This window comes from Salvia splendens, chromosome 2, assembly GCF_004379255.2.
Source record: "Salvia splendens isolate huo1 chromosome 2, SspV2, whole genome shotgun sequence".
In the NCBI taxonomy this organism is placed as follows: Eukaryota; Viridiplantae; Streptophyta; class Magnoliopsida; order Lamiales; family Lamiaceae; genus Salvia; species Salvia splendens.
Window position 1 is genome coordinate 12292193 of NC_056033.1, and position 142017 is coordinate 12434209.

The 142017-nt window shown below is 38.9% G+C and overlaps 16 protein-coding genes and 1 long non-coding RNA gene across 21 annotated transcripts; 11 read left to right on the forward strand and 6 right to left on the reverse strand.

Moving 5' to 3' along the window:
- Window positions 1-19254: 19254 nt before the first annotated feature.
- On the forward strand, window positions 19255-22513 carry LOC121764878 (zinc finger BED domain-containing protein RICESLEEPER 2-like). Its single transcript, XM_042160909.1, has 3 exons — window positions 19255-19400; window positions 20136-22133; window positions 22218-22513. The coding sequence occupies exon 2, from the start codon at window positions 20894-20896 to the stop codon at window positions 21671-21673; it is 780 nt and encodes a 259-aa protein (XP_042016843.1). The 5' UTR covers window positions 19255-19400; window positions 20136-20893; the 3' UTR covers window positions 21674-22133; window positions 22218-22513.
- Window positions 22514-25096: 2583 nt separating this feature from the next.
- On the forward strand, window positions 25097-25992 carry LOC121770495 (probable aquaporin TIP-type). Its single transcript, XM_042167218.1, has 2 exons — window positions 25097-25477; window positions 25630-25992. Exons 1-2 carry the CDS (start codon window positions 25097-25099, stop codon window positions 25990-25992), a joined length of 744 nt encoding a protein of 247 aa, XP_042023152.1.
- A 4519-nt stretch (window positions 25993-30511) lies between these two features.
- On the reverse strand, window positions 30512-33320 carry LOC121788497 (protein SOSEKI 3-like). 4 transcript variants are annotated; one of them, XM_042187156.1, is made up of 6 exons: window positions 32716-33320; window positions 32569-32638; window positions 32375-32490; window positions 31205-32021; window positions 30875-31116; window positions 30512-30777 (listed from the first exon to the last, which is right to left on the reverse strand). In XM_042187156.1, exons 1-6 carry the CDS (start codon window positions 32933-32935, stop codon window positions 30686-30688), a joined length of 1557 nt encoding a protein of 518 aa, XP_042043090.1. In that variant the 5' UTR covers window positions 32936-33320; the 3' UTR covers window positions 30512-30685. The 4 variants fall into 4 exon arrangements, with proteins under 4 accessions (XP_042043090.1, XP_042043091.1, XP_042043093.1 ...); XM_042187157.1 differs by having other exon boundaries at window positions 30874-31122; window positions 32716-33315; XM_042187159.1 differs by having other exon boundaries at window positions 30875-31122; window positions 31205-31986; window positions 32716-32789.
- Window positions 33321-36865: 3545 nt separating this feature from the next.
- On the forward strand, window positions 36866-37599 carry LOC121773851. Its single transcript, XM_042170769.1, has 2 exons — window positions 36866-37428; window positions 37533-37599. Exons 1-2 carry the CDS (start codon window positions 36866-36868, stop codon window positions 37597-37599), a joined length of 630 nt encoding a protein of 209 aa, XP_042026703.1.
- On the forward strand, window positions 37596-40911 carry LOC121773860. Its single transcript, XM_042170781.1, has 7 exons — window positions 37596-37831; window positions 37949-38120; window positions 38238-38360; window positions 38479-38680; window positions 38724-39082; window positions 39325-40131; window positions 40390-40911. The coding sequence occupies exons 1-7, from the start codon at window positions 37596-37598 to the stop codon at window positions 40909-40911; spliced, it is 2421 nt and encodes an 806-aa protein (XP_042026715.1).
- Window positions 40912-44214: 3303 nt separating this feature from the next.
- Window positions 44215-45268, reverse strand: LOC121769298. Its single transcript, XM_042166062.1, has 2 exons — window positions 45061-45268; window positions 44215-44975 (listed from the first exon to the last, which is right to left on the reverse strand). The coding sequence occupies exons 1-2, from the start codon at window positions 45124-45126 to the stop codon at window positions 44484-44486; spliced, it is 558 nt and encodes a 185-aa protein (XP_042021996.1). The 5' UTR covers window positions 45127-45268; the 3' UTR covers window positions 44215-44483.
- Window positions 45269-53563: 8295 nt separating this feature from the next.
- Window positions 53564-54949, forward strand: LOC121761176 (protein TRANSPARENT TESTA GLABRA 1-like). Its single transcript, XM_042156783.1, has one exon. The coding sequence runs from the start codon at window positions 53643-53645 to the stop codon at window positions 54642-54644; it is 1002 nt and encodes a 333-aa protein (XP_042012717.1). The 5' UTR covers window positions 53564-53642; the 3' UTR covers window positions 54645-54949.
- Window positions 54950-67324: 12375 nt separating this feature from the next.
- LOC121772043 (60S acidic ribosomal protein P1-like) lies at window positions 67325-68076 on the forward strand. Its single transcript, XM_042168979.1, has 3 exons — window positions 67325-67418; window positions 67516-67710; window positions 67921-68076. Exons 1-3 carry the CDS (start codon window positions 67359-67361, stop codon window positions 67972-67974), a joined length of 309 nt encoding a protein of 102 aa, XP_042024913.1. The 5' UTR covers window positions 67325-67358; the 3' UTR covers window positions 67975-68076.
- Window positions 68077-73837: 5761 nt separating this feature from the next.
- LOC121773869 (RING-H2 finger protein ATL43-like) lies at window positions 73838-74251 on the forward strand. The gene has a single exon (XM_042170791.1). It carries the CDS (start codon window positions 73838-73840, stop codon window positions 74249-74251), a length of 414 nt encoding a protein of 137 aa, XP_042026725.1.
- Window positions 74252-80838: 6587 nt separating this feature from the next.
- LOC121768387 (NDR1/HIN1-like protein 26) lies at window positions 80839-81942 on the reverse strand. Its single transcript, XM_042164888.1, has one exon. It carries the CDS (start codon window positions 81760-81762, stop codon window positions 81142-81144), a length of 621 nt encoding a protein of 206 aa, XP_042020822.1. The 5' UTR covers window positions 81763-81942; the 3' UTR covers window positions 80839-81141.
- Window positions 81943-85289: 3347 nt separating this feature from the next.
- LOC121761190 (two-component response regulator-like APRR5) lies at window positions 85290-89009 on the reverse strand. The gene is made up of 8 exons (XM_042156801.1): window positions 88616-89009; window positions 87692-87853; window positions 87476-87606; window positions 87223-87381; window positions 86943-87105; window positions 86573-86864; window positions 85790-86450; window positions 85290-85680 (listed from the first exon to the last, which is right to left on the reverse strand). The coding sequence occupies exons 1-8, from the start codon at window positions 88842-88844 to the stop codon at window positions 85573-85575; spliced, it is 1905 nt and encodes a 634-aa protein (XP_042012735.1). The 5' UTR covers window positions 88845-89009; the 3' UTR covers window positions 85290-85572.
- Window positions 89010-106089: 17080 nt separating this feature from the next.
- LOC121768860 (protein IQ-DOMAIN 17-like) lies at window positions 106090-108158 on the forward strand. Of its 2 annotated transcripts, none has more exons than XM_042165459.1 (4): window positions 106090-106296; window positions 106369-106623; window positions 107066-107341; window positions 107418-108158. In XM_042165459.1, exons 1-4 carry the CDS (start codon window positions 106174-106176, stop codon window positions 107862-107864), a joined length of 1101 nt encoding a protein of 366 aa, XP_042021393.1. In that variant the 5' UTR covers window positions 106090-106173; the 3' UTR covers window positions 107865-108158. The 2 variants fall into 2 exon arrangements, with proteins under 2 accessions (XP_042021393.1, XP_042021385.1); XM_042165451.1 differs by having other exon boundaries at window positions 106093-106296; window positions 107021-107341.
- A 1724-nt stretch (window positions 108159-109882) lies between these two features.
- Window positions 109883-112250, reverse strand: LOC121762422 (growth-regulating factor 2-like). The gene is made up of 4 exons (XM_042158302.1): window positions 111634-112250; window positions 111312-111479; window positions 110867-111212; window positions 109883-110785 (listed from the first exon to the last, which is right to left on the reverse strand). The coding sequence occupies exons 2-4, from the start codon at window positions 111475-111477 to the stop codon at window positions 110158-110160; spliced, it is 1140 nt and encodes a 379-aa protein (XP_042014236.1). The 5' UTR covers window positions 111478-111479; window positions 111634-112250; the 3' UTR covers window positions 109883-110157.
- Window positions 112251-126216: 13966 nt separating this feature from the next.
- LOC121788507 (receptor-like protein kinase) lies at window positions 126217-130153 on the forward strand. Its single transcript, XM_042187167.1, has 2 exons — window positions 126217-129579; window positions 129690-130153. Exons 1-2 carry the CDS (start codon window positions 126543-126545, stop codon window positions 130028-130030), a joined length of 3378 nt encoding a protein of 1125 aa, XP_042043101.1. The 5' UTR covers window positions 126217-126542; the 3' UTR covers window positions 130031-130153.
- Window positions 130154-132552: 2399 nt separating this feature from the next.
- Window positions 132553-133152, forward strand: LOC121773877 (leucine-rich repeat receptor protein kinase EMS1-like). The gene has a single exon (XM_042170801.1). The coding sequence runs from the start codon at window positions 132553-132555 to the stop codon at window positions 133150-133152; it is 600 nt and encodes a 199-aa protein (XP_042026735.1).
- A 2572-nt stretch (window positions 133153-135724) lies between these two features.
- LOC121773886 (LRR receptor-like serine/threonine-protein kinase GSO1) lies at window positions 135725-138016 on the forward strand. The gene is made up of 2 exons (XM_042170814.1): window positions 135725-137056; window positions 137130-138016. Exons 1-2 carry the CDS (start codon window positions 135725-135727, stop codon window positions 137952-137954), a joined length of 2157 nt encoding a protein of 718 aa, XP_042026748.1. The 3' UTR covers window positions 137955-138016.
- Window positions 138017-139727: 1711 nt separating this feature from the next.
- LOC121793075 lies at window positions 139728-140227 on the reverse strand. Its single transcript, XR_006048986.1, has 3 exons — window positions 140136-140227; window positions 139925-139990; window positions 139728-139783 (listed from the first exon to the last, which is right to left on the reverse strand). It is a non-coding gene; the product is annotated as an uncharacterized LOC121793075 (long non-coding RNA).
- Window positions 140228-142017: the final 1790 nt, after the last annotated feature.

Consider the following 142017-nt stretch of genomic DNA (forward strand, 5'->3'; position numbering starts at 1 on the left):
TCGGGGACGGTGAGAGAGAATTGTAGAGAGAGAAAAGTGGGTTAGATTTGGGAAGGGAGGAAGAACTGCATATTCCGAAAATACCCCTTTACCAATTTAATTAAATAAAAATATCAGATAATGTATAATTATTAATAGCCATTAGATGTGATTAATGAGTGGATGAGATTTGGTCTCTAGTTCGGTCTTTAAAATTGGTTCGACATTGATCACAACTCTCTCTCTCTCTATATATATATATATAGGGTCATGTTAGGTTGATATTATTTAGCTAAATTGAGAAATGAGATGCAATATCAGCCACTAATCCACAAGATTAACTAAATGTCAACAGCTATCACATTATGTCAACACGGGGGTATAAGTGTCATTTCGTGTTTTAATGTGTCGGATTGTTGACATGGCTTTTATGTCTAGTTGGCATGACTTATAATTGTTGTTGACATGGTTTCTATGTGCAGTTGACATGGTTGTACGTGTAGTTGACATGGCTTGTAACACAGTTGACATGGCTTGTATGTGTAGTTGACACGATATGTACCGTAGTTGACATGACATGTATGTGCCGTTGACACGATATGCACCATAGTTGTCATAGTGTCACCAGCTTATATATCAAATGTCAACAACTGACAAACACTGTAACAAAAGTAAAATTGATCAATTGCATAATCCTCTCGCATTTAGATCTGCTCGATTCTGGCCGCAGCTCCACCAACATGCAAATCGCGCCGGCCTTGATCACCTTCAGCCTCGACTTCTTCGACGCCTCCAGCATCTGCATCAGCAGCTTCAGCGCGCACGAGCTCGCCTTGTTGCAGATCTCGTCGGAGACGATCTCCAGCAACGATTTGAAGCGTGTCAATGGAAAATTACTACTAGCCAATCCTCAATCACAACGAATCGAGATTGAACACTACCTCAATACACAGGTAAATCAAAACAACCATTTGTTGCTGTCAAATTGAAGAGAAAACAGAGTAATTAATAATTGCAATTTCGTCAACCGAAACAGAACGACAGATTGAGAATCGCACTATATGAGCGGCGGCGGCGGCAGACGGCGCTCCTGGTGAGGAGTTACGATTCGAAGATCCAGTCTCTACCGAAGCAGAGAGACGACGAGATCTCGAGAGCGGGTGGAGGAAAATGGACCTGGAGGAATGGGTGAGGAGGATGGAGAAGGAGGAAGCTGATGTGGCAGAGATTGGCTCAGGAGAGCGAGGTTATGGCGGCGTCGCTGATGGCGCGGATGAAGGAGGCGGCGACGGAGGACACGACCAAAATTGCCTTCTTATTCGTGGTGATGTCGGCGATTGAGATGGTCTGGAGCTCGTCGGAGGCGTCGAGGTAGGATAGGGTGGCGTCAGGAAGCTTGTCGGCGACGGAGATTGTGGCAGAGATTTTGGGGGCGGCGGAGAAGCGGAGGGGCTGAGATCGAAATCTGCGGCGGGGATTTGGGAAGGAGATGGAGAACACAAGCAGAAGAAACCCAATTTAAACATAAAATTACCATTACGCCCTTTCATAATTAATTAAACTAAAAATATTTTCCATGTGGCAAATTCTGGACCACTCATTTAATAAAAATGAGTGGCTGATAATGCATCTCATTTCTCAATTAGGCTAAAAAATCTCAATTGATCACAACCCTATATATATATATATATATAGGGTTTTGATCTATGCAAAACTAGATTTAAATACAGAAACGCAGAACAATATCATAATTAGGTCACTTTTAGGTCATAATTAGGTAATTTTTAGGTCATGCTAACAAAGCATGACCTAAAACGATCTTAGCATGACATTAAACCCAAATATTATAATATGACCTAAAATTGCTTAATTATGACCTTCCGTGTTTTTGGTTAATTATTGACCATTAGATCATCTAATCCTAGGGCCAAGATTTGGTCTGCATTTCTGGATTTAAACACATACTTATTTTGATCATCTCCCTATATATATATATATATATATATATATATATATATATATATATATATATATATATATATATATATATATATATATATATATATATATATATATATATATTGTCCGGTGATCATGAGAATGAATATTCAGAATATTATATTAATAATACTAATTAATTGCAGTATATGGCAATTTTATATGTGCCTTATAATAATTGGGTGCCGAAAAAAAATGACGGAGTATATATTTACCGAAAGTATAATGCCACCCGGCCAGTACTTAAATGTATATATTTATAATTTATAAACAATGAGGGATGATCAAAGTATAACTAATATTAAGTGCATAACTAGAGAACAAATCTCAGCTATTAGATCAAAACGATCTAGTTCACTATATGAGCGTTTTAGTTTACAATATGAATTTGAAAACAAGGAGTGAACCAAAACATCATTATAATGACGTATTTATTCCGTGAAGGATTTAGTTCACGGTGATGGCATTTTAGTTCACTCCTTCGTGTAGTGACTAAATCACTCTTATAGTGAACTAAATCGTTGTTATAAATAACTAAATTCGTGTTCTCTAGTTATGCATTTAAATAGTAATTTTTCTAGATCACTACTCGTACTCCAAAAAAAATCAAAGTCATCTCCTAGATCTATACCATACATCCTAAATTTCACAAGGAATTCAATTTGTATAAATAGTGGCTAATCTTAACCAAAAGTATATACATATAAAGGCCGCTTATTTTTCAAAAAGATTAAATAGCTTCTAGTAAACTGATTCGTACCAATAAAGAAAAATAGTACTCTCTTCGTCTCAACTAAATTGAGTCGCATTCTCTTTTGAAAAGTCCCAACTAAGTTAAGTCATTTCCCCTTCTGACAAAAAAAAAACATCTAGTCACTCTTACTTTATTCTATCATCTACTTTACTCTCTCTTTATTTTTCTTACTTTATTCCTCTCTTCTATTTTTCAATACAATTTCTTAATTTTCATGTCTAAAAGTTATGTCTCAACTTAGTTGGAATGGAGGGAGTACTACTACTATTATCTCACAAGCTAGGTTGATAGCTTATTATAAATATTATGTCTAAGAGCATCCACAGTGGGCCGCCCTATGCACCGCCACGTCAGCATTTTATCCTCCCCCTCTTCCACCTGCAGTGGGGCGCCCTAAGGCTCGCCCTAAGCATTTTACTATTATTTTGTTAATTAATTTAAATATTTTCAAATATATAAATACAAACTTAGAAAAAACACAACGATTAACTAAGAACGGCAAAAAATTCACTGATTATAAAAAAAAGTTACACGAGTTAGAAATAAAGAAAAATTGACTATACTACAAAAGCCCCAACTTCCAGCTCAACTCATCGATCAACCTCTGGAGGAATTCGGCTCAGGCCGGATCCGTACACTTCATAAGGGCGTTGTGCGTATCCAACAACGTCCGTGCCATCGAGGTCGTTGCCAAATCCGCGTAGGCAAGTGTCGCCGGGGTCGGGGTAGGTATCGAGATCGGCGATGGGGGGACGGCGGCCGAGGAGGATGTTGCCTTCGCCTTGTTCTTCGCAGCCTTGACGCCTATGGGACGCCGCCGGGAGGACATCGGTGTGCCGGAAGTCTCTTCCTCCGTGCATGTCTGGTTGAGGTCCACCGGACGAGTTCCGCTTTCGCTGGTCGTGTAACCAGCATTGTCGGTGGTCTTCGTCCTCTTCGCCGCACCGGTGTGCAGAATCTCGCCTTGGAACTTCTTCTTGTCCCTCAAGAGTTCCCAGATGTTGAAATGCTTGAAGTCGCCGAACATGGACTGGTACGACAACAGCGCTCTATCGCGCACGTCGCTCAAGTTCTCGCCGCTTCCTTGATCCCTCGAGCAATTCTCGTACTCCGCCGCGAACAGCTTGACTTTCTTCTTCACCTGATCCCAGTGCTTGCGGAGCTGCTCCCGTTGGCGCTTGTACGCGCTCGGCGGCTTCGCCTCATTGTAGCGCTCGGCGATGCGCTCCCAGTACGCGAGCTGCCTTTGGTTGTTCGCGAATATCGGGTCCTCCGATATATCCAACCAACACCTCGCCAAGACGAGGGTTTCATCCGGCTGGTAGTTCGTACGGCCGGGGGCGTACTCTTCACAAGTTGTCGGGGGTGGCAACTTGTGCGCCCGGTGCTTGGTCCGCTTCTTTCTGGCGGGGGCAGGGGCGGCGGCGCGATGGGAAGCGGCGGCAGGGCGAGTTGGAGACGGCTCCATATCGGAGAGACCGTACGAATCCGTACTGAACTCCAGATCTTACTGCGTGTTGGCGTCGAACGACCGATATTCGCCAGGTTGTGTACCCGGCCACCGTGCGCCATCTCCAAACATCGGGCTACTAGGACTTGAGTATCCATCGGAATCCATTTTATAGCGTAATTTGAGAGTTTAAAAGTTAATCGAAAAGTTACAAATGGATGGTGAAGCTGGGGTATATATATAAACAAATTTTTCGAATTTTAACAATAAAAAAAACTAAAACGCGTTGATCGTCCGCGGCGCCTACAGTGGGCGGACGATGGCGCGGACGATGGCGCGGACGATGCCCTACCATCCGCGCTTCGTCCGCGGACTAAGCGTAGGGCACGGACGATGCATCGTCCGTCGTCCGCGGAGCCACAGTAGTAGACGATAGCACGCCCGATGCATTGGGCGCGCTATCGTCCGCCCCACTATGGATGCTCTAATGCATATTGCAGCAGCTCAGTAAATTGTCTCCGTCACAATATTAGGTCACTCTAAAGTAAACTAGCATTATTAATGTTAGGATACATCTAGAGTTAAATTTTTATTAGTTTAATTAATTGTATTAGTTGAAATTTCTGAAGTGCCGTTCATTGAATAATGACACAGATTTTTGAATACTTAGGGCGTGTTCAGTGTATTAGATATGAGAAGATTTGGAAATTTTTCCACGCATCTATGAATGTTCAGTGTGAAAGTATCAATTCTTGTAGGTCCTCTGATCAATGCTCGGCCGCACTGTAACAGTGAGAGGTCATTTATGCCGCTGTTGGTGGTTTATGAAAATGCTTCGGGTTCCGCACCAAGAAACGAATGGTGCGCCAACTTTCATTGTCTCCCCACTTTCTCTGATTCTAAAGAAATTAAGTGATAATATGACGGGTATTTTGGTCAGCTCATAAATGGAATATAAAAAATGAATTTGAAAAGCAATGTAAACACAACTCAATTCTGTCACCGAACATCAGATTTGAGATTCAATTACGTTGGCCCATTACTCCAATAATTATTATACTCAACCCACCTCTAACAAATTGAACATGTCCTTGCAAGGGTAAGTCATTATTTAACGGGTGCACAAAATTAATGTTGATAAAAGAAATATATATATATAGGGTAATGTTAAACTCCTTTTCATCCCTTAAATTTAAGTTTCTTCGCAATCTCGGTCGTTGGATCAGGAGGATGGACGTTCCAGATTAATAGCAAATTTATCATCCCGCGCTTCATTATTTGACTAATTTGGTGCATCATGGGGGTGATTTAGTCAATTTGTGTAATCAAAACGGCTGAAAACGAATTGGGCGAAAATTTAGCTGGATCTTTCACCACTTTCCTCACACGCATTGACTCATATCTATCATCACACGCATTTAATCACAATCCCGCTCCAGATTCTCTCTCAACAAGAGTCTTCTCAGTTTCCAAATCTGGTAAAAACCCAAGCCGCCGCCCACTCAAAATCGCGATGATTTCTCGGAGATTCACCGCTGGTTCCCTTGAATCTCAGTGCATTACAACAGCAGGTAGGGTTTGGTCGGTTTTTTTTATCGATTTTCAACAATCGTTTGTTTTAATCGATTTTCAACAAGCGCCGGCTGAAAAAAATCGCCCACACCAAGATTCAACCGATTACCATCAAATCCTAGACCATTTGTTGTTGAAATCTTGTAGTTTTTTGATTGTTTGCTGTTACTCGCAGATTTAATAATGACTAAAAGAGGTAGACCTACCAACTCACAACAAACACAGAATAAGGGTGAGTTTCTGTTCGATTAGTTGCTCTGTTTTTCTACTTCACATATTTTAATTTTGATCCTACATGAGTTAGTCGATTTTGTACATTATTTTAATGTTTGTGTGCATTAATATGCTTGATGTTTCCATTGTTTGTATGTCAGTGGACATTAGTGTCACAAAATATGTTGTAGTAGTGAATCATTACGCTTTTGGATCTGCACATCATTTGATTGTTTTATGCATAAAAATATTCTGTATTATGCATCAATTAAATGGTGTTTGTAATTGTAAAAAAGTACCGGTAATATATGTGGGAGTGCATTATTTGTTAATACATATGCATTATCTGTCTGTCTAAATTCATTATATGCATCGTTAGATGAATTCTATATCTGCTGGTGGTGGTCACTGATAATAGTGGATCCAGAAGTGTATTTGTCATTAATAAAATCAGTTTGTTTGGTAAGAAAATATCTTGTATGATTCATCGTGGTTGTGTTATAAGTGCATTATTTGATTATGTGATTGCATTATTTGGATGGTTAAGTTGTTATATATATATCTTGTATGATGCATCATGCTTGTGTTATGATTGCATTATTTCACTATGTGATTGCATTATTTGCTTATGTGATTGCATTATTTGAAAATGTGATTGCATTATGTTGGATTCTGTTTTAAATTGTCAAACATTAACTGGAATATGTGTTAGTAAATTACACTATATAGTCTGTACATTATGTGTACATGGTAAAGCATTATTTTCCTATACGCATGAATTATGTGTACATCTGTTTTGTATAGTCAAAGAGTAAAGGAAGTAATTGGAACATTCTTTTAAATAGAAGTATATTTCATTGTAGTATTCACCTAAATGAGTACATTATATCTGTTGCTGGACAATGGAAATTTTTTGGTTGTAATGGTAATGTTCATTTGCTAGATTTATTCAAGTTCGCGCAGTATTTGATTAAAATTGTACATTATTGTAGGGAATAGTGTGCAATATTCATTTGTGTATTATTTGCTGTCATTAGTAGATTATTGTGTACAAATATTTTTGTTGTTTAATTTTAAGTTGTGCATTATTTCCTGCCATATGTACATTATTGTAGCGAGTGGTGTACATTATGGTTTTTGTATATGCATCGGTTTTATACAACGTCAGTGGTTAAGATAATGTAATATTCATTGGTGCATTATTTGTTTCCTTTTGAACATTATACAGTTAATATTGTGCATTATATAATAGACATGCAATACATTACTGATTTTTGGACAGCAGTGAAGCAGCCGAGGGTGGACATTGACGAAGCGGTGTATGGAGCAAGTTTAATTTAGTCCACAAGGGTTTAGCAATCTCGTGGGCTAGGGTGTACTATGGAGTAAGTCACACAACCGTCGGCAAAGTCCACGAGTTCCAGTCATACCTCTAGGGTTTAGATATCATCAATGTTAGGGAGTAGTTTTAACTAATAGACATTATGTACAAATATTTCCGTGTAATGTATTTTATTGACCCAGTAATGGACGATATGTGTCATGTAATGGATATGTTTCAGAGACGTTTTTGTTCTGATTTTATGAGTAGTTTTATCTTATTAACATAATGTGAAAGTATTTCAGTGTAATGGATTTTATTTAATCAGTAATGGACGATTTGTGTCCTATAATGTATATGTGTATGAGACGCTTTTGTTCTGATTTGTATGAGTAGTTTTAAAAAATGAAATTTAATTCATGTTGTGGTGCTATAACCTAGCCCATGGGTTGCTAAACCCAGGGGGAATAATTCAAACTCTCTGTCCTTTGTGATGGTTCCGTTTGTGAGTGGGTACCACAACCTAGCCCCATGGATTGCTAAACCCAAAGGGCAAGAATTCAATTTCCTTTCAACATTATTCTCTCCAATCTGTACATTATTCACTGATTCGTGCACATTATTAGATACTATTGGTACATTATTTGTTGTACCAAATCTTAAACACATTAAAAAATAAAATTGAATTCTTGTGGTGGTGCTATAACCTAGCCACATGGGTTGCTAAACCCAAAGGGGAATGATTCAAACTCTCTTCCCTTTGTGATGGTTCCGTTTGTGAGTGGGTACTACAACCTAGCCCCATAGATTCTTAAACCCAAAGGGCATGAATTCAATTTCCTTTCAACATTATTCTCTTCAATCTGTACATTATTCACTGATTCGTGCACATTATTAGATACTATTGGTACATTATTTGTTGTACCAAATCTTAAACGCATTAAAAAATAAAATTGAATTCTTGTGGTTGTGCTATAACCTAGCCCCATGGGTTGCTAAACCCAAGGGGAATGATTCAAACTCTCTCCCATTTGTGATGGTTCCGTTTGTGAGTGGGTACTACAACCTAGCCACATAGATTGTTAAATCCAAAGGGCATGAATTCAATTTCCTTGCAACATTATTCTCTTCAATCTGTGCATTATTCAATGGTCCGTGCACATTATTAGATACCGTTGGTACATTATTTGCTGTAACAAATCATAATGTGAAAATATTTCAGTATAATGGATTTTATTTACTCAGTAATGGACGATTTGTGTCCTATAATGTATATGTGTATGAGACGCTTTTGTTCTGATTTGTATGAGTAGTTTTAAAAAATAAAATTGAATTCTTGTGGTGGTGCTATAACCTAGCCACATGGGTTGCTAAACCCAAAGGGGAATGATTCAAACTCTCTTCCCTTTGTGATGGTTCCGTTTGTGAGTGGGTACCACAACCTAGCCCCATGGATTGCTAAACCCAAAGGGCAAGAATTCAATTTCCTTTCAACATTATTCTCTCCAATCTGTACATTATTCACTGATTCGTGCGCATTATTAGATACTAATGGTACATTATTTGTTGTACCAAATCTTAAACGCATTAAAAAATAAAATTGAATTCTTGTGGTGGTGCTATAACCGAGCCCAATGGGTTGCTAAACCCAAGGAGAATGATTCAAACTCTCTTCCCTTTGTGATGGTTCCGTTTGTGAGTGAGTATTACAACCTAGCCCCATAGATTGCTAAACCCAAAGGGCATGATGAATTCAATTTCATTTCAACATTATTCTCTTCAATCCGTACATTATTCACTGATTCGTGCACATTATTAGATACTATTGGTACATTATTTGTTGTACCAAATCTTAAACGCATTAAAAAATAAAATTGAATTCTTGTGGTGGTGCTATAACCTAGCCCCATGGGTTGGTAAACCCAAGGGGATTGATTCAAACTATCTTCCCTTTGTGATGGTTCCGTTTGTGAGTGAGTACTACAACCTAGCCCCATATATTGCTAAACCCAAAGGGCATGAATTCAATTTCCTTTCAACATTATTCTCTTCAATCTGTGCATTATTCAATGATTCCTGCACATTATTATATACTTTTGGTTCATTATTTGCTGTAATACAATGAAGAAATTAACTAAATTACTTTCTTATTGTTAAAAAAAACCTTAAATGTCAACGTGGGTCCAATGTTCGCTTTTGAACAATCAAGTATTAATTTCTGGTGAACGTCATCCAAATGACGGTTCACAGACATGAACTGCTGGTGGTCGGACTCAACCATGTCGTGGTTATGTACCTCGTTAAAATCTTGTACCATATAACCTGAATTTCCATTATCAGAGAAGTACTTGAAGGAAATACTAGCTTTACAGCCACATCTCTTCGATAAGCGTCGGCGCTTCATTGAGAAACCGGAACGTGCATTCAACTGGTCATCGTCGATGGACTTCTTATGGCCCTCCCTATTGCATACGACGTAATACCACGTTGTAACTTCGTCCACTTCCTCGCACCTTGTTTGCGCGTGTCAAACCCAACAGCCCTAGCATACACATCATAAAACGCGAGTGCAAACTCTAATGTTTGGAACCTCTGACCAACAACAGGCTTCAATTTATCAGAGCAGGCAGGCACAACCCTAACTGCGTGTGAAAACGAAACAGTATGACAATTGGTAACGTTAAGTAAGTGATGCATTATTAGAGATATTCGATACATTACCGCACAAAAATGATTTCATTATATAGTTATCATGATACATTGCATGTATAATTTTGTACAGCGACTACGTCACCCTGTATAATTCGCGGACACAAATCATAAGTTTCAATCTAATAGTATAAAACCCTACTATTGCCTGTAGTCAATTACTACAATTGCCATCGGCTTCCCTGGGATACATAATTGAAAGCAGATGTCAACTAAATTAGCAAACCTAATGGTCTGAATGCACCATTGCCACCTCAGAATATTCGCCGCCCATCAGTAAATTTCGATAAAACAGTAACATAACCACCAACATCAAACACAACATTTCATGATTTACAGACATCTGGTAGTGCGACGGGTATACGATTACAAAAGTAAAACACCAACATCAATAAACATGGGGGGGAATTGGTGACTTACATTCTTCCATTGTTAAACGAACCAACTAGCACAATTACGATCTGTTTGCGACGAAATGTGTGAAATTATAATTTCTCGCAGAATCTTCGACGAACCAAAATAAGGCAGCAGAAATGGATACTTGATTGGGCGAAAATTAGAGAAGAATTTTTGTTGAATGGGCGAAAATCAGAGAAGAAATTTTGCCAAAGTGCAGGGAACGTAAAAGTGAGAAAATCGTGGACTTACCATAACCAACTCCATTTGCTATTTCCATTTATGCCCTCTACACGGTTAATCTTAATAAAATTTTAATGATTGAGTTTAAAATGTGATCCGCTGGATTAAGGTAAATCGACGGACTATATTAAGAAGGAAATAGGATTTACTAGGTAAAAAGGATTTGATCACAACCCTATATATATATATATATATATAGGTTAGTGATCAAGATATAACTAATCTTAAGTGTATAACTAGAGAACAAATCTCAGCCACACATCTTAATGGAACAAATATTATTTATTTTAATAATACAAAATAGGCCAAGGGTATTTTTGGAAATTACAATATGAAATTTAAATCTGCCGCGGTTTCCTTAATTTGAACTACATGGAATTGCTTCAAAACCTAAACAAAGTGAAGGCTAACAATTAAACGAAGAGAAATCGAAGGAGCAGAACCTCGGATCTGTTATTGACGTGGCTAAAATCAGCGGCTACACCAGGCGTTCCGGCGATATCATAGAGCGAGAGGTGTGAAACCATCGAATTCAGCTTCATTAAAAGAGATAACGGTTGTCTGATCCCTCCGGCGGCGCCCAAAATCGCTACCTTCCGCTGCTGCCCCGGCGGCGAAGCGAAGGCACGGATCGACATGTACGACGCTGACGCGCTCCTCCGCAGAGCCCTTCTCAATAAGGCTGCGGTCGTCATTGTTAATTTTCGAATTGACAGTCGGTTCTGTTATGATAGGGTGTAAATGTTTTGGGGCTGTGTGAGTTTGATTACATGGGCATTGCATCTCTTGAATATATTTCTTTTCATCGCATCATCTGACTTGAATGATTGTTTGAGGCTTACTTGATTTTAGCACAATGCAGCAAGTCATAATTGGACTAGACACTGCAGAAATGTTAAGTGAGATGGAAGCACTAGGTCATTCAGAAATTGATTTTGGAATAGATGAGTTGGATGATGAAGATAGTGAATTTGACGATGAAGATGATGATAAAGATGGAGATGAGGATGATGACAAAGAGAATTATGAAAAGATAAGGATAAGCTCCTCGGTTTATGCACCTTTAAGTGTTTGCATGTAACTTCCTCTAAACCTTTGTGATGTTCATTATTCAGGATTGGGTTTCCATTATTGATGAAGAGGATCAGGGCGAGGAAAGTGATGGTTCACTGGGAGACTGGGCCAAATTGGAAACAATGCGATCTTCTCATCCCGTGTTTTTTACTTCACTGTTGTTAACAAAACACATCACTCTTAGTATTATTTTACTTCACTGTTGTTTACAAAACACATCACTCTTAGTATTATTTTACTTCACTGTTGTTTACAAAACACATCACTCTTAGCATTATTTTACTTCACTCTTGTTTACAAAACGCATCACTCTTAGCATGATTTTACTTCACTCTTGTTTACAAAACACATCACTCTTAGCATGATTTTACTTGTTTACAAAACAGATTACTCTTAGCATGATTTTACTTCACTCTTGTTTACAAAACACATCACTCTTATTCTGATTTTACTTCACTCTTGTTTACAAAGCACATCACTCTTATTCTGATTTTACTTCACTCTTGTTTACAAAACACATCACTCTTATTCTGATTTTACTTCACTCTTGTTTACAAAACACATCACTCCTATTCTGATTTTACTTCACTCTTGTTTACAAAACACATCACTCCTATTCTGATATTTTACTTCACTCTTGTTTACAAAACGCATCACTCCTATTCTGATTTTACTTCACTCTTGTTTACAAAACACATCACTCTTACTCTGATTTTACTTTACTCTTGTTTACAAAACACATCACTCTTATTCTAATTTTACTTCACTCTTGTTTACAAAACACATCACTCTTTTACTTCACTCTTATTTACAAAACACATCACTCTTATTGTGATTTTACTACACTCTTGTTTACAAAACACATCACTCTTATTCTGATTTTACTTTACTCTTGTTTACAAAACACATCACTCTTAGCATGATCTTACTTCACTGTTGTTTACAAAACACATCACTCTTAGCATGATCCTATTTCGTTGGAGTAAATACTAATCAAAGATTAAATGCAGATTAAAGAAAGGCGTAGTCTGTTAGTGATGCTCACAAAACCTTTGTTGAAATTATGTACTGGGTCATGGAATTTTCTGTAGGTTCAGATCCAAATTCAACAAGGTTCCATGAAACTTATTGTATATAGTAAAAGGAAATCATATTTAATAAATCTGACGTCGTTGAAAGAAATCACGTGATCAATATTTTAATTTGTTAGTTGAGACATCCAATTAAAACAACATTATTATATTAATTCGCCTCTAACACACCATTTACCAAGACTCCATACATATTAATGTTCTAATTCATCGACTAACTCAAAACTGAAATCAAATGGCTTCATGATGCAGATTGTTATTGTATCCCATGAGCGGCGGAGGCAGCACGGCGCCGGCAATGAGCATCGTGGTTCAGCCCGCCCCTCCTCTCTACCCTACCATCGACACCAACGACCTACACAACATATTCCCCTCGCCGCTCAGCGAAGACTACTCCCCCTCCGCGCCGCCCGACTCCGCCGAGGATTCCTACTTCACCATCCCCGGCGCAATCGTCCACCTAATCGACAAGCACTACTCCGTCGAGCTCACCGCCGGAGTTCTCCAGATTATCCGCCTCCGCCAGGGCGACAACACCGTCGCCGTCCTCACCGTCTTCTCCGACGAGATCGAGTGGCCTGTCACCAAGGATCTAGCTGCCGTCAATGACCATTATACCCTCGCTTGGTTATTGTGGAGTAAATTTGTGAGAGAGGGAACTAATTTCTCCTTTAAATTCTAAAATTACATGTATTAATACTAGCCCTTGATTTTCTTGATCTTGTGGCTCTGATTTGTTCTCTAGTTATAGGTTTAAGGGGCACTTGCTATAGATCATGACCATATATATATATGTAAGTGACGATTTTGGCAGCGAAAGTCACGATTTAGCAAGTGTAAAAGCAAAGGCGGGTTTTGCATGTTAAAAGCGTGTGCTACTTTGATCACTTTTACTACCTCTATTTACTTCAACTTAAACAAAAGTAGAGACGGCCAGATTCGGTTGGTTTAAGCTAACCCATAACCGCTTTTCATCTACCATCACATATTGTATTTGGTTTAATTTCTACTAGTACTACATATCCACTCCATTATTTAAAAAAGGACAACATGGATTATGAAATCTTATGTTTTAATTGTGTTAACCAATATACTCTCAAGACATACGCACTCAATATCATGCATTCTAGAAATAAAAACTTATGATACAAATAAAATTTACTTATTTAGGGTTATTATGGTCTAATATTATTAAGTACTCCTTCTGTCCCAATAAATATGAAACATTTGCTTTTAGGCACGAAATTTTATGTAGCGTTGTTTTGTTAGTTAAAGAAGATAGAGTAAAGTAAGAGATAGAGAAAAGTAGAGATAATGGTATTTCTATTATAGGAAACGTTTCATTTTTAATGAGACAACTCAAAGAGGAAAACGTTTAATTTTTAATAAGATAGATGAAGTATTAATTTTTCCATGAACGTTCAACTTGATAAGTAATATCGTGAGTTTATATCTAAGTGTTAATTTTCTACCCATTTAATTACTGTCAATCTGTCTAATCTTAGACATCTCCAAGACTCCAATCATTTGTACCAAACTCAAAGTCGTTTTTGAATATATGTAACACTAAAAAATAATTTTACTCCAACTATTTACACCAAATTTAAATTTTACACCATTTTTTAGTATATGTCTCACAAATTCTTTAGAGAAGCTATAGTACACACCCATATTTCATATTGTAACTATTGTTCCATAGAAAAATGCAAAAATGAGTTTGGAATTGTAGTATAATCGAAGAAGTTTTATACACTAATTAACGTGAATTTATTTGAGTGTTTCGTGTATTTTTATAGTTGAAGGCACATATGTTTTGATTATTTGATGAAAAAGCGACGTGCCAAAAATGTCCAGTTTCCACAACCAATGGCCATTGTGTTCTTCACGTTTATCACTCTCCTTTCAAGTAGCATTGATGAAGTCACATTTGTTAGTCGAATTGTAGTAGTACTAGTAATACTTTCTTTATAACTTACATACATTAAAAGTAAAAAAATTGAGATATTGAACTGGAATAGGATCAAATTCATATTCATCCGTATCTAATCAATATTTTAACATAAGTCGAAAATCCATAACAAAATCATAAACAACGAAAACGACTGGTTGAGAAAAAAATATCAAATCTAATATTAAATCACATGGAAAATGTTTCTTTAAATTCATTCAATTTGGTTTCCAATTTAAGGCAAACTACCAGAGCCAAAAAAGTAATAAAGAGGATTTAACTTTTGGGTCTATTTATATACTTGGGTTACCATTTTAATGTTAATAGCATGTTTATATTGAATCACAAGTTTAGAAGTTAATTAGACGTCGTATGGTTGGTTTATTTTCTAATCAAACAATAAATAATGTGATGATTACGTAGTAGTATTAATTAATTGTTAGCAACGGCTTTTGAAAATAAAAATATAAAATAATTAGAAAAAAAGGATCTTAAAGTAATTAAGTGGGTTGCTATTATTTAGTTACATGAAACATTAACGAAAATAAGTAGCTAACGGCTAAGCTAGAGTAGTGCAGTAGTAATTTTCTATATGAAATTAATAAACTTGCTTATCCGACTTTAAGTTAGAATAATACATAAGCGCTTAATATAGAATTTACGCAAGTAAATGTTTCGTAATTATATACTTCAAAAATACTGGAAATCAATGTTTAATTTTAAATTAATTAATTACTGATTTAAAGCGTTTTAAATTTCTACATTATTAGAATATTAATTGCTAGACAAGATACTCGACCAGACATAACATTGAATGCTTCAACTCGACACCAACTCCTCTATGTCGCCTAATAGAAAAACCGTGGATCCAGGCCTCGAGGATCCATAAATAGGTCCCGCCATCCGCCACGCTAGTGGACCGACGCATCTTATGTGTACTAGCCTAGCCCGTTGTGAGTGCTCTTAAATCATCAACATTTTAAATTCTTATTAACACACCCAACTTTGATGCAGCAGTAAACGTCTCCAACGTCGAAATGGGCTAAAAACGTCCTATGTTAGAATGACTTGAAATTTGTACAGTGCTTGCGAATCGAGCTTGGAAATCGAAGTCATTGCAGCACTGTGGCGATGCATCAAACTTGATGTCCATGCGACTTCCATTCGATTTATCGAAGCATCACTTTTGACGTTGTCCTTAACAATGTCAGCCAAAGTAACAATTTGCTGCGGTGCTCAATTATTATTGGTCATCAATCCACATGCCAAATTCAAAATTGATTTTTTCAATTTGTTTGACAACGAAGGTATGATTATAAATTTTAAAAAATGTGTTTGTAAAACGACAGAGCCCAAACTATAGTATAGTATAGTAAGGGTCAACACCACAACGTTCATTAGGTATTGTGCGTACATAGTGGTAGTTGTTTTAGTTGTAGGATCATTAATGACACAAGAGGCTTTAAGCCCATATTAAGTTAAAATTTTAATGTTTTTCTCTTTTAAAATTTATCTAAATTTTAGTACAATATTTTATGTAAAAGTCTCTAGATCTAAATTATCCAAGTATATATTTTCAAAGAAAATTTAGAAAAGATAGTCTCTACTAATGTTATTTTCAGCGTTCTTCCTTATTCAAATTTGTCTTTAATAAGAAGAATGCCACGAAGCTGAATGTCATCCTTATTCAAATATGTCTTTAAATTATGTTATCGTTTTCCTTTTCGACGTTAATTGAAACCTTGATATAGTTAGTCATATGCACTCTCTTCATCCGTCATTAATTGTCACACTTTGACTTCGATGTGGATATTAAGAAATGCAGTGGAATGTGGGTTAAAGAGGTTAGTGGAATGTGGTTCCTATCTTTATGTATTACTTTTATACTATCTCGTCCCACAAGAATATACACTCTTTCATTTTTAGTCATTCCAACAATAATATGCACTTTTTAATTTTAGAATTTTTTTTTTCAATACTAAAGTGAGACTTAAATTTCATTAACAATATTTTTAATTACTCTTTCATTCTACTTCTATCCTATTTTATTAACTGAGCATTAAAACTCGTGTCCAGTAAAAAATACATAATTTTGTGGGACGGAGGTGGTAATAAAATGTGAGTAATTTGTTAGATAGAAATGATTTTCCATGCTTTCATCTTAAATCTGGCTTGCGCATATTGTAACTATCGGACAGCTAGCTGTAAACTGTCAAATGAATTTTGAATTGATTTACAATCTATGGTCCGTATTACTATATGCAATACTCTTGCTAAAAGTGATTTTTTGAGTTCTCATGTGCTAATAATGTCAATTGACAAAATGCATAAAATACAAAATATTCAGATAATTTGAAAACGAAAACTTCAGTTAGGCAACGTTGTGACTTTTGAGTTATGAACCATCAATTCATTCTTACTATAATCAACGTTTATGAGCTTTTTATTCCAAGTGAGTACGATCGAGGATGTTGTCACTCACATTCTAATTTTTTATTAAAAAAACTTTTTTTTAATATTATATTTTATTAATAAAATATTGGGATGTCATAGCACAACATCCTGATTTCTCCACAGCTGGGGATCCAAGCCCATAAAACACGTGGTCGGAACATTATATTTCTAGTACAAAAGAAACATTAAAATTCCACCCAACAAAGGACAGATATAATGAAACATTGAATTACAAAATAGTAAAAGGTGTGGTGACAATAATTAATAGGGTACAGTTAGAGATGCCCAAGGTTTTCGGTTCCCGCGGTTAACCGCGAAACCGTAACCGTGACTTTTTTATTGAACCGAGACTGCCATATTTTGAATCGCGGGTCGGTTCCACTTTTTTCTTGAACTGGAACCGCCATATTTTGAATCGCGGGCAGGTTCCGGTTCTGGTTCCAAATTTTACGAACCGAAACCGTGTCGGAACCTCCGGTTCTGTACGGTTCCAACCCAGAACTGCGAAACATCGTCGGAAAACCGTGAAATCTAGCCGGAACCGCGAAAAACCACCGGAAACCGGCGGTTCGGAACCATGAAAAACCGTTAAAAACCGACAGAAAACCGATGGTTCAGAATCGGAACCAGAACCGCCGGTTTTCGAACCGAAACCGGAACTGTGAAATAGCCTCACGGTTCGGTTCCGGTTCCACATTTCTTGAAACCGGAACCGCCGGTTCACAAACCGTGGGCATGTCTAGGTACAGTCCTCATTGCGGATATTGAAATTTACTCCAATCGAATCTCATGTCTCGGATTTGTTTATCGTGTTCTGCGAGTTAAAATTCGAATATAATTTCCATTTTTTCCACCAGTGCTTTTAACACATCTAAAAGACTAAAACATAGGAGTGAGTACTTACTCTCGTCCCATGAAAATGAACCATTTAAAAATTATTTTAATTTTAATTTATAATTGACAAAGCAAGATAAAAAAATAATTGAAATAGTATAGTAAATGATGAGGACGATAAATGATAAAGTATAATCTTCATATGTTCCCGAAGATATAGTTTTTCTCCATTGCTCTTGAGTCCTAACACAATGTATGGGTCAATTGAATTGAATCAATAGACAATGATAAATAAGAAACTAGGTGTTAAATAAAATTCTTCCCATAAATATAGAAAATTAAGTTTTAATCTATCGGTTCCTTTGTAGTTGATTCATATTTTTCTTTGGTTTGTTTGAATAATTTCTCTTTTTATTTAAAGCCACACTTCCCCCTCTTTTTAATTTATTAACCCTCTTACTACTTTAGTTTCTCTTTATATCTCTATTTTATTTTATTTTATTTTTTTTATTTTACATATTCTCTTTTTTTTATCCCACTTAACACAATATTCTTAAGTTTCTTGTCCAAAAAATAAGTATACTTGAACAGATTACTCTCTTCGGTCTTCATATAGTATCATATTTTCTTATTTAGACAGTCCTCAATAAATATCACAATTCATTTTTATTATTTTTTAGTAAGTGATTACATATTCCACTAATTCATTCTAATCACAAATATTACCAAACTAATACAGTAATTTATAAAAATATGATCCATTTTTTAATCACTTATTTTCAACAAAGTTAAACAATATTTTAAAATCTACATCAAATATTTAATAGAGATCGGATATAAATACACTACAGATTCGAAGTCATATTTATAGATGCACTATTAAGTAAATTATTTTGTTGCAACAGGCAAAACTGATAAAGACTAGTAAGTAGGGCTGAGAATTCGGCCATCGGTTAGTCGGTTAACCGATGACCAAACCGAAAATGATAAATCTCGGTGAACCGATAACTGAAAATTTTTGGTTGTCGGTTCGGTTCGGTTCGGTTCCGGGAGCATGGCGTCAATCGGTTATCGGTTAGAACCTAGAGAACCGATCAAGGAAATATTTATATAATTATTTTTATTAAAAACTATTTTTTTTTCTTTTATTCATTTTAATATAAAAGACTCAAATTAGCCCTAATTTTTTGTCCTTATTTTTTAACTCCCACCGCCGCTACAGCGTAACAGCGCTACTCCTCTTCTCTTTCTCACCGCTCCTTTCCACCGCCGGCGATTCTCAGCCCTGCCCCGACCAGCGACCCAGCCTTCTCTCCACCACACCAGCCGCTTCCACAAACCGTTCATTTACTACATTTGTTGAGGTTTGTTCCCAATTGTTTGGAGTTTTTGGTTAGAATTAATATATGTGATTATGCTGCTATTTTGTAGAGAATAATTAATAATTGTTCATTTGTTGACTATGCTGCTATTTTGTAGAGAATATAAGTTCATTTGTTCCCAATTAATATTTTGTAGAGAATAATTTGCTTAAGTTATGCTGCTATCATTATCGACTAATTAACTAGTCTCATGATTTATTCTTAATGATATCCTACTTGAATATGTTTTTTTATTAAAAATAGTTTAGAACGTGAAGCTTAGTTATTATGTTTGCGATTTCAAAATTTGTGAATAAGTTAAAACTCTAACTCCAATATCCATTTCTACTAAAATCCCATTTATAGTGCAAACTCATCTCCAACTCACACAACACCAATCAATATTAGTATCTTCATATTTTATCTATTTCTTGACAAGTCATACTTAATGATATCCGACTTAAATATGTTTTATAATGAAAAAAAGCTATAAGCATGATGCTAAGTTATTATGTTGGTAATTTTTAAATTTGTATATCAAGTTTAGTTAAATGTTAATATGAAAACATGGACTTTGGTTGAATAAGACAGTAGGGGCAGTGAGAGAAAATCTCAGCAAAGTTAAATTTGTTTTCGTTGCATTCTGAGATAATTATGATTCTTTTTGTGCCAAGCTAATTTTCGAATTTGTATACATTGCATTTTGAGATGATTTCTGATTCTGTCCAAACTATGTAGTTGAAGATGTCAAATTCAGAGTCTTTCACCCAAGACATAGGAAGCAATCAGCCACTCAATGATATACTTGAAGATATTGAAGTTGAAGAACTAGGGCTCAAGGGAGAGGAAGAGGAAGAGGGAATGGCGCCGCCGGCATCAAAAAAGCGTAAACACGCAGTAAGATCGGGTATATGGAAAATTTTTGATAAAGTGTTTGAAGATTCAATTCAAAAAGGAAAATGGAAACTGTGTGGAACGTGTATAGCTGCTGATTCGAAGCACAATGGCACATCCACTATGTGGAAGCATCATGCTTCATGTTTGAAGAAAAATGAAGCGGAAAAGAATCAAACCATTTAGATTCGTGGAACGAGATGGATTTCGTTTATTCTTCCGTGATATGTTACCAAACTTTAATATCCCGAGCAGATACACGATAAGATCGGATTGTGTGAAGATGTTTCTAGAGGAGAGGGAACTATTGAAAGTGATTTTCTCCAGACCAGGCATGAGTAGAGTATCAATTACCACCGGCTGTTGGACTATAGTCAATAACACAACCTTTATTTGTGTTACATCACATTTTATCGACCAGGAATGGAGGCTGCACAAGAAAATAATCAGCTTCTTTGACATTACTAGTCATAAGGGGGATGATATTGCTAAGGTGTTGATAAAGGCTCTTACGAACTGGGGCATTTAGAGCCTTTTTTGTTGCACCATGGACAATGCTAAAAACAATGATGTATCAATCTAGGAAATGAAGTCCAACTTTAATGCGAGAGGCATGCTTGTTGCCGATGGACAATATTTTTCATCAAAGGTGTGTTGCACTTGTTGTCGAAGACGGCATGAAACAAATGGGCATGGCTGTTGTACGAGTTAGAGAAGTCGTGAAATGGATAAAGAGTTCATCAGCTAGGTCTAACGCCTTCAAGGATATTGCCAAGGTATGTAAGGTTGATACTAAAATTTTGTGTCAAGATGTACCAACTAGATGGAACTTGACTTACTTAATGCTCGAGCTGGCATTGCCATATGAGCTGGCTATAAAGTTGTTCAGCAACGTCAATCCCCAGTTTGGTAGGGATTTGAGAAACCTGAAACACAACGACCTCACAGTTGGCGTACCTGGAGAAGAAGATTGGATTGAAGTGAGGAAGGTGTGTAGTTTTCTCCAATTCTTTTATGTTATGACTCGTCTCGTCTCTGGCACCATGTATGCTACCTCACATTCATTTCTTATGGAGATGTGTGACATATTCCTTATCATAAAACTGTTGGAGGATGGTGAAGATGCTGAGGTTAGTTACATGGCTAAGAAGATGATGGAAAAACTTGGTAAGTATTGGTTAGAGGAATATGAGCTAAATCCAAACATGAACAAAATTCTGTACATTGCTGCAATGCTTGTTCCTAGACAAAAGATGAAGCATGTAGAGTTTTGTTTGAAGAAGTTGTATGGTGATGCACGGGCAAATGAGTTGGCAGAGGAGTTGAGAAAATCAATCTTTGACTTATTTGAGTTGTACAAGAAAGAATTCACTCCAGTGTAAACACGACCACGAACAACTTCAACTAGCCAAATGTCGAATAGGCCAATTGATCGGCGTTTTCTTGGTAAAAGTTCTTGTAACATTCTCTGCGTTGCTAGTGAGGAAGATGATGATAAAGGTGAAGCTCAGAGCTCACTCGTTACTTCGCAGAGAAGCAATACAAGGCAAGTGAACATGAGCATTTTGACATTCTTATATGGTGGAAGACATGCGGTATTTCCTTTCCTATTCTGTCAGAGATGGCTAAAGATATCCTAGCTATTCATATATCAAGCGTTGTTTTTGAGTTGGCATTCAGCATGGGGGGCGTGTGCTGTCGACATTTAGAAACTCTTTGGCACCGGAAATGGTAGAAGCTTTTATATGCTCTGAGGATTGGTTGAGGTCTAGTTCTAGTTCTGCCGATCTCATGGAAGAAGATGGAGAGCCAAACCATTTTTGAGAAAGTAATACTATGAAAGTGAGTAATTCATTGCTATTTACTAATATATTTATTTATTCTTCATTTTTAACTCATTTTCTTTAATTCGTTATTTTTTTATAGCGGTGGAGGCACTCTATAAGGATGGCAAATTGACGTGGCCATTGGACGGTGCAGAATTTGGAGAATTGGAAAGAACTCATTCAAGTGATCATGATGAAAGTTAAATTTATCGTGCATTTGGTTTGGAATTTGAAAATATTGAACTTGGAGGTTTTTTTTGAATATTTGAACTTTGAATGGTTGATGAATTGACCTTGTTATTTTGGAATCTTTGAATTTGGAGTTGTTTACTTTTTTGAATATTTCAACTTTTGGATTAAGCATATTATAAGTAGGTTGTTTACTTTGATTGATTACCCTTGTTGTTTTGGAAGCTTTGAGTTTGAAGTTGTTTACTTTTTAAAATATTTTAATTTTTGGGTTGAGCAGGTTGTAAACTTTTTTGTTTCGTTGGATTAAGCATATTATAAATAGTTTATTTTTATTTTTTTAATTTCTAATACAAAAGTACCTACATAATTTTTTCTACAAATTTAATCACTAAAACCGCAATTCAGTGCAAGTGGCGGCCAAGGTTGAAATTTTTCGTGTGCAACGTCCGAGGATCAATACCTGTGAACTACATAAATTATTTTTTTTAATTCGGTTCTGGTTAACCAGTTCGGTTAACCGGAACAGAACCGACCAACCCTAGTCGGTTAGGAACCGAACTGAACCGAGATCAATTTGGTTTCGGTTCCGATGCTTCAATCTCGGTTAGGTTTGGGCTCGGTTAACCGTGTTTTCGGTTCGGTTCTAACCGAACCGACCGAATTACCTGCCCTATTAGTAAGAATATGTAATAATTTGCGGACAAAACTTAAAACATAACGAAATCACACTTTTACCTGCCCGTCAAAAACTTAATTACTTTGGTCACTAAACAAAAAATAAAATTAATATTTTGTGGCTCTCATTAGTTTTTGAAGTCATCAAGTAGTACCAGTTTTCAATTTAAAAGAGGGTACACATGTACTGGTAGGGATGTCAGTGTAGCCCGCAACCCGTGGGCTGGCCCGAATAGCCCGCCAAATTTGTAGGGTTAGGGCAGGAAATTTCTAGCCCGATAAAATCAAAACCCGATTAGCCCGCACCCGATTAACCCGCAACCCGTTAGGGCCAGACCCGAAACCCCGATGGGCTGGCCCGAAAACCCGATAAAATTTCTATTATTCAATATTTTTACTTATAATTCGACACTTCATTAATTAATTTTATAATATATATAACTAAAAAATAACTTTCAATTTTATATTAAATATAAAAATTATATATTGAAATTTTTATTAATATAAAAATTGATAAATAAATTTAAAACTTCAAATTCACTAAAAAAATATTTAAATTTCTAAAACATACATTAAAATTTCACAAAATATCTCAAATATTAGTATTTGATCATGTTTATGATTGTGTTTAATCATATATCTCAAATATCTCATAATTAAATACTTTACATTTAATAAATATAACTATTTTTCATCATTATTTATTGGATTGATCGCATGTTAATTTTATCGGTAGCAACCCGATTAACCCGTTGGGCTAGCCCGAAACCCGAGCTTTTAGGGTTAGGGTTGAACTTTTATAACCCGAAAGAAATCACAACCCGACTAGCCCGCACCCGATTGGCCCGCAACCCGAGCGGGTTGGCCCGAAACCCGATGGGCCGGCCCGATTGACATCCCTATGTACTGGTATAGTTATTAGTAGGTGAGGAGAAAAATAATTCTAAACAAACCGGAAGCAATTATTAAGCACATCCTACCCCGATTCAATTATGTGAGCACAATGATGTTGAAAGATGAAACTTTATAAAATACTCTTTCATAATTGTAGAAAAAAAATATAAAAAAAAAGAAAAAAAGAAAAAGAAAAATGAGGTAATAATATGACCGGCAACCGGCTATAGCGGTGCCATGCAGAAACTCGGCAATATAAGAGTAGAGCAGGATTGATCCGATTCCGTCGAAGGATTGTACCGCAGTTGGCAGCGCGGAGCTGTAGTGATCTTGAGATCACGAGTTCAAACCCCACCACCCGCTGGGAGACATTCGGCCTTAATCCGCAAGCCATGTCGAGCAGGATTGATCCGATTCCGCTGAAGGCGGATTCAGAATACCTGTGGTCAAACCAAAAAAAAGAGTAGAGAATTATTCTCTCACGCCTCACAACCCTTCATTTTCTCTCTATCTCAAGTAGGGATGTTAATGTAGCTCGTAACCCGTGGGCTGACCGAAATAGCCCGCCAAATTTATAGGGTTAGGGCTGGAAATTTATAGCCCGATAAAATCAAAACCCGATTAGCCCACAACCCGTTAGGGCCAGACCCAAAAACCCGATGGGCTGCCTCGAAAACCCGATAAAATTTCTATTATTCTATTTTTTTACTCCTAATTCGACACTTCATTGATTAATTTTAACTAAAAAATAACTTTTAATTTTATATTAAATATACAAATTATATATTGAATTTTTATTAATATAATAATTGATAAATAAATTAAAAACTTCAAATTCACTAAAAAAATATTTAAATTTCTAAAACATGCATTAAATTCCACGAAATATCTCAAATATTAGTATTTGATCATGTTTATGATTGAGTTTAAGCATATATCTCAAGTATATCATAATTAAATGTTTTACATTGTATGAATATTAGTAATTTTAATTATTATTTATTGGATTGATCGCATGTTAATATTATCGGTAGCAACCTGATCAACCCGCTGGGCTAGCCCGAAACCCGAGCTTTTAGGGTTAGGGTTGAACTTTTATAATCAGAAAGGAATCACAACCCGATTAGCCCCCACCCGATTGACCCGCAACCCGAGTAGGATTGGCCCGAAACCCGACGGGTCGGCCCAATTGACATCCCTAATCTCAAGTCTCCACCAATGTCGGGTCCCAGAGACCACTTCAACGTCCCGCTGAGGCGCGTCGCCATCAGCAACCGTGACGAGGCCACCGTCGCCGAATTCATAAGCCCCCTCATCTTCGTCTTCGCCGGCTCCGGCGCAGGCATTGCCAACAATAACCTCACCTACGACGGCCCCGCCTCCCCCGCCGGCCTCATCTCCGCCTCCATTGCCCACGCCTTCGCCCTCTTCGTCGCCTTCGCCATCAGCGCCAACATCTCCGGCGGCCACGTCAACCCCGCCGTCACCTTCGGCCTCTTCGTCGGCAGCCACATCACCCTCTTCTGCGGCATCCTCTACATCATCGCCCAGCTCCTCGCCTCCACCGCCGCCTCCGCCCTCCTCATCTTCACCGCCGTCGTAATTAACATCATCATTCAATCACATCTTTTTTTTTGGTAATTATCACGTGTATAAATTTTTAACTGACTCATTTCTAATATGGTATCAGACTAGTCCCAAGATGGCTGGGCCCATTTCTAATACAAGAAAACCATGTATTAACTGCGCAGGCTGTTCCGGCCTTCGGCGTGGCGGGGATCTCCGTGTGGTCAGCCTTGGTGTTCGAGATCGTGGCGACCTTCGGGCTCGTGTACATTGTGTACGCTACCGCCGTCGACCCGAAGAAGGGCGAGATCGGCATCATCGCGCCGATTGCCATCGGTCTGATCGTGGGAGCCAACATCTTTGCGGCCGGCCCATTCACTGGAGCTGCCATGAACCCTGCCGTGATTTTCGGGCCTGCACTGGTGGGCTTCAGATTGGCCAACCACTGGATCTACTGGGCCGGCCCGTTCGTTGGGGCCAGGCTGGCCAGCGTGATCTACGAGGTGTTCTTCATCAGCCACACCCACGAGACCTTGTCGGATTACTGAGAAATTCATCAAAATTTGGATCTGTGTTGCGTTTGGTTTGTTGATGAATTTAACGAGTTTAATTTTGTTGTTTCCGGTTTGAAGTTTAAAGATAGAGTTGGGTCGTGTTTTTCCACGTTAGTTATACTCTTTCATAAACACGGGTTTACTCTTGGGTTTAATTTAATAAGCTCTTGTTAATTCTACTTACTACTTGTTTTTGTGTTTTAAGGGTTATCCTACAAATATGATTATCTTAATTGGGACAGTACTACAAAATGATGAAAAAGACGAAAACTGAAAAATTGTCTCTATTTGTTTCATTCCTTGAATCTTATTTTTTTTTCACTTTCTCTTTCTTATTTTATTCTATCTCTTATTTTATTATTAATAATTTAATACACTAAACATCACTACCTAAATTCATGTGTCAAAATAAAAACGTCTCGCTTAGGCTAGGACGGATGTAGTATTTGGTAGCATAATTAAAATGTTTTAATAGGAAAAATACTTGGGACATTTGAAAGTACTCCCCCAAATATTGTCCTACTTTGATCCGGCACGAATTTTAAGAAATGTAATGAAAAATAAGTTGAAAAAATTAGTGGAATATGAGTTCTACTTTTATATATTAGTTTTATATTAAAATGTGAGTAAAAATGAGTTAGTGAAATATGAGGTCTACTATAAAAAATGTTAAAAAGTGAAATGAAACTAACTTTATAGGACAGAAGAAAATGAAAAAACGGGACAGACTTTCGGGGACGGAGGGAGTATCATAATAGTGACCCGCCGTGTACATGCGCACACAAGTTTTTTTGTATTTTAATAATAGAAATAACTGGAAAGTTCGAACTATCATATATACGTTCACTTTTATTTGTACAAAAATATTTTTCTAATTGAATAATAGTGTGCATTAGAAAGAAATTATAAAGTAGTTAATATTTAAGATTAATTATCTTAAATTCGGCTCTACTGGCTTGTATTGGAAAGAGAAAATTCAGCCCCAATCCAAAGAATCCTAAGAAAAATGAATTTGGTGGGATACATTAATTGCTTTGTACTGACCTAAAGCTGGAAATGAGTAGAAAATGACCACTGAATATAATTGCTTTTGTAATTTTTTTTAACTTAAAACTTAGAAGGAAAACATGAAGCTGGAATGTGATTGGAAATGAAGCTGGAAATTAAACGGTTGTATACTTGTATTGTTGGTGTTCTGATTGATATAAAAACTACTTCCTCCATATTCAAAAAATAGAAACATTTGAAACGACACAAGGTTTAATGCACAATTGGTAAAGTAAGTGAGAAAAATTGGTAAAGTAAGAGAGAGAAAAAGAAAAATGAGTAACATAAGAGAGAGGAAGAGAAAAAGTAGTGAAAGTAAAGTTAGTGGATTGTGAGGTCTATGTACTAAAATAGAAAGATTCTAAAATTTCTATTTTTAATGAACGACCAAAAATGAAAATAGTTGCTATTTTTAAAAAACGAAGGGAGTATTACAAAAGTTGAATGTGTCACTTTCCATATAATTCAAAAAGTGCCACAGACTGGGAATAGGAACCTGACCTTGTGTTACACATGGTTCATGGTATAAATGAGGAAATAATGGGAGGAAATCGGGTTTATAGGCTACTTTGCCTTTAAAATAACGTAAATGTACCCATTTTGTTATCTATTCCATAAATGGGAAAAACGCCAACTTCGTTGGCGTGTTTTAAGTGAAAACGCCACCCGTATTGGCGTTTTACAACGTATGTGTCGTCGTATTGCATGTACGTTGAAAAACGCCGACGTGGTTGGCGTTTATGACAAAAAACGCCAATCCCACTGGCGTGTTTTAAAAAACGCCAATTCGGGTGGCGTTTTTCATGTTGCCTTTCGTGAAAAAAAGGCCAAAAATTCTCCTAAGTTATACACGCCAGTGGGATTGGCGTTTTTCGTCAAAAACGCCAATTTTGATGGCGTTTTTCGTTCAGGCATTTCATCAAACACTTGGAGGGCAAACTTAAAATCAAACTAGATTTACGATTGATTGGATAAACAATATTTTCGTGTTATAGGAGAATTAGTATCTTTCTCCCAAGTTCAACATTGTCTCTCATGAATTTGTGTTATAGGAGAATTAGTATCTTTCTGTAGTATTTCAAATTAAGTAGTTTTTGAAATTTTAGTTTTTATTTTTGTAAAAATTTATTAATTTATTTTAATTTTAAAACATGAATTTTTTTTGATAAATATATGAAATTGAAGATTAATAAAAAATGACGAATTAAAAAAAAGTAAATGATGAACCATGAATAATAAATGTCTGATTCAAATTTGTGGTAAAAATTGTTGGTGTTTGAGCTAAGATATGTAGTGCACGGTATTAGAATTATACTACACATATCAAAACAAAAACAAAATCAAAAACAAAAAAATGGATATGCTACTGCATATCATTTGTAAACATGAGTATCATCATTCATCCTCATATGAGTACATATTTAGTGTTATTTATTTTGTTTTATATATATAGTTTTATTTTAATACATGAAAATTTTTAAATTTAACTTTATAAATTTCATAAAAATCAAAACTCAGAGTTATAGAAAAAATGTACAAATCACACTCTAATTTTCATGACTTTGGTAAAATGAAAAATGCCAATAACATTATTTCATGGACGGATAAAGTATATAAAACCAAAAATTGCGAGCGTTTCAGAATTTATTGCGAGAGTTTCAGAATTCACTCTTACATTCCCACAAACTCGACAGAAATCTGCATGTGATAAATCAAAACCAAATTTATCATACTAACACAATGAAACGTGGAAATGCCCTCCAAGTGTTTGATGAAATGCCTGAACGAAAAACGCCATAAAGATTGGCGTTTTTGACGAAAAACGCCAATCCCCCTGGCGTGTATAACTTGGGAGAATTTTTGGCCTTTTTTTCACGGAAGGCAACATGAAAAACGCCAGTGGGATTGGCGTTTTTCATCAAAAACGCCAATCACATCGGCGTTTTTCAACGTACATACAATTACGTTGTAAAACGCCAATACGGGTGGCGTTTTCACTTAAAACACGCCAACGAGGTCGGCGTTTTTCCCATTTATGGAATAGATAACAAAATGGGTACATTTACGTTATTTTAAAGGCAAAGTAGCCTATAAACCCGATTTTCCCAAATAATGGTCCATCATCTTTCGTGCATATAAGGATTACAGTCCTTCAAATATGCTTTTATTTTTTCTTTTTAAAACAATTAATAAGATTTCTCTATTTATTCTTGATTTAAATTCTTTGATCGATTTTTTTTGGATGAATAAATGAATTTAAATTTTAAACATTCAGATACCCCTATTTTCACATGCCTATTTTAGTAGTATATCCCTATGTGGATATATAAAGAGGCGGCAACAAATAAAGCCCAGTTATACTGGGCCGCATTCAATTCTTTACAGGAAGTTCTATTGAGAGTCAAGTCCATATTCTGTGTGTTGTAGTACTTCCATTTTCTTTTTATTCGCATAATAATTGATACGAATGTGTAATTGTCATAGTGGCGTAGCCACGAATTTCCTTTAGGAGGGGCAAAAATATATAGAAAAATTTGAAGTATTAGAGAGGGGCATTTAGTATAGCTGTATGTATTAACTATTGAAATTTATATGTAAATAGTATACCATTGTGAATAGGAGGGGCAAATCCGCCCTTTTTATTTGCTCCGGATGTGAATATTCGGTCGGTCGTGGGAGTAATTCTAATATCAACCTTCAAGCCAGAGGAATTTTAGTGATCCAATATACTCCCTCTACGTTACACCCTAAATGACACTTCTTAAAATAGAAACATTATTATCTCTATTATTTCTCACACTTACTTTATCTTTTTGTCCGCTTAACTCACAAAACATTACTAATTTTTATAAAACATCAAATCTGTAAAGTCAGTCTCATAGATTCCGCTAGTAGGTCATTTTCGTTAGTTAAAAAGTTTGGTAGTCTACGTAGGTTCCACCTATAGTTTTCGTTGAGTAAAAATTTGGTAATTTACATATACTGTCATGCGGTATATATTTCCAATCACCCTTACATAGACTAATAGATATTTGTGAAAAGAAGATAGAGAGATTTACGTAATTACAATTAGGTAGACATATCATGTGGCAGTGTGTGTGGACCCGTCAAATATTTACCATTTTCGTCTCCCTCTTTATTAACATGAATTTTAGGATTTTAGAATATGCAGGTGAACTTCTTTATTAAATACTAAACAAACTGTTTTCAACACTTCCTCATCCATCAATTCGAAGGCTCTTAGAAATAGGTTTTATAGTATGCATGTAGATATTGTTTATTGAATTGGAGCTCGGTTTCTCCTGCCCCAATCATCAATCACTTAACATATGTTACTTTTTTTATATAATGTTGACGACATTTTTGCACCTTTCAATGCAAAATTTCCATATTTATAACAAAGGATATGTGGTAAAAAGTAGGGGCAGTGGACAATGCAGAATATATTCTCTAGCAAAGGAGAAGATTTATCTAATGCTTTTCATATCCCTTTTCATTTGTGTAAATGCTTTTACAACTGTCAAAGGAGAAGTGGAAATTTGAAACCTGAAACCAAAATTCAGATCTGGACCACATTTGGAGATTGACTTGTTTCGCTTCAAACCTCAACATCAATTTCTTGATTTTGTACTAGGATGTTTCAAGATTGATATAAATAAAATAAAATAATTACTAACTCCTTAATCCCACGATGCTTTGGATTGTATAATAACTCTAGCTCCTGATGCAAGCCTGTTAGGAGATGAAGAGAAAATGATTTAACGTAGAGTTTAAATTAGAACGAAGCTCTAAATCAGTACTTGCTTATTCAAAGGAGATAGAACTCAACTTTCTTCGATTCTGACCGAGTGTGTATCTGTCGTCCTCTTGCTCTCACTCGGCATGCCAGGGTCAGTGATTCGTGAGCTTTCCCCTCTCTCGGATGAGATCCTACGTTTCTCGTAGAGAGGGGATCTCAGTAATTCACATCTTAGCTGCTTACTGAGAGAAGAAGCCTCGATTGATAATGAGACGCATTTTGAATTTGTGGAACTTTCTTCTTCCTTATCATTTATTGAATCAATATGCTGACTGCTTCTGCAAATGCCGCATTAGTTTTGTTAGTTCACTCATATTATCTCATTAGCATCAAAATTTCAAGAAAAACAACAGTTCATACCTATCAGAATTGTAAGAAGAAGATCGTTTGAGAGTGGGTGCAACTTCTTCAACCACACTCTTCTCAGCCAAACTCCCGCTAAAGCACTTTTTATTGGCAACCCTCTTCCCCATTGGCTGAGGATTCTCAGGCAGGTGATCGATCTCTCCCAACGTTACCGAAGTCGACAGATACTTGGAGCTAGAATACCTAGGCCCGTAGGTTGGAACAAGGCCAAAGCTGTGATCTTTCTCTTGTACATAACCGCAGGAGATTAGTTGCGTTATCATATTAATAATCTTGAGCTTTGTTCTTGATGGGAACCGGTATCCTTCTTCTTCGAGTATCCTGAAGCTGTTAAGCTTCCTCACGTCATCTCTGATGAGAGATTCCAACGTCTTCTCCCCAATACCATTTGATGCAGCACCTGCAGCCGAGGGAGGTGGCGAAACAGAGTTCCTAGATCTCTCTGCATTATCTTGAATCTCGGAAAGTTGAGACTGGTGAGGTTCTAATGAACCATCATCAGTCGAAACACCTTTCTCCATGACTGCGCATTCTTGTAACTCTGTCTGAGTGGAAGCATTAGCAATGCCCTCATTTTTGTAGTCTGTTAGGCTTAGAGGGCGATTCCAAGACGAAACCTTCTCCACACCTGATTCTGGGGATGCACAAGGGGGCTGTAGCTGAGGTGGAAACTCATTATCCTGCAAACTCTTTGTAGTTCCATCATTAATGCTAGAAGAAGAAGATGACTCCTCCTGGTTCTGGGGGCAAGGCGGTTCAGATAATGCTCTCTGGCCCTGTATTATAAAAGTCGGAGCAGGACTAAAGCGGCCTAAAGAAACAAGATTTGTCAATTTTGCAGAAACTAAGCAAACACATCTACCAATTCAGTCCCCTCAAGAACTGTATATCATCTCAACAACATGGAAATGACAATGAGTTTACTCGGGTGCAGAACTAAAGAGGCCTAATAAACAGATTCATCGACTCGCTTAAACAAGCAAATTTACCAATCCGATACAAATGAACGCTGCATATTCATCAAACTAGATAACCTAAAGCGATCTATGAAACAAGATTCATCAATTACAGAGAGTAAGCAAATTCACCTATCCAATTCAATCAAAGCAAAACTGCATAATTATCAAATTTTGGAGCCAAACAACTGATATAAAAATGGATTACCTGGATCCGAATCTTCAAAGATCTCTGAACCCTTGAGAATGTACTCATTGCCATGAGCAGGGTGAATAACATCATCCTCGCAAAGATCATGCCATACGTACCCATTCCTGTAGCTCCTGCACCACCAAAATTGATTTTGAAATCCAAAACTCAGAAATCAAATCAAAGTTCAGTTAGAATATTACTGGCCCCACCTCTTGCAGGACCAAGAATACATTGAACCGATACCTCTGCCTCTCAAAACATTAAGCCTTTCAATCACATCTTCAAAAAAAAAAACTACTCAAAATCAAGCTGCGGCAACATTTGTAACATATTTATCACCGACATCACATCACTACCTCTCAAGTAAAGATCATCACTAGATAGCGGGACTTCCATGAAGTGCGGGTGCTCCAGCTGGCGATTCCGGCATAAATAGTAAACAACCGGAACTTTGCCAGCATGACGCGGCGGCGGAGAGCTATAGTGATGATTGTATCGATATTTGGGAGATTTCTCAGTCCAAACTTTTGCTCTATCCGGACTCAACTGCCTGTATTTCTTCATTCTCTTATCCATTTTCGAAAACCTCAAAATCCAAATCAAATCCGAATATGATCAGCCATGAAGAACTAACTAATTCAGCATTTTCTCCTGAATTGAATAAAATCTCGATATCGTTTGATCGGCAGACCTCAATAATCACGCAATAGATCTACGACGACGACGCAAGCAAACATGAAATTAGCTAAACCTTTTTGAATAGCACATGTTTGATGAAATGACAGCGCGAGTGATGAGAGGGACGGGATGGAGCAAGTGCCTGAATTTGAGGGGAAGAAAAAAAAAAGCATCAATCGGTCTTGTGATTCCACTTGTAGCTTTTTCTTTTCTTACTTTTGCGGATTCGATTTTTGGCTTTTTTAAAAGGGGTTTGGGAGTGCTGTGATTCAAAGTGGTTTGTTTGGTAGTGGGGATGGAATTGGAATGGGTTACATTTGTTGATTCCGTTTGTGGACCCAACATTTTGTACATTTTTTGCTGAATCTCTAAAATAAAAAGAAGAACGTTTTGTGCTGATCATTTTTTTTACCCATAAACTAGTACTACTACTTAGAATATGTGAGTACATAAATAGAATCTGAACATAGATATATAAATTCATTCGGAAGTGTGGAAAACTATACTGATTCTGACAAAAATATGTCAATTTATTTGCTCCAACGGATTATTCTTGTAAACAAAACTTTCACCTCTTCGCTCATAAATGTGAGTTTATCCAAAACATTAACGGAAATTTCACTTTTTGTATCTATAAATATGGTGTGGTTCGAATAATAACTAATTTATAGTAATTACTAATACTCCTCCGTTCCAAATAGACACATTTCTTTTCGCCATGAAGTTTAAGAATAGTGTGTTAAATGAATTGTGACAAAAGTAAGAGAGAATAAAGTAGGATAGATAAGAAAAAGTTTTATAAATTTAAACAATTAATGGGACAGAAAAACGGGGGGCGTAGGTTTTCTGTTTCTGTCATGCAGAAATCGCCGATTTCTTGAGTTTTACCGGTCGGAATCCGTTCCCGTTTGTTTCATTGGATTCCTCGTGTCTTGCTCTTGATTTCTACCGTCTTTATTTTCTGATTTGGTTAGGTTTTAGGGTTCTTGCGTCGGTTTTTCGTCTCTGGTCAGTTCCGCCGTTTTCGCGTCGTGTCTGGTTGCCGGACGTCTTTTCCGGCAATGTTGCATCGTGGTCACGTCGGGGATGGCCTGTTGGGTCGGGTGGTGGCCGGTGTTTGGGCGGTGGTGCTCTGTGGCAGCGGCAGTAGGTGTCGGCGCACATTAGGGTTTTTTCTAGGTTTTCTTTTTCTCCTTCTCGTCGGTCGCCGGAACTGGTTTTTCCGACCAGTTCTGGTCTCCCTTGGTCGCGTCGGTCCTGGTGCTGCTGGGGGTGATCAGATTTTGAGGGGTAGAAGGTGTGTGGGATTGGCAGCTATTGATCCTTGGCGGCTAACCTGCTAGGGTTTCGCCATGGCTGAACCGCTTAGATGAGGAGATGGGCAAGATGGAGGTCGAGTGGAGGAGAAAGAAGCAGGAGATAGAAGCCAGCCGACGGTGGAAGTAGGGGCGTCTCTCGTCGCCAAGGCCATCCCACCGTCGGGCTTGCGAATTGGATCGGTGATGTGCTTGCCGAACACCATGGAGGAAGAAGATGGGGAAGACGACTTGGCTACTGATCAAAAGTCGGCTGGATCGCCAGACTTCATGGAGAATGAAAATATAAGAGCCGGCTCTGATCGTCATGACAACTCAGAGTATTTGGAGGTATCAAGAAAAGCAACTTTACATAACAATATGTTTGGCCATGATATACATGCAACCTTTGATTTGAATGCGTCACGTGTACTACAAGTTGAGGAAGTGAAAGTTGCGAACCACGAGATTAATCGCACCATATCAACCGTGGCGGGATCGGGCTCAATTGAGAAACATTTTGGCACGTGGGAAAAAATTGAGATATTTCTGTCATCCATCCCGGGGGCTAAAAACGCACCCACATCTAGGCCGTCTCCTAAACTTAAGGTGCATGATTTTCGCAAAATCCATACCCAAGAAGGCCTCAATACTAACCCATCTTCCAACCTAGCCTCATCCAAACAGTGGAAAACCATAATCAACCCTAAAACTACCCATCTTTTATTACCATCTTCCGAACCGTCACCTACGATAAAACCCACGTCCAAAACTAACTCATCCCGACCCTCTCGGCCATCCAAAAATACCCGCACTCCCAAACCCTCAAGCTAAAGCCGAAAACCCAAACAGAAATACACCCTCCCCACCCCCTCCCCGGAATGGATGGTGATGATGGACCGCAACGTCATACAGGAACCTAGCAGAGAAGGCCCATCTCATACCTCCCAGGGGTCCGAGAAAGATACGACAAATCCTTGGGAGAAGAAAAAGAAGACCATGGCGGATATGCTTAAGGATGGTCAGCCAAAGCCTTCGAATGTACCATTCATCTTGGACCCCAATAAACTGAAGCAAAGGGGCACGGCAACCCAGGAGGACGGTATCCCTTGCCTTCATTTACCTGATACTGATAACTCTGAGCTTGCAGATCGCATGGGACTCGCCCTAATTGGGAAGTTCTGACACTCCATCCCAGCCCCCCACTTGATTCGCAGGGCTCTCTCAAATTTCAAACTGAAAAGTACGCTAAGTTGGAATTTTATTAATGCAAAGCATATCCTCATTACCCTTTCTGAGATTGATGATTACGTGAAAGTTTTATGTGGAGCTAGTAACAATAATACTTGGTTTATTGAACACCATCCAATGAGGATGTTTAAATGGACTGTTGATTTCGACCTATATTTTGAGACTCCCATCGCTGCTGTTTGGTATAATCTGCATGCTTTACCTATACATCTTTTTGAAGAATCTATGCTATTTTCCATTGGTAAATTGTTTAGTGAACCCATACAGATTGATCATAACACTATCACACGCGCACGATTGTCATATGCACGCATTTGCATTGAAATAGACATCTTCAAGCCTGTGCCGGAAAAATACATACTCCGACTTAGGGGAAAGGATGTGACATTGCAAGTGAGGTGGGATAAGATCCCGCACTACTGTTCAGCCTGCAAGCATGTGGGGCATTTAGAGGATCATTGCTACGCTTTTGGAAATAATCCGGCCCCACCCAAGAAAGACTTCTCCAGACCGGCACAACAGTATCAGAATGAGATGAGAGGAGGACAAGGGGGACAGAACCGGAGAAAGCAAATTACAGAGAAGATAGAGGCAGAATCAGGCTGGAACCGTGTAGGTAAGAATGGCAATGTTATGAGGGTCTCAGCGGCGCAGGGACAGAATAAGGGAGGTCAGGCAGCCAGGTATAAATACAGAGTGGTGGCGAACCGAAACGACAACCATAGTAGCAGTCTTCAGACTCGAGAGCCCCCTGTTGTCCCGAACTCGGGCATGCTTGTCCTACAACCTTCTGGACAGGGAAAGAAACAGAAGACGAAGAGAAGTCCGGAAAGCAGAGCCAGATATAGAGAGAAAAGAAGGCTGAGGCGGCTAGAGGAGGTCGAGGGTCGAGCCATGTCAGATACCGAGGGCTCGGAGTTTGAGACGGACGACGGTGGGGAATCGCAGAACAGACCAAGATCACTGTCACCCATCTTTAGAGGGAGCCGTTTGCCGGGTAGTGAGAATCACATGGGACTAGGGGTCCATAGTAATAGGTTTGTTATTTTGGAGGATGAGGAGCTTGAGACAGAGGCGTCCATGGCCTTGGTTATGCATGACGGGATCGCAGATGCTCAGATTATTCACGAGGCTAGAAGGGCAAAAGGAATACGGAATGGGGCTGCTAGAAATGGGAGCTCACCGATGGAGATCGCTAGTGATGGGGATCACCGACCTGTGATTGAAGCAGCGATGAAGAAAGCAAGGGTTTCTACCTCGCTCAAAACCTGATTTGTTCCCCATGACGAGCCAGTTCGTAGTGTGGAATGCTCAGGGTGTGGCGAATGCCCGTACTAAGAGACATCTGAGATATCTGATTCGAGAACACAAGATTTTGTTTGCGGCAGTGATTGAACCACAGAGGACACCACCAGCTTTAGGGAGGAACTTTCAGGGCCTTCGATTTGCCGGATCCAATGAAAGTGGTCATATTTGGATTCTTGCCCATGAGGATTGGACAGTGGAAGTGGTTGATGACTCGAGACAGGCCTTACACGTTAAGATCTCTTCCGAAGTCTTCCCTTTCCCGATCTACATCACCATAGTATATGGGCGACACACGAGAGAGACGAGACATGCACTTTGGGAGAAGTTGGGAGACATCTCGCTGGCTATGGATGGAAGGTCGTGGCTTGTGGAAGGGGATTTCAACATGTTCCTGACCAATGAAGAGAGACAGGGGAGTGACACGGACAGGCACAGAAACATGATGGACTTTGCCGATGCTATTGCCGAGTGCCAGCTGATTGACCCAGGTTTCGATGGACCGATCTTCACGTGGCACATGGGGGGGCTTTGGGAGAGGTTGGACCGCATCTTGATTGGAGAGCATTGGACATCGGTGTTTACTACGACGAGAGTGACACATTTACCGAGATTTAGCTCTGATCATGCGCCACTTTTGGTAGGATGTCAATTCTCTGTCCAGACAACGAGATCGGCGTTCAGATTTCAGAATATGTGGGTGAGACATGAGACTTTTAGGGGGCGAGATTGCCAGAGTACGGGAGGCAGAGACAGGATATAATGGCAGGATGAACCTCCAACTCAAGCTCATCAGGACCAAGAAGCTCCTAAAGGTTTGGAACATAGAAGTTTTTGGCAACATTATCCAAAACCTAAAGGATGCAGAGCAGGCAGTGCTTGAGGCACAGATTTTATATGATAGTGACCCGACACCAGCACATAGAGCTGTATTCAGTCGAGTGTCTGCAGAGCTCATCATCACGGCGAAGATGGAGGAAGAATTCTAGAGGCAAAAGGCGGCGATTAGATGGGCTGTTGATGGAGAAAGGAACTCCAAATTCTTTCATGGCTGGGTCAGACAGAAGAGAGATAAGTCGCAGATACACACGGTCGAGTTTGGGGGGCAGGCACTGACAGATGAGACAGAGATCAGGGAGTCAGTGGCATCCTTCTTTCAGCAGCTTCTGACATCGGACGTTGGGGACCTTGCAGAGCGTGACTTATCTCTCATCCATACACTTCCAGATTCAGTTGACCAGGAGGCCCTGTGTGCGCCACCGTAGGAGAAGGAGGTTAGGGATGCAGTTTTTGGGATCAGTGGTGATAGTGTGTCCGGGCCGGATGGGTTCACTTCTTTGTTTTTTCAGCACTGCTGGGACACTGTGGAGAGGGATGTGATTACAGCTGTGGTAGACTTTTTCAGTGGGGCGTTTATGCCCCGAAGCTTCACGGCTACCATGATCGTCCTCATTCGGAAGAAGCCTAACCCAGTCACGTGGGGGGGACTATAGACCGATCAGCCTCTGCAATGTTACGAACAAGATCATCACAAAGATCATTGCTTCAAAACTTGCACCTTTACTCCCCCTTGTCATTGCACCGAATCAGAGTGGGTTCATCAAGGGCCGCCTGCTTACTGACAATGTTCTTCTGGCCCAAGAGTTGATACATGACCTGGGGAAGGAGCTTTCGAGTAGAGGGAGATCGCCCAATCTGGCACTCAAGCTGGATATGGCAGAGGCGTATGATAGAGTCCAGTGGCCGTTTTTTGCTCAAGGTCTTAGAAACGATGGGATTCTCAACAACCTGGGTGAGTATGATTAGTAGATGCATCTCGTCATACTGGTTCTCAGTCCTGGTGAACGGGGGTCCGGCGGGTTTCTTTCAGTCCTCAAGGGGGCTAAGACAAGGGGATCCCTTATCGCCCTCCCTCTTTGTGTTAGCGACAGATTACCTTTCAAGATGTCTGGATAGGCTGATCAAGGGGGATAGAGAGATGATATACAGATGCCGAAAAAAGGCCCCCATTATCACTCATCTCTCCTACGCAGATGATATAATCATAGTCTCGAGGGCACATAGAAAGGCAGTTAAAAGGTTGGTTGGATGCCTGGATCACTACATTGCTGTGTCTGGGCAGAAGGTGAATAATGGGAAGACACATTTCTTTTTGGCGACTGAGCACATGGAGTTAGCTAGCATTGTTGAGGAGGTTGGAGGCTTTCAGAGGGGGTGATTCCTTTCACATACCTTGGGGTCCCGATCTTCAGAGGAGCAAGGAAGACAGATCATCTTTTGCCCCTCAGTCAGAAGCTCATGGACAGAATCCACAGTTGGTCCCATCGACATCTTGCTTTTGGGGGTCGGCTTGCTTTGATTAAGAGCACCCTCGCCGCCATCCCGCTTCACATCTTACAGGTCATGAATCCTCTGCTTGGCTTTCTGGACGAGTAGGAGCAAATTCTGGCTAGATATTTTTGGGGTACAGTTGGAGAAAAGAGGAAGCTACACTGGATTTCTTGGAGACAGATTTGCTTGCCTTTTGATGAGGGTGGCTTGGGTATTCGCCGCTTCAGGGAAGTGTCAGTGGCTTTTGGGTTCAAGCTGTGGTGGAGACTGCTAGCTCAGGATTCTCTTTGGGCCAAGTTCATGACCCAGAAGTACAGTATCCTTCCTTGTCATTTGCATACATCTCCTTGTGGGTCGCATGACAGTCCTACTTGGCGTTCTTTGCATCATATTTGGTCATACATGCATGAGTATATCCGTTGGTCCTTGGGTGAGGGGAAGATCAGCTTCTGGGATGATGTCTGGCTTGGGGCTAGCCCCATCCGGAGTCTGTGCATCTCAGGAAATGATCCTCCTCAATCTCAGGCCGTTGCATCATATTGGCATGATTATGCATGGGATGTGGATATGCTGCATAGTTTATCTTTCAGGTTTGGCGTACCTCCAGATGTGATAGACCAGATCAGAGCCACGCCGATCGAGTTGGGGGCGAAGGATGTGAGGCGGTGGAGTCTGACTAGCCATGGCGAGTTCTCTGTGACCTCAGCTTGGGAAAGCATCCGGACTAGATTGCCGAAGAGGGAGATTTTTGGGCTTATCTGGAACCAAGGGTTGACCCCTACCATCTCTGTGTTCATTTGGAGGTTGCTATTTAGTAGGTTGCCGGTGGATGAGAAGTTGCAGATGAGGGGGATTGAGTTAACGTCTAGATGTCAGTGTTGTCGGTCTCCTTCAGTCGAGTCTCTTAGTCATGTCTTTTTCTTGAGTCAGTCGGCTTTTTCTGCATGGGAGTATTTCGATGCCTGGTTTCCTTCCTTGCACACACCGATTCACACGAGCACTGATATTGCACTTAGACTAGGTCACTGGCGGAGGTCCTCTTTCCAGAGGGCTCCTGCCTTACATATTAGTTTTCTTGTTCCCTGTTTGATTGCTTGGTTTCTTTGGACGGAGAGGAATGACTGCAAGCATGGTGGTCATCCTTTTCGTCACTCTCATGTTATTTGGCAGGTCACTCACCACCTGCACGTGCTTGTCTTGGCCGGCAAGATCACCCCGACCCACTGGAGGGGATGCTCGCCGTCGGTTGGTTTCATGTCTTTCTCCCCCAGACAGCGTGTTCTGCGGTCACTCATGGTCCTATGGCATCCCCTTGATGCCCCTTGGGTGAAGCTAAACACTGACGGTGCCTTCTCTACATCAACAATAGAGGCGATGGAGGGAGGATTGGTTCGAGGCTCTGATGGAGGACTTTTGCGTGCCTTCTGTGCTCCAATAGCCGCATCATCGAGCTTTGAGGCGGAGCTGTTGGCTCTGATTCGGGGGTTCGAGATGGATATGGAGCTTTCGACACACATCTGGATTGAGCTTGACTCAGCGGCTCTGGTTACGTTGTTGTCATCTAGACAGCTTAGCGCTGCGGATTGCAGACATCACATGGCTTTGATCCGGAGTATGGCTTCTCAACGACATGTTCAGTTCTCACACATCTACAGAGAAGGGAACCGAGCTGCTGACTTTCTTGCAAGTTGAGGGGTTCAGACCCCTGCCCTTACTTACTGTGATCCAATTTCTGCGCCTCGGTATCTGAAGGCGCTGGTTAGGATGGACCAGCTGGGATATCCTAACTTCCGTTTCCGACGTAGAGATGTGGGTTGATCCAGCTTCTTTGGTGGCTGGTTTTGATAATTTTTCGTTTCTCCCTCGTATATATATAGTCAGTTTTTTTCCACTTGATAGTACGGAGGATCTCGACTTGTGGGACCTCTACTTGGCTTCTTCATGTTCTTGTTTAGATTCTAGTCACTTTTGGGCTAAGATCATGTTGTTAGAACATTTTATCTTGATATTATTTACGGGTTGAATGTCTGCCTAAACCTCCCGCCCACAAAGGGCGTTTTTGATTAAAAAAAAGTAGGATAGATAAGAGAGAACAAAGTAAAAGATGAAATTACTTTTTGCCAAAAATAGAAATGACTCAATTAACTTAGAACTTCCCAAAATAGAAAAATGACTCTATTAACATGGAACGGAGGGAGTAACTAATTTCAATTTTGTATATTAAAAATATCAACACAAAAGACATAAATTTATCAATCTTCTTGGGTTGATAAACTTATTTCTTTGTGTTGATATTTGAATTTACATGTTGTATTGATATAATTATGTCTTTATGTTGATAATTTTAATACATAGAATTGAAAGTTATTAGTTATTACTATAAATTAGTATTAACCTAGCGGGTAGTGATAAAATGTAAACTCATATATTGTACAAACTCCAAACTTTTCAACATAGTGTCAACACAGTGTAAAATTTCAAGATTTGATGTCAACACAGTATCAACACGGTGTCTACCGTCGACACTCTGTTGAGATTTTGCTGTTGCTATTATTTTGTAATCTGTTAACGTTTTTTAACGGTTCAGATCATAATTTAGAGTTTATACAATATTTAGAATTTACATTTAATTATATTCCTGATAGAATAAACTTTTAAATAAAAAATGTGACAATCTAGTTTGAGACAGATAAATAAATGATTAGTACTATGTTCATTAGTAGACCTCTATATTTTCCTTTCTATTCAATTAACAGGTTATTTCCAATATTATGTAGTGCTTGAATAGAAAAATTGATCCAAGGCTTGAAACGAGTCCGACATGAAGCATGTTTGGGAAACATAATACCTCAATATTCAAATAAAGCATGTTTTTCCACGTTTGGTTATGCATAACACTATTAAAAAATAAAACTCATATACTCGAACTCAGTGTGCCAAATTAATTTCTTCCTCGGCACAATTCAACAAATAATATGATAAAAATGAAATTATTGAGATGTAACGAACCACATACATTGTATTCAGTCATTCGAACTTGTTTTTGTAGAAGCTACACGGTGTAATAATTTATAAAACCTTATGATCACAACTTAACAGTTGCATCATTTGTGATTGCATTCAAAAGAACATTCATTAATGGTACAACATTCCAGTCAAGTTGTGTTTAATGGTCTTAGCTGGAAGATTGCTTGTGGAAAGGGGAAGAAAGTAGTACACTTGATTGACTGCAACTCCTGAGTGTGTGTGTGTGTGTGTGTGTGTGTGTATAGACTATAGATATTGCTTTGAATGACTTTGATGAGATTCATATATATGGGCCATCCCAAAATTGAGTTTTGATGAGTGGCCCAAACACTACGTGTTGAACTTGTACATATGTTTTTTTTTTATTACAGATTTACAGTTAACAAGCTCCAAAATTCTTTTCTACTAATATTTGAGACATCATTCACGTGCTGAAACTCACCAACTAATTATGAGTTCAAATGGTTGTTAGTTTCTCTTATGTCTTCAAAGTTATAACCAATTTCTCATGCTACACTTTAATAATTAAAGAAAATGTTAATTGAATAATGATTTACTCAAACTCCATATAGATAATCAATTATTTGGACCTTTAAACCCCTCTTTATATTGGAACAAAAACTGGTGAGTCGACACGGTCCCGTTTGAACTGTGTTTTACGACTAGAAATTCTATTTATCTTTTAGAATTAAATACTCCATATATGTATATAATACTATTAAATAAGACAATACATCGCAAGTAGATAAGATTATTACAACATCACATAAGATGGAAAATATTATAGTACTACATAGAGTGAATTCAAAACATTTCAATTATAGAATTTTGTAATGTCTTTGAGTCATGGTTAACTATAAGAATTAAAATTCAATTTTCAAGAAAGAAAAAAAGGAAGGAATTTTGGACAACATTTGATTATTACTATGTAAAAGGTTGTTGGGACACAATAATTGAAAGTAGCAAAGATTGGAGGCAGGTTAAACTAAATCACAAAAGATAAGTTACAAAAAAATGATTAAAGAGGGAAACAATTTCAACTTAAAAACAGTTAAGACATAGGTTTAGATCGTAAATGAGATCTGTGGGCACCCACTCTGGCCGACATGCTGGCCCTTCTCCACCTCATGGTTGTTGCCCATACACATCAAATTTATTAATTTCCCATGTTTCATACATATAGTCAAATTTAGAAACAAATATTTAGCGCTGAACATGGGCTAATAGTAAAATATAACCTAAAATCTAATTTAAAAAGCGGGTGCCCCCAGAAAATACAAACGATAAAACAGTTTAGTGTTATGAAATCTTGTAAGTTACGTTGTACTTTATAATTCGAATTCTCGAACAAAGTTTAGTGCGCACGAACTATCTTGAAATGTAGAAGAGAGATGGAATTTTCCCCCCAAAAATTGTAAAAATGAGGATGGTCATGTTAATCGACCCAATAATAAACTTAACGCTCCTAATAATAAAAATAAGATAAATCAAAGTTTTAAAAAAAATCTAAGAAGTCCATTAAAATCATGTCAACGGTCGAAGAAGCTAGTATTTTTTTGTAAATCGAATTAGATTTGTGAGAGTTTCATAAGCTGATCAAATAATAATAATAATAATTAATTTTTGTTTGATATTGAATGCTTGAGTTCTATGCAAATTCTCTCTATTTGCATGCTAGAATAATTCCTTCCCTATAGATTTTAAAGGACCATGGCCCCAGCAGTTTAAACTTTTTATTTGTATTATGGGATATTTAGTTAGGGGGCATTGGGTGATAGATGCAGATCATTGGACATTGGGTGGTAGTCATTACACACTTAGAAAAGAGAAGGCAGCGAAAATGTCAAAAAACCACTTTGAATGGATAAATTAGAGCAAGTGCTAAAGATGTAGTAGTAAATTAATCTCAAAAGATCAAAGTTGGGGGATTGTGAGTTTTGCATACTATATCATTAAAGGCTAAGGCTGTACAAGAATGAAGAAAAGTAAAAAATGTTAACCTCAACTCGTGTACTACATTCTAATTAAGGAGAGAAAACATGAACATTCCCTAAATTAGGCGTAGAATATTATGATGAGAAACGAACAATATACATATATCTAAAAATAACAAGGATTTAAGGTCTAATAATTATGAAAGAGACCAAAACTGCTTGCTGGTCTTTCACTTTTCCCCTTCCAAAATCCACATCCAATCTTCCTAATCTTGACTACCAATTTCAACGACTCTGCAAAATTCACCACTTATAGACCTCGGACAGACCCCGTTTTCTGCCCGCCCAATGCGGCGGCGGAATCTGATAGGGGTCGACCACCGGCGGAGGGTGGCGCCACTGCGGCAGAGGGCCGGCGAGGAGGAGCGTCTGGAGCAGCGGCCCTGCCTTCACCACCGCCTGCAGCAGCTTCCCCTTTTCCGGCAACGGGCCTTTGATTAGCTCCGCGGGCACTCTGTGGGGCGACGAGGCGATGCTCTCCTCGCAGTCGGAGGAGGACAATCCGTCGATGCTGGAGATTCCGGAATTGGGGGCTGATTGGTGGAGGAGGATCTTATCCAGCAGTATCTTCTTGCAGTTTGTTCGAGCTTCGTCGCGTTCTTTAATGGCGGCAGTGAGGAGCTCCTTGAGGTGGAGGATTTGGGCGTCGCGAGATTTGAGGTCGTGGTCTGCTCGGACCCTGGTTTCTTGGAGCTCCATGCTTAGCTTAAACAATTGCTTCATTTCATCCATGCTCTGCTTCAACATAAAAATTAATTGGGAAATTGAGAAATGGAATTAGGTGGAATTGAAATGGAAAATGTGATTTAATTGAATTTACCTTTTGTTGGTGAAAATAGGGGGAGTTGAGAAGCAGAGGAGCGTCTGCGTCATGATCAAAATCCATCCAACTTTGTTGTGACTTTGGAGGAGAATTCTTCAACTCATCCGTGCCACTCCCATCTTTTATACGTGTAATAACGACTGCTTAACTGTTCTGTTCCCCTCAATCTTCTTTTTCTTTTTCTTTTTTTTTCGATAATTCTATTTCTGTCTTTGCGCCGTGGCAAATACTATTTGTTTCTATTCGAGTGTGAAGTTAAAAAAGCCTTTTTTAATTACATTAAAATTTAAAACAAAGAACTTATTTTCTTAATACTCTGGACATATTATTTTATTACATGGCGTTTGTCTAAATAATTTTAGTTACATCAAGAGAAAAGAAAAGAAAAAAAGTAATTTCTATCATTACACTCAATTTGATAAATATATCACAATATCTTGGAACTACTAAATTTTTATTCGTATTATGAGTTATGGGATATGGATTTAACATTCAAATCTGTAATATAAGTGGACATTAATTGAAGTATGTTAAAAACGAAAATAAAATGTTAAATTTTCATTTTATGGAGGGTGGTTTTAGTGTTTTACATTTCTCTCTTAATCATGATGAGCTTTTCCTGAGTTGTAACAAGTCTACATTAAATGAAATAATTACTTGTACACAAATGAAATAAATTCAATGTTTGGATATTATCACATGTGCTCATATGAACTAACACTCGACGCCATCAAATTCAGATTTGTTCTTTATTACCTACTAGTACTAGTATAGCACACCGTTTTAATATTTTTATTTAATCTTATTACTATAAGTATCTTTATTTGGATGACATGACATTTCTTTTGAAAAATATAATTTGTGGGACACAATATTTTGCCTAGGGTTAGGAAGGAGTGGATTACGACAGATTAGGGGAGAAGGCTATACTGCCAAACCTAAACAAGATTAAGATAAAGACGATGTATCTCTAAGTTAAATGTGACTGTAATTTGATCAATGGGTTGGTTTTCACTGTGTATATATTGATAGAGCATAGGGCAACGGCCATAAAGAAACACAAATCAGCGACAAATGCGGCAGTAAAGACAACTCAGATTCTTTAATAATGTTTTTTACTATCTGAATTCCAAAATAAATATATTTTGCTTTTTATTTATTTTAAGGTGACTACTGAATCTCATTCTTTTAGCATGTTAAGGCCATCCATAATAGGAATAGCCTAGCAATAGCCCAACCATAGCCTAGTCACAAACTCCTTCTGCCACATCATCAACACTAAAAATCCTTCTGCCACATCATCAAAACAAGCAAATAGCTCAGTCATAGTCCAGCCATAGCCTAGCCACATATATCACTAATAACAATTATATAAAAATGAAATAATTAACAATCACACAATATACGGAATTTAATTTACGAGACATATACGGGAAACATTAATAATACTATTAAAATTTTAAAAAGTACAATAATTTAAAAAAAGTACAATAATTTTTAAAAATTACAATAATTAAAAAAAGTACAATAATTCACTCCTCGTCTCCGTCGTCGTCTCCTCCGGCGCTGGCGCCACCCTCGCCTCCGCCTCCGTCGCCACCATCGCCGCCGCCTCTACTCCCGCCGGTCTCCCTCCGTGCCGCCTCCAACTCGTCCTGCATGCTCATGAGCAATGTTTGAAGCAAACTCTTCTCCACGGGGTCCACCGCCGCCCGCCATTCGGCCATCGTCTTGACCATTTGAGCCCGCGTTTGTTGACGCGCGAAGAATTTGAGATCCGCTGTGGATTGGCCAAGGGGGATGCCGACTGGACCTCCTGGGAACCCCCGACGACCCTCCTCGCCTCCCGTTGAGCCCGCTTGTGCCTAACCGGGCGAGTTCAGCGAGCGAACGAACGAGGGGTCGGGACCTCCTGGGCCGTCTAGGGGAGGTCGTGGGAACCACCGCTGCTGCCGCTGTAATCACCGGTATAGTTCAGTCGTTGCTTCTTCGTCCAGCCAGCGTCGACACCTACTCGGAACTTCTCGGAGTCGTTCAGCACAAGATAGCAGTTCCAGTAGGTTAACTTCTTATACAACCCGGGCTAGGGGAAGGCTTTCTCCGCTATCCTCCTGCAGTCTTCCTCCGTTTGGCCACAGCTCTGCATGCGGAGGGCGTTGGCGTACAAACCCGAAATTCGGGAGACGGCAGCCCTGATTCGGTCCCACCCATTCCGGCAATCCTCCCCGTTGTGTGGCCTCCCCTCCGGGCAAAATGTCTGGTAGGCTGCTGCTATCTTGCCCCACAAGTTGACGATCCTCTGGTTGTTCGAAGCGAGAGGATCATCCCAAAAACTGACCCACGCCTTGCACAGCGCGACGTTCTCAGCGTCCGTCCACCTCCTCCGGACCTGGCTATCCTCACCCGGCTGCGACGACTCGCCTTTCTTCTTCCCCTTGCCCTTCTTCTTTGGGGCGCCCCGCACTACTCCCCCCACTGGAACGGGAGTTTCCGGAACACCGAGCATATCAAACCCCAACTCCTCCAAGGAGAAAGTCTCAAATTGCGTGAATTGCGTCTCCGTTAGGGTCAAAGTGTGCGAGGAAGCAGTCGAAAAATCAAAACTGGGGCGATATGCGTTTTCATCCCCCGACGTCCCCTGTGTCCCCGGTACCCCCCCTGTCAGGGGTTGCACCGCCGGTACCCACCATGTCGTCCCCTGCGTCGGGGGCTTCATCGTCGTCCCCCCAGGCATCATCTGCATCCCGGGTGCCCACCCCGACATCATATGCACACCGGGCTGCATCCCTGGTACCCCCTGCCAAACCGGCATACTTCCCCCAGCTGCCATCCCGGGTATCATCCCCTGCCAAGGGTACATGTTGTAGTACCCTGACATCGGACCCCATCCACCTCCCACGGGTACCGGGGGAGTATGAGACCCGGTCGTCACTGGAGAACCTTCGTTGGTGTTCTCCATTTCTCGGTGTTGATCTTGTACAGAAATTAAGATAGAGAGAGTACTCGTTAAAACAAGTGGTGCAAATGACAATGATGTGCAAACCGCGTATATATAGTGTTTTGAAAAGAAAAAAAAATCGTCTAGCCGATGCGCTAGGCGATCCGGACGCTGCAATAGCGCCGAGCGGATCGCCCAGCGCATCGCCTAGCGCCACGAAATCGCCGAGCGCTAGGCGGTTTTTAATTCCGAAAATGGCTGGGCGGTTGCAATGGACCGCTTAGCGCACCGCCTAGCGCCTGCGCTCGGCTAGGCGGTGCGCTAGGCGCCATTGCGGATGGCCTAACAAAAATGCCATGATCTTTACATAGAGATACTCAACGTCCTAAAGATAAATATTCAGATTAAAAAGATAAAATGTAGAAAATTAATTATAGGCCAATATATGTTGCTAAAATCGAATATTTATTTATTCTTCAAATAAGCCTAAAAAATAATCTGGGTGCCAAACTCAAATTTTCATCCAGTATTGGCTTGAAGCTTGAATCGTGTTGCAAATCACTTCACGTTTCAAGACAGAATTCTTTTTTTTTCTGAAATAATATAAAACGATTGCAAAAAAAATATGTAATTTGAATCTATTAATTATGAAATTGTTTATTTAATTTAGTTAATCAACGAAATATCGAGAGAGTTAATGCTCTTACAGTTCAAACCAACCAAATATGACGAGCTGATTTTTGCCATTAGACTATGTTTATCAGCAACCCTCCAACCCAACCCAACCATCCACTTTTTCAATATTTAATTCATTTCTATCTCCTCCACATCATCTTCCACATCATTAATATTCATCCAACCCAACCACACACATTTTCATGGTTTATCAATGACAACCCAACCACACTATTATATATTTATTTTTATATTATTTTTTAATACTATTATTATTACATGAAATACTTATTATCGGAAATTTGGAGAATCGGAGAATATATTATTCTCATCATCCTCCATAGCTAGCAACAAGAGAAACTAAAAAATATGAAATTCTATTAAACAATAAGGATTATAGGAGGAGAAAAGATGATATTTTTTTTGTGTAAAACTATAGCAAATGTGGTCTCTATTTATAGAGGAAGAAAAATTATGAATTTTGGTATAATTTTTATAATTTTTTAATATAATATATTAAAGATATATAAATTATTAAAAATAATAATATCAGCCAATGAAATTGTGCCATTTGGCACAATCTCATTGGCCAAGTGGTGAAAGGGGTGGAGAGACCGTTCGGTCTGTTTGAGGAGTGAAGGCCACCTAAGTCAAGGAGAGAGAGAGACCCATGCATTCATTTTTATTTTTTTTTTAAATTAGTGTAATGATGTGGCGGTCGACCTCGTCGACCGATAAACATGGTCTTAACAACTAAAGATTGAGATCGAGAAATTAAGCTGCAGTGAGATGTCACTTTAAAATTTTCTAGAGCCTAAGAGCACCCACAACCGTGCTCTTGCCAGCGAGCACGGTTGTAGGCTCGGCCCAACTTTTTTTGCCTGCTCTCTGGCAAGAGCACAACACCCACAGATGTGCTCTTCCGCAAGGACGAACACATTTCAATTTAAAATTCAATTAAAAAAACATTTCCATAATATTAAAATTCATTAAAAAAACCTAAATAATATTACAAATGACAAATAAAATAAAAACGATATAATTAAAATCCTAAAAATTAAAAAGTACATAATTAAAATCTAAAAATCCACCTGTATTGCCCTTCAGGGGCATCTTGGTCGTCGATTGGGTATGGCCGGTAGCCACCCGGAAAGCCCGAACTTTGGGTTTGAGGAGGGGCTGAATATTCCGTTTCCGGACTAGGAAACGGTTGTGAAGAGAACCATTCGGGGTTCCAACCGTGGGAGCCCGGGGGGTTATTGCCGTGGCCGGACATTGTTATGTTGTAGGAGTGGAAGAAAGATTGAGAATGGATATGGAAGAATGAAGATGAGAATGGATATGTGAGAATGAAGATGAGAATTGTGTAGTGTGGTATGAATTTTTGGGTGTGAAAGTGGGGGTATTTATAGATGAAAATGTGTATTTTTGGGGGAAAAAAATAAAAAAATTTAAAAAGTGGTAAAAAACGGATATATTTTTTTTGGGAAGTGGACGAATATTTTTTTTTCTTATTTTTAATCAGTTTTTTATTTAAAAACTGATTTTTAATTAAAAAAAAATCAAAGGCAACGGCTATGTCGTTGCCCAATCGCTGCGCGCCACGTCAGCTGCTCGCTGGCACGGACGTGCTCGATGCATTGAGCAGTGCCGTGCCAACAGCGCGAGCGCAACGGGCGGAACTAGTCCTTGCTAGCGGCACGGACGGACGGACGCCGTCCGTCCACCGTTGCAAATGCTCTAACTACTTACTAGTTTTTCCCCGATTAGTATTAATAATTAGCATTAATTTGTTTAATAGTAGTTCAATTAATTTTCTTAACTACAAATCATTGCAATATTTGCTCTTTAAAACAGGAATATTAAACCACCTCATCTCTTAAGCATGAGTTTAATGGTTTGATTCTGCTTATGTGAATGGAAAAAACTATTTGATCAGTCTTCTACCACTTAGTGCTAATCATTGGGATGAGGGATTCGTCCCCTGGCTGTTGACAAGAGGAATTAATAACTTAGGAAATAAAAATATAGTATTAATATTTTGTTACATACTTTTACATATATTGTGTGGTTGGTTTATTGTATTCTTTCTCTAGTCTGTGATGCTATTACAATAAAAAGTTGTAAAAACCACAATTGTGTTGATTTAAATTAAGAACGAATTAAGTTTTCAAAACAGTATAATAATTTTAAAAATAGAGTAGAGTATTGTAGGCAGTTGAGAATTATAAATAAAGATGATGAAAGAGTTGAAGCAATGTTTTAAAAACCGGACCGGACCGGCCGGTTCGATCGGTTCAACCGCGAACCGGTAGGTGGTCCGGTCCGGTTAGCACTATAAAACCAGTTACATGTTCAACCGCCATGAACCGCCGAAATCGGCCGGTCGGACCGGTCTGGCCGGGAACCGGAAACCGGTTCAAATGCTTTTCAAAATTTTATTCTAGAATTTTGGCCTTGATAGGGGTCGAACTCAAGACCTTCCGGTGAACTTACCAACAATTCTACCACTACACCACAAAGACTTCTTGGTAGTAATATGAACATAAATTATTTTCATATGTTAAACACGAAATATTTATCAATATAAACTAATAATTCGTGTTTAATATGTATATATGTATATTAAGAATATGTGATTAATTATATTAAAAGTTTACTACTATTTGATTATATACTAGGAGTATTTACTAAATATATGTTTTTAATTTATGTTTATTCATATATCTTTGTGTATAATATTATTTTGCCGCATTACTTTTTGAAAATAATACTATGAACTTATTTATTTTTATACATAAATATTAAATTTTTTATTTACAATAACTTACTACTAGTATAATTTATATATTTAATTATATTTGTTGATAAAAAATTAATAAAATTCTATCATTCACTAAAAATATGTTCTTTTTAATTTTATATTCTTTTAAGATAATTCATTTTAATTTTATATATTCTTTTAAGAAATTGTTAATTTTAATATATTTCTTATATTTTAATTATACTTTTACAATCACTAATGTTTTATAATATAGGAGTTTATAATTATACATAGAGTTTAATACTAGTTTTTAATATTGTGTATTATAATTTATTATTGTATTTAAACTTAACGTCATTAAATATTCTAATATAGTAGTACAAGACTTGTTTTCTATAATAATACTATTAAATGTATAATACTATAATATCTATTGATAAAACATTTGATTAAATTTTATTATTTACTACTAAATAAATAAATATATATATAAACAATATTCCGGTTCAACCAATGGTTCGACCAGTGAACCGGTTGAACCAGTGAACCAGTAATGACGCCGGTTCTCTTGCCGGTCCGGTTTTTAAAACATTGAGTTGAAGGATGGAGAAAGATAGCAATAAATGGAGCATCTACCAGCTTAGGTTTTGAGGTGAGAGGTGCTTTAACTTTATGATCTATCACTCTTTTAATTTAATAACCAATTGGCACCTGACTTGATCATTTATACATTCCCTCTTTTTGACCAGTCTTGTGCCCCTTCAACTGTGTGTATCTATCTTATCATCTCCTCTAAAGTCTCCATACTAGATACTAACTTTAAATTTTATGAACGATATAAGATGCATTAAAATTAGATTGCATTGTATGAATATTATTTAATTGCATACAGAACATCTAATTTCGGGATGGTGTTATACGTACTCCTATTAAGATTAGTTTTTACACATGAATCATCATGATTCCTTTTATTCCCATTATCAATTCTAGTTTAAAAATGACCCTTTTGAGTAAATACTCCTAGTCTCCTACTTCTAAAATATACTTTTATCATAATTTGTGATAGAAACCCATAACCCAGTTTTCCAACAGTTACTATATTGGAATATAAACTCGAATGAAGTTGCATGTATTTAGCGGTGGACATCAAATATTGAATTTTATAATAATTTTTTACAGAATATCTATGCAACTTTTTGTTCACATATTATCCAAAATTTCAACTGTAATTATTGTTTTGTAGCTATAAAGTCTGACCAACATAATTACTCTGTTATTTTCTGTTTCCACCGAATAAAATACTAATATTACAACTATGATATAGTGACAATAGTACTATTCTTTTGCCGTGCGCTAACATCTATATTATATATTCCCAACTTATAATTAAACAAATGTGAAATAATTTATTTCACCCACACATTTGCGTTTTAGTAAATTGGAATATAGTATGAAAGTTTTCCATTTTACCTGATTCTCTATCATCAGTTACTCCTACACGAGTTCATTCCGTAAAAGAATAACAAACATTATCATATGAAAGAATTACAGTAGTTAAATAAATCAAGAGATACAATTCTAAATTCACACTAGTCAAAAGTTATCATTAGCATATAGAAAAATTGTTAATAATATGTTCAAGAAAAATAGAAATATAACCGCAGACGGCTGCTAAGAAACATCAAAATCAGTCTACCCACTTGGGTTAGGGATGAAATGAGTTAAAAAATTGTTTACTACACAAATTTTAATTGACACGTATATAAGGAAAATGAAACACGACAAAAAGTTAAGAAAGCGTTGTAACTTGATAATTTTATCTTCATATTTCTACACAAATTCTAGATGTTTGTTGGGCTCGGTTTTGGATTTAAGCCGAATGTGAAAGTTAGTGCAATGGGCCTATAAATTTGTCTCATGGGCCTAAAAAAATAATTGGTCTAGGTTTAAAACCGGGCTTTGTTCATCTTCTAATCAACAGGAATATTGGAAAAATCGTTAGCAAAGACAAGTCTCAAGTGACAAGTCAAGTGAAAAGGATAGTTGTGGGCCCCGCCACCACGAAGCCGCCGGTCAAAGAAAAAGTCACCCCTCTTTAACCAATCAGACGCCGTTGCCACCCACACACACTCGAAGATTCAAATAAAGCATCAAAAATTCGAAACCCTAGATTTCTAATTCCTCTCGATTTCCACGAATTCAATGGAAAATTCGACCCAGGAATCCCACCCCCGACCTGAAAATGTCGTCACCTACGAATCCCCCTACCCAATCTACGCCATGGCCATCTCCGCCGTGAACCGCCGCCGCGTCGCCGTTGGCAGCTTCATCGAGGAGCTGAAGAACCGCGTCGACATCCTCTCATTCTCGGAAGATTCATCCTCTCTGAAGCCCGTCCCTTCTCTCTCCTTCGACCACCCTTACCCCCCGACGAAATTGCTCTTCCACCCCTCCGTCTCCGCCCCTTCCAATCTCCTCGCCTCCTCCGGCGACTTCCTCCGCCTCTGGGAGGTCAAGGACTCCTCAATCGCGGCCGTCTCCATGCTCAACAACAGCAAAACCAGCGAGTACTCGGCTCCGCTGACCTCATTCGACTGGAACGAGGTGGAGCCGCGGAGGATCGGAACGTCGAGCATCGACACGACCTGCACGATTTGGGATGTCGAGAAGGGCGTGGTGGAGACGCAGCTGATCGCGCACGACAAGGAGGTTTACGACATAGCTTGGGGCGAGGCTGGGGTTTTCGCGTCGGTTTCAGCGGACGGCTCCGTGAGGATCTTCGATTTGAGGGATAAGGAGCATTCCACGATCATCTACGAAAGCCCCATGCCGGATACGCCGTTGCTGAGATTGGCTTGGAATAAGCAGGATTTGAGGTATATGGCCACGATCTTGATGGATAGCAATAAAATTGTGATATTGGATATCAGGTCTCCCACAATGCCGGTAGCGGAGCTGGAGAGGCATAGTGCTAGTGTGAATGCAATTGCGTGGGCCCCGCAGAGTGCTAGGCATATTTGCTCTGCTGGGGACGATGCGCAGGCCTTGCTTTGGGAGCTGCCCACGGTGGCTGGCCCCAATGGGATTGATCCCATGTCCATGTACTCTGCCGGTGCAGAGATTAACCAGCTGCAGTGGTCGGCTGCCCAGCCGGATTGGATTGCCGTTGCGTTTGCCAACAAGATGCAAATGCTCAAAGTTTGAGGTACTGTTCTTGGCAACCCGGGCTAGTATGATTGTTGGGACGATTGTCTTATGATGAATGAAGGATCTCAGAACTTAGATGGATTAAGACTACTATGTTTCTTGATTTTGTGAAGTTAAAGTGGCCCTATTAGTTTCTTCTTATTGGGGCTCTGTTGTATGTATTAGTGAAGATGGTGGTGTAGTTGGTCCTAAGATTATGCATTTGTTCTCCATAGTCTTGATATTGCAATGTACTGTAGTATAATTTGTAGAAATCATGGAATAAAATATGTCCGATCAATGGATTTTGACCAAATAATAAATGTGACGAGACATCTAATTTTGTGAAATTAAATAATATAGCGTCGATCTACATTTTACGCAAATAAATGTAGTATATTCATTTTCTCAAATCCGATTTCCTGTGAGTGAAAAATAGTGGATTAAAGTTGGGCATGATTAGTTTTTAATTAAAGCTTGAAGTTTGACATTTTCTCAAATCCGATATCCTGTGAGTGAAAAATAGTGGATTAAAGTTGTGCATGATTAGCTTTTAATTAAAGCTTGAAGTTTGAGCTTAGGAAATAATTAACTAGTGTTAATTATCTCACATTGGAGAAGTGACACATCTTTTAATGTGCTTAAATTAAGTGATTTTATGTTAATAATTATAGTGGACCAAGATGGGTGAAAGAGCCCACACGGGCGTGCCGCCGCCGCCCGCCCGAGCACGTGCTCGCGGTCCCGAGCCGCGGGTCTCGATCTTGGACTTCGATCTTGGCAATTGGTCTTTGAGTGGTCTTTGGGCTCGGGTCTGGACCCGTAGTAATCTTTTTAGACCACTGCTGAGTCAGCAATCCAAGTTGCTTGACACATCGTCAAGCGTGGCACAGTCAAAGCCTACACGGCTGCCACGTGAGAAATCCACACGCGAAAGGCACACTCCTGCCACAAGCTTGTAACCGCCGATGGTTACGAATGAGCCATGATCAGCCTTCATGGCTTGGTTGACCCTGCATGGTAGGCTAGCCATTCCACTGCATTTGACACAACATTCACAAGCATTTGCATCATAAGCTCTCTTCCTCTCTGCATTGTCTTTCTGTCAAAGCTCTGCCCTCTCCTCCATCCAGTTCGCCGGAGCTCTTTTGATTGCGGTGCTGCTTCACCAGAGACGTTGCCGTTTTATCTTTGGGGACGACACACCAAACCGAGAGCACTACCGGGGCGTATCTCGTCTTGCGGAAAGAGACCTCCTCGACTCGGCTAAACAATTATTCACGGTTACTGTTTCGATTTCTCAATTGTAATTTAATTTCAGTTCAGTTTCCCCTTTTGTATTCCTTCTTTTGGGTTGTATTACGCCCGGTTGTATTTCTTGTAATCCCAGAAACTAACAATCGCAAGACGAGATATCTTGCCTTTGAAGGAATTTGACTATAAACTGAACTTAACACTTTCGAAACATTTAACACCTTTGCTGGAGATGTCGACTGAATCCAACACTGCTGCTGCCACCCCCGCCGCTGCCATTTACTCCACCATGGCAACCACTGGACCTGTCAACACTTCGCCAATTCCCTCGATGATGTCAACCCCCGGGTTCTATCCATCTTCATCAACAACCCCTTGGGAGTTTGTTAACCCCATGGGCCCACTGGTGGATCCACCTCGAGTGGATCGGTTGGTTCCACTTTTAGTGGTTCCTTCGGATCTTTTAATGGATCGAGTGCTGGGGTCTTCGAGTCTCACATGAATGCTGGGGCATTCGGGTCTCATGCGGGTGCTACGTAGAGGTCACCAATCCGAACCGAACCGGACGAACCGGCCCGGAACCGTCACCGGCGGTTCCGAACCGGAACCGGAACCGTCGGCGGCGGTTCGAACCGGCACCGGAACCGGTGGTTCCGCCGGGCCGGTTCCGGGTCCCATATTTCGCGAACCGTACCCGGCGGTTCCGAACCGCCGGTTTCGCCGGAACCGGCGGTTCCCGACACCTTTTCAGACCTACTTCTTAGCCTTTTCAGAAACCGCTCCCCCGGCCGCCGGTTTGGTCAGAAACCGTTGACGGAAACCGCCGGTTTCGGTTGAAAAACCGCCGGTTCCGGCGAAAATCGGGGGTTCCGGCGGCAAAACCGGCGGTTCCGGCCGCATTTTTCAAAATTTGAAATTTCAAACGGTCCTCAAAACCGCCGGTTCCACCGAAAACCGGTGGTTCCAGCGGCAAACCGGCGGTTCGCCGTGATTTTTCAAAATTTGATTTTTTTTAATCACAATTTTCCCCTATAAATACCCTCCATCCTCTTCATTTCTACTCACCCCATTCTTGTGTTAATAAGAATTTCTCTCTCAATCTCAATTTCTCTATTCTCCATCCTCATTCTTTCAAGTTGTTTACGTTATTTGCGCTCATAATTTACTCACGTTGTTCACGTTATCATATTCACACAATCACACTACTCTCTACTCTCCACTTTGAATTTCCATAAATATCATGTCTTCATCTCGTCGTGGCGGTGATCGGGGAAAGGGACTTGCCCAAGATCAAAGTGATACTCGTCGTCGCCGTGCCCCTACTAGAGAACAAGTTTCGGAGGAGGTGGGAAGGCGAGCCGCTCTTCGAGCACAAGTAAGTTCTAATGTGTTTTATTTTTATGTTAGTATTAAATTCATTTGTGTTAGTATTTTTACTTAGTCGTATCGTATAATTTTCGTAGGAGGAAGAAGATAGAAATGCGGCCTTGTTACTTGCCCTCGGCGGGCCCGACGACGACGACCAACAAGCGGGGCATTCACATTCGGCTTCGCGGTTCGAGTACGATGTGAATCTATCGTCGGACGAAGGCGATGATGGATCGCATCAATTCCCCCCTTCTAGCACCGGCCAAGTAAGCGAAAATGATGATGAGGAGGCCGATGCTCCTCCTCCTTCCGCAGGACGACAAAAGAAGAAGATGCCTCCCAAGTTGAAATCCGATATCTTCACCAAACATTACAAGAAGGTACCGGTTGTAATTTCAAATCCTAATGATCCGACCACTACCGTGGAGACAAGTGAGTTCAAAGCATATTGCAACTATTGCGATAAAGTCTATCCCTTTGGAACCGGTGGGGGATATGGTACTCTCCATAAGCATTTGAAGACAAAACACCCCGTGGAATATGGGCATACTAAGTCCCAAACCCAAATCAACTTCCCCTCCGGCTCATCGTCTCAAACAGGTACGCCACTATTTAAATATGATCCTAAAAATGTTACCGATACCATCGTAAGATGGGCGGCAATGAAACATTTGCCGTTCAATTTTTTTAATGATAGAAAATATGAAATTACTATGCAACAAGCTTTTAATGTTGCTGCAAAAAGAATTCCCCCCACTACTGCTCAAAGATCTAACAACCGTCAGTTTTTTGACAAAAAAAGGGAGATTGGAAAATTTCTATCCACCTTGAAGCACAAAGTTAATATTTGCTCCGATGTGTGGACGAATTCTTTCCAACGAAATTCCTACATGGGAATTTCATGTCATTTTATAGACAATAGTTGGTCTTTAAATAAACGTTTAATTGGTTTTAGACAATTTCCTTCCCCACACACCGCACAAGCAATTGCATCTCTAATTATTCAAGTTTTGAATGAGTATGAGTTATGCAACAAGATATTTTCGGTTGGTTTTGATAACGCAACCGCCAACACCGCAAGTATATCCGATTTAATTGCGGCTTGTTCCCCGGTGATAAGTGGTAAGTATTTTCACCAACGATGTATTTGTCATATTTTAAACTTATGTGTACAAGATGCTTTGTCTTTATGGCAAAGACATATTCAACCTATTACTACAGCTGTATCCTTGATCCACTGGAAGCCTCAAATTGGCAAGACGTGGAAGAAGTATTGCCACTCGAAGAAAATAAGGTACACAAAGTTTACTTTAGACGTGTCTACTAGATGAAACTCTACATATGACATGTTGCAATCTACATTAGAGCATACAGATTATTTAGTTGATTTTTATAGAACTTACCATGTTGATGATTTGTATCTAACATCTTCTTGTTGGGAACAAAGCATGAGCTTATTTAAATTATTCAAAGGTTTTCGAAATGCCACTATGGAGTTATCGGGTGTGTATTATTGCACATCCGTTCGTGTTTTAGAACATTGCATGATCATATCACTTGGTTTTAAAACTGCAATGAAAAATTCCACAAACAATCTTGAGCTAATGTGTGTTTTATATTACATGATTGAAAAATGGCTCAAGTATTTCAATGAGATCCCAACTGTTTTTTTGCTTGCCAAAGTTTTGGATCCAAAGTGGAAACTAGTTGGTACTTTCAAAATTTTAGAATTTTATTACAACAATTTAGCTTCTATTGATCTTGAACCACTCCGAGCTTTGCAAACTGACGAAGACGACGACAACTACATAAACCTTGCCCAAACATTCCAAATAAACCTCCCCCACCTCCCAAGCCTCCAAAGAAATTTTGAGTTCGACTTGCGGGCTCTCTTTCACGATTACGAAGCCAAGTACAACACTACCCACCAAGTTCGACCTAGACCCCCCCGTCAAACACATAACTTTGGCTTCTTCCAAGTTGATGACCCCGACGCCCAATCCCAATTGGCGGACCTATACGGCTTCAGCAGCGGAGGAAGGATGGCACATTCGACAAGTGAGTTAGATTTATATTTTGACTCACATTTTTCATTAAATGAGGAAGAAGGAGGTCTCGTTCCCCAACAAATCGACGTCCTAGAATGGTGGGGATCACACGAGAAAGATTTTCCAATCCTTGCATCAATGGCCAAGGAGATCTTTGCGGTTCCGGCTTCCACTGTCGCCGTCGAGTCCGCCTTTAGTGTTGGAGGCAACGTCTTGGACGACCGAAGAAATAGACTCACCGGGCAAAACATGCAAGCCACCATGTTACTTGATGATTGGTGCTCCGCCGAAATTAGAGACCAATAACCGAATTGGGACAATCAAGTAGTACAACCCGACCAAGACTACTTCCCCGACGAAGAAGAGTAGGCGCCAATTCCTCCAATCAAGCCAAATAGGTAAGCAAGGTAAGAGAACTACGTGGACTTTGATTCCAAAATGCAATTGAGCATTGAGAATACGTAGGCATCTCAACTTAAATTTCAACTTAAATTTTAAATTTAAGTTTAAATTTAATTTGAGCTCAAGTCCTTTTCCTTTATTTCTTTTTTCTCCCCTTTGTTTCGAATATGTAATTTTGTAAATTGTAATCAAGACTTTAAGTTTTTGTAATTTATAATTTTGAAGTTGTAATTTCTAATTTTTATGTTGTACTTTGTAATTTTAAAGTTGTAATTTGTAATTTTAAAGTTGTAATTTGTAATTTTAAAGTTGTTTGTAGTTTGCAATTTTAATGTTGTCATTTGTAATTTTAAAGTTGTAATTTGTATCAATAAAATTACATTTGAACATAGCTTTATTCTAATTGTATTTATGCAAATATATCTACATATTTTACTTGAATTACAAATTTAAAATGCAAAAAAAAAAAAAAACCGCCGAACCGGATGAACCGGCCCGGAACCGGGCAAACCTAGGTGGTTCCGGGGTTCACGTGAACCAGCGGTTCACGGTTCCGGAACCGCCGATCCTTGGCCGGGCCGGTTCCGGTTCCACTTATTTTCAAACCGGAACCGGCGGTTCAGAACCGTGAACCGCCGGTTCCCGAACCGTGGTGACGTCTGGGTGCTAGTCCCTTCGGGGCTGGTACAACCACGGCGGGCTCTATGCCCAACCACGTTGTTGGTTCCTTCGGGGGCAACGGAATTGGTCCCTTCCATGGACTAAGTACGGCACCTTTGGCACCAAGAATGATGCCATCTGCCGAGAAGCCACCAAAGTTTGAAGGATCTGATTTCAAAAGGTGGTACCAAAAGATGTTGTTCTACTTGACAACATTGGGCGTCGCCAACTTCCTCACTGAAAATGAGCCGCCCGCACCAAGCGATCAAGAGACTAGGCTCGAAGTCATGACGGACAACCTTTGTAAAAATTTCATTCTAAGTGCTTTAGATGATAGTTTGTATAATGTATACTCCGGTGTAACCACATCAAAAGAGATGTGGGAAAGTCTAGAAAGAAAGTATAGCATAGATAGTACTGAACAAGTTGTAGCATCCAAATTTATGGACTACAAGATGGTCGACTCTCGACCCATCATGGAGCAAGTTCAAGAGCTCCAAATGATCATCCACGCACTAGTAGCTGAAGGGATGACCTTGCCCAACAAATTCTTAAGGTGCACGATCATTGACAAGCTTCCTCTCAGTTGGAAGGACTTCAAGAGTTATCTCAAACATAAGCGAAAGCAGATGACCCTTGAAGACTTGATCGTGAAATTGCGCACTGAGGCTGATGTGCGCAAAAGTGACCAAAAGGCTAAGGGCTTTAGCCTACTTGAAGCCAAAGCCAATCTGTTGGAGCGGGGCGGTCCCTCCAACAAACGCCCTCGCCCAAATCAAAAGGATAAAGGGAAGGGAAAGCAGCCTGCAAAGAAATTTGAAGGCGAATGCTTCAAGTGTGGCAAAACTGACCACTTTGCCAAGGACTACCGCAGCAAGAAGAAGAAGCCGGCAGCCCACGTCGTTGAGAAGGAGTTCAAAGACTGGGATGAAAACGACCTCATTGCTGTGATCACTGAAGAAGTTAACCTTGTTGATAACAAGGGTGGCTGGTACATCGACACCGGCGCTAATGCTAATGTCTGCTCAGATAGGAGCAAGTTTGCCTCCTACACTGCTGTTGAAGGGAGGAAGATCAACATGGGGAATCAAGCATCGTCCGAAGTCCTCGGCATTCGCAACGTGATTCTCATGATGACGTCTGACGTCACTATCACTTTGAAGGATGTGCTGCATGTCCCGGACATCCGCAAGAACCTAGTGTCAGGATCAATACTAGTTAATAAGTGGTTTAAACTTGTATTTGAGTCTGATAGGTTTGCATTGTACAAGTTTGGAAAGTCAGTCGGAAAAGGTTATGTAACCGATGGACTTTTCAAGCTCAGTGTGGCAACTCGCAGTGTTGCAAAGCCGTTGGCTAATAATAATAAAGCATCTACTTTCTCTTACTTGACTGAGTGTTCAAATTTGTGGCATTGTAGATTGGGACATGTAAATTCAAAAGCTATTAAAAGATTAGTGAATTTAGATTTACTAAAGGCTAATGAAGCGGATATCCAAGATAAATGTGAAATTTGTCTTGAAGCAAAAATGACTAAGTTTTCGTTTCACTCGGTTGAACGAAGCACAAAACCCCTTGAATTAATACACACGGACGTATATGATTTAAAGATGGTGCAAACTAGATGTGGTAAAAAGTATTTTATCACTTTCATAGATGATTGTACGAGGTATTGCTACATTTATCTTAAGAAGTAAAGATGAAGCAATAGAAGGGTTCAAAAATTATAAGAACGAAGTTGATAATCAACTTGATTGTAAAATTAAAACGATTCGAAGCGATAGAGGAGACGAATATGTAGCCCCGTTTGAGGAGTTATGCAACGCAAGTGGTATAATTCATCAAACAACTGCTCCATATTCACCACAATCTAATGGTGTTGCAGAACGCAAGAATCGAACTCTAAAAGAGATGATGAATGCACTGCTTCTGACTTCAGGATTACCACATAACATGTGGGGGGAAGCTGTTTTGACAGCCAACTATATCGTGAATAAAATCTCTCTCAAATGAAAAGATGTTACTCCTTATGAGTTGTAGAAGGGAAAGAAGTCATCCTACAAATACCTCAAAGTGTGGGGGTGTTTGGCAAAGGTGATGGTTCCTCCGCCCAAAGAAGTTATAATCGGACCTAAAACGGTTGATTGCATCTTCATTGGATATGCACTTAATAGTAGTGCATATCGATTTGCTGTTTACAAGTCTGAAATATCGACTATTACTGTAGGAACAACAATTGAGTCAAGTAATGTTGTATTTCTCGAAAATACGTTTCCTTGCAAAGACAAGGAAAAAGTCTCAACCAATTCTGAGACAAGAATTGAAGAAGAAGCCACTAGTTCTAAACCAGTGGAAGAAGAAGCCACTAGTTCTAAATCAGCGGATGAGGAACCTGAATCACGCAAGCGTGCAAGGCCCGATCCAAAGGATACAGTACTAAGACGTGGTAGTAGGGTCAGAACACCAAAAACATTTGGTCCTGACTACATTGCTTTTATGTTAGATGAAGAACCAACATCTATAAAAGTAGCCTTCGATGGCCCAAACGGGCTATATTGGAGAGAAGCCATTCAAAGCGAAATTGATTCAATTTTGCTAAACCACACATGGGTGTTAGTAGATCTACCTGAAGGTGCGAAACCTCTAGGTTGCAAATGGGTATTTAAAAGGAAATTTAAGGCCGATGGAACAGTGGATAAGTATAAAGCCCGGTTAGTAGTAAATGGTTTTAAACAAAAGAAGGACATGACTTCTTCGATACCTATTCACCTATAACTAGGATTACATCTATCCGAGTGCTTCTCGCTATTGCTGCATTGCACAATCTTGAGATTCATCAAACTAGAAAATGAAATCTATATGGAACAACCCGAAGGGTTTGTAGTACCTGGACAAGAGAAAAAAGTATGCAAGCTCGTAAAGTCTCTATATGGATTGAAACAAGCGCCATTGCAATGGCACTTGAAGTTTGATAATGTGATGTTATCAAATGGGTTCAAAATCAACGAGTGCGACAAATACATCTACATCAAGAGCACTAATAACGGTCATGTTATAGTGTGTATATACGTTGATGATATGTTAATCTTGGGTAGCAACACTCAAGTAATTAATGATACAAAGGCAATGTTAAAGAGAAACTTTGTGAGGGTTTTGAAATATTTAAAACATACTCAAAATCATGGGCTACACTTCTCGAGATACCTCCGGTACTTGAAGGGTACTGTTATGCAAATTGGATATCCGACAATAGAGACTCACTTTCAACAAGTGGATACGTCTTTACTATTGGGGGTGATGCTGTATCGTGGAAATCCACAAAATAGACATGTATAACCCGATCAACAATGGAATCGGAGTTCATTGCCTTAGATAAGGCTGGTGAGGAAGCCGAGTGGCTTAAGAACTTCCTTGAAGATATTCCACGTTGGTCTAAGCCAGTGCCACCAGTGCTGATCCACTGCGATAGCCAAGCGGCTATTGGAAGGGCAAACAATGGCTTCTATAATGGTAAGTCTCGACATATACGTCGACGACATAACACCGTGAGACATTTGATCACAACGGGAGTGATTACAATTGACTATGTGAAGTCAATAGATAATCTAGCGGATCCGCTAACCAAAGGGTTAAATCGTGATCAAATGAATAAGTTGCTAGAGGGCATGGGTTTGAAATCCACAAACTAAAGAATTGTCATAGTGGTAACCCAACCATGATGACTGGAGATCCCAAGAACTTGGTTCAAAGGGACAACTAAGCTATGAGAGTTCATGAGAAACACTCAACTATATCTATTCCCTAGAGAGCAAAAGAGTGTTGGAAAACTTGTCTAGTGATGAGGCTAAGTCTATGACTTTTAATGACTCCTAAGGACCTCGAGGAGATTGAGTTCTCAAGGAGACCGAGTAGGGTAAGATACTCGATTAGGAATCACCTATATAAGTGTGAAGTGAGGCCGCTTCAAATAACACACTTAGGAATCCAAAGTGGTGTCCAAGGCCACAAGGGACACAAAACATGAGAACAGATGAGGTTGAGGTGTTTAAGCGTTAACACCATTGTCTCGGTGCACGCCGTGGGGGATTAGTTCAAAGCATCGCGCTACTAAGCCGTCTGTGTATCCGATAGTGTCGACTATGGAGGGTTCAAAGCCAACAACTACCTATCCTTATGCTTATATACCTCTCGAGGGTTGAGCTTGTGTCTGCATGCATATGCATTTGGCTATTCCACTCATGTGGGGGATTGTAGAAATCATGGAATAAAATATGTCCGGTCAATGGATTTTGACCAAATAATAAATGAGACGAGACATCTAATTTTGTGAAATTAAATGATATAGCGTCGATCTACATTTTACGCAGATAAATGTAGTATATTCACTTTCTCAAATCCGATATCCGGTGAGTGAGAAATAGTGGATTAAAGTTGGGCATGATTAGCTTTTAATTAAAGCTTGAAGTTTGAGCTTAGGGAATAATTAACTAGTGTTAATTATCCCACATTGGAGAAGTGACACATCTTTTAACGTGCTTAAATTAAGTGACTTTATGTTACTTAATAATTATAGTGGACCAAGATGGGTGAAAGAGCCCACACGCGCGCACACGTGCGCGCCGCCGCCGCCTGCCCGAGCCCGTGCTTGCGGTCGCGGGCCTCGAGCTCGGTCTCGATCTTGATCTTGGACTTGGATCTTGGCAATTGGTCTTTGGGTGGTCTTTGGGCTCGGGTCTGGACCCGTAGTAATCTTTTTAGACCACCGCTGAGTCAGCAATCCAAGTGGCTTAACACATCGTCAAGCGTGGCACAGTCAAAGCCTACACGACTGCCACGTGAGAAATCCACACGCTCCACACGCGGAAGGCACACTCCTGCCACAAGCTTGTAACCGCCGACGGTTACGAATGAGCCATGATGAGCCTTCATGGTTTGGTTGACCCTGCATGATGGCTTGGCCTATAAATAGGCTAGCCATTCCACTGCATTTGACACAACGCCAAACCGAGAGCACTACCGGGGCGTATCTCATATTGCGGAAAGAGGCCTCCTCGACTCGGCTAAACAACTGTTCACGGTTACTGTTTCGATTTCTCAATTGTAATTTCATTTCAGCTCAGTTTCCCCTTTTGTATTCCTTCTTTTGGGTTGTATTACGCCCGGTTGTATCTCTTGTAATCCCAGAAACCAACATAATTTGCCAAGTTCATTTCAGTTCTTTTTCACATTTTTTGGTAGGGTAGTGATCATTGTTCAGATTGGTTTGTAGTCATCAATTCTGGTCGTTGCTCTGTTGGTGCTAGTTATAGTTAGAAGCCTAAAATTGTATGTAGAGACCGAATTCAGCTAAAGAATCTGCTTCATCTTATTGCATTTTTAAAAATGTGCCCAACACCGCTTCTGCTGGATACATACCCCATACAATGGGAGGGTTTATGGATTCATTTTTCAGATTGAAGTTTATTGAAAGTTGAAACTGTCATTTATCAGACATTCACTAGTTTGTTTGTAAGAAACTAAGTAAGAATTGCTGCATTCATAGTATATATAGTAGTACTTAGTAATTACTCTCTGTTGCTGGCTTATTAAATTCTTGGCAATCATGAAACTATATGCACATGTAGAAGTAAAGGAGTTAAATAGTGAATGTGGACTTCTATGGTGGTCCGGAAAAAGGAAAAAGAATAGCCTGAAACAAATGCTAGTTGAGAACTCAATTGTTGCTGTGATAAGGCAGATGTATAGTAGGATTAGTAGCAAGCCTATAGAAAGAGCTTCTCCAATTATTTAAGAAAGTGCATGACGTGATTTTAGTAATGTGAATGATTGCAGACGCAAAAAAGTTAATATCACTTTTATATACTCCCTTCGTAAGCATTTTTGCCATTTTGATTCGTTCATTTCTATTTTTGGAATTTTTTAACGACACATACAAATGATGTGTGACACACTATCGACTAACACTACAATTACTTCTTATCCATCTCTCACATTTTACTAATTTTGCATAAAACATATGTCATCCCCAAATATCCGCTGACACCTAATAAAAAATAAATAATCATGTATTGGTAGGACTGAAATGAAAAAATGGGGGATACCTTGCCTGATGGATGGAGTATTTAGTACTGATTTATTTGTTCAAGTATATTATTATTGCAGTACTATTTGTCTAATTGTAAAAAATAACACGACGACTCCATTTCAATCTCGTTATAATTCGCTGGATTTTAGTAAACGGAAGTGAAAACCCCTCCTCCCTGTCAAATACTCCTGACTCTAAAAATACATGAACTAATTCGTGATATTTAAATCTTGTTAAAATAAATACTATAAAGCAGATAAATGTGGCTGGCTCCTGCAAAATGATTATGATGAATCTGACTACTCTATCAAACAATTTTTTTTTTCCATTGTTGGTACACCCATCAAACTATTCTATCTATTTATGATAGGTTTATTTCTATAGTGAAAATCTCATTTTGCACTAACTTTAACATGTTTTTGTTTCTCTATCTTTTGTATTACCAATTTTATACCTTATACTGTCGTCCAATATTAAAATTATTTTCCTTGGACAAAGGTATATCCATACAAAATTTTAATCATAGTACGTAGTAGTAAATTTATGTGCCAATTATTGGTTTTAAAAAAATTCTTCTTCAGTTAATGCATTAATAATTTACTAGTATTATTTACTCTGATCACCATGATTTCAACCCCGACCAGCCTGCCTATTAGTTGGATAAAAAACATTTTATCTACTAAGATGCACTTCATCTTGTTTAGATGAACACAATCAAACCATAAGGGGTTGGTTTATTATAATTATTATAATTAAACACAAAGTCCGAAACCCATTACAAACTTTCCTTTTTAACAGAATCCTAAATTAACATGCACACAAAATATATAATACAGCATATTTTGCCCTAAAATAAGTTGAAACGCCGCTCTTGAGATTTCTGCATCTTAATTTTTCCGTACAGAAGCATTTACAATGTCGGTCGCCTGCACTTACGCTGCTTTGGTTCTTCACGACGATGGCATCGCCATAACTGTAACGTCGCCTTATGCACCCAAATCCATTCAACATATAGTACCATATCTTTATTTATAATTATAATTATAATGCGGTATTTATTTTGTTTTTGTAGGCTGATAAGATTGCAACTCTGTTGAAGTCAGCGAATTTGACCGTGGAATCCTACTGGCCTAGCCTCTTCGCCAAGCTTTGTGAGAAGAGGAACCTTGATGATCTCGTTATGAACGTCGGCTCTGGTGGTTGTGCTGCCGTCGCTGTCCCTGCTCCTACTGGTGGCGCTGCCGCTCCTGCAGTTGAGGAGAAGAAGGTAATTGAGGAGATTATTATGTGTTGAAATTTGATGATGGAAAACTCATAGTAGTTTGTTTAATTTGTAACTCTTTCAATATTCGTTGACGCCTGAATATGAGCTTATCTCCTTTTATAAAAAGAAGCTTCTTCAGTGTAATCTCTATGTCAAACTTAGTTGCAAGCTTGGAGTTAACAAGAGATCCTTGGTTATATTGAACTTTTACAGGAAGAAGCCAAAGAGGAGAGCGACGATGACATTGGATTCGGACTGTTTGATTAAGATTTTTACTGTGTTTTAGTTACAAGTAATGGGCCACAGACTAATTTGAGTTACAAATATATCAGTATAGATGGTTTTTTTGGTTATAGTACTATGCCCTTGTTTTGCAGCACTAGTTATGATTTTTTGATTTTGAGTTAATTCTGCTCTTGCATGTGTTGTGTTGTGTTGTGTTGCATAATTGGATTGCACTCTCTTTTGTTCATTGTTACCTTAATTATGAGATATGCAGTGTGTTGATAGGGGCGGGCGCACGAAAACATACTAGTACTACTAGACTTCTAGTAGTAGTCTAGTATAGATTAGAGTTCTTCTATTCAACTACACTACCAATAATGTGGATCTCTCTCTCCACTAACACTATTTTTACTATCATCTCTATCTCTCAGCTACGCTAGCGAGGTGTTGTGGAATTACTAGATTGAAGTTAAGCTAACAAGAATAGCTACAACTAATTAACATGCATAGGTGTGGAAGGGATATACAATACTCACAACTAAGTAAACATGTTCTTTCTCCAACTGAAATTCCATCTCCATTCACCATCCATTCCAATCCCCTATACCCTCGATGGACTTGGGGAAAGATCTTTGAGACACCCCTCACCCGTCTAGAATCTCTTACAAGCCCCCTTTCCCCATAAATTACAAAATTTCAAACAAACATTTCATTATAATATTGAATATACTTCATCATAACTAGATTTACAGTTTTATAAGAACTTACTTTATTATAATGACAATAGACAAAGATACTTACATAGTATACATTTTTTCATGCATATTTCTTCATGTGAAAATACGTAATTTGAATTTGATTATAAATTCACATTTAATTTGGTAGTACATTATATGCAACAAAATTAATTAAATTGAGAGATATATAAAAGTGAAAGTTCTTTTAAAAAGTTAGAATAAAAAGGATATATAACATTGAATGGTATTGCATCATTGAGTAAAGCATTATAACATATGAATGTAAATTATTGTATGCAATTCACCAAAATAATATGACTTCACATATAACTAACAAAATATTTGATAGTCATATATACCCCTTATCGATTTATTATCATTATTTTTTGAAATTATATCCTATTTTGTGGCAATTAATTAATTACTAGTATTAGATTACAAGAGTATTATGGTGTACATTGGATTATTATTTAAAATCAGTTCAGTATTAATCACTATCCCATTCCCTATATATATTAAGTGAAATATAAAAATAGCATCCTTTTAATTTTAAACCGTATTTGGTATTAAGTGAAACAAGAAATTGAATCATTGTATTTTTTAAATCGTATTCGGTCTTACCCATATGTACGTGGTCTTTAGATTATGTCGGTATAAGGAAATTTCGTTTTTATACTCGCTCAATCTTAGAAAATACAATGCATACTTATTTGTAAAAAAATCAATATATAATTATCATTAACTAATTAAAGAGCAATAATGTAAATCTCTTTCTTTATTATGAAGACAAATTACAGTTGCATAAATATTTATGTGATTCAATCAATATTTGATAATTTCGTACTAGGTCAATGATTAATTATATATTTGTGATCAAATTTAGGCAGCAATTGGAAAAAGAAAATTGAAAAGGTAATAGCAGTGGTAACCGCCAACACGCATACAGCAATGACGAGAAAGGAGAGAAGTTTGGAGGGTATTCCGATTTAAATACTGAAACGTTAACTTATTTCTCATCTAAATCTCTATAAATTCGCCTTCCTCTCCACACCTTTTTTCCTTCTGAACCCCATTATATCCAATTGCAGCCCAATTATAATCTTATCTTTGGATTGAAGTTGAATGAAATGAAATCAGGTATGTCAACGTCGATGTTCAGCTCGTTCTGTGCCGAGAAACTCGGGTTTTCATGGTCTTCTTCCGCTGTCAAAATTGATGATCTGAAGAAGAGCAAGGGCCAGGGTACGATTTCGTCTTCCGAGGCGGCGAGGTTTGCTGTGGAGCTTGACGGCCTTCACTGCTTCGAAACTATTGTTCCTTATTGATTCATGATTTTTATTTCTTTTTCTCTTTTCTGTTTGAGCTAAATTAATTCATTTTGGAAATACGCAGATGGTGGTCCGATCCTTATTCATGTATTTACGACATACCAATGTAATAGACGTATTCTTTTTTGTTGGTGGAAATTTTAATAAATTCCTAATATTTCGCATTTAAAATACATAAATTAACGTAGTACCAAGTACTTCATCCTTCCGTTAATAAGAGTTTCATTTCTTTTCAGCACGAATTTTAAGACATGTTAGGAAAAATGAATGGAAGAAAATTAGTGAGATAATGTTTCACTTGTACATAGTATTAATTTTAAATGATATGAGAGTGAAATGAATTAATGGAATTTATACTATTTTTTTAATTTATAGTAATTATGAATCGGAATTTCTATTCACAGATAGAATAAAATGGAAAAAACAGACTCATATTCATAAATGGTATTCACAAATGGAGGAGTATATCTTAAAATAATTTAGTGAACTATGATCAAGTTCGGTTTTATTTTAGTCAATTTCAAGTCCCTGTATCATGACTATAGGTATCTAGGATTGCTATGGTTTTTAGGATAAAATGGAAAAATAGATTATGATTAAAATCTCATATTGTAGTTGTTGAATACTACTCTCTCTATTTCATAAAATTATTGGGAATGATACGAGGTTTAATGCGTAATTAGTAAAGTATAAATGAAAAAAATAGTAATTGAAATAGTGTAGTGGATGAGTTCTTTAAATGAACGTGGGACTATTTTTATGGAGTACTACTATATTTAAATTATATGATGGAAAAATTCACCAAAACACATTCTTTTAATTCATTATAGGATTAATATTTAGATTCTTTTAATTCATTATATGATTAATATTTAGATACTGAGTTTCGAAATGTTGTAATCTAATCCTGGTTAACTCAGTTTGATCGGATTGTACAGGTTACAAATGTATTAATTTTGTAAAATTAAATAACTTAAAATTGGTTTACGCTTGAGTAGATTTTCGTTGTACTATATTAATTTTCTGTATCAATTTGACGACTAAGCTCTGATATGGAGTTATGAGATTACTTAATGTGTTTGTTAAGTAATCCCACATTGAAAAAAGTGTCTAATTAATATTTTATTAATTAAGTGCATAGGTGCCAGGCTATAAGCCGGCTGCGGTGAGTGAGTGAGAAATTATGAATTTTCTCTAAACCGATTCCCGGTGAGTGAGAAATTATGAATTAAAGTTTGTCACACTTGTGAGCTATAAAGGAGCTATGAGATAAAACCAATGGATTAATTAAAAGAGCCAGTTATCCCATATTGGTGGAGAGAACCTTATTAAACATGTGTTCAATAAGATGAATTATTACGTGTAATAATTATAGTGGACTAAGATGGGCAGTAGAGCCCATGCGTGCACGCTGCCCCGTCGCGAGCCGCGAGCTGAGCTCAGTGCACCGTGACCCGTGCCCCGTCTGCCGGGTGCCATGTGTCAAAAGGTTCACGATGGACCCGACGCATAGCGGGTGCCCAAAGGTCCACGACGGACCCCGACGTACAGCGGGTCCCAAACGGTCCACGATGGACCCCGACGCATAGCGGGTGACAAAAGGTCCCCGATGGACCCCGATGCATCATGTGCCAAAAGGTTCACGATGAACCCCGTCGAGTAACGTGTCCAAATGCATCAGTCTCTCCAGCTCCCGTAACGGGTTGTAACCCCCGACGGTTACAGTCAACCCATAATTGCATGCTTAATGTCTGCATTGATTCCACCTCCATATGCATTGGACTTGGCCTATAAATAGGCATGCATTATTTGCATTCTATACATTAGACACAACACAAGCATATTGTTGCATAGCTCTCCCTCTCTCTTTGCATAGTCTTCTGTCGAAGCTCTGCCCTCGCCATCATCCCGTTCGCCGGAGCTTGTTCTGTTTGCGGTGCTGCAACGAACAAGACGAAGCCGTTTTATCTTTGGGGACGACACGCCAATCCGAGAGCACTACCGGGGCGTATCTCGTCTTGCGGAAAGAGGACTCCTCGACTCGGCTTACATCTTTACGGTTTATTGTTTCGAATTATGTTTTGTAATTTCAATTCAATTTATTTTCGTTTAATTTCTCCATTCTTCATTGGGTTGTATTACGCCCGGCTAGTGTTTATCTCTTGTATTCTAGAAAACCAACAATTTCTTAATTAAGATTTGTTTTATATTGCAAATTCGGTATTACATACTTGAAAAACAAGTCATATGTCGAATACTACTATTTTATCATGTGAACTTGTAGTGCTTTCTATGTTGAATATCCATCTTCGCATTCGTTCTTATGATGTCAATAAAGTTGTGGTACCTAATTTATATTATATATACGAATAGTTAAAAAGTTTATATTTATAATTGTTATTTAGATTTTTTTGACATCTTTTGATTCACACAACCAACCTTTCCACACATCTTTGTGTTGAATAATATGACAACTTGATAAGTAAGTTGATCAAAACAAAATTGAACGTTGACTTTCACACCGAAACCAGAAATCAGGGCACTCCAACTTACATGTATATTTGACTCTTGCAATTATAATATATATCTTCAAACGAACAAATTATATAAGTTATGACTTTTGTTTAATTTATTTGGGAAGTTTTGATTGGTTTAATTTATTGCATGCCGTCTCTTTGAAAAATTAATGCTACTCCGTACTTCTTAAATTTTCTTTGACAAGTTTCCAATTTACACTTAACCTATTTTACGACATCAAGTACACTGTTTAACTTATAAAAATTGAGAAATTATAAATTTCTTTTTCGCACTAAAAGGCATCAAATCACTTATAAGTTTCCAAGATATAAATAGCTAATTAATGTTTCGGTTTGCTTGCTAATACCAAATAGCATTTGGGGACTCTTCGTGAGCCTTAAAACTTTTGAAAGAGAGCAAAGGGGCAATGTGCAACTCACTTATTAATATGAACCAACTACCATAAAGTCTTTCCAAAAATCTAGTAATCAATTTTGGGTTTAAAGTGCCAAAACCCAGAAAGATAAGGTTAATTAACATCAATAGAGAAAGCTTATACTTAGTAAAATATGTGGCAACTTGAATTATTCTTAATATGTTAGTAACAAGATGGTAAGTTTTATATGTTGACTCTATGATAGTTTTCCCATTTCAACATATTATATGTTAATTTATAGTACAACATTAAAATATCCAAACGTAACAAGAATATCACGATAAGTTTTCCTAATCATGTTTAATTTCATCTATATATCCCGTTCAAGTGGATGAGTATCTCATTTTTATAATTTACAATATTTGTTATATGGCCGTACTCCCGGAACCACGTAAATTTTGATAAATTAACTTATACTACTACTACTACTATATCCACGACTTCACATGGTTTTGTTTGGCTTATCTTTTGGGAGTAATTATCTTGTTCTTCAAATTCTTAATGTTACGTGTAATTAGACTAATCTCAGTATTGCCAATCACTATCATATCCTAACACCAAAAAAAACACCAAAGTCATGAAATAGAAATATAGAATACTTCGAGGATGCATTTGCTCTAGGTTAGATAGTGTGGGCCATTTAATTCAGAATTATATACTCCAAATTGTACCTATCAATCCCCTTTAATAAAATGGATCTTATACATTTGACAAATGGAGTATATATATTTCTACACCTCTCTCTTCAAAATCAAAATTTTCGTCTTGTCCCCTCAAGATCAGTATTTCTTGAAATGGGATTTTCTTCCTACATTATTACACTACAAAATCACATACCCTTCACAAAATTCATCTTGTCAAATATCATGAACCCATTTCTCTCAAATATGCGCCCAAGAAGCAACGTTGAAGACTACGATGAGTTCCGCCCATCCCCTTCATCCGTGCAACTTCCGGATTACTTGACAACTAAGTCCTTTGACAAAGGTCGTCTCCCCATAGTCGAACATGCAACCTTCAGATCGCACAAGGACAACGAAGAAGAGGGCGATGATTGTGCAGTTTGTTTGAGCAGAGTAGAGGCATGGGATATTGTGAGACGACTTGATAACTGCGAGCATGCTTTCCATGTCGGGTGCCTAGACTCTTGGATTGACCGTGGTGGCGAAACATGCCCTGTGTGTCGAGCTCAGCTGGTGTCCGGCGATAGGGAAGTGGTGGGCCATGGGAAAGATCCATGGAGATCACAGAGAATGGTCTACTTGTTTGGAGAGGATTGCTTCATGGAGGAGCTTCAGTGAAAGATATGTTACAAACTAATTTTCATCTATACCAGATGTAGTTTATGTTAATGTAAAAGCTTTAATTAATTGTTCTTTGTAAAGGTTAAGATCAAGGGTAATTGTTTGAAATGTTGCAAGTTTCTTGCATAGTTATATAGCTCTTGTATTGTTGATAACTTTAAAATGTTGATATAACATCAGTAAATATAAGATTATTGATAATTAACAATGAGTTTGTTGTAATAATTGGACAATTGACGAAGAATTACACTAGTATTGCAGAAATAAAACAATTATGTCAAACGGATCTAAGAATATTGCAATTTGCCATGTTGGTATCACCAAATAAAAGGTCAAAAGGCAATTGCAAAAAAATAAAAATAAAAACATCAAAACAGAAGTTGGTATCACCAAATTCAATCTTTTGTAATTTATCATCCCGGCTACCGACGCGTCTACGAATTACTGGCGAATTAATAATTATGAATATTGATTTCAATTTTACTGTTTACTGTATTTTTACAAACAATACAATAGTTGCAAATATATAATTTTTACAAAGCAGAGTATTACACATATATATTTAATTTAGATGCATTTGCAGAACAATCCATTAACTTAATCGTTAATCACGTTCATTAGTCATAGTGTCGTATGTTTTTGGAGTCTCTTCTTTAAAATTACGCCTATCTTGGACCTGCGATTTCGGATATTAGAATCAAATTCGCGATCGATATATCACATGAAATGTAGGAAAACACGTGTGAAAATGTCAAAAGGCTAGGCCTTTGGCCTTTCATATGGTGTAACCTCCAAATGTTTATGAGGTTCCCTAATTGCAAGACCTTTCACTTGTTTTTCCTAGCCTATAAATAGGCTTGTTTTGAGAGATGGAAGACACACCACAACATACACTTTCTCTTCTCTCTAGCTCCAGCATTCTAGTTTGCATCTTAGGAGCATTGCATTGCTCAGTTCTCGCCTCCAATTCAAGTTCGCCGGAGCCTACGAGTTTGAGGTGCTTCAACTCGATAGGAGGAAGGTCGTTTCATCTTTGGGGACATTACGCCAATCCGTGAGCACTAGCCGGGGCGTATTTCATTTTGCGGAGAGAGGGATACCTCGACTCGACTTGAAGAAGAATATAGTTTGCATCTTGTTCCTATTATTGTATTTACTTTGTTTTACTTACCTTCCAGTTTTTGGTTCTTTTGTAATAGCAAGAGTTTGCTCGTCTAAAAGGCTTCAATATTTCCAACAATCGCAAGACGAAATATTGTACTCTTGTTGAAATCATGTCGACCGAAGCTGGAGGAAACATGAAATTCAAAGCTGGAATAAAGCAACGAACGGTCGCAATGTCAATGCGCCATGGAGTGGTTAATTCCTTGAGATCTATTCTCTTGAGAATGATGTTTATCGTTTGTCATTTGACAAGCAAGACCAATTTAGATTTGGTAGTAGTAATTGGGATGCATGGGTTGATGAATATACCAATGCACATTTGGTTCAATATAATTGTGTACTTATTGTTGGAAACAATACTGTACAAATTATTTGAACGTGTTGTTATAAACAACAAAGATCACGAGGTGATCGCAATGGTCTCCGACGTGGACCATGGTAATAATCCAAATGAATGGTTTGTTGATACGGGTGCCACATGTCATGTGTGCTCCGAGAGAAACGTTTTTTCTACTTACAATTCTGTTGGAGGTAGAAAAGTACGTATGTGAAACCAAGCCTCTTCCGAGGTGGTTGGTGTGGGTAATGTGTTCCTAAAATTAGGATCCGGAAAGGTTCTTACCCTCAAGGATGTGCTGCATGTCCCAGACATCCGAAATAATTTGGTGTCAGGCTCACTTCTAGTAAATCATGGATTTTCACTAGAATTTGAGTGTGAAAAGGTTATATTGACCAAGTATGAAAAGTTCATAGGTGAAGGTCACCTAGTGAATGGGCTTTTTGAGCTGAATGTTACGGTCATTCACCGTGGAAAAGGATTAAGAAATAAGGAAGATGACACATCCTCTTATTTGCTTGAGTGCTCTGATTTATGGCATAAAAGATTGGGACATGTAAATCTAAATGCTATAAAAAGATTAGTAAATCTTAATTTACTAAAAATAGATAAGTTTAACTCACAAGAAAAATGTGAAGTCTGTGTTGAAGCAAAAATGACCAAGCTACCGTTTCGCTCGGTAGAACGAAGCACAAAACCTCTAGAGTTAATCCATACATACGTATGTGATTTAAAATTTGTGCAAACTAGAGGTGGTAAAAAGTACTTCATCACATTTATAGATGATTGCACAAGGTATTGTTACCTTTACTTGTTAAGAAGTAAAGATGAGGCAATTGAAGCGTTTGAAGACTTAAAAAATGAAGCCGAAAATCAACTTAATTGTCGAATTAAGTGTGTTCGAAGTGATAGAGGCGGTGAGTATGTAGCCCCGTTTGCAGAATTATGTCATGCAAGTGGTATAATTCACCAAACAACGGTTCCATATTCTCCCCAGTTAAATGGAGTTGCTGAACGAAAAAATAGAACACTAAAAGAGATGATGAATGCTTTGTTGATTAATTCAGGATTACCCCAGAACATGTGGGGGGAGGCTGTGTTAACAGCGAATCATATCCTGAATAAAATTCCACTAAAAAATAGGGATGTGACTCCTTATGAGTTGTGGAAAGGGAAGAAACCTTCATATTCATACCTCAAAGTGTGGGGGTGTTTAGCGAAGGTAGAAGTGCCACCTCCGAAACAAGTTGCAATAGGCCCTAAAACAGTCGATTGCATCTTTATTGGTCATGCACTTAATAGTAGTGCCTATCGTTTTATAGTCCATAGGTCAGCTGTGCCTGGCGTGGCTGAAGGAACAACGATTGAGTCAAGGAATGTTATATTCTTTGAGAATGTATACTTTTGCAAGAGGCAAGAGGATCGTTCTAGTGAAAGAATGATGGATGAATCCACTAGTTCTAATCCTCCAAAAAGGACGAGATCAAGTCCTGAGGATGTTGAACCAAGACGTGGTAAAAGAGTTAAAGTTGCTAAAACATTTGGTCCTGACTTCATAACTTTTATGTTGGATGACGAACCAAAGTCATTGGAGGAAGCTCTGTCTGGCCCAGATGCGGCGTGGTGGCAAGAAGCTATCAACAGTGAAATTGAATCCATCATGAGAAATAACACTTGGGTGTTATTAGACTTGCCTGAAGGTTGTAAGCCTTTAGGGTGTAAGTGGATTCTGAAAAGGAAATATAAGCCCGATGGTACTATAGATAAGTACAAAGCTCGCCTAGTTATCCAAGGCTTTAAGCAGAAAGAAGGGTATGACTTTTTTGATACCTATTCACCTGTTACGAGAATCACTTCCATTCGGGTGCTTCTAGCGATTGCTACTTTGCACAATCTTGAGATTCACCAAATGGATGTGAAAACTGTGTTTCTGAATGGTGATCTAGAAGAAGAAATATATATGGAGCAACCCGAAGGGTTTGTTGTGCCTGGGCAAGAGCGTAAAGTATGCAAACTGATAAAGTCATTATATGGGTTGAAGCAAGCACCATTACAATGGCATTTGAAATTTGACAACGTGATGTTGGCAAATGGATTCACTATCAATGAGTGTGATAAGTGTGTTTACATTAAGAACACAGATAACGGGTTTGTTATTGTGTGTCTGTGTGTTGATGATATGTTGATAATGGGTAGCAATAGTGTCATTATTAACGAGACAAAAAACATGTTGAAAAGAAATTTCGATATGAAAGATATGGGTCTAGCTGATGTGATTCTCGGAATCAAAATATTGAGGACTAATGAGGGAATTGCCTTAACGCAATCTCATTATGTTGAGAAAATGCTTAAGAAATTCAACTCGTTTGATTGTAAGCCAGCAAAGACTCCTTTGGAGCTCAATGTCCATCTGAGCAAGAATATGGGTGATTCTGTTGCTCAAGAAGAGTATGCAAAGGTCATAGGAAGTTTGATGTTTATCACAAACTGTACTCGACCTGATCTTGCTTGTCCTGTAAACAAGTTGAGCCGATTTACGAGTAACCCGAGTAAGGAACATTGGAAAGCTCTGTGTAGAGTTTTGAGATACTTGAACTATACTATTAACTTTGGGTTGCATTACACAAGATACCCCCAAGTACTTGAAGGGTATTGTTATGCAAATTGGATCTCTGATTCAAAAGACTCATTTTCGACAAGTGGTTATGTGTTCACTGTGGGAGGTGGTGCTGTTTCGTGGAAGTCGGCGAAACAAACGTGTATAGCTCGATCCACCATGGAATCTGAGTTTATCGCATTGGATAAAGCAGGGGAAGAAGCCGAGTGGCTCAGAAATTTCCTAGAATGTATTCCATGTTGGAAGAAGCCAGTGCCCGCAGTATTGATACACTGTGATAGCAAAGCAGCTATAGGTAGAGCACAAAGTTGCTTTTATAATGGTAAGTCTCGACATATTCGTCAGCGACATAATACCGTAAGGCAGTTGATCACAAGTGGCGTTATCTCAGTTGACTATGCAAAGTCAGTGGATAACTTAGTGGATCCGTTAACAAAAGGTTTAAACCGTGATCAAATGCATAAATTGCTAAAAGGAATGGGACTGAAAACCACATCTTAAAAGATGAGTATAGTGGTAACCCAACCATACGATTGGAGATCCCATGAGATTAGTTCAATGGGAAAATGAAGCTATACAAATCTAGCTGTAACACTCAGAAGATTTTAATCTTCGCCCATTCTTTAGAAAGCATTGAGTGTTGTAACCTGCACGTGGTAAGAGGTTAAGTCTTTTGACTTTTAATGATTCTTGAAATCTCAAGGAGATGCAGTATGGCAGGATACTCATGAAAGAATCACCTATATAAGTGAGAAGTGAGGCCGCTTCGTGTGTGTGAGTCACTTATGAATTCCAAAGAGGTGTTCCACGGCAGAAACGGACACAAACGTGAGAACTGATGGAGTTGAGACAATATTGTGTTGATGCTATTGACTAGGCATACACCAAGGAGGAATAGTTCAAGGCATCGGGTCCACTAGTCCGCCGGTATGTCCGATAGTGTTGACTATGGAAGGTTCAAAACCACAAGTTATCTCTCCAAATACAGTATCGTTTCCTGAGAACTGAGCAAAAGAGTCTGCATACATGCATCTGTGTCTGGTGTTGGTTTAAGCTTGCAGCGCTCTAACCAATGTGGGGGATTGTAGGAAAACACGTGTGAAAATGTCAAAAGGCTAGGCCTTTGGCCTTTCATATGGTGTAACCTCCAAATGTTTATGAGGTGCCCTAATTGCAAGACCTTTCACTTGTTTTTCCTAGCCTATAAATAGGCTTATTTTGAGAGATGGAAGACACACCACAACATACACTTTCTCTTCTCTCTAGCTCAAGCATTCTAGTTCGCATCTTAGGAGCATTGCATTGCTCGGTTCTCGCCTCCAATTCAAGTTCGCCGGAGCCTACGAGTTTGAGGTGCTTCAACTCGATAGGAGGAAAGTCGTTTCATCTTTGGGGACATTACGCCAATCCGTGAGCACTAGCCGGGGCGTATTTCATCTTGCGGAGAGAGGGATACCTCGACTCGACTTGAAGAAGAATATAGTTTGCATCTTGTTCCTTTTATTGTATTTACTTTGTTTTACTTACCTTCCAGTTTTTTTTTCTTTTGTAATAGCAAGAGTTTGCCCGTCTAAAAGGCTTCAATATTTCCAACATGAAATTCTACCAATAATTAATAGAAGTAGGCCTTTCCATCATTTTTTTACTTTTCTTAAACTCAGAATTTTTGGAAATCCTCACTTATAAGTTAGCATTAAGCTATTTGTTAGGTTTGTTTAGGGATTCAAGGAGATATGAACATATCTTATACTAATAGACTTATGCTGGATAAAAATTAGATCAATTAATTTAGTTATAATCTTTAAGCAATACTAGTATTAATCAGTGTCATCAATATTCATCTAATAGTAGTAATATTAGATACATACTGTATGTAATTACACACTCGAGTGCTATCTGTACAATGAAATGTATAATCTTTCATTTACACATTAACCATCACTTAGCACTTCCATTAACATGATGTAAGAGAAAAAGTGATTGATGATAGATTAACCAATCAACGTGTTACGGAATTTATTTTTGTTATTTATGGAGTAAAGTAAACAGAGTTGTACATTTAAAACTATTTTCCCCTGTTCTAGCCATCTGTTGTGAAGGAAATTTTGGACCATGACTGCGTTGTTCATTTTCCCTTGCTTAGAATATCTTTTCACTTTTCATGGTCGACCCTCCTAAAAATACAACACCCCAATTTTACAGAAAACTTTTAATATGCCACTTTTTGCCAAAAAAGTAAATCGACTTTAATTCTGGTGATTCGTGGAAATTAAAAAAGGAGAAGGATTACTTTGCATTCTCTCTTTGAAGCAACCATCATGGAATTTTGCTACACTATGATTGTGTAGTAGTATCACGCTAATATTTGACCAAACTCGGTCATATATTTTCTCAATTAAATAGTGGTGTGAAATTGAGCCCATTCATCACACTGAAGAGGGCAGGCATGAGAGGGACACAAATTCCTCAATCAAGAAAGCAGCAAAATTTCATTTCATTACTTTTTATTATCTTTACTGAAAAATCCCATCTACCACCAAATGGTAAAGACCAAAAACACACCATCAATCCCACTTGTTCTTTCTTCCATAACATACAAAACCATAAAAAAAATGGATACGATCTTCCTATCTCCATTATTATTAAGTATATCTGTAATTAATTAATAGTAGCAAAATTTCAACACTAAATCCACCAAGAAACCATAAGCTAATCAAATAATGATTGATGCATCAAGACTCCATCTATCTCCCCAGTCTCACATTCCCATTACATAGAAGTAGAACACTGTGAGCTCTGCCTTGAGCTCAATGGCAGAGAAGGTATAGTAGGCCCAAGCGGCATAATCGCCACGCAGTTGACAATGAACCGATACCTCCCCGACACCCAACTCCCCACTTTCCACCTCAGCTGCCCCATCCCCTTGAGGCTCAATGCCAGCCTCCCTGCCCCCTGATCGCGCTGCACCTCGTACACGAAGGACGGGCCCACAGGGAGCTGGATTCCGACCAGCGAGGCGCTGAGGAGGTTGGTCTCGTGGTGGTCTTGGTAGAAAGGGAAGATTGAAGCCTCTGGAGTGATCTTCTGGCCTTTGTAGGAGGCGTAGAGAAGGAAGTCGTCGTAATAGATCCCTACTTTCGTGTTAGGATTGTGGGATTGGAGGGTGATTTGGATGGAGGAGTTGAGGAGGGATGGCCCGAGGGAGAGGTTGAGCTGGTTGATGTCGGCTTCCCTCAGCGAGAAGTGAGGCTTTGAGGGGTGGAGGATGAGCCAGATTATGAAGATCACGGATATTAGAGTGAGGAGGAGTGTGGTGAGGTATAAGTAGAGCTTCTTGCTTGCTTTCTTGCTGGCGCAGTCTTTGGGGGATTTTTCACTGATTAAAGACATAATTTGCACACACAGAGAGAGAGGTTTTGGAGATTTCTATGGTGAGGAAAGAGAGAAAATGTAAAAGAGGGGGGTTTAATAAAGGGCTTTTTTCTTGGCAACCACTCTCAGTTCAAGATTTTGGAGGCAAGTGTAACTGTTTGCAACTTTGCATTCTTCCTTTTTTTCCAATAAAGATATTTGTAATTTGATGATAATTTGATATTTCTAGTCATGGACAGATTGGTGTGATTAACTACTTTTGCTTGTTATCTCACATTGTTAGTGGGATAGGAGTCCCAAGCTACAAGCAACAAATCAATAATGAATCATGAATATGCAGCCTCCCTTTAAAATTTATATTTCTTGACAAGTTATTTTCACGGGTTTAAGATTCCGATTGAGTTGCTTTAAGAATTATTGGCAAAAAAAAGTTACTTTTTGCAAGTGGTAGTAGCCATAAACCAAATAGCAAATAGCCTTTTTCAGTGCATAATTATGGTTTAAGTGAGAAAGCTTGCAACTGTCAAAAGTCATATATATATATATATATATATAGGGTTTTGATCTATGCAAAACTAGATTTAAATACAGAAACGCAGAACAATATCATAATTAGGTCACTTTTAGGTCATAGTTAGGTAATTTTTAGGTCATGCTAACAAAGCATGACCTAAAACGATCTTAGCATGACATTAAACCCAAATATTATAATATGACCTAAAATTGCTTAATTATGACCTTCCGTGTTTTTGGTTAATTATTGACCATTAGATCATCTAATCTTAGGGCCAAGATTTGGTCTGCATTTCTGGATTTAAACACATACTTATTTTGATCATCTCCCTATATATATATATATATATATATGAGAGCGTTATTCTCCTATTCATCCCTTAGATCCTTTATTCTTTTTAATATGGGCCGTTAGATCTCATTCATCAACGGTCCAGATGATCTGCATTATTACACTATAATGGTGCATTATTAGTCGATGTGCATTATTCAACTGAAAATCTGCATTATTACACTATAATGGTGCATTATTAGTCGGTGTGCATTATTCAACAGAAAATCTGCATTATTAAAAGACACGTGGCACTAATCTAACCGTCGGATGATAAAATCGTGGGGTTGAGATCCAGAAGAAAAAAGGAGAAAATATGCAAAAAGGAAATGAATACATCCCTATATATATATATATATATATATATATATATATATATATATATTACTCCTCTAAAACATGTCTGATTTGTTACGATTGAAACTAAAAATTAATGTAAAGTGAAAGCAAGACATGGGGAATCTTGAAAAAATTGAACTATTATACGACCAAATTTAGTTGCTTTTGTGTTAAGGAAAAATGTTTTCTAGGGTTTAGGTGAACATTACTTGACGACTCATCACTTTTCTAATCGTGCAGTGTTGAAATTTCTGTCACTTTTGGAATTTTGTGCATGGGATGTTTATATGTATGCTAGGGGGTGTTCGGTTGGCAAAATTAAATCTCATGATTAAATATGTATCATGTTTGATTCATAAGGTTGAACCCTTCAACTTAATCCTAGATGAATAGTCTCATGATAATTAGTCATAGCCTCCCCCTCCAACTAAAATAATCCCACAACTTAATCCTAGATGGATAGTCTCATGATATTAGTCATGGCAACCGAACGTCACCTTAGTGTGTGTGCACTTGGTGATTGAATTTGATTGGTGTAGAGAAGTTGTCAAGGTCAAGGATATGTTTTTTTAGTAGTATTTATTACCAGTAAAGAAGTTTTTAAATTAAGTTTGGTGAAATATGAATGATATATATAGATAAAAATCGTTAACATTTTTGTGTTATTCGTTCTTTTTTTAGTACATGTTATAAGTATCATTTATTTGGTTTTATACATTTATTTTATTGCAATACCTCAAAAATTATTACCGATATGATCATTAACACACGGGCGACTATAAACCAAGTATTCTTGAAAGAATATCCTAAATCTTGGGTTTAATTAATGACTAAGAGCATTAGCATTAGCAGAGGGGCGCCCTAAGGGAAATCCTAAAGCCTGCCTTAAAGCCCACCCTATGCACCGCCACGTCAGCATTTTATTCTCATACTCTTCTACCTGCAGTGGGGCGCCCTAAAGGCCGCCCTATAGGTTTCTCTATTGTTTTGTTAATTAATTTAAATGTTTTCAAATATGTCAATGCAAAATAATTAAAAAATACCACGATTAATTAAAAACGGCTTATAATGAAAAAAGTGAATGGAAATGTTACAAATGAAAAAAAAGTTATAAAGTATCATTTATTTGGTTTCCAAACACTGATTAAAACATTGATTAAAGTCCCAATTTCATTTTTTTAGTACATGTTATAAGTATCATTTATTTGGTTTTCAAACATTGATTAAAAAAAAGTTTTACACGAGTTAGAAATGAAAAAAAGTTGACTACTCTACAAAAGTCTCAATTTGTGGCGCGGCTCATCGATCATCCCCTGGAGGTATTCGGCTTTGGTCGGGTCCTGACATTGCATGAGGGCGTTGTGCGTGTCCAACAACGTCCTCCGGTTGGCGGCCGCTGCCAACTCCGCGCAGGCAAGTGCCGTAGGGGTCGGGGTCGGGATCGGCGATGGGGGCGGCCGCGGCTTGTGAGGAGGATGTCGCATTCGCCTTCCCCTTGTTCTTCGCAGCCTTGACGCCAATGGGACGTCGGGAAGACACCGGTGTGCCGGAACTCTCCTCCTCGTACATCGTCCGGTTGAGGTCCACCGGATATGCGCCGCTTTCGCTGAGGGTTGGAGTCGAACGACCGATATTCGTCAGGGTCTGTACCCGGCCAACGTGCACCACCCCAAACATCGGACTATTCGGACGTGGGTATTCACCGGAATCCATTTTATAGTGTAATTTGAGTGTGGAAAAGTGAATGGAAATGTTACAAATGAATGTGAGGTAGGGGGTATTTATATAAATAAATTTTTCGGAATTAAAAAAAAAACAAAAACGCTTTGCATCGTCCGCGTCGCCCACAGTGGACAGACGATGGCGCGGACGATACCCTATCGTCCGCGTATCGTCCGCGGACGATGCATTGGGCATCGTCCGCGCACCCACAGTGAGCGGATGATGGCGCGCCCGAGGCATAGGGCGGCCTATCGTCCGCCCATTGCGGATGCTCTAAGGTTTTAGTTTACCATAATTCTTTGCTTATTATTGGTAGATCGAAATTTTGCCGTTGTTATTCAAGAGAAAAAAGAAAAAAAATGTGGACATTGGAAGCTGGCACTTGGCACCATTGACAATGACTGTGTAGTAATGATGTGAGATTAGCTATGCCACTTTTTGCCTTCAAATGATTGCATTTTTGTGTTTAACTTTTGCTTGCTAAACTGAATGTAAAATTGTCAACTATCTACAACTATGGAATACTTACATGTTGATTTTGTGAGGGCGGAAGTGTTCCAAAAAGTATGAAGAAACAATATAGACTGACTAGATAATACTAATAATATTTCATGCAGCTAATACTTAAAAACACTAAAAATGATGATAAAATCAAATTTTGATTTACTTATACTACAGATATGAACCTACACAACTTAGTTGATGTATAGATGCCTCAAAATGCCTAAAAATGAGGCAAAAAAAGAAAAAAGAGAAAAACATGTGCAAACTGTTGTCTTCACCATTAGTTGGTCCACCTAGCTAGCTTGTACATCAGCTCTCTAATACATACATCAAGGTAAAGAATTAAGAGATGCCAAATTTTCTAATTCATCACACTACTTGTTACTGCCAAAACTTGTTCAGTCTTGCTCCTGCTGTAGCTAACCAGCTGACGAGCTTCCAGGTTGATCTGTTGGCACTTGTCGGACAAACTGTCCTTTTACACGAGGACGCTGCTCAGCCAGCTTCTTTCTGCTTTCATACCGCACCTGTTGCAAAATCGAATTTTGATTATGAGAAAAATTAAGGTTGTAGCAACAAACTGTGTCATAGTTTACATGACTTGGGAAAAGATGCTGTTTTGGAATATCAATGTACCTTCTTATCAAAGCATCTGTCTTTCCTCTTCTGGCGGAATTTTGTGAGGGCTGCCTCTCTTTGCATGGCTCGGTGAGAGGGTCCATCGTGAACATGAAAGCTCTTGTCATAACTGTTGATCGTGCCATTACATCCAGAAACTTGACTGTGATGTTGGCTCATATTGCCATTGCATAAACTGCTATTAGCACTCTGATTCGTTCCATGCAATACGAAGCCCTGATCCTCCAACTCTTCCACTCTGCTGCCCTGTTTGCTTTCTGTCTGATCAACAGAGTTGTTTCTCTGGTCTGCAGGGCTGTGTAGTTGCTGAGAAGTCGAGGGCTGATGGTCCGACTGAAAGAAAGGATTCCACTGTGGGAAGGGTTCTGAGTGGTGAGTTGCGCCTTGACTAGGCAGCGATGGAGACCCTGACGAGGGCATCACGGAACCATAAGGGCTACTCACATTCCCGAACCCTACGCCTCTAACAGGAATCGGATGAGATATGTCCCGATTTTGTGAGTAGGAGAATGTGAATTCAGGCCATCCTGTTCGGACAGAAGGCAGTGTTGGGCCACGAGTGTCAGGATTATAATCGGTTGGTTTCTCCGAGCTCATCCCAATGTCATTGTATTGATTGCAAGTGCTGGGACTGAGCTGCAACGGCTTGTTTATGTATCTGCCAAAGTGTTGTTTCTTCATCAGTTTATGAAGTTTCGATGAATGACATATTAAAGAGAATCACTACTACATTCAAGAAACCATGATGAATAGAGGAGAAAAGGGTGCATGTTAACTGACCTAGAAAATGCAGAAGCATCAGAGTGGTTTAACCTATGCCTGTCATCATTTACTTGACTCACAAGATGAGATCTTCTCAAAGACAGATCCAACATAGGCAAAATGTCGAACTTGCTTGCACTAGAAATCGAGGCAGCAGTCGCAAGAGTGCCTTTGAAGTGATTATCAAAAGTTCCAATCAAATCAATGGCCTCTCTTAAAAAAATTTCAGTCTGTTCCTGATTTTGATCACAACTCACGTCTTCTCGTGTCACCATATGATCAGCATCCGATTTGGCCGCCACTTGCAATCCTATAACTAAATTGGTTGGTAAAAGCCCATGGAGGTGAATTCATGCAAGGAAGAGTGATAAATCTAACAGAACATTACCTTCGGTCTCACCATCACGAGTCCATTTTTTACTATTTTGTTGATGGCATTCTTCCTGTCTGGGAGTACTAACACCATCTGAAAGGCACTTAGGGCTTTCATGTTTCGAGGGCTTTCCTTCGTCTTCTTCTTCAGTTTCTGATACTGGTTTTGTGCACGAACTCTGCAGTTCAAATAGGCGGCTCTATGAGTCTCGTGTTACATGAAATCATCCATTGTTAGATGATCCAAAATTTTAACTAATGATGGATAGGATAAAGTGTAGGAAAACCAAAGATACCTGAGCATCATTTCCTTTCTCGGTGCCCTCTTTGTTTCTCTGGATACATGACACGTAACCGCTAGAACGGTTGCTTGTAGCATTGTTCTCAGCAGTGGCTTCATACTTCTCTTGAGCTACACTCTCATCAGGAGGTCCTGGTCCAGCAGCAGTGCTCGACTGACATAATACAACATAAAAATGATTAGTTTTCAGTACTACATAGAAAAAGAATAATTTCTTGGAGAAAAAACATGGGACAGAATCAACTTACAGCTTGTTTCCTCCAGACATGCTGCCACAAGTTCCTGAGCTCGTTTTTCCTGACGGGCTTGACAAGAAAGTCGGTCGCACCTCTCAACATGCATTTGTAAACTGTACTAACCGAGTCTCGTGAAGACATCACTGCCCAATACCAATAAAATGATGTAAGAAAACAAGATGCAATTGCAAGGAATATCGAAAGGTTTGCCAGGTAGAACATACTCACTTATTACTGGAATTTTTTTGCAGACGTCGTGCTCCATGATTAAAGTGAGAAGGGCGAATCCAGAGATTGATGGCAATTCAACTTCAGTCAAAATGAGGTCTATGTTATGGGGTCTTGCTTTCAGAACCTCCCAAGCTTTTAATCCATCACTAACTGCAGCAACTGTGTTTCAGAAAAAAGCAGAGTTTAGTTTGCAAACAATAACAATCCAAAACTGCTTCTAACCACTGGTGCCATTATGAGTAATACTATCCGACAAATTTAGGCCAGACACAGAGAGTCAAGGATATACTAGAAACTCAAGAAATTCAGGAAATTAATGGATGTGGAAATTCTAGATAATAAAAATTGACAACAATAGATGTATCAAACATTCAATGATTGATGAAAGAAAAGTCTTGTCTTAAACCACTTAAAATCACAAAGTTTGAAGAAACTTGCAATCTTAAGGACCAACTATTTAATTTTTGCAAATCAAGTCATGGGGAAAATTTTCCAGAGATTTGCCAAGTGACTTGAACTACAAAAATTGAAAAGTGCTTAAGATTGATATATTCGAAACAATTACAGTCTCAAGCAAGGTCTTCCTTTTATAGTAGTTAAACCTGAAATCTTCTGAATATCACAATTCTATCAAGCTAAAACGTCATAATACAGCCAATAATCAAAAGATTTACACAAAATTTCAGGATCGATACACTGAAACCATCTAGTGAGAATTTTCTTCAAGACATTTTCACGCACACAAAACAATTAAAACCCAAAATTCACTGCGTCATCATGAATTTAAAGATTAACAGCCACAAGATTGAATCTTGGACTGAAAAATAATTGAACAAATCCCATCACAGCCATAAACAGTCAGATTCCGCAAACCCCAGACATCAAAATTCCAACATTTAATAATCCGAAGTGAAAACCAACCTCTGTAACTGCATTTCCTGAGAAGTGCAGAAATAATCTGCCTAGTGGAATCATCAGCCTCTACCAAGAGAACCCTGACCACCATTTTGGGGAGGAACCTCTCCCATCTCACAGTCTCAGCTGCGGCATTCTTATTATTCATTCTGCCCTTTTCACCCACTCTTTCCATCTCCGTTTCTCCAACTTGCAATTCCATTTCATTCTCACCGCTCATCACAACTTCTCCCATTTCCCTTTTCTCTCTTTCCAGACTTCAATCTTCTGAATTCGGAGAGATTAACTGTTCAACTTGGAATATCCGAAATTTGATTACAAGTCGTTTACTCTGATGCTTTTGTAAAAGATCATTTTTAACTCAAAATATCTAGAATTGAACTTGAATTTTGATCCTGTGGATGTAGTGGCCTTCCTATTGGCTATTGAATCTGATGGCTCACATTTCTTCTAGTATAACTTGCATGTTTTCATTGGTTGGAACGTTTAGATATTTTTCAATGTTTTCTGATTCATCCCATCATTCATGAAAATTATAATTAACACCATAAAGTTAACAAATTATTCTTTTAAGAATAAACTTTTTTCACTGTTTGAATATGTAGTTTGATTTTGCTAAAAATTATGTGGTTAATGCTATAAATAACAAAAATTCCAATATATAAGTAGAACTTTTTATATTCACACTAATACATTTCACTGCATGGAGCATTACATTAAAATTAAAGTAAAACATTTTGAAAATTATACTAACATACTTATAATGAATAGTGATATTAAAATCATGACTTTGTGGTTTTGCATTTTTCGAAATTATGGTAGGCTTAGGGCCACAATGGGGCGCCCCATGGCACGCCCTATGCGTGCCATCGTCCTCGGGCGCGGACGATGCCTTCATTGCGGGTGCTCGCCATAGGGCGCGCCCTATGCCCACGCCCTAAACTTCGGGCACCACTGTGGGCTCGGCGGACGATGGGCACGGACGATAGGCCATCGTCCGCAGCATCAGGCACCATTGTGGGCTTGGCGGACGATGGGCGCGGACGATGGCACGCGTTTTTTATTTTTTTTTAAATGTTAAATTCGAAAATTTTGTATAAATACCCCCTACCCCACATTCATTTGTAACATTTCATTTCACGATTCCACTCTCGAAACTCACATTTACTACGAAATGGATTCAAGTCCCAATAGTCCGATGTTTAGTGGTGATGCGGTTGGCCGGGTACAGAACCAGATGAATATCGGTCGTTAGATGCCAACACACAGTACGATGCCAAATTCAGTACGGAATCATACGGTTTGTCTGACATAGAGCCGTCTCCAAACCGACTCGTCGCCCCCTCCTGCAGCCGCCGACGCCACCCCATCCGCCGTCGCCGCTTCCGCCCCGCCAAAAAGAATCGGATCCGGCACCGCGCGACCAAGATGCCACCTCCGGCAATGAATGAAGAGTACGCCCCCGGCCGTACGAACTACCAGCCGGATGAAACTCTCGTCTTGGCGAGGTGTTGGGTGGATATATCGGAAGACCCGATATTCGCAAACAACCAGAAGCAGCTCGCGTATTGGGAGCGCATTGCCGAGAGCTACAATGCGGCGAAGCCACCGACCGCGTACAAGCCCCAAGGGGAGCAGCTCCGCAAACACTGGAATCAGGTGAAGCAGCAAGTCAACCTGTTCGCGGCGGAGTACGAGAAGTGCGCGAGGGAGCAGGGGAGCGGCGAGAGCTTGAGCGACGTGCGCGATAGAGCGTTGTTGTCGTACTAGTCCTTGTACGACGACTACAAGCATTTGGCCATCTGGGCGCTCTTGAGGGACAAGCAGAAGTTCCAAGGCGGGATTCTGCACACCGGTGTGCCAAAGAGGACGAAGACCACCGAATCTGGTGGTTACACGAGCAGCGAAAGCGGAACTCGTCCGGTGGACCTCAACCGGACGTACACGGGGGAAGAGAGTTTCGGCACACCGATGTCCTCCCGGCGTCTCATAGGCGTCAAGGATGCGAAGAACAAGGGGAAGGCGACGGCGACATCATCCTCGACCGCCGCCACCCCATCGCCGATCCCGACCCCGACCCCGACGACCGCCGCGTATGAGTCGTTGGCAACAGCCTTGATGGCGAAGACCTTGTGCCGACGCACAAGGCCCTCGCGAAGTGTACGGACCCCGCCCAAGCCGAATATCTCTGGGGGTTGATCGATGAGCTGCGCCGGAAGTTGGGAATTGCGTAGATTAGCCAACTTGAATCGTGTAACTTTTGTTTAATCAATGCATTCTTCGCCGATTTTTTGCTACTCGTAGTATTTTTTAATTAGTTTGCATTAAATGTTTGAAAACATTTAAATTAATTAACTAAACAATAGTAAAACATATAGGGTACGCCTTAGGGCGCCACACTGCATGTGGGAGGGTAGAAGGATAAAAATGATGACGTGGCGGTGCATAGGGCGCGCCTAAGGACACCCCATTGCTAATGCTCTTAATAGAGTGATGAGTTGAAAGATTTGTAAATTTTTCATGTAAACTAAACTTTAACAATTTCCAATTGGGTGGGGGTGCATTTATAGAATTATGATAACTTATGGGCAATTAAGTGAATGTTCATAGTTGCTAGCCAGTTTGGACTTGTAAATAAAGAAAGTGGCATAAAACATCTTGGGATATTTGTACTAAAATAATGAATGGCCCAAATTCGCCACGTCCTTCCCAATCAAAAAGTAAGGCGCCATTGGTTTTCACCATTCTTTATTTTATTATTATTATTATCATTATCATTTTATCAATCTCTAATTTAAATGGTGGCACAAAATATAAGAGCGTGTGGGACCAAGGGTCTATATTAATACTTACCATAATTCCAATTAGAATAAAATACTTTAAGAAGATATTTTTGCAAAGGCATACAAGTTGTCGCGTGGGCCTCCCCATGAGAAAGAAGATATTTTCGTTTCATGGATACAAAGTAGACACGTGGACTTGGGATTTAGATATACGTATCTAATTTGTGGCTCTGGATTTGTCCAGAGCTGGAAACCTGAAACAATGTTTAATTTGGTAGGTCGTATACCACACATTAAGTGGGATCAAGTTAGAATGTGGCACAAATTTGATGCTCTTCACATTTTCTTTCTAGATTAATACTCAATCCTTCCAAGGAATATGCTCTATTTCTTTTTTAAGTGCATAATTCTAATTATAAAAATTATTTTCTCTTTACTGAGACATAACTCATTCTCCACTAATAATATTTTAATTATTATTTCTTTCTATATCTCTTTTACTTTGCTAATTTTGCATTAAAACTCATGCCGAATTCAAAGTGCATATTTTTTTGGAACAGGAAGATTATTATATAAGTAGTACTAATATTTATTGATCAACCACGAGTTTGTAACTTTACTACAAAAAATTATGCGGAGTCTACAAGCTAATAATTTGAAATAATAATGTTACATCATTAACCGTATATATAATGCAGAAAGAAAAAATGATTAAATTATCAATAAAAATTAGAGAGAAGTAATAAAGGTATACAAATTCTACATATATAAATAAATTCCATATATATATAAATTAAAATTTAGATATTGGTTTAGGAGTATTATCGACGTAGAGTTTATGCACGTTAACTTAATTATATTTATTGATTAATGTAAGTTTGGTGTAAAGTGCCAACCAGCTTGTGAAATATAGATTGAAAAGAACAAAATATCCTGAAAGATATTTATTTTCTTACTTGGATCAAATTTGAGTGCATAAAAGAGAAGAGAAGATTAAGGTCCATATTTATTTTCCAACATAGTCGCCCCTCCGTCTCTCAAATCGATTTCTCTTTCTCCACATCCACAACTTGTCCAATTATTCCATGATTTTTTTATTTTATTTTCGTAGAAATGTTGTGGTATTTCATCGTACTAAGTGTTGATCTTTATGATGATTTATATTGGTACACCAAACTTCAAGTTGCAAAAGAGATAAGAACATAATACACGTCACAAAAAACAAAAACGGATAATATTAGGACTATATATGATTTGTAAATGTATATGGCTTTTATTTATAGTGGTAGGACTTGGTTCTGCTATTTACACTAAACTCAAATCTAAAAAAATATTCCTCACTCACTTACTTTTTATACTTTTCAATCATACCTATATATTTTTATCTAAATTACAAACTAACCCCATGTCACTTAGTCAATAACTTAAATTAAATTAAATAATATGATAAGATTTATTAGTAATATAACTATATATGAAATTTATTATTTATTAAATAAAAAAATTACATAATTTAGAAAATTTAAATACAATAAAAATACTACAAAAGTTATCACAAGGTATAAATAAGTTAACTAAAATTCAAAATTAAAATTCATTTAAAGAAACCACAAGTATATAAATTAGGTATCGTTTTAATTATTAATCTTTAACTGTTGTTTGTTATACTTGATGGCGTATATAGTTTGATATTATGCATTAGGCATAATATTAGTTTAAAATTAAATATTTTTTTATCAATTTATAAACTAAAATAAATCAATTCTTAATATTAAAATTTAAAAACAATCAAATTATGTAGAAATTTACTAAAGCATAACTAATCAATATTAATAGGCATAACTAATTAATATTTCTATTTGTTAATTTAGAAAAAAAAAGGTGTGTGTAGCTTTTTAACTAATCAATAAAATGTGTATATATTAATATGGGCCCGCCCACTAATTAATTACCAACCAAATATTAATAGAACGAATTAAGTTATTTTCTATCGTTCTTCTCCCAGCCGCTGGAACAGTGCGGTAAGTTTTTGTTTCTGTGTATTTTTACTTCTCTCTCTTCCCCTCTTATTTCCCTTTTCCTATGTTGATAAATATAAAATGATTTGAACTTGAATGTAATGGGATTTGTTTTGCAGTATTATTGGAGGTATTACAGTATTGTTGGAGATGGTCTAACTCACTAACTCATGGATGATCGCAAATACTATGTCAATGTCGCCTTTATGTTAACAAAATGCTATAAATTTATGATCCATAATGGATCGTTCAAATATCCACCTAGTGGGCCTCTCTAAAATCACTTGTTTTATGGTGGTTGTTTGTACTGTAAATTATTCGTGTTGGATTAACACGAATGACTTAAATGGACACATATTTGAGTTTTTGAAAAGATGAATATTACAAAAAAAGAGGGGGGTGGTGTACCATTCAATAATATCTATATCTGACATGGAAGACAAGGCCTATCCATATTAGATGAAAAGTGGGCCTTAAATCTTCGGCCCATTTCACCACACGCCAAAATTATATGTGCTCATGTGTCACTGTGTCGGTAGTCATCTGCGGCTACAAATAAAAAATAATAATTCCGTAATACTACTATACTAGGGGTGGGATTTTATACCGAAATACCAAAATACCGAAATACCAAAATATCAGACTTACCATACCGGAAAAATATCGAAAATATCGATTTTTCGGTATACCGCAGTTTCCGGTACGGTATGATACCGTACCGCAGTGTTTCGGTACGGTAACAGTATCAATTTTTCTATACCGCGGTATACCGAATCTTCGGTATATATCGAAAATTCGGTATACCGCGGTATACCGGTATACCGATAGATTATTTTATATATATATATATATATATATATATATATATATATGGTCTTGTTAGGTTGAGATTTTTTAGCTTAATTGAGAATTGAGATGCATTTTCAGCCACTCATTTTGAAATGTCAACTGCAAGTAGATTATGTCAACTAAGGGGTATTATCGTCATTTCATTTCAATAGCCAGAATATCAAATGTCAACAACTCGTATTAAAATGTCAACAACTAAAAAAAATTTAATTTTTTAATTTTTTTAATTTTTTTAATTTTTTTTTAATTTTTTTTTAAATTTTCGCGCGATGTCAACTACTGAGACATTATGTCAACCACGATGTGTAGTCTGCACATCAAATGTCAATAGCTCTGCACATCAAATGTCAACAGCTTATAATTGACATTATATATGTGTAGTTGACATGAATTGTATATGTAGTTGACATTATATGTGTGTAGTTGACATGAATTGTATATGTAGTTGACATTACATGTGTGTAGTTGACATGAATTGTATATGTAGTTGACAAAAAATAAAAAAAAATAAAAAAAACAAAAAATCGAAAAAAAAATAATTTTTTTTAAAAAATAAAAAATATTTATTAAATAAAATATATGATGAAATTACAAATATGCCCTTTCACAATTAATTAATGTAAATATATTTTCCATGTGGCAAATTCTGGACCACTCATTTAATAAAAATGAGTGGCTTATAATGCATCTCAATTCTCAATTAGGCTAAAAAATCTCAATTGATCACAACTCTCTCTCTCTCTATATATATATATATATATATATATATATATATATATATATATATATATATATAGGGTCACAATCCTATATATACATATATATATATATATTACATTTATATATATTATATTAAAAAATTTAAAAAATAGAATTCTCTAAAATCTAAAAAAATTTAAATGTAATATTTTGGATATATATTATATTAAATTTAAAACATGTATATTACATATATATATATTATATTAAATAAAATTTAAAAAAATTTAAATCTAATATATATATTACATATATATATATATAGAGTAAAGGCCAAAATTGGTCCTGAACATATAGCCATTTTACGATTTTGGTCCTAAACATTATCTTTTGGATTTTTTGGTCCTGCACATATGGACATTTGATCATTTTGGTCCTCCGTCAATATTTTCGTTAAAAACTAACGGTCAACATTATCTTTTGGATTTTTTGGTCCTGCACATATGGACATTTGATCATTTTGGTCCTGCACATATGGAATTTTGATCATTTTGGTCCTCCGTCAACATTTTCGTTAAAAACTAACGGTCAACGGTCGATTTTTGACTAAAACAATGGGTTGGGTCGGGTCGTGTTTGGGTCGGGTTTGGGTTACACGTTAAGAAAAAAATAATATTTTCTTAAAATCTAAGCATAATATTTTCGTTAAAATCTAAGGATAATATTCTTAAAAAATTAATTAATATTTTTTAATTAATAAAATTAAAGTATAGTATTTTTTAATTAATTTTTTCATGAATTTGAAGAAAATATTATGCTTAGATTTTATTAAAAATAATTTTTTAATTATTTAATTTTATTATATAGATTTAATATTAATATACTTTAATTTTATTATTTTGATTAAAAAATGATTATTTTAATTTGGTAATTTTTTATTTTATTGTGTAATATCATGTTTAAATCGTATAATAACATCATGTTTTAGTCGTTATAATATTTTTAATCAACAAAAATAACTAAAAATTAAAGTTTTATAATTTTTTAATTAATAAAAAATAATTATTTTTTTTCTTAACGTGTAACCCAAACCCGACCCAAACACGACCCGACCCAACCCATTGTTTTAGCCAAAAATCGGCCGTTGACCGTTAGTTTTTAACGAAAATGTTGACGGAGGACCAAAATGATCAAAATTCCATATGTGCAGGACCAAAATGATCAAATATCCATATGTGCAGGACCAAAAAATCCAAAAGATAATGTTGACCGTTAGTTTTTAACGAAAATGTTGACGGGGGACCAAAATGATCAAATTTCCATATGTGCAGGACCAAAATGATCAAATGTCCATATGTGCAGGACCAAAAAATCCAAAAGATAATGTTTAGGACCAAAATCGTAAAATGGCTATATGTTCAGGACCAATTTTGGCCTTTACTCATATATATATATATATATATATATATATATATATATATATTACATTTATAATATTTTGGATACAATAGGTTTTTTCGGTATACCGTTACCATACCGCATACCGTTATTACGGTATGGTAACGGTATCAAAAATTATCATACCGAATTTTCGGTATACCGAAATTTTGACATACCGTAATTTTCGGTACGGTATGCGGTATGGCACGGTCGGTACGGTATATCGTACCGACCCACTCCTACACTATACTACTAAAAATACGGGTTTTGGACTAAATCATTGGACTATTCAAGCAAAAGAAAATTTTTGATGGGCTAATTCTAAATTTTATCTTGATTGGCTTTTGTGGTAATAAGCAAGCAATAACATATGTTGGGACGACGGAAGAATGGGTCGAGTTGGAACTTGAATGTTGGTAGTGTGGAACCGAGTGGAAAGGTATGGAATGAAGATAAAAGAGACTAGTGAACTTGATAGACCCATGATCTATCAGACTAGAGCACCAACGATTTGTAGGGAAACGAAGAACATGAATGATTACGAAGAACAAGATAAACCCTAGTTGAGGTTCTAGGGGGCGATTTCCGCCAGGACCGGGGAATGAGAACAAGTAATTACCTTTATTTCTCAATGAATTGAAATACGATAGAATTCTATTATATAGAATTCTAAACCCTAACGCATGTCTTGCTAATCAAGAAACATAATTAAAATAAAAGATTACAAAAGATATGTGAAATAAATAAAGACAACTAACTAAAATAAAAGATACGCTAAAATATTGGAGATATCTTCGACGAGATTTGCTAGATCGAGGACCCTATCAACTCTCCCGCCGTTGAAAACCACCTTGCCCTCAAGGTGGAAGGCAAAATAAGAACAACTTAATTGACATCCTTCCTTCGTAGCTCTAATTGCAGCAGGATGAAAAGTAGTACTTTCCTTCATCCCACCAATAGGAAGAATTGCAAGGTCCTTCTTTATGGGTTTATTCATGGTAAGAGATAGCATGGAGGTAATCATGGTGCAACCGACACTTGATCCATCCTTAGGGGTAGCACCTGGATCGTGAAGTTGAATGTTGGTGTTGGGAAGAACTGATCCTCGGGATCCTTGACATCCATTAACCCAAAATGGTCTTCAACCAAAATTTCGTGAGCACGAGGAACATCAAATTTCTTATCATTGTACTCTCCCCAAGGTCTAACGTCGAGTGTCACCATGTCTCTCAATAGATAAACACAAACAACACAAACAATAAATCCAAAAGCATAAGGTCTGGATTTCGAAAACAGCCGCAACAAGGTGAGATCCGAAGCCTGGGAAATTACACGAAGCAAATTTTGAAGCCATATAAAGAAATCGTGAGCAGAATAGTGATGAGGCTCTTCGACATCACCAACACAAGCAGAGACAGGGATGAAATCCGATGAGACCAAAATCTCGTCATCAAGCTTTCCAAGAATAACTCCATTGCAAACGACACCAAGGCACATAGCTGCAAACCCATCAATCACAATGTGCCAAGAAGTCATTATCCTAACAATATTATGAGAATAAACTCCTTGTGTTGTCATCATATTCTCAAAATCTCCAGGGTTACGAACTCCTTTCATCGCACCAAAGTAGAACACTAATTCTCTTCCGTCATAGCTATCATTGTACCCAATAAGGATCTCCTTCCAACCGAATTGCTTGACAATTGTTGCATCGACGAAGTAACCTGCCAAAATAATTTTTGAGGCCAACTTCGGCCGCATCATTTCCCTCTCACACATGGCATCGATAGTGAACTGCGATACCATTCCATAGCCCGCGGACAGGCCAACCTCGCCAGTCTTCCATTGCGACGCAAATGAAATAACATTCGTTGCTAGTTTGGGATCAAGAACCGGTGCAATCTTCTTTCCCTCTGAAATTGTGAGTTCGAAATCAAGTATTAATCCATCATCCACTATTGATTTTATAATGCCAGTAGACTCGCCAGAATCCCATGTAGCCGCCAATTTCTCCTCATCGTTCTCACAAAACTGATTTGTGAAATATGAACGAGACAGTATAGCGGATACACTGCTTTGACCACATAAATCCGCTAAAACTCCCTTATTCACTACTTCTCTATCCAATGGAACCTTTGGGCCTCCTCTTAGCACCGTGGGTTGCGTGGACTGCTTCATATCATGTTTGTTGTCCTCGATATCGTCAGCGGCGATGATTTCATTAGTGAAGTTCAATGCAGCGTGGGGAATACCATCACACAAGGGACCGCCATCTATCTCAATGGTAGCAGATTGTAGGTCCGAGACAGCAGAAAGAGTAACACCAACCTCGGGGACGATATCATCATCGCTGAGAACATCGTTGTGCGGCAGAATCGAGGGGGTACCGTCAGCAAGCTTGGCCAAAGCGCAGGTACAATCGGTCACCGGTGTGTTCGCTTTGTGCTAAACTGCATTTGACGTGCTCATTATATCATCGATAGTACTAGATTGTCGGTACGCCACAGGGTTCTTTGTTGTGTGGTTGAGTTGTCGCTGGTCGTCGTACAAGTCTCGATCAAACCGCTGCTTTACGGCCAACAAGAAATCATCCCAACTCTTGTCTTTGTTAGTTTCCACCCAATATTCCCTCCAATCTGATGTTGGGTGATCGAATAAATATTGTGTAAGATAAAGACGATCATCCAACGGTGTGTGCTGGTGGTTATAGTATGTTTGGATCTTACGGATCCAATCTGGGGCATTATCTCCGTCGAAACGTGGTGGTTCCAAACGGAGGCGTGAGTCTCCCTTGAACTTGACTAGAAATTCGCCATGAGCAGGAACTAGTTGGCGCAAGTCCACGAGGATCTCGCGGAGAGCATGTTGGTGTAAAGATTCCTGGAGAAAAGCCATGGAAACAAAAGTAATTGTTTCTACCAAAAAACAACAGTCGACAGCGTTTTGAGATGAGAATAGGTGATTGTGTATGGAGAGGGATCAGGAAATAGTGTGAATTTGGGATGAGAGTGGGTTTTGGGCATGTGATGAAAACAACCGTGACTTTGGAGTGGGAGGAAAAATCTGGCGTGTGGTTTGAGCAAAATTGAGAGAATCAATTGGTGATGGAGGAAGAGTAAACAATGGAAGCACCAGTTGATAGACTCTTGATCTATCGGACTAGAGCACCAATGATTTGTAGGGAAACGAAGAACATGAATGATTACGAAGAACAAGATAAACCCTAGTTGAGGTGCTAGGGGGCGATTTCCGCCAGAACCGGGGAATGAGAACAAGTAATTAACTATATTTCTCAATGAATTGAAATACGATAGAATTCTATTATATAGAATTCTAAACCCTAACACATGTCTTGCTAATCAAGAAACATAATTACAATAAAAGATTACAAAAGATATGGGAAATAAATAAAGACAACTAACTAAAATAAAAGATACGTTAAAATATTAGAGATATCTTCGACGAGATTTGCTAGATCGAGGACCCTATCAGAACTGCAGTGCATAATCCAAAAGTACAAAAAAAACATCTAATACTTAGTACTCCATTCGTCCCATGAAAATATGTGCATTTAAAATAGCATGAGAATTAATGCACAATTGATAAAGGATGAGAGAGGAGGAGAATGATAGTTAAAGTAGCGTTGGTGGCTAATGTGTCTAATATTATTATTAGTGTTTAATGAGTTGTCGTGGTAGCCATAGGTGTATAAGTTATACTCCATCCGTCCTACAAGAATATGCACTCTTTCCTTTTTAATCTGTCCCACAAGAATATGCACTTTTGAATTTTAAAAAGTTTTTTCTCTCTAATAAGGTGAGAAAAGTCTTTTCTCTCTAATGAGGTGAGACTCATTCTCCAATAACAATACTTTAATTATTTATCTCTACATCTCTCGCACTTACCAATTTTACATTATAACTTGTGTCGAACTCAAAGTGCATATTATTTGGGGACGGAGGGAGTAAATAAATTGATGTATATGTGTTATGAGTTGGAGACAACTTTTCATAAAAGGAAATGTCCATATTTTTATGGGACAGACGAAAATGAAAAGTGAACATTTTTATGGGACGGAGGGAGTATTTTTTTAATGAGTGAACTGCCATTAGTCTATAACATTTAGGGTTGTTTAGCACATACCCCTAACAAAAAAATTATCCTCAGAAACCCTAACATTTTATATAATCATGAATGAGGTTGTATGGGCATTTTTGTCACTTCTTCATTATGGATAGTAAATGTGCTCAAATGATATATACTAGGATGGTTTAAAAAGGAAATAGGTTTTTATGCCAATAACTTATTACGAAACACTTTTATATCTTTTTTATTTTCTTTATATTTTATTCTTTTTTTATTTAATATAGTAGTATAAAATAATCTCCCTTATGGAAGTAATATGTTACTGACTTTCCAGCCCATTACAGTTACAACTAAGCTGGGTGATCTTGTTGACGTACAAAAGAACAATATAGCCAGCACTATCGAGTTGAGTCATTGCAAAATTAATTATATAAAAGTTATCGAAATATGTAATAATTAGGGGTGAGCAAAAAAATCGAAAACCGAATATCCGAACCGAACCAAACCGAAATTTTGAAATTCGGTTCAGTTATTTCGGTTTTTCGGTTTGGTTCGGTTTTGAAAATACAAAAATTTCGATTTTTCGGTTCGGTTCGGTTCGAGCGAAGAAAAAAACCAAAAAACCGAATTTATTTAATTATTTATGTTATATATATATATATATATATTACTATTATTTAATTATAACTAAAAGTAAAACCCTAATTGGAAACTCAATAACTCAATGACTCTTAAAACCGGGCCCAAATTAATTATTTTCAGTGGCCCAATTCAATTTTAAAAAAATGGCCCAATCTCATACTATACTCCCATCCGCCGGCCTACTCCCTCCCTACCACTCCAAAAATCCCCAAATCATCTCAAACCCTAGATCGCCTACATCTCTCTCATCCCTCTCGTCGACGCCGTAGGGCAGCCGCCCTTCCCGCGCCTCGCGGTGGCGTCCCGCAACCTCCGACACCGCCTTCTCCCCACCTCCCTCCGTCTACTTCACCCTTCCTTCATTTCTCCCTCACAAATCAAAATCTCGGTTGAAACGAATAACCCTAACTTCTCTCTCTTCCTCTCAACGAATCGATCCACTGACCACCGTTTCGGAGGTACCGTCGTCGAGTTTGGCTTGGAGCTTGTCGATCTCCGCCGACGCCTCAGTCGCCGCTTGCTCATCCCACGACCGCCATTGCGCGTCGGGAATCGCCTGCAGCCTCGACTCTCCACCGCACGTGATGCTCCGCCGTCGGGTCGCCACTGTCTCGCACGTCGATTTTTCGGTTTTTATATAATTTCGGTTTAATTCGGTTTTCGGTTTCGGTTCGGTTTTAATTTTAGGCGAAATTTGATTTTTCGGGTTCGGTTCGGTTAGGGCGAAAAACCGAACCGAAACCCGAATGCACACCCCTAGTAATAATCACCTCATAATCGAATTAGGTCGAAAAAGAATATATACGGTAGATTCGTAGTCGTCTTTCTTTCACAAACTTGCAAGTCACTAATTAAATCATTACAAAGTGCAAAAATTGTGGAAAGTGAAATCTCTGTCTCTTCAACAGTCATAATTGGTGTCTTATATTCTTCTCTTGTGATAACGACAATGTAACATAGTGGAGAAACCACACAAAAAAACAATAGTATAAAAAAAACTATGTAGAAACACGTACTACATGTGACAATTAAAATTGTGTTTGTCATCTCAACATTCGCTCTGTTGGAGCAAATAAACAAGATTTGATATATACCTAAAAGCATCTAGAGGATCAACTGATCCTTTATTTTCACTTTAACCAAAACCACGTCATTTTCAACTAAACCATAAAACAATGTTACCAAAAGACATAAATTAGTTTATGATAATAGATTAGATTTTTCTTGTTGTCATGTTTGATGTTTCGTTAATTAATTATACCACTCTAATTTCCTTTTATATTATTTATTACTATAAGCTCATAACCTATTACACTGGCAAATTAATTAGGTCATTAGGTTAATGCAGAGTAGAGAATATACAAGATTTCACACAGAGATTAGGTGGGTACAATTTTCTTATATGTATAAATATAAATATAAATTCCGTGGATCATAGGAAATTTAAATTTCAACTTTTATATAAATATCGGCATATTTCGTCCCTATAAAATATGGTAATTGAGCAATAGGACCATCCTAGCATGCATGAAATAGTAGTACCCAATGCTTTAGGTGGTTGTACAGTGAAATTGTATAGGATGAGGCACACCCATGCGCCATCATCCACTAGCACACCTCTTCTGCATGCGTGTTGACGTTTTTATGTAAGAATAAAATAATTCACCAACTTTACCCTTTCCCTCATCTTCATTCCATTTATGCACAATATTTACCATATTTTGGAATTTTGTTGTCAGCTTGCAATTGCATATAAGAATCTCCAATCTCCAAACCAAAAGCACATGCTTCCCTTAAATCTTCCCAGATTCCTAGAAAACCATTACAAACAATTTTCTGCCAATAATTATGGGTTGCCTCAAATTATCAATTGGAAGAAGCAGAAAAGTTTTGCAGGTAGTGAAAGAGGATGGCAAAATCATAGAGTTCAAATCAGCAGTGCTTGTGAAAGAATTGCTCCTAAATTTCAGAGGGTTTGGAGTGAAACAATCTGGCAAGTTTTTGCCTCCAAGCTTTGGGCTGCACTTGGGAAAGACTTACTATCTTTGCCCTTGGAAATGTCCAGTTCCGGCGGAAGATACGGCGGCGGAGGTGAAGAGAATAAAGATTGTGATAACGAAGAAGCAGCTGGAGGAGATGCTGTCCAAGCAAACAAATTCATCAGCTGATTTAGCCACGAACTGGAAGCCTAGTCTCTTTCCCATTCCAGAAGAAAATGAATTGTAAATCTATCATGAAATCCCCATCATAATGTAAGCTAGCTTTGTAAGAGACACTGAAACCATGCTATATTATTACAGCAATGAATAATTTATCTACAAGTCAAGAATTAGTAATGTCTTTTATTGCCTGATTCGTGAGTGTTAGAGAACGTTGTTATGTGCCTTAGTTCAACACCTAATCAGTTTTCTTGAATGTTCTTGGAATTTATCATGCTAATATTTGCAGCACAATAGTTAACGCATTTCACTGTTCGCGAATTAAATATCAGTTAACATTGTGATGTGTATATATGAGTTTTTAAAAGTGTACTTGAGTCTGTTTTCTCAACTTTTACAATTTTATAAATATCAACCAATAGTAAATATATCAACAAATCAAGCCTCAATATATGTTTCCAATTTTTTCATAATTGTACTCGGGTCCGTTTTGCCTATTTGCCTTTCCGATTTCGTTAATTCAGACTATCTTTGCCGACCGGTTAGGCATGAAATGAAATAACATCGTTGATGCTTGAATTCATTTTTTTTTACAAAGAGTTAAATGAAATAATGCATAGAATGTGTGAATCGATACAATTTTTCATTTAGATTGCCGACTTGCCCGCTAGAAAATCAGGGCCGATTATAATATTAGCGTGTGATTTTGTTAATGACTCAATATGCAGATAAAGACGTATAAGTTGAAATATTGGATTGCTACTTCTATAAGTGGTTGGGCCTTTTTCATTGAGCCAAGGCGCGTAGATGGGCCTGACTGACAATTCGAGGCCCAGATTCTAGCCTTTTGTTGATAGAATTTAATACAATAATTTATTGGAATTTGGATCATATTGTATGTTAAAAAGTCAAAAGCCTGCCTCTCTATGATTAAACTATAACCTTCCTTAAGTAATGAAAGCTCTCAATTACACACTACTGTACAATTTAAATATAACAAAAAAAAGGACAGGCTCTCTATTTCGTCCACTGCACTGCATCACATCACTACACGACATTATCAACAATAGTACTTATGTGGCTGAAGTAGTACGATAAAGCAAGCCAAATATGGAGCACAAGAAATTAATGTAATAGTAGTAGTACTATTTACTGAATAATAGAATCAAACTATAAAATGGTTAAAAAAATAAATTAAAAATAAAAGAAAATAAAACCGATATAAACTATAATAATTAAAAATATTTAAAGAATGCAACTACACGTACACATATTATCAAAGTAGTACTACCTTTCAAGTAAAAAGGTACAATTGTCCTAATATGCTTATTGTTTTTGAGGTGAATTAATTTTGTTGAATTAGGATTAATTACACTAATTTTTTATTAATATTTTAAGTTTATGGCAGGTCATCATTTAGCACCACTCTTATGTAAAAGTACTTGAACACTATCTAAAACTATTATTTTATTATAGTATTGTGTACAACTATTTACAAAAGGGTAAGTCTATGTGGCCATAATGTGGCTGGCCATAATGGCATTTCAGTAAATATATGTGTTTTAGATATTAATAAAATAATCATCTCATTTAATGCTTAATTCAGTTGACAATATTACCCTTCTTTATAACTTACTTATTCCATTCCTTTTTAGACATTCTTTGCCAATTATGTGCAGATTAAATAATTGGTGCTGCTTAAATTTTTATTATTAATGCATGTATGTAATTATGATAAATTATGTTATTAGAATTAAATTGTAGTGGTAATAGAAGTATAGTTAAAATAGATTAAAATCACAAAACTATTTTTCATAATTATCATTTGGGAAGTTCAAATTGATTGTAGCATAATTCAATAAAGAATAGTAAATTGAAAAAAGAAATTTGTTTTATAGCATACAAATTATTAATATTATATTATAGTATGTGTTATGGTTAAAATTAAATTATTCACTATAACTAAACAGTAAATTAATCTGTAGTATAATTAAAATTGAATTGTTTTTATATCAATATACTGTTATATTTATATGTATTTTATTAGCAAGTTATTTTATAGTTTAAATTAGTTTAAACAAGTGAAGGTGAAGGGGAAGCTAAACATAAATAATCAATAGTAATAGAATTGAAATATCAGGAGCATATGTATTATGACTTCAAAATCATATAGTACATATGAAATAATTTGAATAATTTATTACCTCATTTTGAATTATTAAAATACGTGTAGAAAATGTGTAGAAAAAATATGATCTATCTCATCACTGCTACCCAATAAAGAATCTGTTGTTTGTTCATCTCTGCAAATGGCGATCCCCATAAACAACAGTGTCCCTAAACACTATGTTTCCTCTGCCATAAATCATTGTCTACCATGTGGAGTTTCATCAACAATGCCCAAATAAAGTACTCTATAAAAGATTAAATAAAAAGTAACAAAAGGAAATTGCTTCTTAATTCCCCCCCCCCCCTCTCCCCCGTCAGCAGCTTTCTCCCCTCTCGAGAAAAACATATTCCTTCACGCTAATCTAATTATTTTCCTTTATTTTTGGTGTAAATTTTATCCTCATATATTTAGCCTAATTCCCTGATTACAATGTTGTTTTAATTAGAATGAAAATGGAGTATATCGACCCATAGTATACAGTAGTGATATCGTTAGTGAATAGTGTTATGCTGCAAAAATGATTTATTAAGGTCATGCGTTAGAACTTGCTCTTTTTGGTTTGTTCTATAAAATGCAGAACTACTGTGACAAAGTAGACCACTTTGTTAGATACTGTTTCCCACTATGCTACTACTATTCAACATTTAATTTACCTCTAATCCATACCATATAAACAAAAAAGAAAAGCTCCAGATTCCTCAAAACTTCTTCTCATCTCATGGGAAACAAGAGTGGGGATTCTTGGTTGAATGCAGTCAAGAAGGCCTTCAGATCTCCCACCAACGAAGATGAGAAGAAGAAGAAGAGAAGCAGCAGAAGAAGAACGGAAGATGAAGAAAAAGTATGCATCTCTCTCCCTCTCTTCATTACTCTGTCTGTTATGAACTAACTCAATATGTGTGTGTGTGTTCAGAAGAGTGGAAAGAAGAGATGGATATTTGGCAGACATTTATCTGCGGAGAAGACGATTCAGCACAACGCTGCGAATTCATCGGCAGTTAGCGGAGAAGAGAATTTGGTGAGGAAGCATCCCAAAATGGAGGGCGAGGGCGAGCACAAACATGCATTGGCGGTGGCTATGGAGATCATCCGGCTCACTAGGCCGGCCCTTTTGCTCAAACAAGACAAGGCCGCTCTCTTCATTCAGAAAATTTTCCGAGGATACCTGGTAATTGCCACCATTTCCGAGTTTTCTTGCCACATATTCATCTAACTTTTGATTTTCAGTTACAATGTTCAAAATTCGGTTGCATGTTAATAAGGATGGACCAAATTAAGTTGTTTGGGTGTAGATAATTGAACTAATATAATTTTATCCTTCTTTACAAATTTCATGTTTGGACAATTTGTGTGACATAATTGGATATGCCCAATATGTTATACAAAACACAAATTATACCCCTAAATTAGAATGCAATACATTCACCAGTGTCTGTCTACTTGTGTTGTGTGGGTAGCTTTTAAGTAGTAGTACTACTAAATTGGCATGAAGAGTAAAGTTGTGCATTGACATAAGAAGTGGATGATTATTTTTACACTTATAAGCTCAGACGTTAATTGATTAGGCAAGGAGAGCTCTAATGGCCTTAAGAGGCGTGGTGAAGCTGCAGGCAGTAATAAGGGGTCACAATGTCCGAAAACGTGCGAAAATGACTCTCCAATGCATCCAATCTCTCGTTCGGGTACAATCCATAGTTTGTGACCAGCGCCGGAGGCTGTCCTGCGAAGCCGCAACCTTAGACTCAAAGTTCACGCAGTCGTATCGAGTTTCGAATCCCTCGGATGTCGGTCCCACCGAGCTTGAGAAAATCCATGCTTTGATACACAAGGCAAAACAATGCTCACTCAAACAGAGCAACACGCTAGCTAATGCATTGTCTAAGCAGGTATTTCATTTTTCCTTATGCACATTAATTGTTACTACTACATATTGGTACTTGATTGGATATCTTTGATGCACAGATTTGGGCGACTGAGGATGAAGATTCAAGCAGGAATACAGGATATAGTTGGATGAGGAAAGATAGGAATCTATGCAATCAAAGAGATCCAATCAAGACCATTGAAGTAGATTACATGTTCAATGTGAAGCGCCTTAATATCGGTCTTCAATCTCCGAGAACTCCCAAGACGAGGCCCATCCCGTGTTACCAGCAAGATGCAGCTGAGTCGCCTTGCTCGCGAAGGATGAGCATGAGCGACAGGTCTTGCCCTTTGCCTCGACCAAACTATATGGCGGCCACCGCATCAGCTATAGCGCGTGTTAGGCCAAACAGCGCGCCAAGGTACAGGCAGTCGAGCCCGAGTAGAGAGGTGGCTAAGAAGCGCCTCTACTTCCATGACCATGATTTTGAGGATCAATCCAACTACCAAAGATGCAGAGATAAGCCTTGCTACGCCACAGATTGACATGCAAGAAGGGATAATGTGCCTAATTTTCTATGACATTCGTAGATGAATGCGCACAGTTTTAACTGTAATAAGCTCAGCAAGCAATCTTCGATGTTCCTTCAACAACTTATGTCTGATCTTGAAGTTCCTCTGACCTATTTTTCCTCTGTTTTTCTGTGTTAGGGTATTTGACTCTTTTTTGGGACAATGCTGAAATGTCTTAGAATACTGGTCCCCTTAGGATGTCTCGACAGCAAAAGACTATAATGTCAAAGAGAACACAAGAGACATTAGAGATATTGGGAGCTTTTATTTGAAAGTATTTCACCATTTAGATAATTATCATTTAGTACCGATTTTGAGACTTGCAAAATCCTTTAGGCGATTACGATGTTTCACCATTGAGACTTGTTTCGTTGTGGCAGTCGAAAATACACCCCCCCCCCCCCCCCCCCCTATATGGATGTTGCATATGACGTGTAATATTAGACCAAATAAAAATGATAAAATTAAAATAATACACCATTGTGACGAGTGACGACCTCCCTCTTTGACCTCCATTTCCGACACAGATTCCTCCAACAATTCCCCCGTCCGGCGTCACTACATCCGCCTATTGGTGGTCCTTGCCGCCCACCACGACAGTGCCCTTTCATTTTTTATTTTTCTATATTTGAAAATAGTTTATCATTATTAATATATACCACTATTCAAATTTTTTTCTCTCCCTTCGTTACTACTTCATCTTTATTTTTTTCTCTCCACATCAATATAATTAAATGTCTTTTCTCTCTCTACTTAATACACTAATTTACATTTCCTTAAATTTCAGGCAGTTCCACAACTGTGACAACTTTTAGGAGACAGAGAAAATTACATATTCCCCTTTCATCTTTTTCCTTCTTCATTCTCTTTCAAGTTTCAAACTTTATTATCTTCCCATTTAACTATGAATACCAAAAATCTTAATTATGGTTTCCCAAAAAAATCATAGCTTTATTATGGCTAGCCACATTATGGTTCAATAAATTTATCCTAATCATTTGGTTTCACTCAATTTGGTCCCCATTTAGCCCACATAAATCTATTCTAAATTTTGAACTTGTGAACTCGTTAGGCAATGCAAATAGGCCACAAACAACACATGTTTTTCACAAGCTTGATCGGTATAATTGTGGATAACAATTTTTCAAAAATCTTATCTCACATGAGTCCACAAGCGAATTCTCAGTTACAATATTCATCAATAAATGTAGCCAATGCTAAGCAGTTTTGTTAGGGTCGCGGGGCGCACCGGGTCGATGGGGTGAAAATTCGAGTCGACGGGGTCGAGAGACCCACAAAGCTAGGTTAATTTTTTTGCCTTTTAATATTAAATAAAATAAATATATTACTCTAATGTTTATAATATATCAAATAATATAAATGTAGACGCAATTCATGTGAATAGAGATAAAATGGAAAATAGAAATGATCAAAATATCAAAACAATTCATAAGTCATAACACAATAAATACTTGAAACCATTGTTTGAAAATATCAAAACAAAGGAATATATGAAGGGTGGCAGAAACAGATCTTTGAACTGTTTATTTGTTTAGGAGTGAAGAGGCCGAATTCTAAAGTGTAGAAAGTAGATTTGAAAAGTTTGATGTGGTGCATGCATATATATAGAGAATTGTGATTGAGAGAGTCAGAAAACATGTGAGAGATTTGAGAAAATCAGAGATAGCATGTGTTTAGGGCGACCCAGGCGACTCACTCGACCCAGGCGACCCACTCGACCCAGCCGACCCAGCGGCGATCCTGTATCTCGATCGACCCACCCATGTTGGGGCGGTGATGGTCTCGACCCAGGCGACCCGGGCGACCCGAACGACATTTTGACAACACTGATGCTAAGCAGAAAAAAAGTTGTAAAAAGTGGTGACAAGCATTCATTCTTCAGCTAAGTGAGAAGGGCATCTCCATATTTCAATCAAAAAAAGAAATACGACATTGTCCAGAAGCAAATTTCAAGAAGATAGCCAACACGGTAAGAACACAATCTGCTTTTCATCTATCTGTCGCCAAATTCAAATAACAAATTAATCATCAAGATTCCAAGATTACTATTTCTTTAATATAGATTCTCTCTAGTTCACTGCCAAACCCAATGTACCATCTCAATGTAATTCAGCATCTTCAAAAATAACTTGAAATCACTTAAGTTAATGCAGTAATGCAAAGTATTCAAACATCTAGAAATCAAATTCGACAACTGATACCAGCAACAAAAGTAAAAGAAAATATTAACGGCTTCTCACTAGCCTTAGTAGAACCCGTTGAATGAAATTTCTGATGTCGGAGCTGCAGGAACTGGGCTACTGCAGACACTTCCATCTGAGTGCGAAAACAGATGAAGAACACCGGTGGGTGAGGAGACATTAGTAGCCGGGGCGCCTATTGAGTCGCAGCTGGAGATGGCAACTGATCCCGGCTGCAGAGCCTCAGCCAAAGGCCCTCCTCGTGCAAACGGCTCCCAATAGAGGGGGTCAATACATCTTGGATCTTTCTCATCACAACACTCGATGCTTCTCATTGATTGATCTACGATGTTGCCAGCAGCCATGGCTATTGACAGATTGAGTGAAGGAGACATGTTCCCGTGATTCATTGTCACGGATGATTCAGCATTCCCACTGTTGCTGCTGTCAAGATTGTTGATCGACCAAGCATCGATGAAACCAGTGGGGGCATTGATTCCAGGGGCCGAGAAATTTGAATAGGACAACATATTCAATGACTGCTGCTGCTCCAAATAATCTTGAGTGAAAAGGGAACTAGAGTCATTAACAGAAGAAATGCCCACATTAACATATCCCGTATTTGATTCAATCAAATGCTGCCATCGCTGATCACTCCCATCCATCTGTCCCTCCATCATCAAGCTCGAATTCCTTCAAAATGCATCAAAATCAACAATCAGGATTTAAGAATCAAAGAAAACGAAGCACACACAACATCCGGATAAACCAAACCTAGCAGGTCCTTTGTAAGAAGAGGGTGCAACAGAAACGCTGGGATCATTTTTAGCATTGAAAAGCAAAAGGGGCGTATTATCATTCTTCCCTGCAGCAAATTGTTGAGCAGAAACAGTAGTACTAGAAGGAACGTGGCTTTTCTCAGTGCGAGTTTTTTTGAGAATTTCGCCATTGTTTTTAACTTCCACAGGCTTTCTTGAACGGGGGCGGCCCCTGCGCAGGTGGCGCTCACAGTATTTCTGGTGGGGCGCCACCTCTCTCGAGCACCTCCACTTCTTTCCATCTGTTCTCTTACATCTACCCGGTTCCGGGTCTCCATTCCTTGAATATCTCACATTGTACACTGCTTCCAAATTAAGGTAAAACCGAGCAATGATTTCAACTTTCAAGGTATAGCCAAAGCCAAATAAAAAGCAATATAAAAACCAAGACTAAATTTTACATGAAGGAGCGCAATCCAGATGTGCAGCAGAGAAATTTCTGGAATGTGGGAAGAGAAGGTCGGGAGGGACAGGCACAGACGAAATCATGTATTTGTAAACCATTGCTTGCCTTTCTAACTCTTTCCATTGAGCAAAGGTGAAAGGGAACGCCGCGGCGGCAGCCATTTCTTCCAAGTCACAAAAGAGAAAGATGAGAAACAACCACTTAAAAGTTAAAACAGCGCCTACTTTCTCTCGCACATTTAATCAAACACCTCGCTTGCACAAAAAACCATGACGGAAATGTATTGAGAGAAAGAGAGATAATGAGATGAAATTTACCTGGGGATTTGTAGGGCGTGGCGCAATAGGCAGCGGCAGCGAATATGTTAAAAGACTGCGAATTAGTAGTACCACTAGTGGCAAAATTTTCAATACCATCATCACCGTAAGCATGGCCCACCTCCTCGGTAGTTCCGCCGCTATAACAACTATTGGGCCCACATCCTCCTCCATCAAATGGTCGCCCCAATTAATTTCTCGCCGTTGACAGCTCATCATCTTCTTCAATCGAACTACATCATTGGCAGATGATGATTTGTTTTCAAATATGCTACACTCCCTATTTGGTATAGCTACTTTTTCCAAACCGCTCATTCCAATAATTGCCAGAATCGCCTTTACTGAGAACCTATCGAATTAGAGGGAACCCTAAAATTGAGGAAAAAGGGGGAATTTGTTGAAGGGATTTGAAGAAATTAGGTTGATAAGAAAACAAAGTATGAGTACGTAATTGCGATGAAGAGGTGTTAGTTATGACTGTGATTTGAAGAAATTAAACGGTTATTATAGGCATGATGATTTATGTAAAGGAATTGTGCGAAGAGACAGAAGTGAGATTTTGAATTTATGAGGGATGGGGTGTGGGGCTCAAAGATGGAATTTAGTAATAGCCTTGCCGCCATTGTTTTGCCTCCCTGCTTCCGACATTCCCCGGAGCGGATCTCCTACTCCACCATTCATGTTCCATCCCTACTCCATCTCTCACAATTTAATAAAATAATCCTACCATCACTTAACCATCACTTACATATTATAAGATTATTTTATTAGATTGTTAGAGGTGGAGTAGGAATGGCGTAGGAGATCCGCTCCAGACATTATCACCGTTATACAACAGTGCACCAATTATGAAAAAAAATCATAGTATTAATGATGATTTGGCGAATTTTTGATGGGAATAAATGCAAGTAATAAATGAAGATCACAACACTGAAAATTACGTGGTTCGATTTACTGAGGTAAATCTACGTCCACGGGAAGAATAGAGGGCAAATTTGTATTGCTTGATCTCTTACAGATTACAATGCTGATTTGCTATATGAGATTCAGGATCTAGAGGACTTAACCTGGTCTATCTGATCTAAGTTCTATTTATACATTCGAACTAAGATCGTGGTTTGCAGCCCTGGTAGGGGGGTTGATAACTGCTTAATACCACTAAATAGATCGTGGGTGTAATGGAGGTCGTGGAGATCCTGCATGGGTCCACTATCTCCTTGTTCAGTCGAATACTGAGACCGAACTGCTGAACTTTGCCGATCAGCTTTTGCCGATCTGAGAGTTGAGCTCGATTGGTCGGCTTTTACCGAGCTATAGGCTGTGACCGAACTCTTTGGTTGTGCCGAACTGATACTACCGAGCTATAGGCTGTGACCGAACTCTTTGGTTGTGCCGAACTGATACTCTTTCTTGGGTTGGCTGATGGGCCGTCACTGCTATTGGGCTCGCAATTATTGTTTAGTTGTTTAGTTCGTATCCCATCACCACCCCCCCCGAAAAGCGAAGTGAATCACTTCGGCATTTTGGATAAGTGTAAGGGGGAGGCTGACGTCAGGGGACGTGCTCTGCACGTGTCTGCATTAAATGTGACAGCAAATCCGGCCAGAGAATCCAGAAAAAGTGGGATTTGAAACGGTGCGACGAATTTGAAAAATATTTCCTTTCTTCATCATTGGAACACTTTTGCGATTATTTCTTCTGCATTCTCTCTCTTTTTCGTAAAAGTTTCTTCCGCTTCTTCAAGAATTTCTTCAGAGACTTTCGACCATCAAAGAGTAAGAATCATGTCTTCTTCTTCTGAAACTGTTTCTGAATCAGGTAGTGGTAGGAAGGGGGGTAAGGGATCTTCTGGCCGGAAAAAGTCCGGGGAGAAGACAGTAGAATATTTTCACAGCATTTTGAGTAAGGATACTGTGATATCCTTACACAGAAAATATTTTCTTCCTGGGGGGTTAGTGGTGATTCCCGACGACACTCATAGGGCTAACTCGCCGCCGGATGGTTATGCCACCGTTTACGAAGCCTGCTTAGAATGCGGGCTTCGTTTCCCTCTTCCCCCCGCCTTTGTAGAGCTTCTTGATTTTTTCCAACTTCCTTTAGGTCAGGTGACTCCAAATTCTTGGAGGCACTTATCGGCCTTTGCTGCCGAGCTGCGTAGACTAGAAAAAGATCTGTCTCTGAGGGCAATCCTTAATTTCTTTCAGTTTAAGAGAAAGGGATCCTGGTTTTACTTGATCCCTTTACAGCCCTTTAGAGCCTTCTGTAAAACCAAATGGCCGATGTGGAAAAATCGCTTCTTTTTTTACAATAGGACAGCGGCTCCGGACTTTTCCTGGAGAGGGCCGAAGTCCGTAATTCCTCATCCTCGGGTAGAACCGTTGGACGAGCTCGAGGGCGGGCTCAATAAGATTCCCATGATTAGGAAACAGTATTTGGAATCTGAGCTCGTCAAGGGTGACTTCGTGTTCGACTCCTCGTCTTCGGACGAAGAGACTGAGGGTGAGGATTTCTTTTTTATGCTTTACTGCTTTAGCGGCGAAAACTAACTTTGTTTTCTTGCTTTTTGGCAGTGAACATGCTAAGCAGGCTTGGTCGCAAATCCTCCGAATCAAAGGAGCCGGAGAAACCGAAAACCACCAGCTCGGCGTCCGATGCCGAGAAGAATCCGAAGAGGCAGAAGACCTCTTCGAGTCAGTCTTCGGATCCAAAAAAGCCGGGATCGACCTCGGCAAGGGGGAAGGCGAAGACTCAGAAACCCCCAAAAGCGCCAGAGAGAGACATTGTCCAGGGGGGTTATGGATCAGGAGTGGTTACGGCCACTTCGGAACATATCTCTGAGCCCTTTTTATGGCCAAAGGACTTTGTAGAGGTGAATTTCTTCTTGATTTTCTGGCTTTGCTTCTTTCCTATATTTTTTTGTGGCCCCTCTGTTGACTTTTTCCTTTTTCCATTTTCAGAGGAACAATATGCTCTGCAAACTCGTCACAGTTGAACTCTCTAAAGCGTCCAGCGATTATGATGAGATGCAGAGGAATTTGAATGCTGCTCGTCACCAGGCCGAACAGGCTCGGGCAGACTTTGAGAGGGCAAGGGCCGCTATGATCTCGGCTCAGGATGAAGCCCAGCGTGCCAAAGACGAGCTCATCATCCAGAGAGAGCGGTCGAAACAGAGGGAGGCGGCGGCTCTCCGTGTTTACACGGAGAAACTCTTTTTGAGCAATCAATTTTCGGCCCTTATCGGTGATCTGCTGAAATTGATGACCGATAATGTTGAGCAGGAACCCGAAGTCGTCTTGCCGCTGTATGGCCGAGAGATTGCAGCGCGTCTCCAGAGTCTGCCGCTCCTTGAGGAGCTTGCGTCTTCATCGGTCCTGCTTTCTGCTGAACGAGTCCGTAATTGCCGTGCTGACCGTGACGAGAACATGGAGGCCGGCAAGAAGAGGGTGAGCAGGAAAATGAGGCCGGCAAGGAGACCGAGCAGAAGGATCAGCAGACCGGCGACGGGCACGCCGAGCAAGAGGTGCAGCAGATCGGCGATGGGGGCGCTGAGCAGGAGGGAGGGAGGAGGGAGGCCGAGGCTGAGACCGAGGTCGACAAGGAGAAAGAAGCTGAAACCCACGGGGAAGCCGGAGACGAAACTGGCGGAGTATGATTTCGTCTCCCTTCTCTTAGTTTAGTTTCTTTCTTTCTATTTGTAAAATGGCCTTGAAGCCCTCCTTGTGTAAATTTTTTCTTGCGAATGAAAAAAAATTCTTCTTTCTACACTCGTGTCTTCCTTATAGCTTTTCTTAGTCTCTTTTACTCCTATTGTGGTTTACTGCCTGCTCGGTAAACTGAAATGCCGAACTGACATAGCTGCTTCGTATTCTTAACTCTAAGGAGCTGGAGGTACTTCACTGGAAGCGGCTATACTCTTTGGCTTTAAATGAAGCTGAGAAAAAAGCTATAGATGACCAGATGAAGTATGATGAACTCTTGGCTCGTTTAGTGGAGCTGGAGTCCAACAATAAGGACTTAGAGTCCATAAAGAAAGATCTGGAGGCCGAGCTGAATACTGCCGTCGCTGAGAGGACTGCATATGAAGATTTCATCTGCGGGCGCGGGGGAATGACTATATCTGAAGTTCAGAATCAAGTTGATGAACTGTGGGAGGAGCTTCATGTACTCCGGAAGAACAATGTGCTGGAGAGCTCGGCTTGCCAACAAGTTGTGAAATCATTGCGGCGCTTGGCTTCTCTGTACGACATCATTCTTTCCCGGCGTCCCTCAATCGAGAGATTCCTTAGCCGTTTCCCGCTAACAGATGCTCACACTCCAACTCAAACCTCTAATCCACTTACTCAAAATTCTACTCCAAATCAACAACGGACTCAGGAGCAACCGGAAACGTCAAGACAAGAACGCCCTGAAGTTCGTAGAGGAGTTGTGAATATGAGTGAGCAAGATCAGCGAATGCTTCGTGAAGAGACTCTTCGCCGCCGAGGTGCTAGAACTTCCCGGACTCAGGGAAGAGGCGGTAGGTCGATCAGAGCATCTCGTCCACCTACTTATTCTTCAACTGCTCGGAACGCCCGAACTCAGCATCATGAGGATTTTTCGGATAGGTGGCTCAACTTTAGCAATCGTAGACAGTAGAATAGTCCTTTGTAATGGTGTAACGCATTCTCGTAGGGCAGCGGAATTGTATGCCCAACACGACTTAGTAAATGAAATTTTTTCATTTCGCTTCTATCACTGCGTATTTACAGTTCAGCGATTTTTTATTTCATTTATTGTACTCGTCCTCGGTCTTATGAAGTAAACTCTTCTTTGACCGGACTTAGTTAGTGTCCTTATTTGGCGAGTTTTATCGCTTGGATTGGAATTTCCCTAGTTAACCGGAGTGGTTTCCGGCTTATTGCAGTTCGTTTCAGACGAATTGCTTGTTTCTTAAGCTGAATTGTGGAATCTTGTATCTTCCTTAGAAGCTTGGACTCACAATTGTCTTTAATACATGATCCAAAAAAAAGGGGATCAGCCTTTAAGGAACAATATACCTCAGTAACATTTATAAGAGACAAAACGCACATAACCCTAGGACCGAACTAGACACAAGAACAATAAAAATATGAAAGCACATAACCCTAGGACCGAACTAGACACAAGAACAATAAAAATATGAAAGCACATAACCCTAGGACCGAACTAGACACAAGACTGACCGGACCTTGTCTCTTACAAATAGAACTTCTTGAGGTTGGAAATATGCCATGTTCGGGGTACTTGTTCTCCTGACATGTGAGTTAATTTATAAGACCCTTTTCCCAGGACTTCTGACACCCGATACGGACCTTCCCATGTGGGTTCAAGTTTGCCCAGCTTTTCTGCTCGGCTTACTTCATTGTTTCTCAATACGAGATCTCCCACTTGAAACTGCAGCTTTTTCACCCTTTGGTTATAATACCGGGTTACTTGCTCCTTGTACTTGGCTTCTTTTATGAAGGCCAATTCTCTTCTTTCTTCGGCAAGATCTAGTTCGGCTCTCAGTCCGTCGTCATTCAGTTTTGTTGAGGAATTAAGAGTTCGGGGGCTGGGTATGCCGATCTCAACCGGAATTACGGCTTCAGTGCCGTACACTAGACTGTACGGAGTTTCACCGTTGGAGGTTTTTGGCGTAGTTCGGTAAGACCATAGGACTTGAGGAAGATTTTCTACCCATTGTCCTTTGGCTTGTTCTAACCGAGTTTTTAATCCTTTCACCAAAGTACGGTTTGTTACTTCCGTTTGCTTGTGGGTGAGAGACCGAAGTGAACCGCTGTTGAATATTCAACTCTTGGCACCAATTCTTGAATGTTTTGTCAGTAAACTGAGTCCCATTATCTGAAATGAGGATATGGGGTATGCCAAATCGGCAAACTATGTTCTTCCAGACAAAATCTAATGCCTTTGAGCTTGTTATCGTAGCTAATGGTTCAGCCTCCACCCACTTTGTGAAGTAATCCACGGCAACGATCAAGAATTTCATTTGCCGGGGAGCTTGTGGTAGTGGTCCCACTATGTCTATGCCCCATTGCATAAAAGGCCAAGGGCTTTGCATAGCACATAGATCAGTCTGCGGCGTCCTTGGGATATTTGCATGGATTTGGCATTTCGTACATTTCTTAACTAGCTGTACTGCTTCTTGTACCAAAGTTGGCCAATAATATCCCCATCTCAGAACTTTTTTAGCTAATGCTCTAGCTCCGATGTGGCTACCGCAAGATCCTTCATGAACTTCTCTAAGGATGTAATCCGTCTCTTCTGGTCCTACACATCGCAATAACAGTTGAAGGTAGGACTTTCTATATAGGACTCCTTCATGAAGTTCATACCGACGTGCTCGGCATGTGATTTTCCTTGCTTCTCTCTTATCCTCGGGCAGTTGTCCTTGATCTAGATACTTTAATATTGGCGTCATCCAGTTTGGTGAACTGGTTACTGAGTGTACTTCAGCTTCATCAATGCTTCTGTGCGGTAATTCCTCCACCTTTGAGCTCGGATATGAGGCCAACTTACTTAAAGTATCTGCTCGGCTATTTCCCGCTCTGGGAATGTGGATTATCCGAAAATAAGAGAAATTTCGGCTAATACTTTGCGCTTTGTCCAAGTATTTTTCATCCTTTCACCACGGGCTTCACTTGTACCCAGCATGTGATTCACTATGACTTGTGAATCACAATGAATTTTGAGAGATTTGACAAGTAGATGTTGCGCTAACTGAAGTCCGGCAAGAAGGGCTTCGTATTCGGCTTCGTTATTAGTGGTTGGGAATAAGAACCGAAGTGAATAAGTTACTTCGTGTCCGTCGGGAGCGATAAGTAGAATACCAGCTCCACTTCCTGTCTTATTCGAAGCTCCATCTACGAATCCAATCCAACAGTCCGGCGGCTCTACTTCGGGTTTCTGGGGCTGTGTTAGTTCATCATTGGTAGGATTTTTCTGTTCGGCAATAATAGGGATTGCCTGATCGAACTTTGCCTCTACAAGAAAATCTGCCAAGGCTTGTCCCTTGATGGCTTTCCGAGGTAGATATTCTATTGAATGTTCTCCCAACTCTATGGCCCACTTGGCAATTCTGCCCGATGCTTCTGGCTTAGTCAAAACTTGCCGAAGTGGAAGATCGGTTAAGACGCATACTTTGTGAGCATAGAAATATGGCCGCAGTCTCCTTGCTGCATTTACTAATGCCAGAGCAATTTTTTCCAGAGGTTGATACCTTGTTTCGGGACCTCTTAATGCTCGGCTTGTAAAGTAGATAGGACGCTGTTTTAGGCCTTCTTCTCGTACAAGCACCGCGCTAATGGTTTGATCTGATGCTGCTAAATATAAGAATATCACTTCGGCATCTGTTGGAGCAGAGAGAGTAGGAAGTTCGTTTAAATAACTTTTGAGTTCGTCAAAAGCCTTTTTCTGTTCGGCTCCCCACTCAAACTTTGGTGCCTTCTTCAAAACATTGAAGAACGGCATTTGCTTTTCGGCTGCTTGGGAAAGGAATCTATTCAGTGCGGCTAGACATCCAGTTAGCCTTTGCACATCATGTATGGACTTCGGCATTGCCATGTTCTGAACAACTTGAACCTTTAGGGGATTTGCCTTGAGTCCTTCCTTTGAAACCCAACAACCCAGAAATTTTCCCGAATCTACCAAAAAGGTACATTTTTGGGGATTGAGTTTGAGGTTGGCTTTTTTGAGCACGTCGAGAGTGGATTTGAGATTGTTTTCGTACTCCGAAGTGCTTCTGCTTTTAACAACTATGTCGTCAACATATACTTCAACCTCTTTTCCGATCAGGTGCCGAAATAGCTTATCTACCATCCTTTGATATGTGGCTCCGGCATTCTTTAAACCAAATGGCATCTTTTTATAAGCAAAAATACCGAAGTCAGTAATGAAAGCCGTTTTTGAAGCATCATTCTCATCCATTAAAACTTGGTGGTATCCTTTATACAAATCAAGAAAACAGAAAATTTCGAAGCCTATCAGAGCTTCTACTTTTTTATCTATGTTGGGAAGGGGGTAGCAATCTTTAGGACAGTGCTTATTTAGATCCGTAAAATCTATGCACATCCGCCATCCTCCTTCTTTTTTCTTGATCATCACAGGATTGGCCACCCAAGAAGGATATTTTACTTCAAATAATACATCCGCTTTCAGTAATTGGCGGACTTCGTCATGGATGACTTGATTTCTTTCTGCCGCAAAGAGTCTTTGCTTCTGTTTTATAGGCCGGACTGAAGGATCAATATTTAACCGATGTGTAATTACCTCGGGAGACACTCCAGTCATGTCCGACGGAGACCACGCAAAGACATCTTTGTACTCTTTGAGGAGCTGGATGGTCTTTTCCCGGAGTAGAGGTGTTCCCGCGAAACCGATCTTGACCGTTCTGGATGGATCATCTTCGTATAACTGAACTTTCATCGAGTTCGGCTCCGGTGTGACTTCGTTCATTTCGCCTGCCTCTGACTCCGGCTGCTGTGATTGCTATGCTTGATGGTGCCGATCTGACTGTTCGGCACTTTTAAGCGCAATCTGCAAACATTCTTTTGCTCTCTTTTGATCACCTCGGATGACTGCTATCCCTCCTTTAGTGGGGATCTTGATTGTGAGGTGATAAGTAGAGCAAATGGCCCGAACTGTGTTGAGCCAGTCTCTTCCCAGTATAATGTTATACGGGGATCGAGCTTTTACCACAAAAAACTCGATCACCGTACTGGAGCTCGTAGGCGCTCTTCCTACCGTAATCGGAAGGCTGATAATACCTTCAGGGCGGGTGTCCTCCTGGGCGAAACTTTTCAGAGGAAGTGGGGCCGGACTGAGCCGAGCTGGATCCACTTCCAGTTTATCAAAACATTCTTTAAAAAGAATGCTAACCGACGCTCCTGTATCCACAAACACTCTGTGGATCAGTTTGTTTGCCACTCCAGCTTGAATGACAATAGCGTCTTGATGAGGAGAAATGGCCGAGACGGGATCTGCATCTGAAAATGTAATGACTTCCTCCTTCTTCAGCCTTTTATGTGTTGGCTCCTCTCGATTGAAGCCTCTGCGCTCTGATTTTAGAGATGATTTAGTCTTCCCGGCTGGGAGAGCGTCAATAGTCTGGATCACTCCATCATATTGCGGCTCGTCATCGTCTTCGGGATCCTGTTGCCTTTTAGGATCCTGAGGGGCGCAGTTCGCACTTCTCTGTTTCTTATTCTTTTTCGGCGGCTTGCTTTGGTATTTTTTTAACGTCCCTGCTTTCACAAGAACATCAATATCTGCTGCCAAATTTCGGCACTCCTCGGTATCGTGACCGTGGTCTTGATGGAAGGAGCAATATTTATCCTGACTTCGGCGCGTGGCCGATTTCGTCATCGGCTTTGGTTTTTCGAACATATCAGAATGCAGTTCGAAAATTTCCGCTCTCGACTTGCTCAATGGTACGAACTGAGCGGGTGGTTTCTCAGGATTGAGACGTGGTCCCAATCTGTCTTGTACCGGTGCCCTTTGAATTCTTTCAAAAGGAGTTCGGCGAGGATGTCCCTGATCGCTATGATCGGGCTTCCTCTTGTCTCCTCTGGAAGAGCTGTCTAAAGACCGTTTTCGACGGTCTGCCTCATCAGCACGAGAAAACTGGTCCGCAATGTCCCACATCTCTTGAGCTGTTTGCGGACTGCATTCAACGAGCTTTCTGTAGAGAGCTCCTGGCAGAATTCCATTTTGGAATGCCGAAATGACAAGTAGATCATTGAGATCATCTACTTGTAGGCATTCCTTGTGGAATCTTGTCATGAAGTCGCTAATCTTTTCATCGCGACCTTGACGTATAGAAAGCAACTGAGCCGAAGTGATTCGGGTTTCAGCTTTCTGGAAGAACCTCCTATGAAAAGCATCCATTAGATCTCTGTAAGATCTAATGCTGCCTTGAGGGAGGCTATCAAACCACCTTCTTGCGTTCCCGATGAGCAGCTCGGGAAACAGCTTACACATATGAACCTCATTGAGACCTTGGTTCGCCATATTATACTGATAGCGTCCCAGGAAATCATGAGGATCCACTAACCCGTCATAAGTCACTGACGGAGTTCGGTAATTCTGTGGCAACGGAGTTCTGGTGATATCATCCGAAAATGGAGTCTTCAGCGCTCCATACATAGCGAATCCGACATCTCTACGGTATGGTGGAGATGGAGTTCTCCTGTGATTTCGGTAACAAGGAGGAGAAGGAACATATCGGTGGTGAGGATTCTTTCTCCTGGAAGATACGACACTACTGCGGTAGTGACTTTCATGTCTGGAGGGGGAGGGAGAATCCGCCGTTTTCTTCTCCGGCTTCTGGCTCTTTTGCAGGAATGTTAAGAACTCATCCTGCTTCTCAGCCAAGAACAACTTGACAGCCTCATTCAAATCGAGCTGCTGGGGAGGCTCGGTGCGATGACTTTTCGAGTGGTTTGTTCTTTCACCGTGAGAACTGGAGGCAGATTTCTCCCGAGGCTGTTTTCCAGACCTACGGGCTGGACTAGCTTCCTCACGTTCATCACGGACGGAAGTATGGGTATTATGTGATCTGGTACGCATTTTTTGGTGGAAGAGGATCAAAAACTCGCTTTTATCACAGTTTTGGTTTTCTGTGTTCCCACAGACGGCGCCAGTGATGATTTGGCGAATTTTTGATGGGAATAAATGCAAGTAATAAATGAAGATCACAACACTGAAAATTACGTGGTTCGATTTACTGAGGTAAATCTACGTCCACGGGAAGAATAGAGGGCAAATTTGTATTGCTTGATCTCTTACAGATTACAATGCTGATTTGCTATATGAGATTCAGGATCTAGAGGACTTAACCTGGTCTATCTGATCTAAGTTCTATTTATACATTCGAACTAAGATCGTGGTTTGCAGCCCTGGTAGGGGGGTTGATAACTGCTTAATACCACTAAATAGATCGTGGGTGTAATGGAGGTCGTGGAGATCCTGCATGGGTCCACTATCTCCTTGTTCGGTCGAATACTGAGACCGAACCGCTGAACTTTGCCGATCAGCTTTTGCCGATCTGAGAGTTGAGCTCGATTGGTCGGCTTTTACCGAGCTATAGGCTGTGACCGAACTCTTTGGTTGTGCCGAACTGATACTACCGAGCTATAGGCTGTGACCGAACTCTTTGGTTGTGCCGAACTGATACTCTTTCTTGGGTTGGCTGATGGGCCGTCACTGCTATTGGGCTCGCAATTATTGTTTAGTTGTTTAGTTCGTATCCCATCAATTAACGATAATTATAAGTTTTAACTGTATATAAAATTGAGAGTAGTATAAACATGAAATGTGTTGTAATTTTTTTTAAATAGAAATGAAATAATTTTTTGAGAAAAAAATGGCAAATAGAGATTATTTTATTACTATTACAATTGAAATATATTGCTAGTTTAATTTGGTTACGTCGGTTCTGACCGAATGATTCTATGTAGAATTGATAATCGAACCCAACGCATTTTTGGTAATTATAATTGAACTTATAACTGACCTTAATCGATTCAATTTTAGCAATCAATAACTAGTGGCAAATCTAGGACGTGACTATTTTTTCGGTGTTTAGGACAACGCCAGGGCAAACATGGTAATTTTACGTTTTGATAAGGGGAAATTAGCTTATACGGAAGAGACTGACCGCTAGCATTATGGTGAGGATGAATTGAGATATGAGAATAAGAAAAAAAATTTTAAAAATAAATAAATAAAACAAAGTGGGACTCATTAAATAATGATGGAGGAGGTGTGACAATTGCTGATTGAGATAGAAATCATAGAATCATTATCATATGCAAGACCCATGAAGTGCCTAACAAGACAATTCTAACCCTCATAACTCATAATCTCTGTTAGACTATTACCATAATTGAATTATTCTCTGTTAGACTATTACCATAATTTTTTTGTGAGCATATACCAAGTCCCAGTGAGCATTAACTGCTTTTGGATTTTATGATTAGTTGTTAATTTCTGTTTGGAAAAAAACTAGTACTGTACTCCATTATATTTCATCATATAAACAATTGTTCTCATTTTTTTGGGGAATATATTTGACCTTTGGCTTTGGAAATATAGTTAATCGACTGGAAGATACAATAGCACACAATCAATTTATTTCTAACATTCAAATTTTTTGGAACTAATTTTGGAAAATTTTCCTCATGTGTATCACCCTCGTACATCTTATCTCGTCTCCAAGATTTAAATCCACTCTCAAAGCCTATTGTTACATATATGGATAATCCCTCTTAATTTGTTACAATTAATAGTTTCATATCACTCCAACAGTTTTTACTGAATCCCCTAGATACGTTTTTATTCCAAAAATAACTTACCAATTTATTTTGCATTGCTAGCAAGTGGATTTAGGGATAAGATAAGACGTATCAACATCATGAATCATCTTTTGTAGAAACGCATGTATAATGTATATCCGTAAAGATTGTGTTTAGTAGTACAAGTTTTTTAGTACAAGTTTTTTTCTTTTTAATACTCCCTTCGTCCCATTTTAAGAGTCACATTTGGTCATTTAAGTCCGTCCCAATTTAAGAGTCACATTTAGAATCTACCATATTTGGACATAAAATTTAACTTCATTATTCATCAAATTTACACTCAAATGCCATTATTTTCATAAAATTAAAACAAAACAAAATTCTAAACATACAAAAAAGTCAAAAGGGTTCCACTTTCCACTACCTCACTTCATTTATTACACACTCCACCAATTTCATAAAACTCGTGTCATAACTAAATCTTACTCTTAAACTGATATGGGGGAGTAATAGAATTTATTATTCAACTTAGTCCATGTAACAACATTAAGATAGTAGGATGGGGAGTGGGGGTTGCTACCGGGGAAGGAACAAGAGAATAATAACAAAATGGACCACCAACTATGGATTCATTTGTGATTCGATAGCTATCCTAGCAGTACCAACCTCTCCCCCACCAACCATTTCTCTTTTCCCATTCTACCCCCACCTCTCCAATTTTTTTTATTTGATTTCACAATAAGTTTTAAAACAAACAATTTGCCCATGTATATCACAGACTCTATAATTTGCGTCCTCTTTTTTAGTGTATTCATTACATTTTCTTACTTTACATGGAAGTGACAAGTGTCCATACTTTTAAAAAAAAAGTAAAGAAGGTGATCCTATTAAATTTGTTTCGATTGGCATGTCTTTTTAAATGATGCGCTTATCATCAAAGGCTCTAAAAAATAGTACTACTAGTTTTATTGTTTTTTTAGTCTGTTAATCAAATTTACTATCATTTGTGTTTATGAAAATTTTCTTGCTATTTTTATCTTTCTAACATATTCTTTACTTTTTTTTATTTCTCTTAATTTACTAATTACACAAGAATACATGTCGGCCACAAATTGGACTAGTTTGGTTGGTATTTTATCTTTCTTTTATTTTACTTATTTTTTTTACTTTTATCCTATTAATCAAATTAGACTATTTGTTTGTTGATAGTTATGCAACTAAGGCTACAAAAAATCACATGTTGAAAAGGAATTGCATGATATGCCCCAATTTCATGCAGTTGGCCCAATGGGCTCCAGATTTTTAACATGGCCCGTTGGGTCGAACTCACCCTTATATTTTCATTGAGAAATTGCGTAAGCATCGCTTGAAAATTCAGTAATACGACTAAGCCCAATTATAATATGGCACAAATTGGCCTTCATAAAACCTTCTGAATGGAAGATTTTATAACTATGTCTATTTTTCTCATATAAAATTATATTCCCTCCACGGACAAAAAATAAATGATTAGAAAGAAAATCTCTCAATTTTCGAATTCATATAAACAAATATATTTGTTTGTTAGAAAAGTAGTATTATTGGGGATGTGATATATAATACAGTAAAAACATAAAATATAACATAATATGTGAAAAAAAGAAAAGAAAATTACTCGAAAAAAAAAACTAATCTCAAACCGTGGCACATGTGTATTGCGATTTTGAAACTACGCTTCTCTATATATGCGTAGCCAAATTATAAATGAATATTTTTGCAAGGATTAAACTGAAATATCCATAATTTGGCACCGAAAAGGCGAAAACATTTTAATCACATGAAGAAGTGATTCTACTCAATTGAGTTTTTACTTGATTACGTTCTGTTCGCCCTTTTTGGGCAATTAGAAACCAAAACCCCTTGTATTTTAATAGATTTTTTTTTTCTATTTTTGTACTCTGATGCGAGACAGTGCCTTAATAAAACCAATACACACAAGAATAACATACCGAATATGAAATATAAATAGATTTTAAAAATATGGATTTTAATTTCAATGAATGCAATTGACATTATTTATTTAGGTTTTTGAATGTTGGAGTGGTTCAAAATTTAATTTAATTTTATTTTATTTAAAGAAAGAGAGGAAATAACGCCTTTTGCATACATCCAAAATACTTCCAGATGCACGCCATTGCATACCATCTAAAATTCTAAATATGAGTCATGTTAAATAAAGCTCCAACAACAAAGTTTAAGTGGTCAACAAAAAGTGCTCAAAACTTCACAATATTCCAAAACCGCCCCACCAACGGAAATGTCCCCATCATATATAAATATCACAACATTCCAAATAAATTGGACATTACTACAAAATGATAACATTGATAAGAATATGGGTAGTTACTACTTAAGCAGCTTTTGTTAGGCCGACACCATTACTATAACAATTTTTTCTTGCTGACAAAATTATTCCCTAATCTTTAATTTTAAAAAAAACAACAAATCACAGGCAAGCTGATTCTTGCTCGCATGATCCATGAAAAATTCTACCAAAAAAAAACACACATTCCAACAGAACATAACACTAAACTCAAATTCTAAATCAGCAAGCTTACCAAAATGTTTCTTCTGTTCCTTGGTTATGTTCTGCTCCTTGTCCCAATCCCATCTGCATCGCAGCCTCAAGCTGCGCTGCAGCTTCTCCGGTTTCGAAACAGTCTGGCAGAGACTTCTAGGTCTCTCCTGCAATGGAACCATACCACCTCACCTTCTGCTCACTGCAACTGGCCTGGTGTTACTTGCTACTCAAATGAAACAGATTTTCGTGTCAAGTCACTGGTTGTGACTAAATTCGGCCTCTCGGGGGTTCTGGTGGATTCGTTTCCATATCTGTGTCAGATTCCTGATCTGACCACTCTTGATCTCAGTGCAAACAATTTCAGTGGAAGTGTTCCTGCTGTGGTTGGCAACTGCAGTAAGCTTATCGAGCTTTTTCTCTACAACAATAGCCTGTCGGGGCCACTTCCACCCGATATTTTCACACCGGGGCAGCTGCAACGTCTTGATTTGGGCCTCAACCAACTATCTGGCATGATTCCACCTGAGGTAGGCCAATGCAAAAACCTTATATCTCTTGCCTTGGATCTAAATTTCTTGAACGGTGGAGTTCCAAGTGAACTGTTATCTATTCCGAGTTTGAGTGAAGTTTACTTGAGTGGGAATAATTTAAATGGAAGCTTGCCTGATTTTCCATCCAATTGCTCGCTTGTTAAACTCCAACTGCCTAAAAATTCATTCCATGGCCCATTACCACCGTCCATAGGCAACTGTCGTCAGCTCAAATTCCTGGATGCATCGGAAAACGATCTCGGAGGAGTAATACCGCAGGATTTCTTCAAGGACCTGACTCAACTTGAGATAGTGTACCTTATGAGAAACAACTTTGAAGGGCAAATTCCCATGTCTTTGTGGAGTCTCAGAAATTTAACAAAGCTCGTACTTGAAGGGAACAAGTTCAACGGGAGCATTCCTGAAGATATCAAGCAATGCGATAAGCTTACTTACCTAGACTTATCTCTCAATGCCTTAACTGGTCATCTACCAACTTCAGTTTCTTATCTCAGAAACTTGGAGAAATTGTATCTCCATAATAATACTCTCACTGCTCCACTACCTTCAGGAATCGGAAACTGCACTTCGCTGGTCCATGTTGCATTTCGTTTTAATGAAATCAGTGGAATTCTTCCTCCTGAGATTTGTCGTCTCAGGCGTTTAGAGATTCTCATGCTGAATTACAATCAGATTGAGGGTCCTATACCACATTGTATAGAAAATTTGATCTCTCTTCGAGTGTTCAGCGTCTACTGTAATAAAATGACAGGCAGAATACCAGCTGGAATTACAAACTTGACAAACCTTACAGATCTTGTTTTGGCTCAAAACAACTTTACAGGGGAGATTCCATCAGACTTGGGAAAGAATATGGTTCCAGGTTTAGATATCTTGGATCTTACAGGAAATCAGTTTACGGGAGAAATTCCAAGTACCGTATGTTCTGGCAACCGCCTCCTACGTTTGACCATTGGTGACAACAAATTTACTGGCGGTTTCCCCACTGAAATCATCAAATGCAAGTCTCTGTACAGGTTATTTCTCTATAACAATCGTTTGCAAGGAAGCATACCGAATGACATGGGAATCTCATCCAGCATCGCACATTTTGATGTTCGAGGAAACTTGTTTGAAGGAACAATCCCAACAGTATTTAGTTCCTGGAGGAATCTCTCACTGATTGATCTTTCAGAGAATAAGTTTTCAGGATCAATACCTCAGGAATTTGGGGAGCTTCAAAATCTGGTAACAATGAATATTTCTTCAAACAGATTGACAGGAGCAATTCCTCCAGAGCTGAGTCATAGTACAAACATAGACAGACTAGACCTCAGCAAGAATGAACTTGCGGGAGGTGTTCCACCTGAGATCCTTTCTTCATCAACACTGACAATCATTCGGCTTCAAGAGAACAAATTGACAGGCGTGATTCCAGACGTTTTCATGAGCAGCCGAAGACTGCGTGAGCTCCAGCTTGGTAACAATTTGCTTGGTGGTCATTTTCCTTGCAGTCTGAGTAGAATCCAAACTTTTCAGCACCTGAACCTCAGCACAAACAGGATTTCTGGAGAAATACCGAGTTGCATTGGCGATCTTATTAAGTTGGAGATCCTTGATATCTCAATCAACAATTTCTCAGGCGCAATACCACCAGCCACAGACAATATGAGGTCACTTTATTTTGTGAACATATCATATAATCAACTCTCAGGCCAAATTCCAGCTGTTTGGGCAAAGGCATTGGAGTCGAATCCCAGAACGACTCTAGGGAATCCAAGACTCTGTCTAGCATCCATGAAAGGCGGCAACTGCAGAAGTCACAAGAAAGCACATCCAGGAGGTCCAGTCCTAGCTGGTATAATAATTGGATCATTTTTCTTGACAGTGTGCCTTCTTGCAGCCATATACGCATTATTAACTCGTTTTTGGCACCGTACCCCAACGTCTCCTCATCAAACACTGCTGTACCATCAATCAAGCAATGAAGAGTTACCAGAAGATCTGAACTTTATGGATATTCTTCGTGGAACTGAAGGTTGGAGTGATAAGCATGTGATTGGAAGAGGTAAGCATGGAACTGTGTATAGAGCAGAGTCAGAGAAATCAAAAAAGCAGTGGGCAATTAAGAAGGTGGATCTGAGTGAGTCAAAATTCAACTCAGAGATGAGAATTTTGAACTTAGTCAGACACAGGAACATACTTAGAATGGGAGGTTACAGCATCAGAAATGGATATGGATACATTGTTACAGAATACATGCCTGAGGGCACTCTCTATCATCTACTGCACAAGAGACTACCTTGCGTAGCTTTGACCTGGGAGCAGCGATGCCGTATTGCTCTTGGAATAGCTCAAGGTTTGTCCTATCTTCACCATGACTGTGTACCTCCAATCATTCACAGGGATGTCAAATCAGACAACATACTGCTGGACTCGGAATTTGAACCGAAGATTGGAGATTTTGGGGCAGCAAAATTGGATTCTGAAGTAGATGAAAACGAAACAGATTCTGTAATTGTTGGAACACTTGGCTATATAGCACCAGGTAAGCTTCAAATTTCAGAATATATATGCTACTCTACAATTTTGTGGATTCCAACAGCCTTTAAACATGTTTTTTCCTCAATAATCAAACCTACTAAATTTCGATTTCAGAGAATGCATACGCAACAAGGTTGACGGAAAAATGTGATGTATACAGCTATGGAATAATTGTGCTGGAGCTTGTGTGCAGAAAATTACCAGTGGATCCCAGCTTTGACGAGGGCTTAGATATTGTCTCGTGGGTAAGGACGACGCTAAAAGGTTGCAACCATCAATATGGGTTGTTGGATGAAGAAATCAAGTACTGGGAGAGGGAGGAGCAGGAAGAAGCAATGGTGATGGTGGATCTTGCTTTGCAATGCACTGAAATGGCTCCGGATATGAGGCCCTCGATGAGAGATGTAGTGGCTTCCCTTCTTAAATTTCCAAGCAAATTCGAGGGGAGTGTGTGAAATCATTCAACCCCGTCCATGTAAACATTTGCTGAGGAATTGTTTTATCTGAATACCTGTAAGGTTGGGGATGAATAATAAATCAAATTAAGGCAAAAGATGATGTTATATCAGTTCAATTGTATACAAAATCTCTTTAGTTGTTGGAGACAAAGAGGAAACCAACTAATCCCAATCGCATATGAAATTGCATACAGATGCATGCCAAATAAAGTACTCCCTCTTCCGTTCCTTGTTAATAGAGACATTTCTTTTTCGGCACGGAGTTTAAAAATAGTGTGTTAAATGGATGGTGGAAAAAATAGGGAATAAAATAAGATAAATGAAGAAAGAATAAAGTAAAAATGAGAATTACTTTTTGCTAAAAATAGAAATGACTCAATTAACTTAAACTACTTAAAATACAAAAATAATTCTATTAACGTGGAAATAAGGGAGGATCATATTTCCAACCCTCAAAGCTATACCTAACTTGGCCCGAAAAGGCATCTGAATGTGGCAATGTACGTTTTGTCATTATAGTTTGCTAATGTTTCATTTTAGAGGTACTATCAAGTATCAATCTATCCAATCTATCAAATTTAAGGTCACTTCTAGTGGAATTTATCAGTAATTATGTTCGGATTTTATTTTAACGATCTCTTTAAATATTCGACTTTGAAGATAGCTCATCGTGATAAAAACTAACTATAAAAATTAACTTTTGTATTTTTAATAGTAAGGAATCTAGGACGCGATCAATTGCTATTTAATTAGCAATTTAAAATTAAGCTCAATTTTTAACGATTAGATTAGGAGATCTAGTGATTGATATAATGTCAAGTAGATTATATTTTAAATTTAAATAATTTTAAATAAAATTAAAGGGTATTAATATCAATTCTCTCTTTTTAAAATTATCCAAAACTTTAATTCTATGTAACTCACCCAATTTAAATTATTTTTTCACAAAAAACATATCAATTTAAAGGTAATTTTATAAGGATTCTAACGAGATCTCAATTGCATATGTTCCGACGACGTTCGGATGATGAAATTTGATGATTTTTATTTCAGTTTTCGTATATGTTGATAAACAGATTTTTATCAACAAATACATCAAAAAATCTCAATATAATGTAGGTAAAATCTCAACATAATGCATGTAAAATCTCAATAAAATTGTGTTTATATTTTCGTGTACTTGTGTTGAAATACTCATGTCATTGTGTTGATATTTATAATACACTATGTTGATATAAAAAAACACGAAAATTATGATATGATAATAGAATGACGATCTTACCATTTTGTTGATATTTTGTCCACTATTTATTGAAATTCGTAAGATTTAATCTCATCCACTCATTTTGAAATCTAATGGTGGATATTTGATCTTGATTTTGGATTATGATGTTATAAGTAATAGAAGATGACTCAAAGACTCTATACTTATTATAATATTACTATATACTCTCTCCGTCCAAAAACATAATCTCATTTTGTCATTTTGTGATGTCCATAAAAAATAGTTAGAAATTTTTTCTTTAATACTTGTTCTCTTTTTTATCATACTTTACCTACTTTTTTTTTTATCTCTCTTACCTTACCGATTTTGTTCTCATTCTCTCTTATTTTACTAATTTCTTATTAAAACTCGTGTTATTCAACAATATGACTTTTTTTTAATGTAGGGAGTATATATCCATCTCATAAAATAGAAATTCTTTTGTTTTTGAATTTGAAGCATAGTATGAATTGATGTGTTTTATACCACTGCATATGAGCTCCTGCATTATTCTCGCGATTCCCAACCCCTTTTAGTTTACCCTTTTTTAAAAACTTATTCAATTCGAACATAAGCATAATTTACATGGCATGTACTACAATAAATAAAAAAATATATGTGATCATTGCATATATTCATTTAGTTTTGGAATGCGGGAGTTGAAAACTTCTGTAGACAGTTAACCCTCTAAATATTTCACAAAATTTCCATGATATTCTGAAATCACCCCAAGTCCAACCCCCCAACAATATAATAAGCTGCCAAAAAGTTGGAGGTTGCAGCAAAAATATAAAACAATAAGCACATGGTGGGTAACTTTTACTCCTATTACACAAATAATATGGTGAGGTCATGGACTACTGTAACCTTAAAAAAAATACTCCCTCCGTCCCGGATTACTTGCACTTATTTCCTTTCTGGGTGTCCCAAGTTATTTGCATTCTTTCCATTTTTAGTAAAAATTATCACCTACAGCCGCAATTGTTGACTTTGCTATACACTCATTCCTTAATCTCCGTGCCGAAAAAGAAATGTGCGAATAGTCCGGGACGGAGGGAGTAAATGATAGCAGCTCTTCTTGGACCAACATCACTCTCACAAACATTTCTAAAATATTCAAAACCAAACAAATCACACATGCTCAGACTCGCTGGTTCTTCATCACATGATCAATCAACACTTTTTGTTTGCCAAAACAAACACACACACACAATCCAACACAGCACAACACTCAGAATTCTCTAAAGCTTACCAAATGTTTCTTCTGTATCTTGGCTATATGCTGTTCCTTGTCCCAATCCCATCTGCTTCGCAGCCTCCAGCTGCACTGAAGCTTCTCCAATTCCGTAACAGTCTGCCAGAAACCTCAAAGTCTCTCCTGCAATGGAACCAAACCACCTCATCTTCTGCTCACTGCAGCTGGCCTGGTGTTTCTTGCTACTCAAACGAAACTGATTTTCGCGTGGAAAAACTGGAGCTAAACGGATTCGGCCTCACTGGGGTTCTAGAGGATTCGTATTCGTTCCTGTGTGAGGTTCCTCATCTCGTCCTTGTTGATCTCAGTGGCAACAATTTCAGTGGAAGCGTTCCTGCTGTGCTCGGAAACTGCAGTCAGCTCATCGATGTTAATCTCAACAGCAATGACCTGTCAGGCCCCATTCCCCCTCATGTTATCAAACCAGGGAAGCTTCTAGCGCTCAACTTGGGCCACAACAAACTATTCGGCATGATTCCACCTGAGGTGGGGCAATGCAAGCGTCTTGAATATCTTTCATTGGAGAAGAATTCACTGAGCGGTCAAATTCCAAGTGAACTCTTTTCTATTCAGAGTCTGAGGTATCTCTACTTGAGTTAGAATAGATTAAATGTAACTGATACGAATCTCTATTATTATTATTATTATTTAGTTTAGATATTATAGGGATTTAGCATATCTTTTTCTATATCTTTGTTTTCTTGTTCATTACGTCAGTAGCATTATAAATAGGATTGACGGTTATCTTTTTTATTCATTCAATCAATATATGAAATTATCATTCTTTTGGCTCAATTGAGTAGCAAACAAGAAACATCTCCTAAGGTTTCCGACGAGGCTGATCTCGCGCACAACCGCCCCTTTTTTGCTGTCCAAGTCACGACCCAACGTTGGGCGCTCGACAACGACGACATCTCGTTTCTTGATTTTGTGTGAAAATCGACGTTAAGGATTTAGGTCCTTAACAACTGGTGCTTTCATTGAGAGCTGACCCTCCCACCATCTCGAACTGAAGCTACACCGCTGCCCGACGGAAAACATTCAGCGCACAGCAACTGCTTTGGTTGTCGAGTCCCGCCTGTCCGCCGAGCTCTAGCCGCAGGACAACACTACTTCTGCAACGCCGACGATAAGGATTCCCGCGTGCCGCGTCGAAGTCAGACGATCATCATCCACTACAGCCACGCCCCAGTCCGTCAACATGTCATACGATTACGCCGGCTATCGCCGTCGTCTATACAACTTCCCTCAGGCCACACAGCCATTCTGTCCATACCAGCCGGCCCAACCTCGCCGTGTAACCAGTTGGGACCCTCCGAGCAGCCGGGTGGAAGTAATTCGTCCGCCCTCGTGGCCTGATCCAGAATCACCCTACGTCTCACACCACTTGGATCCACCTGATCGTCTCCCACGGCCGAGATACCCGCCCATCGGGTACCGCGATCGCGCGTAAGACGCCTGGCCCCGACACCGCGGTGGCTACGTCGAGAGGGGTGGCCACCTATCTGATCGTGGAGATCATCAGACCCAATTAGGGTTTGATCGCTACCCGCCAACCGCAACGCAGCGGCACCGCCCAACGTGCTGTGACCCACCGGATCAACAGTAGGACCGCGGCTACCCGACCGTTGACCGGCCCCGACGCTCGGAGACGTGCTGGGACCGACCTCGCCCTCGGGAGGAGGTGAGAGCGCGAGTCCAGCCCGCCTCCCACCAGCCCCGCTACTCCACCGAAAAGCCAACGCAGGACCTGTACAGTCAGCCCGCGCGTGTGACCAGTCAAACTCCAGAGCAGCCACGCCTGCCGCTAATACGGGTCTCCCAAGCGGAGAAGTCAGAACGGTACAGGTTGGGTCTCTGCTGGCACTGTCCCGAGAAATGGGTGAGGGGACATGAGTGTAAACAACGCATTCTATGTTATGCGGATGATGGGGAGGAGTTTGAGGAGAACATTCGAGATGAGAATTTAGCCGAAGAGAAAACTGATAATACTCCCACGATAGTATTCGGTGATGATGTTCCCAATGACGTTACCGATGTTCACAATGATGGCGCTCCTCTTGATGTTCCCAACAACGAGTCCCCTGGAGAGTTCGTCAAGAACAAAGGGATTGTCAAGAACGACAATGAGTCACCGCAAGTTCTCGTTGGGGCATATGATGAGAAGATTGGTGAAAAGGAGGAGACATTGCTAGAAGATAAAGAGGAGGATGATTCTATTGATGAAGTGGAGAAGATAATCGCCTCACTCAATGTTGTTCAAGTGTCATCCAAAAATGTTGTTGGAAATTGTTGGGGCAAGAAAGGAGATGGTGCTTACACCGATTTGCCCGTAATTACTTGTGTCTATGTGGATTTGAATGTCGGTGATGTTCCAAGTATGAATCATCGATCAACATCGCTTGACAAAGATGCAAGGTTGATCCCTCCGAGTAATGACATGCCATGCTTGGGCATTTTGGGAGGCGTGGACAAGCTTTTAGATTTGGCAAGAAATTTTTCCGACAAAGTTGGGTCTCCTTTGTTGATTTTTTATGGAAGTGAAGAATGGAGACGTTCATCTGTTCGGTGTGTGTTTGATCCAGGAGGAGTTGCCTCGCCGAAGCTTCTGCTTTCAACTCTCCTTTTTGCTTCGTGGTTCCCACCTTGAGGACAAGGTGGATTTTAACCGTGGGGGAGTTGATACGAACCTCTATTATTATTATTTAGTTTAGATATTATAAGGGATTTAGCATATCTTTTTCTATATCTTTGTTTTCTTGTTCATTAAGTCAGTAGCATTATAAATAGGATAGACTGTTATCTTTTTTATTCATTCAATCAATATATGAAATTATCATTCTTTTGGCTCAATTGAGTAGCAAACAAGAAACATCTCCTAAGGTTGCCGACGAGGCTGATCTCGCGATCAACCGCCCCTTTTTTGCCGTCCAAGTCACGACCCCACGTTGGGCGCTCGACAACGACGACATCTCGTTTCTTGATTTTGTGTGGAAATCGACGTTAAGGATTTAGGTCCTTAACAGGAACCTTGCCTGATCTTCCGTCGAGATGCTTGCTTGTTGAACTGCAGCTGCCTGAAAATTTATTCCATGGTCCCTTGCCATCGTCCATAAGCAACTGTCATGATCTCCTAGTCCTGAATGCATCTAGTAACCATCTTGGAGGAGTAATGGAGCAGGATATTTTCAAGGGGCTGATGCAGCTTGAAAGACTATCCTTGGATCGAAACAAATTTGAAGGGCGAATTCCTATGTCCGTTTGGAGTCTCAGAAATTTAACGAGCATTCTTGAAGACATCAGGCAATTGGATCAGCTTGTTCGCCTAGAATTATCTACAAATATCTTGACTGGTCCTATTCCAGCTTCAGTTTCTTATCTCAGGAACTTGGAGTTCGTGTATCTCCATAAAAATAAGCTCAGCGGTCCTCTACCACCAGGAATCGGAAACTGCACTTCTCTGGTCGATATTATATTACGTGAAAACAACATCAGTGGAATTATTCCTCCTGAAATTTGTGGCCTACGGAGTTTGGAGTATCTCGTGCTGAATCACAATCAGATTGAGGGTCCTATACCACATTGTATAGACAGTTTGATCTCTCTTCAAGTGTTCAGCATTCTTGATAACCGTATGACAGGCAGAATACCCCCTGGAATTACCAAGTTGGCAAACCTTACACAAATTAATTTGTCCCTGAACAAGTTAGAAGGAGAGGTTCCATCAGATCTGGGCAAGAATGTTCCTGGTTTACGTATCTTGGATCTTAAAGGAAATCAGTTTACTGGAGAAATTCCAAGTGCTGCGTGCTCTGGCAGCCGTCTTTGGCGCTTCATCCTTGACGACAACAAATTTACAGGCGGTTTCCCCACAGAAATCATCAGATGTAAGTCTCTGATTAGATTCTCTCTCAAAAACAATCGTTTGCAAGGAAGCATACCGAATGACATGGGAAATTCATCCAGCATTGAATATTTTAATATTAGAGGAAACATGTTTGAAGCAACCATCCCAATGATATTTGCTTCTTGGAGAAATCTCTCATTGGTTGATCTTTCAGAGAATAAGTTTTCAGGCTCAATACCAAAGAAATTTGGGGAGCTTCAAAATCTTGTAGAACTATATATTTCTTCAAACAGATTGACAGAAGAAATTCCTGCTGAGCTGAGTCGTTGTCCAAAAATTAACATACTAGACCTCAGCAAGAATCAACTTGAAGGAGGTGTCTCGCTTCAGATCCTTTCTTCATCAACAATGACAATCATTCAGCTTCAAGACAACAATTTAACTGGAGGGATTCCAGAGGCTTTTTCCAGTAGCAAACACCTGCTACAGCTGCAGCTTGGGAACAATTTGCTTGGGGGTCAGTTTCCTTGCTGTCTGAGTAGAATCGAAAATTGTCAGAGTCTGAACTTGAGTATTAACAAGTTTTCTGGAGAAATCCCTGGATGCATTGGCAATCTCAAAATGTTGCAGACTCTTGATATCTCAAACAACAGTTTCGTAGGCGAGTTACCAACAGCAGACAATATGCTATCACTTCGATTTGTGAACATATCATATAACCAACTCTCAGGTCAAATTCCACCTGTTTGGGCAAAGGCATTGGAGTCGAACAACAGAACTGACTCTAGGAAATCCAAGACTCTGCCTAGCATCCATGAAAGGCGGCAACTGCACGAGTCAAAAGAAAGCACATCCAGGAGGTTCAGTCCTTGCTGGTATAATAATTGGATCATTTTTCTTGACAGTATGCCTTCTTGCAGCCATATACGCGTTATTAACTCGTTTTTGGCACCGTACATCATCATCTTCTCATCAAGATCTGCTGTACCATCAATCAAGAAATGAAGAGTTACCAGAAGATCTGAATTTCATGGATATTCTTCGTGCAACTGAAGGTTGGAGTGATAAGCATGTGATCGGAAGAGGCAAGCATGGGACTGTGTATAGAGCAGAGTCAGTGAAATCAAAAAAGCAGTGGGCAATTAAGAAGGTGGATCTGAGTGAATCAAAATTCAACTCAGAGATGAGAATTTTGAACCTAGTCAGACACAGGAACATACTTAGAATGGGAGGTTACAGCATCAGAAATGGATATGGATACATTGTTACAGAATACATGCCTGAGGACACTCTCTATCATCTACTGCACAAGAGACAACCACGTGTAGCTTTGACCTGGGAGCAGCGATGCCGTATTGCTCTTGGAATTGCTCAAGGTTTGTCCTATCTTCACCATGACTGTGTACCTCCAATCATTCACAGGGACATCAAGTCAGACAACATACTGCTGGACTCAGAATTTGAACCAAAGCTTGGAGATTTTGGGGCAGCAAAATTGGATTCGGATGTTGATGAAGACGAACCCGATTCTGTAATTGTTGGAACACTTGGCTAGATAGCACCAGGTACGCAGCAGCTAATCATTACATGTCAGAATATGTATGCTACAATGTTGTGGATTCCAAGAGATGGTGTATTTACGTTCAAGATTAGATATATATGACAAATAATGTAACTGCTAAGAATTCAACGCGTGTAGCATATAAACTTTCAAACATGTTTGCAATCATGACTTTTTCTTAAGGACCTAATCTCACAAGGTCTTACTAAATTTCCATTTCAGAGAATGCATACGCAACAAGGTTGACGGATAAATGTGATGTGTACAGCTATGGAATAATTCTACTGGAGCTTGTGTGCAGAAAATTACCAGTGGATCCCAGCTTTGATGAGGGCTTAGATATTGTCTCCTGGGTAAGGACGACAGAACATGGTTGCAACTATAACTTCGGTTTCTTGGATGAAGAAATAATGCACTGGGAGAGAGAGGACCAGCAAGAAGCACTGGCAAAGGTGGATCTTGGTTTACAATGAACTGAAACGGTTCCAGATATTAGGCCCTCTATGAGAGATGTCGTGAGTTCCTTCTTAAATTTCAAAGCAAATTCGAGGAGAGGGTGAGAGATCATTCAACCCCTTAGTTTTAAAGTGATTGCTGCTACATCAATGCAAGGGCAATCGAAGGAGAAAGTTGATATCGATGTTCATGCAAAGCCAGTATTAGGACTTAGGATAAGGAAGATACGTTCTAATATGTTTCAGTTATCCATACATCATTATCTTTTATACTATTATGTATTGGAAATTTTAATAAATTCTAGTGCAGGCCTGCTCTGTTTTTGCCCAGCCATGCTCATGCCATTCCTCTGAAATGGACCTTTGCTTTGAGGATGACCAACTTTGACAGGGCTCATACCATTTCCAGTTGGCAACATGGTACACCCCATAGTAACAGAGCTCGTCGGTTCTGCATGATCATTTGATTTGCTCAAAATATCATTCGAGACTCCTCCAGCAACATGGAAGGTGCTTCTGTTCAAGTTCTGACTTTGCATTGCTGAGAACTGAGTAGGATGATCAGATCAGACACATTTGAAAGTCCAACAACTTCAAAATTATGAAACTGGGGCCTTGTCAGAATTTACAGAAAAAAATTCAAGACGAGACCATTTTCGATCTGTGGGAATGTGCCATAGGAGTGACTGCTACGGAAGGCACCAGTGATGAAAAAGAAGATGGAGCAGCTGCAGCAGCAGTTGCTGTGGCTGCTATGGTTTTCTGTGCACCTTCTCGAAGCTGAATGTAGTCTCCCTCGATCAAAAATAACTACAGCAAGGTAACAGTCACACTGAATAATCATCTACCCAAGAAGTGAAACATAAAGAATAAGGGGGGACTTACATCAGGATGCTGGCAACAAAATCATCAAGCTTCCCATATTTCTTTTTATAATCATGCCAATGAAGAGGTGCAAGCATTTTCCCAAGTCTATTTGGAAGCTGTTCAAAGACATGTCAAGCAACAAATAACATTAGCAGTACATACATTTACTAATATCAAGTGAGGGAAACTAAATTAACTCACAGTTGTACTAATTCTGGTCCTGCCACCAGATCCTATAGCACGAGCTATAGAAGCCAGTAATGCTCTTTCATCCAATTGATAACTTTCGCCAAGATTTCCAGCTATATTACTTTTCTGACCCATGGAAGCAAAGGCGATGGTTGAAGCATCCCTTAAGGCAGTACTTGAGGTTGTTTCACTAAAATTAACAGCACGAGTTCGTCCTTCTGGTGAAGATGCATTGACTGTAAAACTAAGACTTTCCATCTTTGCATTTCTGTAGTCCACACAGTGACTAGTTACAGGTTTGCCTTCCTTCTCCTGAGGTGGTAGTACGAATCAGTTTGAGTTTTAAAGACGACTAAAACATAGAATCAAGTTCAGATTCAAGACCATAAGTTTCAGCACATAGGCTACGGAAAAGAGATGATGCAGAAGTAAATTGCATGTGTGCTAAAAAACCTTAGTGTCATTGTCAATATCAAGGGGATCCACTCTAAGCGCCTCATGAAACTGAGATGACAATTCCTGCAAGTTCAGGTGAGATTTGGCTTTTACCATGGCTCTCATCTATACAATAATACGTCTAAAAACGCATGACATAGTTATAAACAAGATATGTAAAGGCATAAAAGTAAGCAACAAAGCCAAGGTACAAGAGTAATCTACCAACCTCTATCTCTCCATTTGGTGATGGAACCACATAATCAGTAGCCTCTAGCTGGGAATTGATGCTTGCATCCATATAGTTTGTTTGATGAACATGCTCATTTACTGCTAATGCTTCATGGTGAAAATGAGAATCTTCCCTAGACAAATTTTCTTTAGTTTGCTCAGGATAGTGGTTGTGTGTTGGACTGTGTTCGCCATCTGACAGAGAGTTAGAACAAAGAAATGCATAGAATCAGCTAACATAGAATTGTAACTGATGAGACCAGAAAAAATTCCAATAAACCGCTTACCTGCTGACTTTGCCAGTTGTGCAATGACTGAAAAGGAGACGACTGTGTGACTTGTGATGGATGGGGTACACCATGTTGATGCATTACAAATGGGTGCAATGCAGTTGGAAGGTAGGTCGGCATACCAAATAGGGATGATGGAGCAAATGCAACAACATTAACTTGATCATTCTGTTAAAAAGAGAAAAAAAGAGGGAGCAAAATTCATCAAACAGAAAAAGCAGGAAATCTTCCTCCTTTCCAATTCCTATCCAAAGATAGAAAGTTTTTGGGATCTATGATTTGCTAAATTGTGCTAATATGACGAACTAAAAGAAATGGCAGCTAAGCTGTAGTTCTAATGCTAATTACAGAGTTACTATGCATGCAAACAATGCATAGAACTTCTAACTCCAAAAAAAAACACAAATAGAGAAGCTTATAAGGAAAGGACCAACAAAAAGAAGCTCCGAAGATTTACCTGTATTAGAGTGCTCCTTCCAGAAGTTTCAGAATTGCCATTTTCTAAGCTACCAGTGTTTACAGTGGGTGAGTTGTTATCATTCACCTCCGACTGGACACCATTGACATGTTCAAGTCGAGACACATCATTTAAATTTGTATGGGACTGATACGATTATATCTCCCAAAATATCTCTCATATCTCTATTAATATATTACCATATCTTCTCCGTATCTTTATTATCTTGTTCACCAAGTTAGGTTATTCGTAGGAGTATTATAAATATGAGTCTCCGTTATCTTTTGAAGGAATCATGAAAGAAATATAATTATCTTTATCATTCCGTCTTTTATTTTTCTGCAATTTACTTTTCCGTCTTTGTTCATCGGTTGCTCGACGGGAGGATCCCGCGAACGGACCTTCAATATCCGGCAAATTCTCGCCAATTATCATTGATACGGGTTTCTCCGTATCATCTGGTGCTTTCATTGAGAGCTCATCCTCCGTATTTCTGCCATCATGTCATACACCTATACTGACTACGTCCATCGCCAGTTCAATAGACTGTTCCTCTCGCCACTGCCCATGCCGAGCCCCACATCGTGTTGGTACCTCCAGAGCTAGAACGTGCAATTTGGATACTCCTATCCAGACCCGGCGCGCCCGATTCCAGCGCCTCCCAGTGTGCCAAGACCCTTTTCGGTGTCCTACCCGCGACCCGAACATGACCCACCAGACGGGCCTCTGCTATACCCCGCTGCGCAGTCGCCTTACCATCCCCTCCAGCCACCATCGCCTCCCTACCAACCGCCTCACAACAGTGTCGGCCATATGGAGCCTCTCGGCATGGCACGTGATCCAGTGACGCCGAATTTGGAACCGAACCTACAGTGGGCTGCCTTGGTTTCACAGCTTGAGCACTTGACTGCAACTGTCGAGCAATTGGTTTCTCGGATGGATGCAAACAAACGTCGCTTGAGCTATTCACACGCTGCAATGCGTCCTCCACCAGACCCAGCGTTCAGCGTCCACCAGCCCCTCCGTTCAGCGTCGCACTGCTCAGCTGCACCCTACGATTTGCAATCGCTCGTGAACCGCGACACCGCAGGCAGCCTGCAACAGCCACATCACTGCAGGAAGCAGCTTGCCGG

What these genes read in the sequence shown, in the direction of transcription:
- LOC121764878 (XM_042160909.1), top strand. Translation starts at nt 20,894, where the DNA reads ATGCGAGAGGCATGCTTGTTGCCGATGGACAATATTTTTCATCAAAGG.
- LOC121770495 (XM_042167218.1), top strand. Translation starts at nt 25,097, where the DNA reads ATGTCGGGTCCCAGAGACCACTTCAACGTCCCGCTGAGGCGCGTCGCC. An exon ending in TCCTCATCTTCACCGCCGTC is followed by an intron (nt 25,478 to 25,629) that starts GTAATTAACATC and finishes TTAACTGCGCAG; the next exon opens with GCTGTTCCGGCCTTCGGCGT.
- LOC121788497 (XM_042187156.1), bottom strand. Translation starts at nt 32,935, where the DNA reads ATGGATAAGAGAATGAAGAAATACAGGCAGTTGAGTCCGGATAGAGCA. An exon ending in TGATGATCTTTACTTGAGAG is followed by an intron (nt 32,639 to 32,715) that starts GTAGTGATGTGA and finishes TTTTTTTTGAAG; the next exon opens with ATGTGATTGAAAGGCTTAAT. An exon ending in TATTCTTGGTCCTGCAAGAG is followed by an intron (nt 32,491 to 32,568) that starts GTGGGGCCAGTA and finishes TTGGTGGTGCAG; the next exon opens with GAGCTACAGGAATGGGTACG.
- LOC121773851 (XM_042170769.1), top strand. Translation starts at nt 36,866, where the DNA reads ATGACGAGCCAGTTCGTAGTGTGGAATGCTCAGGGTGTGGCGAATGCC. An exon ending in ATGGGGGGGCTTTGGGAGAG is followed by an intron (nt 37,429 to 37,532) that starts GTTGGACCGCAT and finishes CACTTTTGGTAG; the next exon opens with GATGTCAATTCTCTGTCCAG.
- LOC121773860 (XM_042170781.1), top strand. Translation starts at nt 37,596, where the DNA reads ATGAGACTTTTAGGGGGCGAGATTGCCAGAGTACGGGAGGCAGAGACA. An exon ending in TTCGGAAGAAGCCTAACCCA is followed by an intron (nt 38,361 to 38,478) that starts GTCACGTGGGGG and finishes GCACCGAATCAG; the next exon opens with AGTGGGTTCATCAAGGGCCG. An exon ending in TGGGATTCTCAACAACCTGG is followed by an intron (nt 38,681 to 38,723) that starts GTGAGTATGATT and finishes ACTGGTTCTCAG; the next exon opens with TCCTGGTGAACGGGGGTCCG.
- LOC121769298 (XM_042166062.1), bottom strand. Translation starts at nt 45,126, where the DNA reads ATGGATTTTGATCATGACGCAGACGCTCCTCTGCTTCTCAACTCCCCC. An exon ending in CCTATTTTCACCAACAAAAG is followed by an intron (nt 44,976 to 45,060) that starts GTAAATTCAATT and finishes ATGTTGAAGCAG; the next exon opens with AGCATGGATGAAATGAAGCA.
- LOC121761176 (XM_042156783.1), top strand. Translation starts at nt 53,643, where the DNA reads ATGGAAAATTCGACCCAGGAATCCCACCCCCGACCTGAAAATGTCGTC.
- LOC121772043 (XM_042168979.1), top strand. Translation starts at nt 67,359, where the DNA reads ATGTCGGTCGCCTGCACTTACGCTGCTTTGGTTCTTCACGACGATGGC. An exon ending in ACGATGGCATCGCCATAACT is followed by an intron (nt 67,419 to 67,515) that starts GTAACGTCGCCT and finishes TTGTTTTTGTAG; the next exon opens with GCTGATAAGATTGCAACTCT. An exon ending in CTGCAGTTGAGGAGAAGAAG is followed by an intron (nt 67,711 to 67,920) that starts GTAATTGAGGAG and finishes GAACTTTTACAG; the next exon opens with GAAGAAGCCAAAGAGGAGAG.
- LOC121773869 (XM_042170791.1), top strand. Translation starts at nt 73,838, where the DNA reads ATGCGCCCAAGAAGCAACGTTGAAGACTACGATGAGTTCCGCCCATCC.
- LOC121768387 (XM_042164888.1), bottom strand. Translation starts at nt 81,762, where the DNA reads ATGTCTTTAATCAGTGAAAAATCCCCCAAAGACTGCGCCAGCAAGAAA.
- LOC121761190 (XM_042156801.1), bottom strand. Translation starts at nt 88,844, where the DNA reads ATGGGAGAAGTTGTGATGAGCGGTGAGAATGAAATGGAATTGCAAGTT. An exon ending in GATGCTTCTGCATTTTCTAG is followed by an intron (nt 86,451 to 86,572) that starts GTCAGTTAACAT and finishes ACACTTTGGCAG; the next exon opens with ATACATAAACAAGCCGTTGC. An exon ending in ACAGATGCTTTGATAAGAAG is followed by an intron (nt 85,681 to 85,789) that starts GTACATTGATAT and finishes ATTTTGCAACAG; the next exon opens with GTGCGGTATGAAAGCAGAAA.
- LOC121768860 (XM_042165451.1), top strand. Translation starts at nt 106,174, where the DNA reads ATGGGAAACAAGAGTGGGGATTCTTGGTTGAATGCAGTCAAGAAGGCC. An exon ending in GAACGGAAGATGAAGAAAAA is followed by an intron (nt 106,297 to 106,368) that starts GTATGCATCTCT and finishes GTGTGTGTTCAG; the next exon opens with AAGAGTGGAAAGAAGAGATG. An exon ending in AAATTTTCCGAGGATACCTG is followed by an intron (nt 106,624 to 107,020) that starts GTAATTGCCACC and finishes TTAATTGATTAG; the next exon opens with GCAAGGAGAGCTCTAATGGC.
- LOC121762422 (XM_042158302.1), bottom strand. Translation starts at nt 111,477, where the DNA reads ATGGCTGCCGCCGCGGCGTTCCCTTTCACCTTTGCTCAATGGAAAGAG. An exon ending in TCTGGATTGCGCTCCTTCAT is followed by an intron (nt 111,213 to 111,311) that starts GTAAAATTTAGT and finishes ATTTGGAAGCAG; the next exon opens with TGTACAATGTGAGATATTCA. An exon ending in TCTTACAAAGGACCTGCTAG is followed by an intron (nt 110,786 to 110,866) that starts GTTTGGTTTATC and finishes TGCATTTTGAAG; the next exon opens with GAATTCGAGCTTGATGATGG.
- LOC121788507 (XM_042187167.1), top strand. Translation starts at nt 126,543, where the DNA reads ATGTTTCTTCTGTTCCTTGGTTATGTTCTGCTCCTTGTCCCAATCCCA. An exon ending in ACTTGGCTATATAGCACCAG is followed by an intron (nt 129,580 to 129,689) that starts GTAAGCTTCAAA and finishes TTTCGATTTCAG; the next exon opens with AGAATGCATACGCAACAAGG.
- LOC121773877 (XM_042170801.1), top strand. Translation starts at nt 132,553, where the DNA reads ATGTTTCTTCTGTATCTTGGCTATATGCTGTTCCTTGTCCCAATCCCA.
- LOC121773886 (XM_042170814.1), top strand. Translation starts at nt 135,725, where the DNA reads ATGGAGCAGGATATTTTCAAGGGGCTGATGCAGCTTGAAAGACTATCC. An exon ending in ATATCTCAAACAACAGTTTC is followed by an intron (nt 137,057 to 137,129) that starts GTAGGCGAGTTA and finishes ACCAACTCTCAG; the next exon opens with GTCAAATTCCACCTGTTTGG.